We start from the raw sequence: 144,179 nt of genomic DNA on the forward strand, positions 1-144,179 counted from the left end.
ACTGGAATAGATTGCCTAGAGAGGTTGTGGGTCTCCCCTGCTGCAGATATTCAAGCACCGTCTGGAGACAGTCCTGTGCTGTGTGCTCTGGGATGATCCTTCTTGAGCAAAGAGTTTGGACCTAGTGGCCCACTGTGGTCCCTTCCAACCTGATCCATTCTGTGATATTGAGATTCTTTTGGCAGTGATTGAAGACGGGCATGGCCAAAGGAGTTATGAGATTATACTTGTCAGAGTGGGAGGTCAGCAAATACCACAAGCCATCAGTCTCAGTGTAGGAGCTGACACAGCCCCACAGGTGGGGGCACCTGGGCCACCTTCCATGTGATGTTACTGCTGACAGAATTCCACATCTTCTGTTCACATGAGAACAGCTTCAGCTTCATCCCACATAACATCCCCCTGACCTCCTGAGAGGAGTTACCCACTCCTCTGTACTGCTGTCTGGAATGCGAGGGACATGGAGACACATTCTGGATGCTGCTTGAGGTGACCTTGGCCAAGGAACACATCACCATCTTAAGATGCATCCTGTTTACAGTGATGTTATAAGGAATTTTGTGGGGGGGTGTTTTGCCTCTTACAATGCAAGTTTCTGTTACGTTGAGCACCTGCGTAATTTGAATCCCTTTCAGGATTGCTCATCAACAGGGGAATTTGTTTCAGTCAGAAGCAGGGCCGATTCATTCCCACAGCCTCAAGCATAATCCCCGGCCTATTGGACCCATTAATACTGTGGCAGCGTGCCACCTGCTCCATTTATTCACTTGAGACTCAGTGCTGCTTAGTCCCTGTCGAATGAGCTCTTTGTGCCACCTCCTGCGGTAATGTAAAAGGTCCCCCACAGGAATTTGTGCTATTCAGTGGAAGCTACAAAAGGGAGGGTTGTAAACACTCCGATTAGTGTTGGAGCACAGGGATATTGTCTTCACCACGTATTACATAACCTCGCAACTTCCAGTCTCCCCCCTCCTCTCCAGAAGAAACAGTGTAACAGCAAGGGCTCACAGGCTATTTAACTTAACATCACAGCTAATGTGTTTCTTTTTTTGTTATATATAAAGGCCACGTTACTCCTGGCAAAAGAAGACAGAAGGGTTAGTTCTGTAACATCCCGTAGTAATTGGAGATGGTTGCTCATGAGGATCTCCACTTGAAGCGACAGTGGCCAGAGGCTCTCAGCTCTGAAGAATGTGTATTATTACAGGCCACTGCCAACAAAAGTTCAGGCACAATGAGCCCATCAGCTAATGAACCCAGAATAAATCTTCTCCCAGATTTTGAGGACAAACAAGTGATTGTGTGCAGTGCTGACTATACCAATTTACTGCCATGTGAAACACATTTGGATGATTTCTAACTTGCAAAATTTACTGTGGTCTGGGGCCAACTTACACAGACCGAGGCACTTTCTTACACCCTCAGCTTGCCCCATATTCACTCAGTAAATTCTTACTGCTTTTAAGACAAAGTGAAGCAAGGATTCTGAGATGGCAAGCTCTCTACTTCTGCTTGGAAAATCAGTTTCACTGATGTACCTGAGCTTCCTAAAAGTAATAAAATAATAATGGAGAGGAACTTCAGAAAGCATTTGGTCTGGGAAAGTAAAGGGAAAAGGCATGGCTGTGTTAATGAATAACTCCTTCCTTCTACTACTACTTCAAGAAAGCCACTTCTGGGGTTGAGTTTGTCTTGGAAAGATGGGAGTCTCCATGGGCTGTGCCATTCTGGGATAACTTTAGACATGCTGTGTAATTCTCCTTAGCAATAAAAGAATGCACAGCAGACATAAAAAGGTTTAGCTTAGGAAAGAAACTAGTTGGCTATGTGCTGAAACAAACAAGTGAAACAATGGGAGCCTGAAGATACAACAGGAAAATCTAGAAGTAGTAAATTAGTTAATGCCTTTGGGAGAGAAAGTATGTTGCTCATAGAATTTATCACCGACAGGAGAACAGAGGCAAAAAAGGCATATGATACTGAACTCTGCCTAAGCAACTCCTATGAGCAGTATTATGGAGCCATAGAATCACAGAATGGTTTGGGATGGAATGGCCCTTAAAGACCATCTGTTTCCAACCCCTCTGCCCTGGGCAGGAACATCTTCCTCTATAGCAGGTTGGTTAAAGCCAAATAATTCCAAGTTCTCTGCGGCAGGAAGAAAAATTTATAAATACTTAAGCAATGACAAGGGTATAAGAAAATGAGCCTTGGGCACCCTTACATCCTAGATGTATTTGTCTGAATCAGGTTTGCTCTGTTTCTAGGAAGATTTTGTATCTAAGTGTGTTTTCCCATGTGAGTGGCACAAACTTCAATGATGTACTGGTGATTTGGTGGAAGATGTCGTGCCAAGGGGATGTGTCAAATCTTAGTAAGGGTGTTCCTTTCGCCAAGCCCAAAAGACATTACCATCTAACAGGAAAGTGTTAGGTTGTTGTTTGGCTGTAGGTACCTCATCAGCATGGTCTGTCCCCTGTTCTCATTAAATCCTCCCAGGCTCTGAGTCTCCAGGCTTTGCCCATGAAGGTGTAAGTGCCAGCCGTGGGACAGGGCACCATGGATAACAGGGCTGGAGAGACCGGAGCGTATCCATGTTGTGGAGTCTGTGTGTCACTGTGCAATCCCCAGCAAAGTTCAAGTCACTCCAGCCAGCAGGATGAGGGGCTTGGGAGTCAGGTCAGAAAACCAGAATAGCCGTAATCTTGGGAGGAACACTGGAGTGACTACAGATATATTATTAAAGACAAAAGCATGTATTCTTATATTTATTTTTTAGGAATTAGATGTGAAATCCATTTAGCATGCTAAAAGCAAGCCAAGAACCTTAAGAAATGACAGGAAAGCAATGTCACATTATGACCTTTGTACTCAAGTGCCTGTAAGGAAAAATAAACAAACAAACAAAAACCCGAACAAAACAAACTCAAACCCCAAAGCAACGAAACAAGAACTTCTTTTACTTTTAAAGAATAGCCAAAGGTCCTCCACCCCTTTTCAGTCAGATCCCCAACATGTTAGGGAATTGTATAATTTCTTACTATATGAATTCCCTCTTTGCTTTCCTTTATGTTCAGTGATTTACAATTCTGTCTCAAAGGACAGTGATAAATGTGGCCAATGCTTTACCCAGAGAACATTCCTAACTAAAAGAAGTTTTAAAAACATGTTCTTATGTAGGTGATAGTTTGCTGGTTATCCAGATGTAGGGTGAAATAACAGACCTCAAAATAAATTATGATTTTTCCTGCAAAATTAATAAGACTAAATAAATAACTTTCTAAAATTGTTAGGTTTTCCCAGAAAGAACATTCTGGGTATTAATCATTTATGTACAGAAAAATACTTCAAAGCAACACTTTAGGTATGGAAAAAATTGCTGGAGAGTTAATTCTCCGTGTTATTCTACCCATCTAGATCAGCAACTTTTGTAATATGCTGCCTTGGTAACATTTCCATGAGAAACTCTTGAGAAAGAAAACACGAGAACCAGTAATGTCTTTTTTATTAAAATACCTCTCAAAACACTCATCATCATAAAACACTGGGTGCATGACATTTGTTTACACACAACATTTTCTAGACAGCATCAGGAATTACAAAAAGTAAGGCAAGCCCCAGAAGGTGTGCACTGCCTTCTCTCAGGGCCATTAAAGCACTGTGTTTACATTTTTATGCTATTCCCCACAGCATTTCCTGGACACCTGGTAGGCCACTCCCCCATCCCTCCCGCCCCCCCTTGAACTGACCTCACAGTGAAATTCTGAGGATGTAAATGGACACGGTGTCACTGATCCATGGGGCAGCAGGTGCCTGACCAGAAACATCAGTCCTGTTCCTCTCCCAAGAAGATTCTGAGCTACCCTTATACTTCCAATACTTTAAGACTGCAAAAATCCAAAGCACGCTAATGACCTCCTGCTTGCTTGATTGCAACCTGTCTCTTTGTCTCGGTCAGGAGTGTTGATGCATCACCCTCCAGCTACAAACAGTCACAGCTACTCTAACATATTCTTCCTCTCCATTCATTTTAAGAAATTCTAGCAGAAGAAAATATAACATAAATTGTAAAATACAGGAAGAACATCTCCTCTGTTATAAACTAAGTTTTTCTATTCTTGTCTATGATCTTTTATCACTTAATTGTAAGTTTAAAGTATGAAGACATTCCATTATCCACTAGTTCAAAACAATAACATTCATCTTTCAAATACATCCTTATAGCTGAAAAAGACACTGAAGAAAGTAACATTTAATAAGAGTAGATTTTTTCTTTTATTATTACCATTATTATTATTAATATTATTTTAATTATTATTACTCCGTCTTATTGAAAGAACAGTATCACGAGAGAAAAAAATTGAAAAAACATTCAGGCAAAATTTTCAACCAAATAAAAGTAATATGACCGCTTTCATTTGTACATGGTACAGATAGACAGATGTAACTAGAAAACAGTTTATTAATCCCTCTAGACTGAGGTTAATGAGAGAAAAATGAATAGTCAAATTCCTTTTTGTGTTTGCATATGCATATATCCCTAAAAAAGTTCAAGGAGTTAGAACCCACATTATTATAAATACGAAAAGCTGATCATTAACTACTCATACACTTTATTCTTGTACTTAGTACCATTATGAGTGGAACCCTTACATGGGTCATAGTAACTGCTATGTAACTGTCAACATATAAAAACTCTTACTTAGAAAAATGGACAATGTTCTAAACTCAACATTTTAACTTTGCCTTTGCAGACACATTCCCTTCTTCCTTGACAAAAACTTATGGGGAAGAAAATAAATTTAATAATATAAAAATGTTTTGGAATAAATATGCACAGGTAATTACTAAATGGGAGCATGCTTGCTGCCAGCTGCTCAGCTGGTCAACCTGTACCACTTGCTTGTTCCTGTCATTTCATTCTTTATTCCTTTAGTCATTAAATCCATCACAGCCTTTCATGCTTCCTTTACTGGACTAAATGTCCAAGGTATAACAACCCTAGACAACAGTGCAAAAGATAGGAAATGCAACTGCACTTAACAGCTTTATTTTGGGACCTAAGAGAAGACTGAAAAGATCATTTTGTGTAACACATGAATTATGCATCATAGGCCCCAATGAAAAGAGAGCAGGGCAAATGCAACTTGGAGGAAAAGTGTCCCGTATGTGGTGTTTCGTTGGGCAGCCCTTCTAAGAAGGTAGGATTTTATCCATGACAGCCCATACTTTGAACTTGAGGAGAAAGCAAGAAGTTTTATTTTTCTCCAAGTACCACTTCCAAAATAAAAAGCTAACCTCAAAAACTGAAGATAATAAAGCTAAAAAACAAAACCAGAAACCAAATCCCAAAAGCCCAGTCCCTAAACAACATCCACCCTCCCTCCAACCTAGCAGCCATTTATTTATTTGTTGAACTTAGATAATGGAAATTTCATTACCATATTCTAAAGGTTTCCCTACTTAAACTACAAGATAGAATACTATGTTCTGAAAACCAGTATAGCCAATACTTCCCAATCAAAGGAAAACAATCAGAACAGCAATGATGAGCATGACTGTACCATCTGAGCAAAAATAAAGAAAAATAAGTTTAAAACATAGTGTTTAAACATCTACTAGTTAGCCTTGCTTACATGAATTTAACAAAAAAGAAAAAAAAAAAAAAAAAGAAAACAAAAGTTCACTGATTTTATACATCCTCGTTTCAACCAGGTACATTTCATTGCAACCAGCAGGCACTCCACCAAAACACAGTATTTGCAATCCTCTCTCTTTAACCGAGAGAGATTACTTTGGCCTCAGCATTGCTATATTACAATTTTCCTGCTTCAGAACATGCAGTTCATACATTTGACAGTTTTACTGCCATAGTCGATGCATTCTGGCCCGATGCACTCACAGCAGGCGTTGTGAAACCATCGGTATTTGGAAGCTCCCATGGACTCGCAAGAGATCTTGCACTGATGTATTGACATGCAGTCATCAAAATACACCACAGTACACATGTGTTCTAAACGAAGAAAAAATTGGTTTAAAAGGTCTTAAAGTGTTTTTAAAGGTTAGTTAGAAATTAATTAAATGAGCAGCTTTAGAAGTATGATTGCAAACCAACAGGACTATGAGGCACAAGGGAAAAAAAAGTGACAGTAAAAGCAGAGAGACAAGGTAAAATCTATCAACTTCAAATTTTCAGCATCTACAACTCAACCTGTTGTCTGATCTCCTTCTGGATTAATTTACTTCTATATTCACAGGCAAGAATGTTTTTGAGTTTTGTCCCCCAGTTATGAGAGTGTAAGAATGAGCTATGCCAAAATTACAAACAGGAATGTGTCTTCTGAAGGTGTCTTCTGAATATGCTACCACAAAAAACTTCAGGAGGGGAGGAGAATTGCACTTCTCTAAAAAGTTATTTTAAAAAACCATCAAAATCCACTTATTTGCATGTAAATGTTTCTTTGCTCCCCCTGCCCCAAACTCCACAAAAATCTTCAGCCAGATTAAATCACAGACCTAAAGAATTCTTTTTTCATCAGCAAGAAACTGCACACTTTTTTCTTCCTTTTCATTAGCTTTACTACTAATCTTAAAAAACCCCTTCTGCGTAAGTGTTGACTTCTTGCTTCTAACACCCGTGCAATTACTTGAAATGCCATGAAGTTTGGTGTTGCAACATCAAAATGGAGCTAAGGAATTCATCACAACTATAAAATAAAACCATCCTCCCTCCCCGCCCCCGAGTCCACTTCCAATTCTCCAAGCTGGCGAATTCCACCATCTTTCTTCTCTACTGACCAGGTGATTATACCATAAAACTTTGTTCATCCTCCAAAGGACCATGATTACATAACATTTACCCAGAGCATAATTTGGCATGCTTTGGGAAGAGCACAACTCGCTGCAAATGGGAATGTCTCTCTCACACACATCAGACCAACCTGTGAGCAGGAGATGTCAAAGGGCTTTCACTACTCATGGTGCACCTAGGAGAAACCCACTGATCTACATTCCAATGTGGATTAGAAAAAAGTAATCCAAACTTAAACAGTAAATCAAGACAGTGGATTTGGTTTGGGCTTTTTTTAATGACCAATTTTTACCCCTGTCAAATTATCTTGCTATTACCGAAACAGCTGCAAGAAGGTCAGAGGATGTGCTGCCAGCCCACTGAAAGCAACAGAGTATTCACTGCCTCAGTCAGGCTCCAAACTGATGTACATGCCTTGCAGACACCACAGACAGTGCAACAGGCAATAGGGATCTTGGTGAGGAGAGACAGACCCAGAGCTCAAGTGGTTTCTGCTCCCAGGAAATCTGTGCTGCAAGTAAAGCTGCAGTTGTCCAAAAAATCTTGCAGTACCTGAAGTACTGCTGGGAACACCGACAAATTGCTCTGTGGCTGTGTAAACCCTGTCCCATTCTTGGCACTTCTATTTCTATAAGCCCTTGTGTCCTGAGGCACAGCAACCAGAGGAATTGAGTTCTCAGAGAACAAACCCTCAACCTGAAAACAACCAACATATCTACAGCTTCAGTAAGGATGTTTGATTCACAGAGTAAGAGCAAAGAGCTGAACAGAAGTGTATGCTATGGTACCATGTACAAAGACTGATAGATATATACCTAAAGTGCTCAGCCAAAGCTGGAAAGCAGTAGGGACATGCAGCCACCACAGCCTCAAAAGGCAAGAAGGCATTCAGAGGCCAGATAGCAGCTCCAGCTTTTATAGGGAATGCACAAGGACTAGGCGACATTTCATCACCAGTGACAAAAAGCTCAGATTGCCATAGTCACAAGGGACTTCACTCCTCGCAGAGTTTTGAGTGGAAGAATAGGGATGAGAAAGTAGAAGCAAGTCTCCAGGCAGTATTCTCCTGTCCCATCAGTCATCCAAGTCAGTGCTGGGGTTCAAGCACAAGAACCTTACAGAAGACTCTGTTGAACATTACTCATATTCTTTATATCATTTCGCTTAATCTCTATTCAGTTCTTTTATACCATTTTAGTAGTTTTCTACTGAGATGTTGCTACATTAAATTTGTTCTTAAATTCCATACATAGTCTTAGAAGGTGTCAGCTGGAGGCACAGAGCCTCTGCCTCAAAAGAGGCAATCCTGGCTAACCTAGAAAGATTTCTTCCTGCAAAATCACCCTTTGGGATGCCATCTCCAGCCAACTGACTTAGTCTCTGGATAAGTCTGAGAAGGCAAAATGGTTCATGGCTGTCTCCAGACTGGAGTGAAACAGCTCTTTAAAGGAAGCAACCATCCGAGGGGTTGCCAGAAGTGCCCACTATCTGTTGATCATAGTGTCTCCATTTGCACTCCAACTTGCAACACACAAAGGAAAGCCTAAGGTAGGTCAGGGAAATTGTCAGGAAAGCTGTGCACGCTCTGAGGTGTGCAAACTGCTCCCAGCACTTATAGGCTGTTTTCACACCAGAGAATGTCCAGCCCCTTCTGCGTAAGGAGACATCTGCGCTCACCTTCATGTTAACCTCATCTCCGACAGCAGTGTTAGTACTGCTTCACAAGTCTGGGTGAAGCCCCCGGTTCATCAGCTAATGCCTGCAAAAATGAAATAAACTTCCTGGGGAAGGAGAGTCTGTGATTTCTAGGATGTAAAGATTGATGACACTGAACAGGGAGACATCTCTCTGGGTAAAGGAGGTCAGAGGAGCAGCAGCATCTGGCCTATAACTGGCAAAACTAGGTGGCATCAGTCAGCTCCTGTGAGACTGCAGAGACCAGTCTCCTGAATCACTCTCCCAGGGCCAAAGCTAAAATTCAACTTTATTATGGTGGCAGCGACAACCAGGGACAGTAATCTTGACTGACTGGAGAGTGGAGAAGAAAGTTTGTTTCCACCTGCACACAAGTCAAGAGGATTAGGCTCTCAAGGATGAGCACAAAAATGCTGCAAAGGGGAGAGAGCAGACTGCAGATGTGGCATGCCAGAGCTAGCAGTAGATCCATCTCGTACCAAGTAGCTCTTGTAAGCAGCTGGAGGACACACTCCATGCATATGTTACCAAAATGTTCCCAATGTCTTGCTCACTGAAAGACTTGCCAGGTCTGAACAAGTCAGATTGTCCAGGGTGCACTGTGTTTGTCACAGGGGACTCCTGGTCCTCTCCTCAGCAATGCCTCTGTGCTCATGTAGAGGCTGAATTACTGAAAGCAGGAGAGTTCCTCCCCTCAAGCACTAAATAGTGCTCTATGGACTGCAGAAAGACAGTTACACAGGGGAAAAAAATACATACCTACAGGCTCAGCTGGGAGCTGGGAGAGCACTTAAACTGCTTCACAAACCTAATTACGGAGTCATCACTTGGCTCCCTCAGTATAGATAAAAACAATATTACTAAGTGCAGTAACAGATTTCTCATTTGCATTTTGCCAATTTTCACACACTAAGGACCACAGACTGCAGATGCAGGGAGGGAGAAGGATGCAGCAGTAAACTTTTTTTTCCCCCAGAACATTAATTTCTCACCTTTTCCCCCATCACACTTCTTACTCAGTGATGGTTGTGTAGGAGAAACAACAACCAAGTTTGAATTAAAAATGAACAGAAGAAGCTACCAGGCTTTGTTATAAAACTGTCTGTATTGGTGTAATATAGAAGAGTTTAGCAACTCGGAGAACCTTCCCAGTTAATGATAATTTGCTGTACAGGATCTGTGATGTTAAATGTTCTATGTAACTTCAGCTGTCTGCTGGCCAATTTATTGGTAGCTCTAAAAGTTCTTTAAAAAGGTAACTGTCCATCCAGCAGTCATACCATTTTATCATAGAACATCGTGGGTTGGAAAGGGCCTTAATGATCATCTAATTCCAACCCTGCTTCTGTTGGCAGGGATACACCTTCCACTAGAAAAAACACTAGTCTAGTGAGAAGAGTGGAAAACAAGAACAAGGAGATTAACCTGCAACTGATTATGAACAATCAACTTATATAATCTACTACTTTTTAACAAGTCAATTTTATGTCAATCAATTAATAAAAACAAACGTCTAAAAGAAAATATTCATAGACTACCTACAGAGGTAGCCGTCTCTTCACTGGAATTCTAGCTCTCCTCTTCCTGTTGCACTGGAGGGGAGGAGAATTGCACAGCAGACACCATCCCCTATGTCACCAAGCAGTGTAAGCTAGAAATCCTTAACTACAACAAAGATTTTGTTTTATCAACTGCCAAAAAATTATCTAGTTCCCCTCTCCCTCTTGCCAACATCCTGTCATCATCTGAAACAACTGAGCTTATTTAAACCTCTGAACTCACAGTTCAGAGCACTGAGGGTATCAGCTATAAGTAAAGCAAAGAGAATGAAGTACAAATGTAGCTCCAGATTAATAACTATTGCAATCCTCTCTGAAGTAGAGGCTCAAGTGTCAGAAACAACTGATACAAAGAACTACAGCAGCTCCAGCAGCGCATGCATAACTTTGGCAGCTAAAATATTACAAGTCAGTTCACAGGAGGAAAGGGAAGACACTCATTAGGAAAATAACGGGGAAGTTCAAGGTCTGGCAGCTGGGTTCAGGGGAGGCTGGGGCGAGAAAGGAATGCTTTCTATCCCACCGCAACCCACCTCCTCCCGGACCCACGGCCGCCCTCCCTGGCAGTGGCTCCACACCACTCAGGCACAAAGCTCGTGGTTCCCGTGGCTGTTGCTGCTTTTCCTGGCACTCATCCAGAACTGCATCAAGCAAGTCTGGCACCCTGGGCCAGCTGAACGGCGATCCCTGTGAGAACACGCAGCAAAGCTAAAACCAGAGCTGTGTTACACTACGTGACAGGGTATTTCTAAGAACAGCCCTTCCAAATTTTGGAATCTCTTCCAGAAGACAGCACAGAGACCACTGTCCCCCTACAAAATCTACGTCTCATTAGCCCCTCTCTCTCCCTTTACACGCCATGCCATTGGCAGCTGTCAGCACACCATGTTGGAGGGAAGCATGCGAGGCGCCAGAGAAGAGACACAAAATGGAGAAGGCACAGCACTGTAAAGAAAACGTAAGGCATCTCTGTGTTCCTGCTCACAAAAATATTCTTTCAAATTCCTGATTGTCACAGCCCCAAAGACAATTGCTTAACAAGTGACCTTAAAGGTATCTCCATTTGCAAGACCTGCCCTCAAGCCCAGCAGCATTTTTGGGGAGAGGAAAAGGGTAAAGACATGGTCTGTTTCTCCCACTGCAGTGCTTGTGTTTACTGCCACTGAGAACACACATACACATTCACAGACCCTCCCTCTCTTTCAGTGGTTCTAACACTTGCCAGCTTGTTAAAGCAGTGACCTGATTCAGTGACTGAACTTTGCACAGGCAGAAGCCATCTGGCTCCAGGAACTTCCTCAGCTACCTCACTGTGCCCATGCTCACAGGGCTCTTCAGTCCCAACCAACTACCCCTCCACCTTTTGATTATGGCTTCCTCAATGAACTCAGCAAGACAGTATTAGAAACAATGCTACCCCTTGGCTCACACAACATCCAATACGATTCCCCAGCTTCCACCATAATAAACATTTTGCCTTCTCTGTTCTCAATGTTCAAATCACCAACGTTTCTATAAGCAAAATTTAATATGACTTTTGAGAAAGCAGAGCACTACAAAGTTATCTATACTGTGACCAAGAAAAGAGACTCTTTGGCAGGCTTACGTATTTAGATACTTAAAAGCACAGGAATAGGATGTGGAAAGTAATTTTCTGTCTTTTCCAGTTCTTCACTGGTCACTAAGATGGAGAAAGCACAGCCAATGATTACAAGAACAGCTCTGACGTTTATTTCTGTTTTAAGTGTCTGCTGAGGCCTGAAAGCCAGTGGCATTTGGTAACTATTTCCAAATACAACTGTTGTTTTTGGACTGTCATCATTCCAGTAAGAGCTCTCTCAACCTAATCTCTAATATGTTCCTAGTAAAATAAGTGAAGGAGACTTTTGACTAAGAAAAAATGGCAGTGTTATGTATTTGTCTGTTGTTGAACTCAGAACTGCTCCACACCCTTGAGATGCAATTCAAATTCCAAGTTTAATCCAAAAATATCATTAGCCCGTCCTGTTGGTACAGTAGTAAAGGACTGTCAGGGAATGGCCATCTGGATTGCAGTACCTAAGTACAGTGGGATATATTCAAGGCTGTACTAAACATTTTTTTTTCCTGAGTTTAATTTATAACTGTAAGTACTGTAGTCTTTGCACACAGGGCTTTTTGGGGCTTTCAGTTTTACATGGCTTTGTACATTATTCTCATAACGGCAAGCAAGCATTTTAATAACATCAAAGACATATGAATGAGATGCTTTCTGCCCATCTGGTTTCCTAGTTCTGGAATTAATTTATTTTTCTAATGTGCCTTAGCCAAAGGAAATTAGAAAAGTTGCCATTACGGTTCCATTTAATCAGCAGCAGTCCTAGTCAGACACACAACTAGGTCAATGGTTCACACTGGTATGGCAAAGCAGCGTGTCCATCAATTAGGGTATCTTTTATTGATAAGATAAAAGGGCCATCACAACAGCAATATATGGGGTTACGAATATTTCAAGGGTATGTTGGGAAGGAAGCAAAGCATTAATTGCACCAATAAAATAAATCAGATGCTCTTTTTCCCCTATTAAACAGCAATTTCACTCTGAACTGTTTATGAGATTCTTTAAAGTCTGATGTAATGATTTGTAGGGAAAAGTGTTTCAGGTTTAGTATGGAAACCAAGAAACAGGGAGTATTTTTTCTATACCACTGTCGACACTACCTCAAACTTCTCATCTTGCCTCTACCCAGCCACAGCAAACAGTATTCTGAAGTCTGTTCTCTAAACTGAAGGTAAGAATATAAAAATCTTCATATAAAATTGGAGGAATGAATCCGTAAATTGAACCCCCACCACCAAGTTACTTATTTTGAAGACAGTCTGTCACTTATCCTTCCTTCATCAATCCTTCTAAACTTGCTTAGATTTATTATTAATCCTGGATTTCACACAAAACATCCTTCTAAAGATTTCAAGTTATCCCAGCTCAGATGAAAGAAATTAATAACTATTCCAGATACAAGTGCTTATGGCACACGGTTTTCTCAGACCTCTTAAGCCATGTTTCAGTTGCCTACCTCTGCACCAGTACATGAGTTGGATTCAGTTTCTGGTCTGTCCTGTCTCCTAAGCTACAGGTAACTGTTCCTATGTCAGAGAACACACCTTGCCAGTGCACATGAAACAACATGAACAAACTGCCTCATGCCACAGGAGTAATTATGGAGATAAACTCACGTGGTTCTGTGTCTCCTAAGAGCATCAGTCATTCTAACACCACCTTCCACGTTCTTTAACACCTTTGACTCACTCCTTCTCTTATGTCATTCTTGAAATTAGGCTGAACCTTTCACACATTCTTATGGGAAAAGAAGAAATGATCACAGAGAAGCATAGGATATGCACTGAGAAGGCTCCTGGAAGAGACAAGAGGAGATGCTAGGGATTTAGACACTACAGTCATTACCTTTGTCACTAGAATAAGGTGTGTGTACATTGTTGTTTGGAACTGAGACATTCTGATGCTGTGGCTGGTTCACTGTTTCTAAAAAGGAGACGAGGTTCTCATGGTGTGACAGTTCTTCTGCCACAGGGAAGGAAACAATATTCCAGTTCAGCTGAGTATCCCCTTCTGTCAGTGCCCGGAAAAGGGAAGGAATTGGCTCATGCAACTCCTCGACAGTGCTCTTGGATGTTGGAGGTGTGTCACTGTAATTGCGAGGATTGCACATACCTGCAGAGGAAAGAAACAGTAAATTACACAGAACCCTCTAAGCTCTTCTTGAAACATGTAGGAATATTTAGAGAATTAAAATTGCTTCTTTTTTTGCTAAACAGAATAGAACTCTTTCATATCTATCCCACTCTCAGCCCAGCAGCAGAAGTGCTATTAAATACAGCAGAACAAGCTTTCCATAACAGCAGATATTGGATTGCTCAGACTTCTACAAAACACACCTGTGACTTGTGAAAAGAAAAACCTCATCTAAACAGCACTTTGCTCCCCTTCCAGTGTTAGCATTACAGCTTAGAAAATGGAGGCTTCAGTGGAAGGTTTGTTTTCCCTGGAAGAAGAGACAAAGCACACTATCACTGATAGGAGTGTAAAGCTGGAATGCAAGGTTAGGACTCAACAAAGGGAGTAGCTTGATAAGCCTGAGGTATGTGAAACTTTTGATCACAATTCAAGTATTCCATCTCATCTGCTGCAGCAGTGCACTAGATCTTTTTAGTCATCTGCCAGAGATGCAAAGATCACTATCAGGACAGAGCATGAGTCTGAATTACTTTACTTGTGTAGAGACAGCCAAGATGAATGTCATTTTGCTACTTAGCTGGAGGGTCCACAACAGGCAAAATACTCATTTCTAGGTTACCTCTTCCTTATTTTTCAACATCTTTTTTGAAACCTTGTGATCTTTTTTCACCTTGCCAATTCCTATGAAATGTTTTTGTGATATGCAGTGCTGGTGCTAGTTTGCCATTAACAATTTAAACACTAACACTTATTATTAGCAATGAAACCGAAGCGCATCTCAATTTAAGTCCAAGCTGTGGAAGCAACCAAGCTTAAAAAGAAAATTTGTATCTGCACAGGTATTTTAAACTCAGGAGCCATAAAACACTGTTAGAAGTCACCTGTCAAGAGACAGGCAAATCCATTTTCCTCGTGTATATCTGGATATAATTTTGGGTAGTTTCAAAGACACAGGCTTAGACAGCTACAGTTGCAAAGTACACCAATTCCAGAAGTATAAATGTGATACGAGACATGAATGTTCAAGGTCTCCCTGCCTCACACAACCAGAGAAGTTTCTCCTCCCATGTAGATCAACTAGGACTCCAGCTTCACAAATAATTGTGTTTAACTAGAGCCTTACACAAACCCATAATCTTCTCAACCTAAGTAGATGGATTTCTATAGTGAACAAAGCAGAGGGAAGTTTGTCCATGGTGATTAGCATGAGATCTAGCAAATCTTAAGCAAGTGGTTAGCATTAACAGCATTTGGTAATAGGAACACTCCACAGCAGTCTGCTCCTACAAAACGGTGAGCCAAGTACAGAGTAGGAAAAAAAAATAAGCCTCTTTTTCAAATAACATCAGGTCATACTAAAAAATAATTCCACTTACACAAACATCCTACAGTAAAAGATTGTTTTCCTACGCCTGTTGATTAGGTTTGTTCTTCATGGACCTTTCAAGACTCACTGCTTTAATAAAAACTTCTATTCCTTCCTTACCACCTTTTAATAAGCACTAATATTAACAATAACAAGCACTGTATTAACCATACAATTGCAATAAAGGATGCCCACATGAAAATCAGTTAGCAAGATATCAAACCAGGTAAGAGTTTTGTACAGATCCATCAAGGGATGTGCGCTTTAGTTGATGTCATTGTATTAATGTTGTGAAACAGAAACCAGTGGAACTTTCTAGACCTCTGTCAAACCATACCTCTGCCAGGTTGGATTCAGAAAATAAATAAATTTCACTGATAAAAAGGACACACAAGGGAAAAAATAAATCAAGATTGTTTACCAAAATCCTGCAGAATGTACACAAGTTTGTGTGCCTATCAATGCAGTATGAAAATATTACCTTAAGATGGTACCAAAAAATCATTGCTTATAGTTTAACAGGTAAATGCTCATCCACAAAGATCCTTCACTTACTGTTTTTAAAAGGATTTGAATTATAATAATATTTTAATAATAAATATTATAAAATAGAAGCTTTGGTTAAATAGCAAATTAAAAAGTTTAACTTATTGGCAACCTATAAGGATCCAACATGTCTACACTATTGCTTTGGAATGGATGAGAAGATGCAGAAATGGGCTATTAAAATGATGGAAGCAGACAAGCATTTACACAAGGGACTAGAAGAGCTTAACTCAAATGGAATGGGGGACTTATTGCTGCTCTCCCTCCTTCAGCATGTTTTTCCCTGTCAGAGAAAGGAGAGAACACACATATAACATGGAGGCATCAACTAGTACAGTACAGCTAGTGGTGGAGGACAGAAAGTAATTCCTCACCTCAAGGCACACATGATCTGTAAGACACAACAATCTATCTGTTTTTACAATAGATGTGATGAGCTCATAAAGAAACTTAAATATCAGCTCAGGTATCAGCAAAGAACTGTGTCTAGGGAGTCAGGTATGGCATGTTTTCCCGTTTTCGTATTTGAATAAGGCTACAGCAAGGATGATCCTGCACTGAAGAAAACAAGAATAGGACCATGCTATAGAATCCAAAAAGGTCTGAGGCACCCAAAGAACCATCAGGAGAAGTTTTAGTTTACTCAGTACTGGGAAACTGAACCTGAAACCTTGTTAAGTCCTTTCTTGGAAAACACTATGAAAATAGGGAAAGAACAATGAGTCACCTGCAGATTTATGAAAAGAAGCTTGTGTGTGGACTTCACAATCCTAAGGGGTAGGTTCTTTCCCCTCCCTAGAGATCAGTACACTATGCCTAGCTTTCTAGAGCAGATAATGGTTCTAAACTAAGGAAATAACTTGCACTGAAAATGGGCATTTTGACACTAGCCACCTTCATGAATTCAGAGAAAACTGACCTAGAAAAGCTGAGAGCAGGTACACCACTCAAGATGCATCCCTTTCTTGGAAGCCAGGATTTTGGATGGCAGCACAGGGAAACATACAACAACCATAGGGAGATGAAGCTTTTGTTACATATAAAACAAGAAACAGAACTAGAATGCTCCATAAGCGGGGACAACACTCACTGGCGAAGATCTGGGCACCCTGAATACCACCTGTCAGCAGCAATGTGTTCTTTTTAAGACTGTCATCTAGTCCTGTAGTAAAACCTTGTCTGCTTTTTTCTTACCCTTCACAAAGAGCTCTTTTGTAAATAAAAGAACAGTGGAAACACCGGGCCATGCATATTTACTACCAGTCCCAACTCAATCCTAAAGGTGTCCCAGTGCTGTACCTGTCAATGCACCCTTTACAGGTAGAAACCTTCACACCAACCCCACAAAGCAGGTGCTGTGGAGTTCCCTCAAGGTAACAATACAAACAGGAGTTTTATGTTTGAGAGACAAAACTAATAATCAGCTACGATGATATTTAACAAGCAGTACCTGGACTACTGCCACCCCCAGCTCCACAGAGCAGACAGATGTTTGGGTTTCCACAGCAATTTATTCCGAACCCACACAATGAGCTGTAAGATGCTTAAAGCACAGATTGTGTCCCAGTGTTTTACTTCTGTTTTAAGACTGTGAGCTCAGCACGTGGCAGAAGAAAGCAATGTAAAAAAAACCCCAGGAAGTCCCCCCAAAAATGCAAACTTACCAACACAGTCACAGCACTCATCCCAAAGTGTGCCCAGGCAGAGCATACACTCCTTACAGCAGGAACAGTTCCCTTCCCCAGGGCGGCACTGACACAGCTCCTGGAATCAACAGACACTCGTTACACTGCAGCAATCCCAGATGTAAAATAACTACACAGCAGAGTGATTTTTCCTCAAGCCACAACTCAAATTAGGGCATTAAAAAAGCTTAGTACACTAATACAGTGAGTAAATGGTGAAACAACTCCAGCCAAAAACTGATCCAAGTTTACAAAAGGATCTTTTGCAAGTTTGCATTTTTTTTTCTTAAAGGTGACACTCTGAAGAGAAATCTGATGTAAGCATTTAAAAGGCAAAAAATCCTATTCATGGGACAGGTGTGTGCACTTCTGCACATGCCTAAATCTACAAGTTCTTTGAATGTTTTTGCCATCACAACAGGAAACTTGGAGAAGGATGCTTCTTTATATATAAATAGTGACTGCACATTATAATTTAGCTAAAAAAGAAAGCTACTATAAGCCACATGTGCCCACTCAAGACATCACACCTATCCCCAGATTCTAAGAGGAACTTACCCATTTAAGACGGCTGACCACAGGATTTTCTGCATCTCTAAACACTTGTTACACACTGCTCTTTGTTTGCAACATTAGTGGACCAGATTTTTCCCCCCAACCATCTGTCCCAGGTCTAGATGATTCATTTTTGCTATTATGAAAACAACCCTATGCTTCATCCCTCCAAATTGATACCTTGGCATACTACAAGACTTCTAGAGCCTCTAGAAAGTGAAATGACCTACACGTGTATTTTTCTTTAACCATCAATAACCTAAAAAGATGGAAAAGGCGTGGAAGCATAAAGACAAGTATTTCCCTTCGTACTACCTAAACCCAAAAGCAGTGGTTTAGCAGTCCTGCTGGAGACACACACTTGTGGACCTCAGAGCATGGAAAAAGCCTGCATGGATGAAGAAAATCTAAAAACCAGGCAGTCTCCTTCCCTCTAACTCAAATCCATACTAGTAATTCCGGTTTGGCCAAAAGGCTGTGGCTGCATGACAATAATTCACAGCCTTGAATTACATCACAACACAAAACACAGACAAGCCAAGAAGTGCCTTTGGTTGTCCTGTCTAAGAATTTGGTTTTGATGACGTCTGTCTAACTATCACATTACACACAACTGGGGAGAAAACAAAATCCCGTTACTGGAAACACTGACCATGGGATCTTTCCACCCCTGGCTTTACTGGAATGGCCATTGGCAAATCTGTTACACACCAGGCCAGAGAGAAGATTATGCCCATCCCCACCCTTTGATCCCATTTTCCAGAGGCAGAGGAGGGACACGCTGCAGGAGATGCTCATGTACAGGAGAGAATGCAGGAAGGTGGTTTGGTTTGAAATTTTCGTATCCTGCAGTCTCCACCCATGGAGACTCTGCCCCAGCTGGGTCAGGGGCACCTCTCCTACCAGGCAGGCACCAATGTCACCTGCAAAGTGAGGTTTCTTTCTGCAGCACCTTGGGAAGAAGCTCAATTGTTTAATTGTTTAAATAATTCTTTGCTTGCTACTGTTAAGAAGCACAAGGTAGGGAATGCCAAATGTCAGGATTAAATTTGCAAGACAAGGCAAGGTACAGTTTTGCACCTGACTGTGTATGACCCCTGTTCTCTCTTTACTCTGCAAAACTGCAAATATCCACAGCCTGTTGAGCTGCACTGTGGCCACTCCTCGCTCACACCAACTCATGTGGGCACACAGAAGATCAAGGAGTGCGCTTCAGAGGGAGAGGCCAGAGCAAAGCCCGTCTGGGGACAGGTCTCCAGAACACAGCAAATGGAGCTGAAGGCTCCCAGGACTGGGCTAAAACTGCACAAGCCCTAAAATATGCTGCAGACAAGCTACAATGTACTAATGCAGAATAAATCCACTGATTTCTTGTTTTTCTATTCACTTCATCCCAGATCACAAGTCATCTTGAATCCAGCAAAGAAACAAAATTCACCAACTAAAGCTTGTGATGCGTAATGCTGAGAAATGCTGTCACCTGCAGAGTTTACTGTGGCCTGTTTGCCCCACTGACTGATCAAGAGTGAACCCCTGCTCCACACACATTTCTGCAATAGGCAGCCCTTGTAAGTATTGAATTTTTACTTACAGAGCAGAAGACTAAGATTTATTACTATGCCATCCTCAAAATTTATGAATGGCACCTATCACTGTTTCTACACAAACTGTGCTGTTTCCAAGTAATAGATGAAAACAGACTGATTAACAATTTTTTCCCTTTTTTTCCACAAGAGGAGACACCACAAACTTAGAAAGATGACTTATGTGAATTAATGATGCATTTTAAAAACATTTATCTTACCATTTCATAAACAGCCTGATTGTCAGCCTTTAGAATAAAAAGCCTGAATAAAACAACTTTAAAAATAACCACGAGTACTTTTACTTTGACCAGGGAATAATAGTAATACATATTAGCATTAAAAGGATCCAATTTATTCTTCAACAGTAAAACCGGGCAAACAACTTTTACATTTTAAAGACACCAACAGGCCAGCATGTGGGAGGCGGCAACTCTCACTAAACTATTAAATGTAGTGCATGAATAGAAGCCAGAAAGTTCACTAAACTAAAGATGTTTCAGTTTTACGAAGGGTATTCTCAGAGAATTTAATGTAACCCTAAATTCTGCACTTGCAACCTGTGAACAAAAAATTCTGCTTAGCATCTATGCATGTAAGCACTGCCTTGGGGACAGCATCATTACACCTACCAGTATTGTAACAGGTTTGTTTTTACAGGAAGGGCTCATGAGCAATGCAATATTTAAGCAGTTTTATAGTTTTGCTGCTTTGGGGTTTTTTTGTTTGTTGGTTTGGTTTTTTATTATTTCTTTATTTTAAAGTTGGAGGGAGAGGAAGGAAGAAAGAACAACCTAATTAATTAGTCTTCTGCTACTTTGGGGCAATAACTGTATGTTTTTCCATGTATCTGTTTGCACATCCATGGTTTCCTTAACCAGTTTTGAGTCCTCCTGCCTGACTCATCCACACTGGATACTGGTACAGGATACATGTTTTCAAAAGAATGCTTACATGAGTCGTGGGTGAAGCAAGGCAGAATAAGGAACGTTCCTTGTTGATAGCTGGGGGTGGTGAGGCGTTAGTAGAAGAAAATATTACTCATAAGTCAACTTGGCAACTTCCCAAGCTGAACTACTGAAGGGGCATCAGAGAATGTATTTTGCTAGGCAAGAAATAAGCCTCACAGTTTAAAAACACAGTATTAAGTAGGAAGAAGGCACGCTTGTACAATAAAGATACTCCAGATCCAGAGAGCAAACAAAAATTTTTTAGAAGATGTTTAACATCTAAGTTTTTTTCAAAGCTTTCTGAAATTCCAGAGAATATTTCCTTAGTGCAGGGAGAAGCAGGACCTGAAGGTATTGGAAACTTCTCCGAAAACTGGAAGAGGGAGTGAAAGAAAGAGAGCTTTTTTTCCTAGAACAGAAAATCTCCTGGAAATGAACCAACTAGAACTGTTTTGTTAACCCAACTGGGTTACGTACTGCAGCTACAAAACACACACTGGAAGTAATTTTTAGATGCTGAAGCCCTGAAGTTAAGGAGTGGCATTTATTTCATACCACAGGCCTAAAATGTCTTGGAAATCCTTTCAGGCTGACAAGTTTGTACACAAGATTAACAGGAGGTGAAAAAGACAGATGAAAAGAGAATTTAATCAGAACGATACCACAGCAGCTGAGGTGGCTTCAGGTCTATAGAGTTCAGGAGAGAAAATCCTGTTTTCTCTACAAAACAACCTCTTTAGAAGGATGGTAAAACCATGCCTGAATTATAACACCATTTGTTTCCTCTGCACAACAACGGTTTAAAGCACTGTTTGAGATGAGGCAGCAAGGCTCAGCTTCCAGCCCAACACGGACATTCCACCCGAGCCTGAACTCCTGCTGGGAGCTCTGCACCTCAAGAGCCAATCTGGGACTTGCCTCAGACCCGTTTGCTCTGAACAATTGTGGGAACGTCTCATCCTTGAGGTTTCTGCCTTCAAGGATTTCCTCCTCCATGTTGCAAGGACACAGTGTGTGCCTCCCCTCCGCCCAGCGAGCGCTCTGGCCTTTTCATCTCCTCCACACATGGAAACATCAAAACAACCCACACAGCCAAGGCAACAGCAGATGGGCTGCAATAAACACTGCAGCACACGCTCCGTGTGCACCCGGGGCTCCACCTGGAATGCACGGACAGTCGCACATGGGCTGCAATTCCCAATCCCAGGGACATGGGAAGAAGGAGCTATGGCCAGAGCCTCGAAGGGAACTAATTTTGTGGACTCATTCTCTTCACTGCCAAATCTTACCCACATCTCTCTCAACAACTACAGGAAGCCACAAAGTTTCTTAGGGAAGGCTGAGCTTATGCAGAGAGATGCCCCAAGCTATTTTCTTACAGGCTTTTGCTTATGGAAAAAAGAGAAGCACCAATGGAGCTAGAGCCCAAGATACAAAGGGAAAGCTGAATCCATGTGAGTTGTTGATCTCATGCACTGTTCTGGATCTAACAAAATAAATATTTATGTATGGACCACCCTTAAGCAGAGCAGCTCCTAAGGAGTGGCAGTGATGACTGTACTGATTTCTAGCCATGCTGGTAAAAATATTTATGTTAACCATATGCTTTTTGAGAGAGCAGGTCTCTTGTCTGTCTGTCTCCAGGACAGGCAGCCTCGCTTTCTGCACACAGATGCAGATGACAAACATTCACAATCTGTTTGCTCCCCAGTTGTCTCTGAGTGACATTATCTTGGTTTCAAGACGCGGATTTTGCCATACTCAAACAGCGATAAAAGCTGGAGAGGGGAAAAATGTCATGCGATAGTCAAGCAACCTCCCTCAACATGGTGTTTTATTTTTAAGTTCAGATTCCTCCAGAAGAGTTCAGAGGGGAAAAAAAGTACACGGTTATACTCTACTTGCATACCTATCCAGGAAAGAACATGCATTCCATATACCAGTGCAGCACTTCTGCCACAACAGCACTGAAGTTTTAAAACAAGTGAAAAAGCCAAGAATAAAGATGACAATTGCTTTAAGTCAAAGCTTTAGGATACTTCCTATCCACAATCAGACTAGTCTGACCTGATCTGTTCTTCTCTAAAGAATGAATACTGACTGGTATGTCAGGCCTGTGTGCAGGTAGACAGCAGTCAGATGCTGGAAAGGAACAGTGTAATTCCCCTGCAACTGCACACAACTCACACGGCTTAGGCTACTTTAGGGCCTCAGAGAATTGCATACGATTTTGATTTTAGGAAAATGCTTTAAAAAGGGACTCCACTCTTACTCCTGTACGAAGTAAGAGAGAACACATCTACCGCAAGTAAAGCAGTTCAGTGTTTTCTCTGCATGCACAGGGTTGTGTTGCTACAGAGATGCCAACATAATCCAAGGAAAGCACAGTTGTATGACCATTTCCATGCACTGCTGAACCTCAGCCATTTACTGCCAGCTGAGTAAGGACTCCAATAGCATTAACTCCACCCTCATGGGCTGTGCTCCGTTCAGACTAGCTCATAAAAATAAAGTTTAAATGCTTGCTGTCTCAAGCTTGACTCGATAAGAGATGATTACTCAAGGAGGAGATAATCTCTTCTTTCACAGATGAGGGACTCCATCAGCGGCACCAGAAAAGGAGGTGATAGATATATCTTCCCTCTTCTCCCCTTTGCTTACAGAAAAACAAGCAGCAGACCAACAGCTTCCAGGACTGAAATCCAGCACCTGGACCAACAACTTTCCCCTGAACCAACAAATCTGTACCCCTGGATTTATCATTTGAGTGCCACGTACATCCAATGCCACAATGAGCATGTTAATTCTTACAGGTTTCAATCCTAGTGCTGATTTTAAAAAAGGGACATCCGTTTGTCACAGTGCACAATGTCCTACATGCCAGTAAAACCACTCGAGTTCTGTTTGAAAAGGTCAAAATCAGAAGCCTCATTCTTGCTCCCCTATTTAACAACTCCACAGACTGTGGTGTGGCTGGAAGAAGCAGCAATTTCTTTTTTTTACTTTGATTTAAAGCAAAGGCAGTGCAGAACCCAGAAGGAAGATGGCTCAGCCTACAGTCAGTCTTCACTCCACACGATGGATTTGTGAATTTGGCAAGTGTTTTTATTCGCAACCCAGACAAATTTTAAACAGAGGTCAGCAAAATGAAATAAACATGGAAATGCTTGAGGCCACTTCTGCATCTCTTTTCAGGCTGTTACCGTGCACTTACAGAAAGAACACTCACATGTTACTGCCATATGATGTTGGTGCTCTTTGTTATTGCATTCCCAATCTACAAAGAGGCAGTAGGAAACAGCTGCTTTTAAAGAAGCTGCAGCTGACCACATGAAGCCTCCTTTTTCAGTCTGGAGTCAAGAAGCATGCCTGGTTTACCATTACTAAAAGAATACTTGGTAGCTACCAGAACTGATTGTCATTTTGCTAGAAAAGGCCCTTTTGTTCTGCTGCACATCACATCCCTTAAACCCTGCTCTAAGAAGAGCAACCTCGTCTCACTCTGTTTCTTTCACTGTACAGACATGCAGCGAGTCAAAAGCAGCATCTGGATTTAACATCCATTTCCTACTAGTTCAGCTCATAAGTATTTGGTTTGGTTTGTAGGCATATTTTAATTCACTGTACAAACTGATGCTATTGGAGAGCATCAGGTGTCAAGTCCTGACCCTCTGCTTGAGATTTAAAGAACTGGACAAATTGAAAGTTAAGGGGAGAGACAGACATAATTCTTGGCTTGAAAAAGTTTCAATTAAAAAAAAAAAAGAAACATGCCCATATAAATATGCCCTTGGTATTCTCTGTCTATTAAATGGTTGCTAATCTGCACTTACATGGGTAGGAGACCAAACCGACCTCTTTAAAGAGACACCCCTTAACATAAAATACCAGTTGTTTGTACCTTCCCAGGATGCAGTTTCAGGACTGTTCTTTGAGCACTGGAAGGCAGATAGAGGACACAGGGCTCCTACCTGTATGAGGCACTTGCTGACGTCGCTGGCACAGAGAGCCTTGTTGCAGCCTGTTGATGATGGGATCCACAGCAGGAACAGAAGGACAGTGACTGTGGGCGCCGTGATGTACTGTGACTTCATGTTTCCTGCAGGTGAGCAACTTTCACAAGTACTTCCACCAGCACTGAAACAAGAACCAGCGACTGAAAAAGCTATTGGAACTCAAGGTAAACTGTATTTCATTCCCCCCTTGCAATTCCCTCAATAAATACGAATATTTTTAAGAAATTCAAATTGAAGCACTTAGCAACAAACCCAACCTCCCCTCCTCCAGCTGTTCTTTTATAAAAGCTTTCTGCTATTGCACCTTTGGATTAAAACTGCAATAAACCTGAGGTGAGCAATCTCAAGTTTGCAGTACCAAATATGACATCCTATGATAAAAATGATAAAAAATGCCTTGGATGAGAAAACCCACCAAAGGAGATCTAATTTTGTAAATACCCAAAGTAGACAGATATGTTTTATGTAGTACCTCCTCAGGCTAAGGTACACACAGGTCTGCAGGACCAAGGCCATACAGCAAACTTTTACAGCAAGGTAAGTTGCCCCTGTCATCTTTAATGCGGACAGGCAGTTTGTTTTCACATGGACCCTTAGATGTCGCACAGGCTTTCAGCCCAACCACAAATTTGCTAACTTCTTTTTTAAAAATATACAGACACCAGCATTAAAAAAAAAAAAAAAAAGAAAAAAAAGTACCAGACACTTTGAACAATGTAACTTTCAAGAGCCAAGCAAGTGTCTGAGATCAACGAGAGACGACAAGCATCTGCTACTTCAAACAGACAGAGGAACCAGGTTTGTTCAAAGCATTCCACCTTTCTCCCTTTGTGAAAGCCCAGCCTGTCGGCAGGTGGTATTTGTGACAAATATATCACGATTAGCAGCGTGCCACTCAGTTTTGACTTGTTCTTCGCATATGAACCCGGCCGAAAGAGGACCTATTGCACCAGGCACTGTACCAATATATAATAAAAGGCAGCCCATGTTTGGGCAAGCTTACAGTGAGCCTGTATTGTTCTCCTAAGAGAGAAAGAATGTTAATGGAGCACTGGCTTGCTTTCTTTTGGTATCTTGAAATGTTTTTCTGTTTTATGAACTACAAACCCCAACACCCTCAATGAGCAAAAAAAGTGGAAAATACATAAAGAAGGCACGATCTGGACACTGAAAGTCTGCGTCCGATTAGTCCTTCTTACAATGGTTGTTAAGAGCCTCTGCTGCGCTGGGCACGCCGCCATCCGTACCAAGCAGGGCTGGGAAGACCCCCCTGCAAGAGCCGGGGGCACGCAGGGAGCACACGGGATCTCTTCGCTCCCCGCTTTCCCTCCCTGCTATCCGGAGCCAAGAACGCTTCCCTCCAGCAGCTACAGCCGCCGGCCCGCACCGGCGGGTGCCGCATCCCGGGCGCTGGAGCCGAGGCGAGCACGCTGCCGGGCCAGGGAGCGATGCAGGCGTGTTCTCGCTGCTCGGGGCAGCGTTACATAAAGGTGCCGAGCCGCGGCGCCGAGCGGTGCCGTCTGCGGGCGCACCCCGCGGATGCGCGCCGGGCTCCGGGTGCCCCTTCCCCGGCCTCCCCCCGCCGCTCCAGTTCCGATTCACCGACCGCTGCTTTCCCAGACTTTTATCCGGCGTGGCGTCCCCCCGGAGCGGGACCCCGGCAGCCGCCCCTCCCGCAGCCCACCCCGGCGGCACCGGCTCAGCATCGCTCCCTCGCTCCGCCGGGATCGCACCCGGGGCGGAAAACACCCCAAAACCCCCTCCGGCCGATCGACCCGCGCTCGGCTGCCCGTCCCCGCCGCAGCTCCCGAGAGGCCCGGGCCCCAAAGATGGCACTGCCAGGGGCCGGGAGGCCGGTGACAGGGAGGGAGACGCGGGAGAACAGCCCCCCGCCAAAGCGGCCCGGGGCAGGCGGGGCCCGGCACGGGGAGCGGGTCTCCTCCTCCTGCTCCGGCAGGCACGCAGGCAGCGGGGCGGCCGCGCCGAGCCGCACCGAAACTTTCCTGCCACAAAGAAGCGGCCGCGGCTCCGCCGCCTCCTCCCCCTCCTCCCCAGCCGCCGGCTCCATCCCTGCGCGGCCCCCGCCCGCTCCCCGGCGGCGCTCACCGGGCGGCCCCGGGCCGGGCACCCCGCGCTCCGCAGGCGGCTCTCGCTGCTCCGGAGGCGACGGCGACGGCAGCAACCCCGCGCCTCGTCCCGCTGCTCCCCCCTCGGCCGCAGGCAGCGCGGAGGCGGCGGCCTCGATCATCGCCCCGCCTCGGGGCACCGTCAGGCGCCGGGACCCTCCCCCCGGGACCCTCCGCCCCGGCGGGCGGCGGCTGCGCGGAGCGGGGCGGGAGGAGAAGGCGGAGGCGGGGGCCGGTGGATGGGAGCTGCCGCCGGACCGTGCCTAGCGGGACGGGCCGGGCCGGGGGGCACGGCCAGCCCACTGCTGCCGGAGGGGCTGCTTCAGGGGAGGGAACAGCCCCCACAAGCCGAGTGTGAGCAGCCAGAAACTCGGGGGTCTGTGGGCAGGAAAGGCACGCCGGGGAAGCCGCGGCGGGAGGAGCGGGGGTCACGCCGAGCAGCCGCTGCGGGGAGCAGAGGGCGCCCGGGGCCGGAGGGAGGCGGGAGAAAAGGGGGGCAGCACCGCTGGAAGCGCCGGCGGGGAACGCGATGAACTTCCCCGAAGGCTGAGAAGACGCAGGTGCCCGGGGGAGGGCAGCGGCCGCCTGCATGGGAAGGGACCCTGGGCTTCCGGACAGCCTCGCCCAGGACCCCTAAAACACGGCCGGGCCGCGGCTTTATCCTCCCACGTGTCAAGCTCCAAGGGACCAAGGTAAAAAGTTTGGCTCCTAGAAGAAAAACACAAGAGGATCCTGACTGAGTACCCAGAAACTCAGAGTAGCTCTCGGGCTTCCCAGGAGGCAGCTAGACGCTGGCGAGGGAAATAGGGTCATCGTGCCAACGAGTTACTACGTCTTTCCTCTCATCCCTTCTTCCCAGCTCCCGCCACTCTGCTGAGGGAAATCCACAGCCCGGTGTTCTTAAACAACACATGAGGTATCAGCCCACAGAGTAAACTCGGGCGAAAAACAACAACCACCAAACAAAAACAACCGGAACGAACCCTGGATTCAAATCAGAGAAGCCAAGAGATCATTATCTATGGGACTGAAACATTCGGAGCAATAAAACTTACTAAGAAGCTGCAATTATAGAAACTCTCTTGCACAGGTCTTGATACTGGGAAATCGTTTCTCCTTATAAAGAAGACACGGGCTAATGCTAAGAAACATCTGTTTTCAGATCTCCTTACAAGATCCTGCCAAAATATTTTTCCTGTCTCCTGCATCCCAAGTATTTTTTGTCACACACTTCTTTTCTAACACAGCCAACAGTTTTCTGCAACCCAGTTTGTGTTCTGTTCTTTTTGCTAGCCCCTTAATTACTCCTTTCTCATATTTCTGCCACTTTCCAGTCACATCTGCTACTTTTTATTGCTCTAATAAGTATCTGATATTAGTAACTTGTACCCATTTACTAGTTAACATTCAACCATTTTTCCTCATCGTTTCAAGCAGATACAGGTCTGTATCATACAGGTCCTCGTCTTTTCAATACAGGTTTATGCAGCATTTTAAGATTTTACAGCTATGTTCAGAAGAGTAACTTTGAGAAGAAATTTGCTTTTTCCTCAATAGTTTCAATTCTGAATGAGGTTAGGAAGACATTCCGTGTAATAAAAGCAGGAACAACTTCTCCTTCCACAGGTACCTAACAAATTGAAAGTGAAAAAATAAAGTGACAGAGCAGGAACTACATATTAATTTGCTTTACTGTTCTTGAGTTACTATTTATTCTGAACTGGCCCTAGCAGTGATGTGCAGATGGAAAGGCGCCTGCTGTCCAGAGTCTCTTGTTCACTGCCCTCTGCCCCAGGAAATGCCCCCTAGACATTCATACAAACACAAGGAATAAGTTCTCTGTGGTAGCTCACCTAGTCATTAAAAATCAGTCCAAACCAAGGATTTTAAATCTCTTATTCTGAGTAACCAGCTGTCCAGCCCAAGCCTCATTTCCTTCAGAAATAATTTCACAGACATCAGATCCCAAGCATTCTTGAATAATTTACGGCCTGGAGGGTAACAAATCTTTTCCATGAATATCTGTAACCTCCTACTAGTAAATAATTAACTGTCTGCTCATTAACAGTACCAAGAATAAAAAAGCATTAAATTTCACAACATGGAGATTTTTTTCTTAACTTTTCCATTGAATCTCCTTAATATACTCCAGGAAAGCTAAGGTTTGATGTGTCAAGTGTTTCAATATTAAGAAATTCCAACTAATAACATGACCAATAAAATTTATTAAGTATTATATTTACAACTATTTACATATCCCTTCCATAGATTAATATTAAAATAGACAATATACAATTTAAGAATTTTAATTCAAAGGCATTTTGCTGGAAAAAATAGGCTCTATTACGAGACCACCATATAAGAGCAAAAGGGTTTGTTTTTTTGTTTTACACAAAAATATTTTCAGTATAGGAAGTCATAGGTATGGCATTACAACAGCAGACTAATATGAAGTATGATTTTGTAAATATTACAACAGTTTAGGTATCAGTTATTGAAGGGAAGGAGTTCAGAGTCCTGTGGAGCATGCAATACAGTTCAATCCTTTTACAGTTATGGTGATGAAACAAGCAGCTAAATCAAACGCATGCCATACAAAAAGGGACTGCCAACCAGGAACACACTACACTTAATAGAAACGACAACTTTGGTCCAATAAAACATTAGACAAAAACAGTTTTACAGTTAAAATATCTATTTTATACAGGTTTGAGCATTAATTACAAGACTATTTACATTTGCACAATATGTATAAAATAAATTATTTAAAAATGAAGACAATATTACATCTTTTTCCAAAAAGAAATCTGTACAGTAATTTACAAAACATAATAAGATTGATTATCTTCCTTCAAGTCTTACGCTTTCTTCCACAGGCTTTCTCATCATTCTTCTGTGGGAGTTCAACTGTTACTAAAGTTTCGTAATACAAAGCTTTATAGCAGATTTTAAGTATCGCTTGCTTTTTGGTGGATGTTTTAGTTATTAACAGCTTCCAGCGCTGTAAACTCACCAGGTTTTGTCATCTTTTTCAGCAGTAAGCTCTAAAGCTATAGGCAATTTTAAAATACAGATAACAGTTACTGGGAATCTGAATTTAAAATTAGCATACATCTGCTGTGTTTGAGTAAGTGTCTGTGCCACACTTCTCTGTAGGAACACCTGAATTACTGAGAAAGGTAGTATTCCACAGAATTAAGTGCTCTGTCTCAAAAGAAAAATACCTTTGTGCATCACTGCACCTCAGTCTCTAGCTGCACAAGGGGAGGGGCGAGCCAGATGGTGCTGGTTGTCATATGGGTGTCAATTCAAAGTCATCATTAACATCAACAAGTGGAACATAAAACTCCTGAATTTCATAAATGCTGATAGATTTGTATGTAGCAGGATCAAGCTCTTGCAGTTTAAGCTGCCATTCCAGTCTCTGCACCGCATTCAGTGCTGCTGCTTCATGCTGCTGCCTCATCAAAAGGCACGTCTGGTTTAAAATCAAGAAAGAAATTATTGAAATATTTGAAAAAAAACATTGCTGCAACAAGTTTGAACACAGGAAATATCTCTAAGAGCCTCTCTAGTGATAGTAAATAATTCCCCTGGTATATATTTAGAAATTTGCAGAATATTCCATTACACTACATGGCAACAAAAGTTAGGTTTTTTCTATAGTGATAGACTTTGTGTTGCCTCCACAAAAACCCGTGATACTGCACACACATCTACTATCTATTAATCTCAGCTTCATAATGAAACTAATTTTTTTTTTTTTTTTTTTAATAAGTGGGAAGACCAAGGAGTGTACCTTTAATTTGTCAAACTTATCATCAACATCCTGCAGCCATGACATGAACTGTCTTGCATTAAATCGATCCCTCACCGATGTTTTGCTGTCATCAGTCTGAAAAAAAAATATTCAAATGGATGATTCAATCTTAAACACACTTAAAAACACAAAACCTACTCTGTGGGACATGAACAATAAAAACAAAAAACAATCACGCAAACACTGCTTCCCACGGAAAAACAGATTCAAAATACAAAGGTATATAGAAGTATAAATATTGACCAACACTTCTAGTGTGAGCCAGCTGCTCACTAAAACTGGATATTTTCAGATTCCCTCAAGCTATTTACTGTGCTCTGGTTTTGAATTTACAGTGGGAAGCTTAAAGATTTATACCTTAAGTCTTAACTAATAAAAGGCAGATCCTTCCACAAAATTACTGTCTCTCTTTTTTCTCTTTAGAGTTCAGTAACAAATCAAATCAATATCCCTCAGGGAAAAGTAAAAACATTAATAAAGGAAAACTTAAGCAGCCTGCTTTAACTGACTACACAAGTATTGAATGCAATTAAAAAACATTTTTGCCATCACAATCCTCAGAAGAAGATTAAAAAAAGTGAGCAGACCTGTCTTACGTCCTGCTTAATGAAATAGGGGACTTGTTTAAATTTTCAACTATTTCATAAGGATTTGGAATGTCACATCTGCCCACTGTGAGAAACTAGATATACTCTATACATAGTTCTGAAGCTGGATTATGCCAATCATTTAAATAACAACTACCAAATACAACTGGCTGCTGTTCCTTTTTCAGGGAGAAAAGAAGACACAGTAAGAATTTGTACACTGTAGCAGAAGGAACAAAAAAGAAGCCCAACAAAACATGCAAAGATTGACCTTTATAGAGAACAAAATTAGTATTTGCTAATGGGGAAACAGGAAAATGGCAGAATTACAAGACAATGTTTTCTTATGCATCTACATACTTCTCATTAAACAAATTTAAGCTATCAAGTTGGTAGTATAAAACACTGATTTCAATTACATAAAAATTTATTTCCTAATTTGCTGAACATTATACGCAACATAATTTCCTAAGAAAAATTACTACAGACTGAAATGAGGCTGTTGAAGTAGTGAGGACGAAGGAGAGGCATTTTATTAACTCCTCTTGTTATTATACAGATGGCCAAAAAAATGGCAATACTTGGGGGGCACACACAACACCTCAACTTCTCCCCCAACAAAGACTCCTTTCACTTCACAAAATTCAAATACAGAATCAGCTTACTTAAAACGAATTGTAAAATGTTAACTACAAAAATGCAGTTATGTGCACAACTCATGTATTCCTCATCTCTACAAAGCTCAAGGCCTATGAATTGGAGCAGAAATAAAGCAAAGAAGATTCAGAATTTTGGAAGAGAAAATTTTTTGATCAGTTCAAAGTACTAAGGAAATTATGCAAATTTAAATGATGCTTTAAAAATTTATCTGCATGAAGCTAAAAATGATATAACAATAGAGTCTTCATGGTGTCTCCTGCTGAATCACCTCGTTGGGCATAGCTCTAGTTCTTTAAAGACTGGGGAAAAATGTAGTAACTGACTGAGGAAACACTGGAAGCTGTAATAATTCTACAAAGTGCTCCAGAACTAATGCAAAATCTCCCATATGTTGGAAATGTATGTGTTTCATTTTAAAACGCCCAACATTCAATGCATCAACATTTTTATTACACCTAAAACATTTCCTCCTTGCATTATGTGCTTCTCACAGTCACTGTAACAGGTGTCGAATGCTGGTTCTGTGTTTGTTATCTGGAAAAGCCGTCCACAAAATACCAACAACATGAGATACAGCTGCAGCCAACTTTTGAGTGACAGTCCATATAACACACACAGATTGTGAACCACATTGCTTATTTTATGTTTTAATCAGGATTAAATACCCACAATGAACATGTAAATAACATGGCACAAGTCAGTCATGTGGAGCTTGAAGTAATTTTGAAAAAGGTTATTTCATCTGGTAGCACTCAACATTTCACTGTTGATCATCTGTTTTTCATGGTACAGTTCTAGTGACTGCCTTGTGCAGAGGAGGAAAAGTATAATGTGAATACATCCATAAAACATTTCCTAATTTCATAAAGCAGTTTAATCTCTTCACACCCTACTGCATTCCATTTTTCTCGATTACTGATAGATGTGATATCCTATGCTGACAATTTCTCTGCTCTTGTGTAAGCTATATTTGTAAGCTTCAGAAACATGTTCTGTTTATGACTGAAATCTGTTTTTTATAACAAAATCAGGAGAGGAATTTGCTTCTTTTATCCATCCCATAATTCCTGGATGTAAAAGAAAACCAGACATGGTACAAAACAGAAAAACCATGTAAATCCACCCATATCCTCCTATTAGTGTACCCCCAACTGAGGCCCAATATAAGTGACAACCTATAGCAGGCATAGACTTAATTCCAGGCAAATCAATGACAATTTTGCTACGGGAACAGAATTCTCTCTGGATGCTTGAGCCAGGCGGGTCAGACTTTTTTGTCTGAAGGTGTGAAGGACAAATCTTTACCTGAGCATCCAGAGGCACGTTGTACACCTCAGCATCCAGCAGCACAGTGCAGGCACTGAAGGGCAGAGTTTGATTAGCCAAGGTCCTGGCTGCTCGGTAGTGAACACGTAGAACCTCTTGCTCATTAGAGACAATAAGCTTTTCCTAATTAAGATATCAACATATAAATATACATTTAGTAAGTTAAGCATTCATAAAAATGTCAACTAATTTAAACATTTCTTTTTAGGGCTTACACTTTTGAACATTGTGAGAAATGGGCTGCTGAAGGTAGGAAGGGTTGTTCTGATCAAATCTGAAATTTCAATTTAATGATCCAAAGAGTGTCTCATGAAAACACCTCCTTAGCCCCAGCCTCCACTGATGGCTGAATGCTTCCACTTACTGAGGCAAGTTCTGGTTAATGAGGGTGGTGAAAGAGGAAAGGTATGAGGAGCATAGGGTTGGGATACAGATTTGTGAATGTTAACTGTGTGAAGCTTTTTACTCCAAGCACAGTGGACAAACAAACTGAAGCAGAAATATAATTTGCAGGATAATTTTTTTCAAAACAACATGCAGTAACTCCCTAAATTCACAGCTGCAGAAATATTCTTTCCTAAACTGCGACAAGAAAAGTACAGCTCACTTGACAAAGCTTGACCTACAGTGGTATAGAGTGGATTTCATTTAAAGAACAGCCCATTTGAGCAAAATAACTATGAATATGCACAATATTTTAAGACATAGAAGAATGTTTGTACGTGTTTACTGCTCTGCAATAAAATTGCTCTAATTTTTATCAAAAGAAGGTAGATTATAATATTACATTTCCCATTTTTCAGAAAACAGGAAAAGAAGCACCTTCCCTTTGATTAGAATCATAGAGTCTGGGTTGGAAGGAACCTTAAAGATTATCTAGCTACAACCCCCTAGCCGTGGGCAAGAACACCTTCCACTAGGACCAGTTTGCTGAGGGCTCCACACAGCCTGGCCTTGAACACTTCCAGGGATGGGACATCCACAGCTTCTCTGGGCAACCTGCTCCAGTGCCTCACCATACTCACAATAAAGAATTTCTTCTTAATATCTGATCTAAATCCCTCCTCTTCTGGTTTACAACTGTACCCTTCCCTTGTCTTATCACTATTTGCCTGTGTTAAAAGTCACTTTCCCTCTTATATAGAATTCCCTTTAAATACTGAAGTGCCCCAATGAAGTCTTCCTGGAGTCTTATCTTCTCCAGGCTGAACAGTCCCAGCTTTCTCAGTCTGTTCTCCACAGCAGAAGTGCTCCAGCCCCCTCATCAGTTTCACGGCCCTCCTCTGGACTCACTCCAACAGGTCCATGTCCTCCTTCTGCTGGGGACCCCAGGGCTGGAAGCAGCACTCTGTAGGGGGGGGTTTACATCTAACCAGAGCAGAACAGAGGGACAGAATCACCTCCCTCACCCTGCTGGCCACAATATTTTTAGCTGCAACTTACTTATTTTCAGTCCGAACTTGAACCATGTTTACAATCTTGGTGCTACTTGTTTTATACTTTTCACTGAAATACTAAATTCAAGTAAAACCCCTCTCTCAGCTGTGTTTGTTGAGTCACATTGAAACTGTCAATTGAAAAAGCATCACACTGGGTTTGATGTGGCAGCTCCTTGTGTAACTATGTGGAAATCTCTATGATACATCCGCGTCAGAAATGAGTCCTGACTGTGCCCACAAACAACACGGCTCACGATACTGGCATCTAAAGCTAGGTTATCAAGGAAAAAGGGCAACCTAAAAATAAACCATACTCCAAAACAAGGAATACTTTCTCTCTTTCTGTGAGAGAAATCTCTCTCAAAATCAGTGAGGCCTACAGATGTAGTTCTAATATAATTTTACCCAGTTTCTGAGCAGAATATTGCCAAACATGTTTTAGTCTTAGAGCCACACATCTCCTCTCAAAACAGAATTTACTATGTCTTCAGTTCTTTTAACTCAGTCAATTTGGTTCTGAAATCTACAACCATCATTAGCTTTCAAAACTACAGTGTGAAGCTTCCATCCCGCTGCCTCTCTAGGCTGAATCTGGGACACAACTTAGAGCAATTAACAGGAAAAAGCTGCTACCTTACCAACTTGAGGGTTCTGCTAACAGCTGTTAGCTGTTCCCCCCCACTTAGAAGTTCCCCAAATTAATACAGTTGGATAGAAAGAAGTTTACTTCTAAACACTGTTAAATTGAGAAAAATGTAGTCTGTTACCTGAAAAAGCAAAAGATCCTAAAGCTTAAATCCAGGATGTAAAAAAATAAATTAGTCTTACCCTTTCAATACTGTGCTGCAAACGTAGTTTCATCCTTACAACCTCCTGTTGTTTAAATAGTTCCTTAAGTGGGTCTGACAGGGATGGAGGCGGTGTAATCTGTGTAAAAAGTTTTACAAATAGTATAGTGAATATGTATTTAACATGTTTAGCATTGTTTATGTGATCTATTAAAAAAAAAATCCCAAGAAACAATACGCAAGGCATTTTTAAAGAAAAATATGAGCTTTTCACTTTCCATTATGTGAATTCAATGTGTTTGCAGGAAAAGGTTTTAAGGATTCCATACCATAAAATTAATAAACCCAAGTGAAAACGGCATTTCAAGCTGTTTAGTGCTTTCAACCAGTCATTATCAGCATTCCATAGCTGTTCTTTTTAAAAGGCTATACTGTAGAATACAGAAAGAATACAACTCGCTTTCAGTTAAAGACACTCTAAAGCACAGCTGTTCATTTTGAGAAGATAAAAACTGCCTAGCAAAATGAAGAGCAAAGTAAAAAAAAAGAAAAGTATTGCTAAAAATCCCCAAACCACTTGATATTTTCACACAATGGCAACCGCATTTCATACTGCACAAAGATAACCAACCATACTCCTAATCTTGCAATCATGCAGAACACAGGCAAGCACAAAAAGTAGACTAGAGACCCAGAGAGTAGCTTGAAAAAGCAGTTTTTCCTGTCAGTTATTCAAATAACTTTTAAAAAAACCCTTATTCCTTAAAAAGAGAACAATTTAAAAAACCGAATAGACTTGAGCGACATATCAATGCTGTTACTGATTTGCTATACTATAAACATTTTGCATCTTCAACCAATTGTAGTAAACAACCAGAATTACCGTCTGAGCTGTATGAAAAACACTGACAAGGCACCTCGAGGCCTCCTGGCAACTGCAGAAATCAGACGCTTTTTGAGAACCAACTAATAAACATCTTGGGAGTTTTAAGGCTCCACCCAAAGTTTACTTTTCTTTATGTCAGTTCTAGCTGAGAGTTCAGCATGGGTTTTAACAACTGACAGATCTAAGAGCCCTGCTACTGCTTTGGAAAGACCCATTCAAACTACACAAAATACTACCTACCACCACTGATGCTCAACAACCACAGCTCAAATACATTCCTGCAGTTACAATACCCCACCTCATACCCAACACAAAGATAAACAACTCTTTTCAATAAAACAGAACCTTCGACTGTCAAGAAGTAATAAATCCATTATGGAAATACACACACACTGTGGACTAAATGAGATTATTACTATCAATCTTGTACCTATATATTCCAGTAAGGAAGTGATTGATCTACTAGGAATTCTTGAATTATTATTATATTGGAAAATTACTTCAGGTAAATGTTTTCTCCAAACTTGGAAGTTGGCCAATGTCTCTAGAATCACAGAATATAATATGAATAACTGATGGCAGTTCATTCCTTAAATTATTATATGGTATAAAACAACATTCAACTCTTTCACATTTCAAACTACAGAACAGGATACACTTAATTTTTCTTTATGAAAACAGTTTTGCTCTCAAACCAGTAATGTTTATGGCATATGCCATTATGTGTAAAACATCAGTATTAAAAACAAATACACAAACTCCCTATAGTCTAGTTTTTCCTCAAAATCATGCATTCATGGTACAGTAAAATAGTGCTGTCGCAGTCTTTCAATAAAATAAGATGCTTGTAAGTAATATCAAGCTTTAACTTTATTAAACCCAAAACATCTCCCAAAATCTCCATTCTTTTGCTTACAGAAAAACACACAGATAAGAAGCAAAATAGACAATCTGTCTATAAATAAGCTTTGGGTTTATGCACCTAAATCTTCCAGTAATAAAAATTTCAGAGCTGGCAAGCATCCATACCACTTGAACAATTTCACAGTATCACAGAATGGTCTGGGTAGGAAGGGACCTTAGGGGTCATCGAGTTCCAAGCCCCCTGCCATGTGCAGGGATGCCACCCACTAGACCAGGTTACTCAAGGCCCCATCCAACCTGGCACTGAACACTTCCAGGGATGGAGCAGCCACAGTTTCTCTTGGCAACCTGTTCCAGTGTCTCACCACTCTCACACTGAAGAATTTTTTCCTAATACCTAATATAAGCCTGCCCTCTCTCAGTTTGAAGCCTTTCATCCTTGTCCTGTCACTACATTTCAAATATTATAAAATGTTATTCCTTTAAATTTACTGATGGTTTAATTGCACAACAGAAATAAGAACCAGCACCATAGAAATAACCTGACAAGGGGGCTGATCATCTAGACAGCAGAGTTGTGTAGACTTTTATTTAAATGTGCAGAACTCTGTTTCAGCAGACTATGTTCAGCCCTGAACACAGGTTATGTTCCAGCTTGTGTGACACTGACCTGACAGGTCTCCATGACTCCAGAGATCCCTATTGCCACTGGATACATTCATAAACTCTTCACTCCCACCCAGCCCAGCACCATCTGCCAAAATGCACAGCTAAATACTAGGTATGGTTGTAGTCATTTATGGAATGATCTGTTTTTTCCTCTCTTCTTGGAAACTTGGGAATAGTGAGCGTCAGATCCTCAAGAGTCTGAACACAGGATCTGGGCAGTCGCACACCACCTGCTGGAAATTCCAGCTTGTGAATCAGCACTGGATTCAAAGGAAATTTGTTTCCTTGAGACCAGAAAGTCTAACTTGAAGGTTTTGAGGGAGGAACAGCCAGAGAAGCCTTTCAAACCCTCCAGTCAAAGAAACTTACTAAAAAGAGAACACAAAGAACTATGTAGGGAAAATACAAACACATAGGTAGGACTTGCAAGAACAGAGCATGAAACTGAACATCACAAAAAAAAGGTGCCCTCTGTTTTTTGCATATTCAAAATATCAAACTATTTTCTTAAGGGCCCACACTTCATACAGAAGAGAGGGAAACAAAGGGGACCTGCCCGCTTCAGGGAATTCTCTGTTCCCAGTCTGAGAAATGACCCAGAAAAGCCAGACAGAACTTGGCCTTGTGCCTCTGCTTCACCTCACTTGGAGCCAGCCATTACAGCAGGTTTGATTGGGCAGAGTTTGTGTTCAAGACATGCCCTCCCTCATCTCAAAATCCATCAGCAACTTTTCCTGCAGGCCTTGCATGCTTCAAAACAACTACAAGAGCATCAACTCTTCACTCTATAAGCCTTCAAAACCCATTTGTGCCTGCTACAAACCTCTGCTCTTCTATGTCATCCAAACAACTGGCCTGCTCTAATGCTCTATTTAATGCATTTTAAAAACAAGTTTCTGGTAATTAAATTTTGCCACTTGTGTTTCTACAGCAATGCCAGGGAGACCAGACAGAATCCCTTTTACCAGAAACACATCTACTAGATTGCCATTGGAGGCTGGCAGTGAATCATCCTGGTACCTCCTCTCAGGAGACAATACAGATAAAGATGACTGAACCCTGTAGAACATGGAACAATCTCAAAGGCAACAGAGCCAAGTACAATCGAAATTTACTCTGTTAGAAGATTCAGATTTGTTTCCTTCTATTCTGAACTGACCTGATGTCTCCTGTCTTGTATTTTGTATTTGTACTGGTGAGAGGGAAGCCGTAATTCATATGTGAAAACTCTCACAGCCTTAGGTGATCTGGGTTGTAAATTACAATATATAAACAAGGCTGTGGAAAGAAGGTTTTAGCACACTATCTCCTGGTTCTCCCCTACAGCATGTTTGAAGTTCATCAGATAAACTACAGTGCATCATTAAAATTCCAATGCAGGGAACAGTATGTTACACCAACCATTACAAGTCTCAGAGCTAAATATATGGTCTTCACACAGACCTACACAAAGGTATCTGTAACACAGGAATAATTAAAGAAAGAGTATCTACTTTCTCCCTTCATAAACTGATGAGGCAAAAATTTGTTAAACAGAGAATCATTAGAGAATGAAAGGAAAAAACTGGAAAACAATCTTGACAAAAAGGTAATTTTACAGTTTCTAATTAAATTCTTCATTATAGGTGTAACACCATTAATATTTCACCATTTCAGAGACTAAGCCTAGCCTTTACTTTCACTTTGTTGGACAATGTGTATAATAAACAAACACTCATTTCTGAGAAGGAAGTGATCCTTGGTTTAGAAATGCTCTTTTTATGCTATTTGTAACAGAATTATTATGATTGCGATTTTCAGTGCTGACAAAAAATTATTTAAGTGTGTACACAAGTAAATCCTGCCAATAAATTAAATCTGAACTATTAATGATTTTTAAAACAGTATGTTGTTTTCTGAAAGGAAACACGAAAAGTTTTATCAAAACTGTACAATTACACAAGTGAGAGTAATTAAATAAAGCACATAGTCGCATTGGAGATTTTTCAGACAAACAAAAATGAATTGCTTAGAGTACCTTCTCATTCAGAACAAAACTCATGCTTTTTCTTACACTTCAATTCTAATGAAAATAACCACCAATTTCCTAATAATTTATTTTGGCTTCTCAAAATTTATCTTCTTCCTTTTTGCTTCTAGGAGCTTGAAATAAGAAGTTCCACCTGTTCTCTCTACATCTGTAGAGTATTACCAGGACCATCAAAGTATATACAAAACAATTAATTGTTTAAAACATCATTACCATCAGAACATGTATGCATTAGGAAGCAAACCAGAAATCTAAATGAGACAATCAGTAACTGTAATTCTTCAATTACATATTTACATTTTTATCAACTTTTTAAAAAGAGGCTTTTCTTCTCATCAATTAATTAAAGGCCATTGAGAATAGGAAGCACACATCCATCTCTGGTATCTTCTGAACCTGTTACTTGAGATTTTGCTCACCAATGCCTAAATTTATTTTCATTAACTGAACAGTCCTTATTATGCACAGCAACAGAGACAGGATGGAATTATATTTGTATTATATGTATTATTTGTATTTATATATGTATATTTTATATTTGTATACAATTTATATTTGTATATTATTTGTATTATATTTGTATTTGTATTATATGTGCTTTATTACAAAGTCAAAAACTCTGCCCTCCTTACAGTGTCTACACACATTGCCATTTCTGATAACGAATTTAATTCTGTTGCTCAGGTAGGAGATGGGCCAGGGAAAAATATATGTCATGCTTCTCCACTTTCCACTTATGCCAAAGTAAGCACTGAAGTGTGATGCCAAAGCAGTAGCTTGGAAACAGTACGTACTTGACTAGCAACAGCTTTGAAAAAAAAATGAAATCTATGTCTCCAGTGATAGAGATGTTACAGATGCTGCAACAGCTACCAAGAAAGATTTGTAGACTTGGGAAGGCTGACAGCCTGGTACATTGTGGCAAAGCTTCCCATACATCTTGGTTCACTTAGAGACCTTGCAAAAGGGTCATCTTACCCATATACATATACCCTCTGACTGTAACTGGCCTAACTAAATAAAAAAAAAAAATGAGAACAAATACCTTGTGCAGGGAATAAAGACTAGCTACGTAATGAAGAAAACATTTTTTAATTTACACATTTAACTCCTATTCATCACTTCTTAAAAAAAAATCATCAACTGTACTGGAAAAAGGTAAAGCTTTATTATGCTCAAGTAAAGGTGAGTTATCTTAAACGAGCTGACATAATAACTTGTCCATTCAGAAAAGGAGAGCTCAGACCTAAACAAGCATCTCTGAACCACAGATGAAAGGAAAAGGAAAAAAACCTCTTGACATTATTTAATAAAATTATGAACACTTTAGATTGATGGATTATAAAAGCCAGGACACAGCAGATTACATCTGCTGCCTTTGAGATAGCTGGCAGACACTCTTCTATTAAAACATTTGGTGATGGACTTAGTGTTTTGAAGCACTACACGTCCACCCCCCTCCAAAAGAAACAGATCTGACTTTAACGAAGTTATTGGCAGCAAAAATTCAGAGAGGCTCTCAGTAACTGACTTCACTTCCGAAACAGTAGGCTTTCCATACTTTGAAATACAGTATTTGCCTGTGGCCTTGACAGGTGTCACACATGATTTGTCTTATAGTGATTGTGAAACCACTGTTTGTATTTCCACTGAATGTAGCTTTACGAAAAGGATGCTATTAATCAATATTCAGTTGACATATGTCAACTTACTGCTTCCAGCAGAACATTAAGAAGCAAGGTAAGAAGAATATGGAAGTCACAAAAATAAAACCAAAACATGCCTTTCATCGCACTGCATATTGAAAGACCATCTTACTTACAGTTGGGATGCATATCTTGCTCAGGGGATTGCCATCCAGCAGGTAGGAGCCATTGAAGGTGACATATTCATCGTAATATTGAGGTGCCTGAGGAATAACACTGCACAGCAATTTACGCTTCTCTTCTATTTTCTTCCTTATGTGCAAGTATTCAAAATAGGGGTTTGCCCTCTCAGAACTGTATGGCTGAATCTCTTCAAGTTTCAAAGAATCAACAATAGCTGCTAGTGACTGCTGGGTCTTTTCCTTGGCCTGCAGCAAAGAAGGGTTTGCCTGCACAGGCTGAGGCACACGTGACACCTTCCTTTTACGTGGATGATGTACCTGAGCATCATCATCTTCAGTTAATCTAATTCGTGCTTTCATAGATGCTGATGATTCAGACTCTTTTTCTGATGTTTGTGTACAGCCAAGAGGATTCTGCTTGCCCTGGTTAGCAAGCAAATTTGCCCTGTTCCTCGTGATCCTTTGAGGTACTTCTTGCTGTTCCATCTTCTGATCCTCAGCAACTTCTTCTTCTGCTTTAACTATGTGGCTGTATTTATGCACCTCTTCCTGTGTAATCTGCTGTGAACTATTTTCCAAATTGGATAGAGAGGAGTACTGTGGTGGATCATCTGCCAACGTATTTTCTCTGTCTGAAGTGCAGGGGCTTTTATTAACCAATTCATTTGTAATTCCCTTTGACATTCCTGAACTTAGTCCACAAAGCTCAGCATTGGCTTTACTATCAACAACATGCACAGAGACCAACTTTTCTTGTTGGTCTTTTTCATTTTTAGTATCTGAAGTATCTGCTGTGTTACCATCCACTTCTCTTAGGGCATTCTCACACACAACTTTACTGAGTGAGTACGAATTCACATTTAACTGTGAACTGCTATCACTTTCAGAAGTATCTTTCTCTAATGGTACCATTGGTAAATCATTCACCCTTTCATAGCTCTGTGAAACATCTTTTGCAGAGCTCTCAGAATATACGGCCATGGGTGCATTAGTCTTAATGTTTGAAGGGAAGAAAGCATTTTCCAACTCTCTGGAACTAGCAGCATCTGTATCCAAAGCAGAAGTCGTAGTCTGAACTAGATTTTGCTGCTGTACAAATGATGACTCTTGACTGATAATGCCTGGTAAAGAAACATGTTTTGACACAACTGGAAGTGGCTGGATAGGTAAAGAACAAGGCAACTGTGAAGGCAAAAATGATGCAGATTCTTGAGAACTGGAACTTCCCTTAATTTCAGGGTGCTGAGGCAAAAACTCAGATACTTGCTGGTCTTTTAATGTCCTGATCTCAGAATTATGCACTGCTATAATGCATTTAGCATCTTGCTCTGGTACACCACAACCTGAGCTGTTAAAGTCATTGTTTACTGAATTAAGTCTGTCAAAAGGCACATCCCATGGTTTGGTTTGCTGAGTCACACCACTTTGACTACATGGCTCTAAATGCATATTAGAGTCTTCTAAAGGGCTCATCTGAGCAGTATCTTTAATGGTACTTGTCCCCGTTGTTGCCTGCTTGTTGCTAACAGCTCTGTTTGGAGATGATGTGAAGCTTGACTGCAGAACAGTGGCACTGCTTTGAAAATCTCTTTCAACTGTGCTGCACAGTAGTTCTGGTTTAGGAGAAGTGCTACTGTAAGTCTGAGCTGATGGCAGAGTGTTCTGGCAGTTTTCTTCTGATGTTCGAGGCTGTTTGCTGTGTTCAGAAACTGCAGCAGGCATGCTGCATCTTCGAGCCTCTATAACAGGCCTACACTCATTTAAAACCAACTTAACATCTTCAGCAGATGCTGATCTAACATACATTTGAGGGAGCCTGTTCGTGAAAGATGGCTTAATGCGATCTGGCAACTCAGCAAGACTATCAGTATCTTTTTCCACAAGGGCTGGTGATTTGGCACTTGCCAAAAATGGTGACTGTGAAAAAGACATTTGGGAATCAGAACCTTCTGGCATAAAGTCTGAATCATATTCGATTACAGGCCTTGGAGTAGTTACTGTGGTATGGCAAGAATCCTCAGAGCTCGCAACAGAAACCATGGACATTGACCTGGAGCTCAGCCCCATCTTTTCACTTTCTGATTTGGGCGATCTATTTAAATTATCTAAAGCCAATGAAGGCTTTGCAACACTGACACTTCTTGTATCTACTGACTGTGATCTACTACTTGTAGCATCTTTCTGCTGTTTTTCCTTCATACAACCATCTGGCAACTCTGAACTTTTTGAACGAATCAGTTCTTTGCCTTTTACTTCAGCTAATGAGTGCTTGAGTTTTTCCTTCATTTTATGTTCTGAACAAGTGCGGTTTCTCAAACGTTCCTTCTCTTTCTGTTTTATTTTTTCTTTATGCTTTCTATGCCACTGCTCTATTTCCAGATCTTTAAGGCTAAGCATTCTTTCAAAACTAGTTTGCATTAAATCATCATTGACTAATCTTTTTTCTTTAGGCCGAGCATCTTTTGGTGCAGGAGCTGGTTTAGGTTTAAGTTTCTCATGTTCAAGTTTTAGTTTAAGCAAACTACTCTGATGCAGTTTATCTTTATGCTTGTCTCTCTCTTTGTATCTGTCTATATCTTTATCTTTTTTATCTTTCTCTCTACCATCTGGAGTTTTCAACAAATCATCTTTTGGTTTTTCTTTCAAAAAAGATGACAGTTTGTCATGAACTGTTTTATTACTTTCAGTAATAGTGCACCTCCTTTCCTCTTGCATGTGTTTTGAGCTTGCTAATGATGAGGTCTCCTTGTCTTTGGATTTGTCTTTTTTTTCAAATTCCTTTTCCTTAGTTCTATTCTTTTCTGATTTAGTATACTCAGATTCTTTTTCAGACTGTTTGCCTTTTCTTTCAGTACAGTGCTTTTCTTTGCTTTCAGCCCAATGTCTCTCTTTATCGGTCTTTTCTTTATCATGCTTCTTATCAGTTTTTTCTTTATTTCTTTCCTTGTCATCAACTTTTTTAAGAGCACCCATGCTTTTTACTTTATCATTTTCCTTATGGCACCTTTCTGCTTGCTGAAAACTGGACTTCTCCTTTACTCTCTCTGTATTTTCATTTACTTCTGCTTTTTCTTTCTCCATTTTATGTTCATGCTTTAACTTTTTCTCTTTTTCTCCATGTTTCCTTTCTATCTTTTCAAGATCTTTTTCTTTGATTGAGAAACGCTTTTCTGTCTTTTCTCTATTTTCCTTTAAATTCTTTTCCTGCTTTTCAGTGTCTGTTTCTCTTTCTATTACGTGCACGGTGGCTGTCTCATCTTTAACACCAAAACAGAACAATTCAATTTCTTTATCTGCAAGCATAACTTCTTTTTCTTCTTTTGTATCTTTTATTTTTTCATCCTTGAGAAACTTTTCATTGTCCTTCTTGTTCTTCTCTTTTTCTCTCTCATCTTTAATACTTCTCTCTTTCTGGAACTGTCTCTCCTTAACTAACTTATCTTCTTTTGCCATAGTTTTTTCTAGCTTTGATTTTCTGTCTGAAGAAAGAGATTCATGTTCTGTATTTATCAATGTATCATCATTTTCATCACTTTTGAAGAAGTTCTCTTTCCAAAATTCTCTGTCAAACTCAATATTTCTTTGAACCTCTTTAGCATTATCTTTATGTTTGTGTTTCTCCCTCTCCCCATCCTGTTCTTTTTTGTGCTTTTCCTTTTCTCTTTCTTTGTGCTTTAATTTATGCTTTTTAAGTGTTTTACCTTCCTTGTCTATTTTTCTCAAAGTATATTCTGAATTCTCAAACGTCGAGCTATTATCTTCCTCTTTAATTTTAGGACTAGATTTTTCACCAAATTCCAAGTGAAAATCCTTTTGATGATGCTTGCTTTTTTCTTTGTGCTTGCAAGATTTGCCACTAGAACTTTCTACTAGATAATCAGAATCAGTATTGTGATCATACCTCACTAATTCAGACTGCAATGTTATTTCAGAACCCCCTGGTGATAAGCAAGTTTTGGCGTTTTCTTGCTTTAATGGTGCTGACTGCTTTTCACTTAACCCACAGGGATGCTTTGGAGACTTTCCAGCAGTGATATGAAACAGCTGTAAAGAAGAATCTTCTTTTGAGGTGAAAGACTTCTTAAAGGTTTCTTCCTCTCTAGCTTTATCTAAAGAATCTAACCCAGAAGTAGCTATATTTGTTACTCTAGCATTTTCTTTTTCTTGCTTTACTTCTTGATTCTCTTTATTTTTGCTCTGATTTTTTACTTTCCTTTTAACTTTGCCCTTTTGCTTGTGCTCGTTTGGAACCACATATTCTTTCTTCACTCTGACATCAGAATTTGATGTCTCTGAAACAGAGCAAGGAGAGACCATTTTCTTGTCCTGAAGTATTTCTTCATCTGAACTTTCAGAACTTGAATACAGAACTCTAGAGGGTTTCTGCTTTTTATTTTTGAATGATTTTGAAAAGACAACTTTTTCTTGTTTCACAAATAAGCTGGTCTTTTCAACTTCAGTCTCATCTTCTTTTCTTGGGTCTTTTCTAAGAATATGTTTGTCATCAATCATTTTTTTCATCTCATCTTCATCATCATCTTTGAACTCATACTCATCTAGAGCAGATGGAAGTGGTGCCTTAGTAGGGACAGTCTGTTTGCTGTTGTTGGCTACAGAGTCCTTTTCTGCTTCTGAATCAACATTCCCATCTACACTGGAAGGATTTACAGATGGAGCTTCAGAATCTAGAGTAAGGAAACCGAAAATTAAGTGAATACTGATAGGACGCTTGTCAGACTTCAGGATAAAAGAGTTCAGTTCAGCAGTCACCTCTTTACAAATGAAAAAAGAACAAAACCTACCTTAACCACACAACAGGACTTCTCACTAGAATTAAGCTTTTTAAGACAAAACAGAAGGTCATGAAGTTAAAGTTCTCCCCTCCCTTTCCAACTCTCTCTCTTTAGGCATGTAAAAATACCAATTAATATCTATATCTAATAAAAGTAATGCACTTTAAATTTTGAAAAACCTCACCTGTTGTGCTTAATTCCTGCATAACTTGACTCTTTCTGAACCCTGTGCAGACAGACTGTTGAGGAATCGATTGCTAAATAGTAACAAGTTCCTATTACACATATGCAAAAGTATTTGTTTTAAGAGTAACGCTTTCACTAAGCTGAAACTGTGAAGTGATGCCACAACTCTCCCTTAGAACAGGACCATGCACTGTATTTCAGGTTATTCTAATGCCGGAAAAGTTAACACTACATCAGAACACAGGGCAATATGACTTCTTTTCCTTGAAGTATAATGAAATTTTGAATAGAAAACATTCCTAGGGCATTGGGTTTTATTTATTTGTCTAGGAAAGAGAAACCAATTTTTACAATCATGTGACATGATGCTCTTCTTCATGAGCTTTTCACAGATGACAGAATGGTTGAGATTGGAAGGGACCTCTGGAGACCATCTCATTCAATCCACCCTGCTCAAGCAGGGATGCTCAGAGCCAGGTGCCCATGACCATGCTCAGAAAACTTGAAATATCTCCAAAGACCGAGACTCCAAAGCCTCCTTGGACAATCTGTGCCACTGCTTGGTCATCCTCACAGCAAAAAACAGTTTCCTGCTGTTCAGAGGGAACTTCCTGTCTTTCAGTGTGTGCCTATTGCCTCTGGTCCTGTCACGGAGCAAAACCGACAAGAGCCTGTCCTCTTCATGACCTCCCCTCAGGTATTTTTACGCAACAAGACTCCCCTGAGTTTTCGCTTTTTCAGGCTCCTCATCATCTTGTGGCCCTTCTGTGGACTCTCTCCATTATGTCAATGTCTCTCCTGTACTGGGGAGCCCAGAACTGGACCCAGCACTCCAGTGCTGAGCAGAGGGGGAGGATCACCTCCCTCAACCTGCTGGCAACATTCCTCCTAATGCAGCTGGGACACCACTGGCCCTCTCTGCAGCAAGGGCACATTGCTGGCTCATGATCAGCTTGGTGGCCACCAGGATGCCCAGGGCCATTTCTGCAAAGCTGCTTTCCCAGCTGGTCAGATCCCAACCTGCACTGCTGCTTGGATGGCTGTTCCTCCCCAGCTGCAGGACTTTGCACTTCCCCCGTGTTGCACTACATGAGATTCCTATGAGCCAGTTTCTCCAACACAGTGAGGTTCCTCTGGATGGCAGCACAGCTCTCTGATGAACCACTCGCTCCTCAGAACCCCCAGATCTGTGTCATTAGGGAACTTCCCGATGGTACACTTTACCCCAGCCACTAAAGGTGTTGAACAGGAGTAGACACAGTATTGATTCCAAGGTACACAGGCACTTACTGGCCTTCAAATAAACCTGATGCCACTAATCACCACCCTTCTGACCTAGACGTTCAGCCAGTTTTCAATCCAACTCATTTCTTTTACTTAAAAGATTCTGAATTGTTGAAGATTCTGTGAAATTCAAATGAAAAGTTCCTGTCTGGCACTCAAGTAAGTTACTCATGGTCAAGAATCTTTTGCTTCTGAGGAGGCAACAATTCTTCCTGTGCTCCAAGAGGTGTTAAATACTCCTCAATCTGCAGAAACACAGGAGGGACCAAGAGTTACTGCTTCCACTTCAGCAAGTTACTTCCCTGGTTGCCCACATGAAGGAGTGGTTCTCCCACGAGCAGGAACTTTTCTACACTGAGTAACTAAGTTTCACCCATGTGAAACACTGACTCCTGATTCATCTACTAAAGGTAGGAAATAAGTGACTTTGGTGACATTTTTCACCTTGAAACAAAACATCTCAGAAAACACACTGTATCATAGCAAATACGGTATTTTCCTCTATATCTTTCTCTGGTAAAACCACCATTCTGATATAGATTGATTTGCAAAGTGGGAATGGCTTATTAAAGACAGAAAAGTAAAAGAAAAATGTTCACAATGTACACTTCAGGTAATTCAACAGAAAAATTTAACAAACTACCTCTAAAAATAAAAGTGGAAGACAACCATAGCAAGATCAATTCTTACCTGCAGCAAGTTTTAATAATTAACACTATGCAAAAGATTAAGGCCACCTAGCCTTAGCTGAAATTAAGCATTTAAGTATGCAATTAAATAGCTACTTTTACCTGAGCAGCTGTCCTCATCATCAGAGATGGGCACCTCTCTTTTCAATAGCATTTCCAATTCTTCAGTTTCAGCAACATCAACAGGTCTTTCCCCGTGCTTATTGGCTTGAAATGGATTTCCACCATGTCGAAGCAACAGCTTCACAATCTGCAGCATTAAATAAATTAAGTTTTAGGTTATCCACAACATGTTACTTGACCAGCATAAAAATCCCCTCCTGCACATGAAATGTGATCTTTGCTTACATACCTATAAAAAGCAGTTACTAAACAGCTAATAAAAACATATTCCCAACATATTATCATAATTAATTTATCTAGCTTTTCCAGAAAAAAGCTTTCAAACTGAACATCTTGTTTGCAAGGTGTAGTTAATTTAAAGATGTATTCTATCTTTTGCTTCATACAACAGATTGCACACACAGTAACAAAATAAAAGAGATATGAAGGGAAAGCAGGGTCATTTCTACATCTCATGCAGAAGTTAATGTAAGGTACGTACAGAGCTTCATTTACCTTCTTAACTAAGCGCAGATTAGTAAACTAAAAATAGTAGTAATAATATATATACATAAATTCTCTATTTCAATGCCATAAACAGTATTTAAAGAGAAATACAGAATATATACCTTTAAATATTTATAAATGTGTATGTATAATGTACACAAATCCACAATATACTGTTAGGAGACATTTTTCTTTTGAAAATACTATAGAGTAAAAGTTTCTCCAAAAAAGTAATTTAAGTGCTTATTGACTAAGAAAGTAAAGGCTAATCTTTTAAATATTTAAGAAAATCAATACTGGTAGAAAATATCTGGCAAAAGAAGTCAGATGAAACAATCAGAACAACTTTAAGATGCTCCTAAGACAGTAAAAGTAGAACTACAAGAGCATACCACTGCAATGAGGACAGTTAGGATTTGTTCTGAAGCTTCAGCATTTCATACCACGTATTTATCCCCCTCCCACTCTCCCAGAACGCTCACGTTTCTATGTCCACTACTAGCAGAATCATGAAGTGGAGTATCATCATCCAAGCCCTGTGTGTTCACATCTGCTCCCGCCGCTATCAGAACTTTAGCGACATCATAATAACCAACATTACAAGCTTCATGCAGTGGTGTCCAACCTAGAGTGAAGAATGGTAGGTGGTTGAAGACAAAGATCAAAGATTTTGTTTTTCATTCCTGTGCTATAGATCTCTATTGCCTCCAGACATTTCAAAACATGCTCTCACACACAGTACTTGGCAGAACAGCAATGCCATCCATCTGATGAACAACACATGCTTCATCAACTTTAAACCTCACATCAAATTGCAAGTTTTTCTGAGATTAAACTGAACACTGGAATCACAAATCAAATAGTAGAAGACAAAATCTGGCACAAAATCCCCAGGCTACACATGTTAGAGATTCTTTGACTAGTAAATATTTGAACTGTGTTACGTGTATATATAAATAATATAATGATATATGAAAACTCTTTGAAAACCACACTATTGCGAACAGTAAGTGTGGTGAATTACCATAACCAGTGCTCCTTTAGAGTTACTGAACATGTAACTAGGAATCATTAACACTGACAGCTAGAGAATAAGCTATTAATAAATAATGGCAGGGAACTTATTCTGGTATTTCCCAGAACACTAGTAGGTTTTTGCAAGTTTTATTTCAACAAGTTCAGTACTCATTTTCTGTAGCAGAGCATCAACTGAAGATGACAACCCACACATGCTATATTCCTTACCTCAACTTCCTCTCCCCAATTTGATGACTTCCACTTCATAGCTGACCTGAACTGCTGTTTATGCATTCTCAAAGCCCAGTTCTGGGGAGGCATTCAACTTTTGTTTCCAATACAATCAGCAAAAGAGTTTATCATGTGAACTCTGTTTCTAATCAGTAGCAGTCTTGTACATCCATGCAGTGGAGGTACAAGAAACCCCTAACTTATCTAATCTCTCAGTAATGGGACTTCTCACTTTCATCTTTCACTCAACTTCCAAGCTGTCATTCATTTATATTTAAAAAAAAAAAAAAAAGCTTCTAAGTTATTCTAAAGCAAAATACTTCTTTCTGTTCTTCATACACTAAATTTCCTCTTCAATCATCATTCGTGTTACTCACTTCCAGCACTGCCTGGCTGCCACCTCCTTCTTTCCATTTTCTTGCCATTTTCCCTTTTCACACTCACCCACTATGATAACACTCAACTGCTCTCAGCCCTCTGATCCCTGTCTTTTATTCTCTGTATTAATTATCTCCGTAATTTATTTTATTCCATGTCATACTGCTTTGCTTTTCCATCTTTTCACAATGTCCAGCCTGCCAACTCTAGTGCTGGCTTGCTGTCAATATCTGTTTCCTCTACTCTTGTTCTCACATGGCAGTATCATTCTGGCAGATATCCCATGAGCAGGGTTACTTCCTCCATTACTAATTCATTTTCTGCTCCTTTAGTTCTGCCAAATCTTTAGCTATAAAACCTCTAATTCTCTAAACTACGCTGCATCCTAAATTCCTACTTTTCTCCACTCATGACTCACTGCTTCAATCCTCCCCCTCTTCTTGACTTCTCCCTCTGCACAGTATTTTGAAGTTCAGCCATCTCTGCTTCTCACTTCAGATTACCAATAAAAAAATCTCACATGATCCCAAACAGCTCCTCCAAAATATTGAATGAAGTCTCCAACAACTTGTTTCCAACGGAATCTCAGAACCAACTCTCAGCCATTGTCCTTTTCCTTTCATCTGCCTTTAAAACGAAATATTTGTCCTAGGTCAGACTGGGATGAAGCTGTGAAGTTAAATTCCCTCAGAGCAACCCATACAGTAATGTGCATTGCATTTGGGGCTACACCAGTACTCACAGCATACTGGTGGTCTTGGCTACTGCTGAACAGGGCTTGTGAAGTGTCATGGGTTTCTCTCTCCCTCCTCCTGCACAAGAGTTTGGGAGAGGACATAGCCAGGACAGCTGACTCAAATGTATATTCCATACCACAGGATGTCACACAATAAAAGCTCATTGAAAGGAGATGGAAGGAGGGTAGTTTGTACATAATGGCATTTGTCTTTCCTGGGAAGGGACTGAACATTTGCCTGACTAAGGAAGAAATTCCTCTTCTTCCTTTGCTTGCACATGCAGCTTTTGCTATTCTTGTTAAATGGTCTTTAACACGACCCACAAGGGCTTTTTTCTATCTTATTTTCTCCCCACACCTTGTTGAGGAAGGGAAGTGAGAGAGCAGCTGGGTGGGTGTCTGGCAGCCTGCCAAGGTCAACCCACTACATCTTTTCTTCAAGTGTTTCTATTATTCTCCCAGTGATTTCTATGGGCTTGTCTTCCCCTGAACCTCCCCCTCCTTTTCTAAAATTGCTCTTGTCAACAAGTTCTTCTCATCTCCCTTCTCAACTTCTTTGAAGATCTCACAGTGTTCTACTTCTGCTTGTCTTCTTCTCTTCCTCTATATGCCAGTCCTGGGCAGCTTCACGTTCAAATACAAATTCAGCTACCCTCTACAAACCAAGAAATTACCAATCTATTTCTTACCTGAAGTCAAGATTTCAGTTCATCTCATCAGTATCTTTTGATGTCAAGTTTGAGCTGACAACTAATTGTGCTATATAGTTATTAGTTTCTCCTACAGGGGCCTGGTACTTCAACTCCTCTCAACCATTCCCACTGAGAACATAATTCAGACCCATAAACCAAAACCCAGAAACCTCAAAATACTGTATATGTTACAGCTTAACAAAGCTCATAAATCATTGTTTAAATCACAGCAAATACTGACATATCAAAGCTGTCATTAATCCAGCAGGACTAGATGACAACTGCAACCATGCCACTCTCACCTGCCTTGGTGCGTATCAGCTGTTCCAGTGAAGACAGAGCACATCACAGCACCAACACCTTCTCCATTACTAAACTTTGCATCTCCTCACACAGCCCACAGTCTCACCATTTAACTCTGTCCTGCATAATCCTACCAAATTCAGCAAGTGTGCAGAGATTTCTGTAAATATCTACAGCACAAAGGCCCGGACACAACTGAAACCTCCAGGTATTAAAACCTCCAGGTATTAAAACCAATGTTCCAATGATACACTATGTACTATAGCATCCTAGTACTTCCACTGCCACTGGAAATGAAAAACAAAACTTTGGGAATTTCTAGGAAGTTACACTTTTTCATTGGCATACAACATGAACTGAAAGGAAACCTCTGTTAGCAACTTCAGTGTTACTTTTAATTTATACAGTTAAGAGTACTCAACTTACCTGCAAAATCTTTTACATTTACATTTGCACCTAATCTGATTAGCTCCTTGACCTGTTTAACATCTCCTCGAATTGCTGCCATATGTAGAGGAGTTTCCCCTCGTTCATTTCTCTTGTTAACTTTGTCCTTTTGTCTAGAAGAAGAGGTTGGAGTTTTCTTTTGTGTTGGCGTTGTTTGTAAGGAATGATTTAAGGTGGAATCTACAAAACAAGTTTTTAAATGGTCACTGTTAATGAAAATGAGGTGAAGTAAAAAGGTTGTCACCACCTGCTTTCAACGATGATAATGACCAGTGAATCATTATATTCAAATGAAAGACATGTCACCCTTTGGAAGTATCAACATAAGGCTGATTTTCAATGTGAAAATGGACATTTTGCCAATTCTTACTATTTTAAGCAAGTTTCTAGGACAGATAAAGTCTATCCAAACTACAAGGTTCACATACTCTGGTATAAATTGTCCTGAATCAAGGTGAGATCACGCAGATAAGTATCTACTCTACTTCCCCTTCCTCCAGCAAAATTCCACTGGATTTTTATTTGGTGGGATGCTAGTTTAAGGAATTACAGTCTGTGTATAGTCCTAAATACAAATCCTCAGCTGTACCAACACAGCTGGGTGGACTGGATAGTTCCTTAAGGAAACCCAGCCACTTGCTTTTAAATAGCAATTTTGTAAAAACTTTACACCTGTAGAACATACACACACATAAAGATTTATTTAAATTCAGGTGGATGAAGGACAGTTTGAAATGGTGAATTAAAAACAAGATATCTCCCCTCTCCCATTAAATCAGAAGGAAATGGTCCCATTTCCTCCTAAATAAAAATCCTGCTCCAAAGTGAAACAATGAGATGATGGTTAAGCTTTAAAAAACAAAACAAAGTATTTCAGGTTTTAAATACTCCATTACAGAACAGTGTCTGGGATGCAAAAATAACGAAGGAAGAAATTAAATTTTCTATTTTTACAGCTATCACAGTGCGAAGCTTTTCACATAAATAGAGAAAATCAAGACTTTTTCATCAAATTAATCATCCATATGAAAAAGATTGTAACAGAAGTACAAATGATTTAAAATACATGGAAAAAAAAGACTTTTGAAAAACATCAGTGTTTCAAATATTCTGACTAAGACAGAATTAAACAGACAGGAGGGAGAGAACTGTTAAAACTCTGTAAGATCACCTGGACTGTTGTCTCTTGCTGTCATCTGCATGAGAAGTGCCATCTGTTTGCGCTCTGACAGAGGGTAACCAAAAAGAATGCTAACGGGTGCTGATTTCTTATTCCCAGCATCCTTCTTCATTTTCTTTTTCTCTGGACCTTCCTTCTCTAGAAATAGGAACATTTTAAGACCCAAACTGCAGTTCCATCAGCATATTTTTCTAAAAATAAAGCCATCCTCTTAAGGTATGTAAACTTGTGATTGGTGGCAAGTGATGAAAAACAGAAATTACAGCTATAACTTACTGCATTTGCATTAGTGTTGGTTACCTGTTCTAATCATATTAGAATAAGCTACCGAGATAAAGCACTTAAAGCTGTAAGCAGGATTACCAAAAAATTCTAACAGATGAAAAACCTGTTTCATGGAAGAAATGCTATGTATGTCACAACTTTAATTCTCAGAGATTAAAGTCAGGAACTTAAAATGTCTGTAACATCAGCTGGTCAGCTTTCAATATTGAATACAGATCTGAGACTATACTCTTTTTTACTTCTCTCAAGACACCATGTTAAAAATCAAGAAAATACTATTTAATATTGGCATATGCTAAATAATTGGTTAAAAGATTTGTTTCTCTCAAACTCATCCTGTTATTTTATCTAAAAGCAATTTCTTCTCCCAGGATTCACATCCTTCAAAAGCATACAGCTGTTTTATATACATAACTTCTTTCCTTTTATCAGTATTTACAGAAGCTGTTTAAGATTTTATCACGAAGTTTTTAACCAGAAGCTAAAATTATATATTTGAGTAAACGTATCAAAACCAAACCAAAACAAAACTCCCATCAAAACCAAGAAACCCTGTTATCTGCAAAAGCAGAAAAACTTAAAACAGAGGACTTCCCTAAGGAAAACTTCACTGACCTTCTGCAAAAAGGTAAAAATTAGAAGCTTAAGTCCTTTTGAATTTCCTAGTTATCATTTCACTTTCTATCTACTGTTCTACCTTTTTTCTTGTTCCATTTGTTTCCTCTCAACCCATTTTCTGCCTTCCTAGCCTTCTCTAAACCTCATTTTCCAGGCCTTATTACAGACACAAGCTCAAGTAATGCAATGCTCTTGAGGCACAGGTAGGCTCATCAACAGTTCTTATCTTGAATTCCTCTGGCCCATAAGAAATACATGATTTTATGGGCTAAACAATTGCCAGTGAGAGTATTTAAGAATGTAAAGCTACAGACCCACAAACATATTTTAAAAACCTCTATAAATTTATTCATCATGTTTAAAAAGGAAACAAGATCTCTTTTACAGAATCAAATTATGGGGTTTTTTTCCCTAAACTGCAGGCAACTCACAGTCTTGAATACCTAAAAAATTAATGCAATATCCAAATCAACATTATTTGTGTTTTACTATTGGTAAAAACATCTGCATAGGAAAATAAAAAAAAAAAAAACCTTTACAATCAAATCGTACTTTCAACTTTTTACTGCTAGTATGCTGTTCTCTCTACAAAGAATGTACAGCATTCTTTACTGAATAATTTAATACTACCATCAAAATAACATATTTCAGATTGACCAGCATCATCAGCTATTTCTTCGCATATGCTGCTTACTACTCATGATTCTTTCCTTGAAAAACACATTTATTTTCATTCTGAATTATTCCTTACTATTTTATAGCTATTTAAAGCTTGAGAAAATAATATATCAAAATGAAAGAAATAATTTTTTTTATTATCTAGGTTTTACTCTTATACCTTGGGGCTGTCTGAGTTTTTTGGTTTTGCCTTTCTTAAATCAGCACAATTTACTCCTGCCTCATGTTCAGTCCTGCGTTTCAGTGGTGAGGTAATGTATTCTTCTACTACACTTTATTAATACAACGTTTGCAAAGCATTTCTCAATTTTACCAATTAAAAGCACCAAATAAGAACATAACTGTTCTCACCAAATTATATTGTAATTATTAATTTACTGCTCAAAAAGAGTCAATTTTATTAAAATGGATATTAGACTTCATATTTGTTTCCAGTAATCCAAACAGTTCAATGAACAAAAGTCAATATGATCAACAATAAACCTAAAAAAGTCTCAAGGTTATATAGCAGGTGCACCTGATAATCCCCCCAAGGATTTCATGGATATGACCTGGTTCTGACAAGAGAGGTGGAAGAAAGCAAAGTAAAAACAAAACAACCAAACAAACAAACAAACAACACCCTCCCAAAAACAAACAAACAAACAAAAAAAACCCGAACCACTAGGAGAAAGTGAGTAGGGCATTTAAAATAGAAAGTTTTATACATCAAAAGAAAAATCAATGTTTCAAGAATATCATCACACAGTACACTACACTTTAGCAGGAGGAGACAAACTTAACATTTAGGAACTTTTTAGCTATTCTTCATCTTACAGTAACAGATGAAACAGAAAGTAACAAAACTTCACTGCTGTGAATGATGTTTCTACATGTGAACAGTAATAACTTCCCTAATAAAGGAAAGGTATCAGTTTAAGATACTAAGTTTAGGTAGAATTTGATGTATAAAATTGACTATTCAACTGAATCAGTTGGTTTGTTCTTTTGTTTCTGGTTTCTTTGGGTTTTTTTCACATCTTGAGCATTTTGTTTTCGGGTTCTATGGAATACAGATATTTTCTTTTACATTCACATTCTCATCACTTTCTGCTGATCTTCAGCAGTTAGAAATGAACATAAGGGTTGGAAATAGAACGTAAGAGATTTTTTCACTTTTTATAAAAAATATAAAAACTAGAACTCTTCAAGTGACTTCATGTTCAACCACCTTTGTTAAATGAACACTGTAATACACAGCCAAATCCCTCTGGACAATATCCCTTTAAGCTTTTCCCTCGGCAACACAAGCTCTTCACCAAACACTTAAAAAAATTATTTCAAAATAATTTTTCAAAAAATTATTTCAAAATTGTTATGTGAAACAGGAATTCAGGAGCATCTGAGTGCTTTTTTGTAAAAGAGCTCAAAGAAATGCACTCACAATACTTATAATGTACTGCCACGAGGAACATCAGAGACAGTGGTGATTATTTTACGATAACTTACACATGACAGATTTTGTCCCAAGGCAATAATGTATCTGGTTTCATGTTTGCTTGCTTTTTTTTTCCAACTGGATAAATTACAAATACCTACTCAAGTAATTCTTAATGTTTCGGAAAATTAAATTATTAAGTAATGTAATACATGGATTTCTCAGAACAAATCATGCCAAACCAGCCGAGTATTTCATTAGGTGAAACAATCTCCTCATTGGAAAAAGGAAATTAAAATAAAATAAAAATAAAACGCCCCAAATTCAAACTTCAGGGCTCATAATAGTCTGTTTTCAAGTGAAAGACTCCCATTATAGTCCAAATCGTAAAGAGTAACAGGATCAAAAACTAGGACCATGCAAAATTAAAATATGAGCTGCTTGAAATAAATGTTATGAAGTCATAAGACTGAATGATCTACAACCAAAGAATAATATGTTCACTGGTAGGTCAAGACCAACTCTGCAGATGATGAAGTTCAGAGACAGAGTTTACTGAGCTCTGTATCATCATTGCAACCTGACTGAAGTTATTTCCAAGAAAAACATAATGACTGGCTGTGTTTCCTACCCTCAGGGAAAGAAAAAGCTTAGAATGTGATGCAGAGACACCACAGTGCATTCACCAGTGTAGAGATCTCAAGGTACTACTGTGATGCCTAATTAGTCAAGTTTATGACATTTATTTAACAAAACCAATACACAAAACCGCCTCAATTTTCCTGCCTGTAGCCCAAACGACAGTTAAAAAAACTTGTTATGGTTAAACAATAAGCCCAAATCCAGCAGGCAGTGTGTGAATAGTCCCTTCAACACCTCTGTAACTACAGAAAGCACGAGCAAAGAAATTGTGTTACTGTGATGTACCCATGCAACATGAAGAGACCAGTTATTTTGCTCTTCTTGAAATCAACTAAGTGCTAAAAGAAGTATGACTGTGCCACGTTTGGACTACTTTAAAGATTGAAATTGAAGGGGTCAGAAAACAAAACCAAAATCCTGCTATAAACGGTAAATCAGGAGAACATAGTTTCCAAGAAAGATCAACAAATTACCACATTAAGTGTAATTGTAACCCATTGTTCCTGAATAATCAACTCTGTAACAAGACTCTCTTTACAATGAGAAGATTTTTAGTATCTGCAGTTATGTTTAATTATGATGAATTCAAATTTCTCTCTTCACACTAGTGAGGTGGAGAAAGCAAACAAATCTGACCTCTGCAAAATCAACACTTGTCTATTGTTCTTATTCCAATAACCCCATCAGAGGTTACTTAAAACTAATCAGATTATTTCAACAAAATTAAGAAAATGTAAATAATTCTATTTAAGTAATCTAAATAACTGATGGCTTTTCAATCAAATTATGGCTTTGGATTGGGCAACATAAAATAAGAGAGTTTATTTCAAAAGATATGAAAAATATTTCTGTTTCAACCATCCAATCCAGCAGTCTCAATCAAAGCCTTTGTGTAGACTCCTCTCTAAGATTTACTTATAAATAAATCAAAGCTATACTGCAGTATAAATAAAGTTGCCTGCAGGATGTATACATTATTATTTTTTTCTGGTTGCTCTGACCAAGAATGGGGACGTCACAACAGAGCCCTCAGTTTCGGGAAGCCACCGCAGGCTGGGGAGTGTCAGAGCCCTGCACAAGAGAAGAAACACAACAGGATGCTGCTGATAAAGGCAGGGACAGAGTGTCCTTCCAGGTGTGTCCTGTTCCCAGGGGCCTCTTCAGAAGGGACTCACATTGTCTTTCAGACCTGCAGAGACTTTGCAGCTCCTGCAGCCATTCACTGGCATTGCAGGACTGCCTTTATCCAACTGGATGCAATCTTCATGGGGATTAAACTATTAAGAAAGCAACTAAAGGGCTCAATCTTAAAATACTGAATACAAATTTATTTTCTTAAGGAAAAAAATAAATTTATATTTAGATAAAGAGGTGTTCTAGACTCTTACAGCACTCTAAAAATGCTGTTTGGTTTCAATCTTGCCGAAACTGACTGAGTGTAAAATGTACTTCGTGTATAGTGTTGCAGAAATCAAATGAAAAAAAAACCCCAAAGACATTTCTGTGTTACATCAACATTCCCTTTGGCTGTCCGTGTTCATTATATTGCAATATTTAGACAATACCTGAAACAAACAAACAACAACAAAAAAACCCAAATCCACCAGAGAAAGCAACAAAAGAGCAATTTTTACAAAAATCAGTAAAAAAAGGATGAAATTTTGGTTTATGGAAGACACTGTAACTAGAACCAAGAAAGCTCTAATGATTTAAAGCTCTAAAAATTAGGCATTCCCATTCTTTGACTCATTTACATGCTTAAACAGGATGAAATACAATTTTCATGGAGTTTCTACAATCAGCTAGTGATCCTATAATGTATCTTGGGGATAAACCATTTATTAAACTATTAAATTGATTTTTAAGTACTTTTTTTTTTTTTGCAGGTTTTTTTAACTCAGACATATTTTTAAAGACCTTGAAGCTGATAAGAAGCTTTTCATTAACTTTTCTTTTTCCCCCTCTGTGTCCAATTACACTCTCATTTCCAAAAACTTACTTTCCTCCTTCTCAAGGTTGGCCATTCTCTGTACACAGCTATCAGGGAGACACTTCTGTGAGAGGTAACAGTGTAGCTCAGTGAGAGCAAACCTTTTCCAGGTATAATGCCAAGTTTGTGCCAGAAGCAGCACTGCATTTCATGATCACTGATGTCAGTCCTAATCCATGTCAGTGACAAACCTGGCACCAGTTTAAGCGTCTAATTCCCAGCACTCTAATCTAATTGGTTAGGCACAGAATCTGCATTACAGCAACAGTCTTTTCATCCCAGTAATGCTCCTGCTCTAAAGTTTCTGGAAGGTTTATGGACCAGGTTTCCTACCTGCAAAAGGGCAAGTGCTCTAACCACCTTACCTCAGGAGAAACGAAATGTTCACCAAGTTGTGATGTTTGCTACCACAATAAGAAGCCACGTGCCTTCTACTTTTATGTTAAATATTTCTCACCCCTACTTGAACTGTCTATTTCACCGCCCTGCTACAACTTCTGACAAAAAAATTTTGTAGTGTGAGCACTGTTTTGTTGTGCATGTCAAAGTGTCTGAAGTAATCAATCTTGTGGCAACTGTGACAATAGATGCTATAGCAAAAAAAACATAACCCAAAGTTCTGCTACTTTACAAGATTATTTTACAAGATTTACAAGACTTATTTAAAACTGATAGGGGTGGTGAGACAAGACAAGATTTTCAACACAAAACTTTCTATAAATACTAAATATTACATCCAAAAATATTTATTTCCACCATGAAAAAAATAGTCATGGTCTAATAGCATGCAAAAAATTTAATAAAGTAGGTGCTGGGAGCATACTTCTAATTTGGACATGGTCTTTTCAGAATCAAATGGTATTGTGAATAGTGTAAGACTCAAGAATGCTGTAAAACCACTGGAAACAGCACTAAAGCCAAGAGCACTGTTTTGCAATGTGATTATTTCAGATACGGATTTCGTACTACAGTCTCTTTACAGTAATAAAAATATGCATGTATTATCAAGAAGCCAAATCTTCTGCAGGAAATCAATCCTGAACAAAAATTAAACACACACTGAGGTATACATTTCTACCTTGCATTTAAATCTAAGCATATTAAAGGAACTGCCTGGTCATGAAAATATTCAAAATGTACAATAAGCACTGTATAAAAAACTGTACCACTGAGCCTTTGAGAAATTTGGGGACTTTCAACGTGTTCTGCTGGCCATGGATAATGTTTGATTATCAACTGAACTATTACTAAACTATTAATGTACAGTGACAAAGAAAATGAATTACCTAAACCCAGAGATAACTGTACTTCTTGGAATGTATCCAGCTCCCTCCATCTTGACTTGAGAAGAACTGTGTTGAGAATGGCAGTGTGAAGCCTTGAAATCAGTTCTAATATAAATAAGCTTAAGCTGGGAAGAACTATTTAGCCTGTGCAGAAAAGGTACAGATCACAGGAACTTAAACTGAAATGGAAGTGTGCTCTCCATGACTAGTTTAGCCAGCCCTGTCACCTTAGCAGCCTTTTCCATGAAGGACAGTGCATCTACCAATCTATCTAATGCTCCCTCCCCGCAAAAAAGGCTACAAAAGGCTGACAGCTGTGTCTCAAATCAAGGCATTCACATGGTTTTTCATCTGTTTACTTGTTCAAACAAATGGACCTCTAGAGACGACAATACAAAGAAAGATTTGTTACTGAAACAGAAGGAAAGAATGAGGTTAGGAAACAGCTGGAGAATATAGATCAACTATGGTGGCATGCTGGCCATTGCTAATGACAAGATGAAAGCCTATCAGGCTGAGATGCAACAATCAGAAGCAAGCGAGCAACTTTTATACTTAGTATTCTTTTTAAAGAGAGAAAAAAAATCAGTGCAAAAACATAATATACAATTAATTAAGTTAGGACGTATTTCACCAACAAATTATTAGTCAAGGAAATAAAAAGGTTCTACCTGTGTCTGAATTGCGATCTTCATTTCTGGATGGACTAATAGTAAAAGGAAGTTTACGTTTCATGGAAGACTTTTCTTTCATCTCCTTCCCCACATCACTCCTATCCACTTTTGGAGTTTTGCTGTAGGATGCAATCTTGTCCTTGCTCTAATATAAATAAAAAGTATACTAAGTAATTTTTGCATAAAGCAGGATAGTCTTATAATGTATACAGACTGAAAAGACTGATATGTGAGAATGTATGTGCTTGTGTATAAGTATGTGTATTACAAAACTTTTTGAATAAACCAAAGCATCAATTGTCATTTCTTTTTAAAATTATTTCTGTGTTATTCCTACTTTCAGATACATCACGGCAGAAATGCTGTCCACTATTAGAGGCTTAATTAATTAGCAAAGGAACAACACAAACTGAATTTCCAAGTCTTGATGACCATCCCAATTTCCTTTCCTGACCATAACAATCCCACTAAAAGCACATTAAAAGCCCACACTGCAATTCAAACTGTGAATTGTAAACCTTCAAAAACCCCTCTAATTACCCTCCCCTGTCTCCACTCCCACCCCGTAATCCACCAATACAGAGCTCCCTTTCTATTTGAACAATAACAGTGTAATGTTTCATTTGAGAAAAATCTATGAAGAAGCTTTTTAAACTGATATCAAATTTAGAAAAAACAGGTACAAGCTATTTGGATTCTCGAGCTGTATAAATCTAGAGATTTTGGTATATAAACCATATTGCAAATAAACATAGAAAAACCTAAACAGGCTCACTATTAACATATACTTGATTACTTCACTAATACAGGAGAAAGAATGTAAAAGATACCAGGTTAGTGTTAAGGCTGCTTGAGAGAACCCTCTGCAAACTCCAACATCTTATCTTTCTACCAATCGAGATGCAATGCCGAGAACATGTTTTCTATTCAATACATGCTACAGAAATACATGATCCACTCTGTCAGCTGTGACAACTTCACAGCTTTAAATTATTCCTAACACATAATCAGATGAAATTACTAATGCCTTAACCTCCTAAAGGTAGAAGAAGAACATACATTGCCTTGCCAATCACCAAAACCCAAAAGGCTGGTCCTTGGTACTTCTGAAGATTTATTCTGATTGGAGAAAAATTAAAAAATTACTTGAAGTAAAGGTACTGTTCTCAAAGGCACCTTTCCTTTTTTTAAAAAAATGCCAAACTCAGCTAGGAAGATATCATCTGACATGCTGAGTTTAAAATGCTGCCAAAAAAGTTAGGCAGAAATGATTAGAAAAAGAACCTACAAACAAACCCTACAACCTTCAGAAGACAAATATTTGTACAAGGGAAATGACAAAGAAGGCATCAGTTTGTGTCAACACAATTCCTGAGGTATAAAGGCTACTGCCCTCAGAGAACACCTATCTTCTTCGCTCCAAGTTGAGAAACCCAGAAAACCAAAATTCCGAAACAAAATGCAGAATAAAACCCACACACCAAAACCAAAGCCAACCCTCCTTCAAAACTCCAAAGGATACAGCACTCCTTGTTTTTTATTTTTACATGCTAGAACAAGAAAATCTAAAAACCCAAATCCCTTAAGACTCCCCTAGACCCTTGGAACATATAGTGCATGTGGCATTAATTATGAAAGAAGTTAATCCATCTAAGGCAAGTCATCATTTCCAAATGCATCTCTAATTTGGCAAGAGTAGATCCAAACTCCGTTAAGACTTTTCCCATGTCTTCCATCACACACGTCTCTCACTTGAGCCCAACCTCACCAAGAGCTTTCTCATCCCTCATCAAACAAACCAATTATTTCTCCTATGTATGTGAATTTCCCACAATATGATGAAGTGGCATCAAAATTTTATTTATTTCTCTAGAATATTATCTTATGCTAGGTACTATGCAAAAGAAAGGATGAACTAAAAATAATCTAAAATTCCTAAGCAGAAAAAATTGGTTTCAACTTGATCTGTAGGAAAAAAACCAAACCAAAAACAAAACCAAAACTCCACAACTTTTTGTAGCTGGCAATCTTTAAAAAGAATTCTTTGGGAGGACTCTTCAGTAAAATACATCAGTAGGTGCTCACAGTAGGTGCTTAAGTAATTAGATACCTTTACATTTATTCTTAAGTTGTTTATATATACTATGTTAAATATGACTGATGCACTAGTTTTTGACTAATAACTGAAAATTAAATTCATGATAATCTAATTAGGAGGAGACAGTTCAAAATACATACCTTCAGATATATAAAAGGTATTGAAACTGAAAATAAAAAAAGGCTATACATGGAATACAAAAACTGAAAAAACACTATTTTGTTCCTTAGCTACAGTGGAAATAAGTGTTTAACATTAAGTGGTAGACTTTCCAATCCAAAAGATGCGATGAACAGGGTGTTTGAGAAGTCTGTACAAAGTTGATGTTATTTATTATTTTTGTTGGCAATGGTGAAATAGAGATACAATCAGATATGCAGACATCATCACAACTGAAAGAGAGGGAGAAGCAAAGAGCCCTGGTAAGGGGAATGTAAAATGACTGATGGATTTGAAAAGCAATCTTAATAGAAAACAAAATAGGAAAAGCCAGGATAAAACCAAGGCCCTACAAACTGATGAAAATAATCAACTGTACAATCACAAAATTCTGTGTTAAAAGATAGAAAACTCTTAATGGCATCCTGGATTCAACTTCAAGTAAAGGAAGTAGAGGAAGTAGAAGTAGGAAGAAGAAGTAAAAATCCTGCAGGTTAGACCAGGCATTCCATTTTAAAGACTGAGTACTCAATTCAATTCTTCCTGGTCACTGCAACAGCATGGACATCTCTTTTTCAGGGTCCAAAGCAAGGTTCAAAACTCAGCATCAACAGGTCTGCTGCCTTACTTTAATGTGACACATGGAAGCAACCTAAAATGAAGCTGACGTTTTTTACAGAATAGCCTGTAAGTCAGTCCTGGGGACTTTCTAAAGAGGTTAATTAATCTAAAATGAAAACTGCTAATCGGATAAAACACTGAAGACATGTTGATGTTCAGAAAACTAAACGGCTGTAAAGTGAAAAGCATTACATACTTTCCATGTCCACTGCAGCTAGAGAACATTTAATGGCTTTGGACTGCAACAGGAGACTAGCGAAGGTTATTTATCCTTCTACTAAATATCTAACTCTATGCCAGTCAGCATAATTAAGTATCAGAATAAACTGCCCAAGGAGACAGGAATTTCCATCAGGCAAGCCTTTAAAGAAAAGGTCTGGCAAACATCTGTCAGGAACTGAGTACAGCTTATTCTACTCTGGGGCAAATGGATGAACTGGATCTGCACGTCTCAACATTTAATGCATGCCTCACTGGAGGATGTAGTAACAAGGAAGAATTTTCTCTGTCAACAAAACCATACTAGTGTGCTATGATGAGGAACACATTTTTAATCTGTACAACAGGAACTGTCTCAGAAGGATAACAAACAGCAGTCTGGACAATTTCTTGATATCCCATTCCAGCTCTATTGTCTGGTACCACTACAATCAATGACAAGACACAAAAGGAGACAACGGAGAGCCATATAATCTAGCAGATGTACTAAGCCCTGAGAGAACAAGCATTCTTTTTCTGCCTTTCAAAGATAATTACATACTGAAGCGTGTTCTGTATGGCATTAAATGGTTTCGGGCACTATTGTTGGAGTCTTCCAAGGAGGGAATTAATTCTTACAAACTCCAAATGTGCTTCTCCTTTGGATGACATATCCATAGTTTACTTCCTTTTACTTCCTGAGTTTGGCCATATGAAGTATAAATTCAGATAAACTAAAATGTCATCATATTCATGTGTTTACAAAATATCTCATGCAAATATTAGGTGGTCTAGCTGCTGTATACACTTGTATGTATACATAGATATACTATTTTTTTATGCTTGCCAGATGAGCAATTGAAATAAAAATACATATACCCTAATGCATACATGATATAAACTCGGCTCATTAACAGCAATGTTATTTTTAATAGGGTTTCTTGAGTTCTCAGAAGACCTGAACACATAGCTGATTCACATAGCTATTCACTGGTTGTTAGGGCTGCATAATAAGCAATAATTTCTGGACAAATATAAAAGATTACATCTAATAATAACAACAGTAACTGTACTACATTTCTCTGTCAACAGCTAAGAGTGCAAAAATCAGAAATAGCTAAGCAGTGTAAAAACTATGAAATAGAAACAAAATCCTGCAAGTGTTTTTTTGTTTTTTTTTTTTTTTAAACTTACGTTAACCATTAGAATAGTCTTATGCCATTCAGGTCATTACAGTTTTTATTTTGTGAAGAATGAGAATTCTTTTATGGAGTGGTATCCTTTAGCATTACTGCTCACTTGTAAGAAACACTGTTTTTTATGAACATTATTTGACACTATTCCTTAGCACTTCCTAACATTACTTACATTAGCTAATGAATCGCTAACATTTTTCACATGCTTTAAGAACTCTTACTTTTAAATTCGTGGCTGTAAATGTTCATGCATTGAGGAAAAAAAATCCTTATTTGCTTTGCAGATATTTTTACTACCTTTTAAAGGTATTTCATTAAAATTATCACTGCTGATATGGGCTGGACAATCTTTACTTCAGAGTTCTATGTTTGTGTATGTAGTACAGATTTGTCTTCATGACTTTTTGTTGTTCAAACTCACACTTTACTCTTAGCCTACTGCCTGCAAGATTTTAAATAATTGTCTTGGCTGAATCTAAATTATGACATTTTGGCAAAATTTTCTCTGTCTTTTCTACTCCACTCTGAAGAGTTTAGATTAGTCAAAGGCCATCTGAATACTTCTGATAATTGTCCATGTGCTAGAGAACAGGTATGTGACAGTTTCATAACGATGTATTCAGTAACATAACCATGTATTCAGTTCTTCTCAAAATATGACAACTCTATTTATTATGCTAAAAACCTGAATATAGGAACATTAACTGAAACAGTTATATTCTCCATTAATAATTCTCCATGTTTATTTAGGATTTTATATTACACATTGTTTTAGACCATGCAATTCCAAACCAAACTTTACATTATTCTAATCTTAAGCTGTACCAGAGTGGATATAACAGTGCAAGCAGTTTATCAGCTTACTTTTTTTGTTATCAACTTAATCAGTTCATCACTGTGATTCGATATTCACAGCCTTTGTCAAACTTCCATTCCCTACTCTTTCCTTAAATTACTAAATGACACTTAAATAAACTTGATCAGCTACCAAAGAAGGACCAGAATAAATAGAAAAAAGAAAGAAAACCCAACATTCCTTTTACTAGTAAGCCAATTTCCTTTCCCCATTTTACTCTGTTACCTTCCTCTTCTTATTTAAGTAATTCATCAGAGCGAGCAGAAAAAGTTACCTTTGGCTCACTTCACTTGGACCAATGAAACAAAAAGGTCTAAAGGTTTCTACGAATGTTTTTGGAAGACAAAAAGTTACAAGTAGATGCTGAATCATCTTATCTTTTCCTGTTTTTTAACCTCTTCCTGCATTATATCCATTTGTCAAATGGTCTTGCAGAGAATACAGATTTTGACAAAAGGGTAAGTACGACCACATACACACACAAAACCCTTTTTTAAGGAAGACAGTTCTAAAGATTGTTGTGAAACAAATCCTCTCTCCTTAGGGCAATACACATGTCACTCATCATTCTCAATGCTGAGTAGTATTCCAGTTCCTGTTACACATTAGTAGCACAGATAAACCCGTGGTCTATTGTACAAGTGTACTAGGCAGACAAATTGGAGAACTGGATGATTTGAAACTTGTCTCCAGAACTCCAAAAATCATGGGATACTTCGTATTTATAAACAACAAACCACCCTTCAACATGACTAGACTTTCCATATTCCTTCATTCCCCAACACTCAAAAATGGACTGTACAACTTTTAGATGGGTCTCCCTTGTACAGGAGCTACTCTTAAGCTCTGAGCAGCATTTGGCTTTTAAGTCCTCCCTCATGCAGAGAACAAGTTCCGGTGTTATAAAGGAATATTGGAAACCACTGTTTTTCTTTGGTCTGTGCTCTGTCACAGGCCTTCACAAATGTTTTGTATTCGCTACAGAGAGTAACACACTGTAAAATAAAATAAAATATGGATTGTTGTTCTTCCGAGTACATGAAAACTTCACATTAGCTAAGATATGGGGACTATACGCTAACTTACAACAAATAAAACCAAAGCATCCACCTTCCTTTTAAATTAACTTGCAAGTTACAACAGAAGTTGAATTCTGTCCCACAGTTTAACTTACAGTTAAATTAATGTAAAAATATATAGCTTTTTTCAATACTGAATATATCAGAACAAAGACTCATATTTATTTCTTCCAATTACAGCAACAAAAATAATGAAATATGCTTCATTTTACTGAAACTAAATGAGCATTGATATGACTTTTACCTTTCTTGCAGTTGTTTTTTCCACCATGGTGCTATTGCTGTCAGAATTTTCAACTTGAACTGTTTTTGTAGACCCAAATTTGGGCATTTTATAGCTGTTTAGCTAGTTGTAGCTTGTATCAGTGGGTTCATCCTGTGTCTGAAAAACAAACAAACAACATTACATAAATATACACACTGCAGTGTCATTTCAGGACAAATGTTCCTGCAGATGGTAGCAGAGCTGAATAGTACCCCAAAAAAAGATGACTAATAATGACACCTGGCTTCAAGCATCGTCCTCACATGCAGCTCAAACCTTGGGGCAAAACCCCAAAAGGTCTAACACTGTTGATGCTGGAGATGGTGTCATGAAAAAAGCACCAAGTCAGCTGCTAAACTGCCTCATCCCTCTAGCTTACCTTTTTGGAAGACTGAACATTTCTGGCTACTTTAATAGGTTCAATATCTCACTTCGTGTTAAATGTCCTAAGGCTTAGAAAGATGAACAAGGTTTCTAGAAACACTGGAAAGAGAAATTAGGCTTTCTAGCCTAAGAAACTGAAATATTGTATATTCTTGGAAGTATGGGAAGAATGCTTTTGTAATTTTTTATCTGTCAGATCAAGAGATGCCTGTTAGAAAAAAAATCTTCTGAAGCTTAAACCTGGAACTAGAAACCTCAATTTCCACTGTCTATCAAATCAATTACATAAGCCACCACTAGAGACAGATATATCTATATAAAGATCCAAGAGCTGCGTAGTTTTTCATCTTCATTGTATACCAAACAAGTGTCATTACAGATTCACACAGTGGAAGAGGTCTGACTTGCCTCTTAAACAGAAGGAAGAGCCACCCTTTTTGTAAGAATGGCTGAGAGGAAAGGTCACATTAAAAGGTAAAACTGCATTTGACAGCACTTTAGAGCTGGTGACTTTTTATGGGTCTTTTTGAGTTGATGTATTTTGTTACAAGTACTTACATGATCACAATCTTACTGAGCTGTCATAACTTTATGCCTGATCAAGTCATCACTTCAGGTGCAACACTTCTACTGTTGCTTTACCATTAAAATTTTGGGATCATCACACAGAGAATTTGTTGCTGTTTTAGGACTATGGCCACTACTTTGGTTTGAAACAGTTAACTGACAACAAATCAGGTGCAGATGAATTTGATAAAACCATTTTGCACACTACACCTGACATGAGATGCTGACATCCAAACAAATTTCTACATCCCTCCCACACATCCATCCTCCACAAGGTTTAAACTACGAAAAATCGGAATATTTGTCGAAGACTAATACTGTTGTATACAACAATGTAGCATGCTACTTTCTTAATCTTCCAGAATAAAAGGGGAAGAAAAGTTCAAAAAGCTAAATCCTTGAGACAGAGAGGTAGGAAGTGTTCCACTAAAATCTGTTGTTTTCCTCCTTTTCCCCTACACCTGAGGAAGTGTTTTGTTTTATTGGGTTTTTTTAAACACTAACCACAAGCTTATGAAAAACAAGAAGAGATTAATTAGCAACAATCTCACACTCTATAACCAGAACCTCGTCTCCGCTAGGATACATGATACAATGTTATGAAACTCATACTGTTCTACTCTTACCTAAGACAAAAGAAACATTAGTATATGACCTTCATTTGTGGAGTGTTAACAGGATTTATTCAGCCCTACTGACACAGAAAGTAATTGTTCAATTTTAATGAACATCAAAGTACACGGTTAGCCTTTTGTTTTTAATTGCTTTTTATAACAGCTGCAGGAACAAAAAATGGTTATCAGTTCAAAGAAAAGAAAGAAACATTAAACTGAGTTTCCTGTAATTTACAAAAAACTTTCCTTAATCCTAAAAGAAGCAACAAGTTACTATCTTCACAGAATACTACTGTGCTGATTAGACCAAACATAGTGTATTACCATAGTAACAAACATGTTTCCATGGGTTTAAAAAGTGACAAGGCATAAATCTGCTTTTGCTCATTTAGCCTCTCAAATCCTCTCTGCAAGTTTCACTTGTAACAATTCCCATTGTATATATCATGATTACAACCACTAGAAAAAAAATCAACAGGTCAAAGTTTTATTATTTTAATCAGGATGTTTCTCATTGCACATGCTGATATTTCCTTTCCTTCCTTTTTTACTGCTACCTGGCTCTCTAAAACTACCTCCATTCCAGCTTTGCTTCTCTTCCTTTCCTGGTTTCATATGCCATTCCCTGGTGCATGAGAGCAAGAAGCCAAACTTCATGAGTTTAGTAAAATTTATTAGCTCAGGCTTGGCTCCCTTGATCTCATTTGCCTTACCTGCAGGCACTAAAACACATGAACTGAACAACAGCTGCCCCTCACAGAAGGCTTGGCCTCCCTGCATGTCTTACCTGGACAGCAACAGTTTATTTTTTAAAATGGTAGAACAACAAAAAAAAACCAGCCTCAAGTGTTGTATGGGGGAAGAGGATTATGAAAACACCTTCAAAATGGATTTCAATCAAAGGTATTTTTAATAATACAGTTAGCTTAATATACAAATAGAAGTAAATGAAAACAGAAAGCATAGGATGTTTAAATTTTCTTTACCAAACGATCGACAGGCACAAACAGGTGTGCAGGAAGCTCCACCTAAACATGAGAAGAACTTTACTGTGCAGGTGACCGAGCACTGGGACAGATCACCCAGAGAGGCTACGGAGTCTCCCTCACTGGAAGTATTCAAAAATCCTCTGGACACAATCCTGTGCCATGTGCTCTGGGATGACCCTGCTGGAGCTGGGAGGTTGGAGCAGATGATCACTGTGGTCCCTCCCAACCTGACCCATTCTGTGATTTTGTGATCAAAAATAAAGATGAACTCATGAAATTCTTCACCCAAGTCAGATATATTTTGGAAAAAAAACTGCTTTAGAAGTTCATTAAAACTGAGTGTCACATACTGGATTATCAAAGCAGAACCACCGCACCGTAAGACTAACAAACAGCACAATTTCCATAAAGTGCTTCAAGTACCAGATTGCTATTGCACAATCACTGCACAATCACTGTCACTATCATTTTGCTGTGCAAAATTTAAACCAGACATAAATGCTTCACACATTTGAGAATAAATATTTTTCATAAAGGGTAGTTTAACAAATAGTTTAAAAACTACTAAAATATCACTATAGTAGCCCAGAAATTAGGCAAACTATTCAACTGGTGATTACATAGTGTATGTAACAACAAAAACTTCTGCTGAAGAAGTGATTTTACTGACATTTTAATAATTCATTTCCATTTGTCTGGAGTTCAATGCCATTTCAATTCAAGTTCTAAACACAAATGTTTGCATTCATAGTGCAAATGCAGAACATTCACAGGGTCTTCCCGGGAAATCTAGATCTGTCTGCTTTGAGTTTTCCTCAGAGCCATTTCTTAATGCAATTACTGGTTTATTAGACAATATTGATGGCACGTTTTATATCACCAGAACCCTAAATTAGAAGTTAAAACTCTCTACATTCAAATTATTCTCCTCTGTCACAACAAGCAGTGTCCTCACTTTTCATGTGACACACAGGCACAGACAGCTGTGCTTTCTCTCAAACAAACTGATTTCAAGCTTTTCACTAAAACAGAATCTGCTTCCTACTAAAGAAACTTCTCTGTATGTGTAAAAATCAGATATTCTTATTTTATGTTTGGATACCTTTCCTGCACATTCATTACCAATCATGAGTCATAGTACTGGAAATACTGTTGAACTCTTCTCTCAGTCATTTTTCAACTAAGAAACTAAAAATTCTATTTTTTCCTTGAAGTAACAAAGGTAAGCAGTTAGACAGATCTACAGGAAGTGACATAAAACACTTGGATTACTTAATATAAAAACCCCCTGGATATAAAAAAACAATCCCCAAAGAAATCCTGCCATCCACCAGAATTTCAGATATAATTAGCTATAGAAAATCAGTGATATTAAAACTCTAATGCCAACAAGTTACTGTATTAATTTGTATAAGCTTACATCTAGCACTGATGGAAAAAGCTTGTCTTTACTTATACAAAAACCCAGGGAATTCATGCAGTACTACAACGGTGCTGCTGCCACTGTCATTTCACTCCTTCACATCTATCAGCCTGGTCTTCTAAGAAATTAAGGCCCACATGTTTGTGTCAGGTGCAATGTATGATTCACTAATGACTTTCCAAGACTGTAGATGAATTTTCTTTAAATTTGATAGCAGCAGCAATTTTCAAATATATTAAGCACTTACAAAATTTATGGGAAAAAGTGGCCAGTGGATAATAAGCATAACAATAGTATTCCATCACCATTTTTTTCCATGGGAAGCCTTCAATATGAGCTTCATGACACTGCCTGTAAGAAAACTCCACATGAGATGGCCTTTGTAAACCACTTTCCCTTTTTCTCTTAGTTATGGCGGAAGTTTCATTTGAGAACTGCACATTATCAGAGTCAGTCGACCACAGGACACAAATTGCTAAGAAATTAAGCATCATTAGTTCTGGTGTTCACTGAACTACTTGTTTCCTTTCTGGTTCAGAGTGTCTTCCCTGCAACACCTACAGCAAAATGTTAGGATGCTTTCGGAAGGTTTTTTTTTTGGTAGCCCTGTTATACAGCTGATCTTGAAGGTCAGCTGACTGGTAGTAGTATATCAAAGCAAGGGGGCACAAGATTAACCTACTATAAGAATATCAATAGCTGAGTTAATTCCCAAGACACTGCATCTACCCTCCTGCTATAGAAAGCATTTGCATCTAAAAATGTGAAAAACGAGTAGCAGAGGTCTAGAGTAAGGCAATCTTCTCAACTACCTCTGCTTTCCCGTATTTCCCATATCTTACTTCATCTGCAGGGAAGAAGAAAAACAAAAAAACAAACAAAAATCCCTCTCTTTCAATAAGGATTTACTGCAGACTGGGAAACAGTGAATCAACTATACCAAATTTCTGCTATAAATAGTTGACAGGAATGCTTCAGAATGTTTTAAGGAAATTAAATACTGAAAATAACAACTATGGCTACATCTAAATTAGCAAGAAGTAAAGAATTCTCAAGAGCAAATTTGCAGAATGGAACAGCTGGTAACAAAAATACCAAATTTACACTAGTCACATTTACCAGATTTGCTCTGGACTACTTCTAGTGCAGTTCCATGTACTAAATGCATATTAAAGTTTGGAGCATATTCAACAAATTCCTAAACACATCTCTCAGCTTAAATCATGAGGAATCAAGCTCTGAAAACACTACACATTGCAAACTCAACTACAGTTACGAGAGAGGATAGTCACTGATTTAAACTAAGACTGACTTGATTTTCTCCTAACAATCTCCTTCCCAGCTCCTAGAAATTTGTCTCTTTCAAGTTTATTTTGAAATGACTGGTATGATCTAGATCTCAAAGCTTTCAAGAGTCTACCGAAAGAAAAAAAGAAAGTTAGTGGATGAGTACAAGAGAGATGTCTAAGAACAGCTGAACTGAGGGAAAGGCAGGCAAAAGCCAACATTACATATTCTGTTCAGAGAAAGCCAGCTGGCCAACCCGTATGTACACACTGGCTAATTAAGAAGTATGTAGGTAGCTCACGCCTAGCCATACCAAATGTTATCTGCATTCTGGTGGGAGTGTGTCAAAGACAGATGAGGTTAACACACTGGGAGAAAGGGAATGGGTATAGTACAAAGGACCAAATAGCTACAGAAATCTGGTATTTTTAAATCCTGTAAGAAGAAGAGCTTTAGCAAAAAGATGTTCATTTAACTAAGTTTAACACACTGTGTTCTTTTTTCTTCTTATCAGGAAAGGGCAAATGACTTCAGTATTTTATTTCACAACAAAAGCATCCTTCAGCAAACAGCTCAAAGAAGTGGTTTCTTTCCAAAAGAGAGGTTAACTAATTATTAATGCTAAATGAAACGTGTGATGGGAGATGTAACAGCACTGCCAATTATTTTCTTCTTATGGAACTCTGTGCTTCTACACACAGTTACTCAACCAGCGCCAACTGCTACACAACAAAATGGCTCCTGGTAAATGAATGTGTTATCAGATCAGCATCTACCTCTTCACCTACAGCATCCAGTAAGAAAAAAGAACAAGAGATTATTCAGGGTATTTCAGTGAGAGGCTGGGGGTGTGCTAAGAGATACATGACCAGCAATTTGGTACTGTAAGGAAAGAGGCCATTCAGGCTACAACACACAGGAGGGCAGTGAAGTCCAGTAGGCCAGGCTTTTCTGGGTTGCAATTTAAACACCATATCTACAAGAAGAACAGTCGTCTGTATTTTTACCGAGTATCTCTCACACAGAGAAATAAGCCTAAAGCTTCAGATTAGCCAAATGACATAACGTGACTGTGACAAGAGGCAGTGGAGAGAGAGAGACTTGAGAGGACAATGTTAAGAAGGGATTGTCTCTGGGAGAAAAGCACAAGGGACTCCATGATCATCACACAAATATTTTTTCCTCAGAATACTTTTTTCTGTGTTACAGAACACAAACCAGAAGCCTTTAGTCTTGCCATTTCTATGCCTTGTAAAAAAGGACAAGTGTTCAATATCCTTTTTGTTTATATGGAGAATGACCAGCTTATCCCTCTGGTCCATTTTTCACTACATCCTTGGACAGACATACTTGCAGAAATGAAGTCTCAAACATTGCTGATGTCTCATGAAAATATCAAAATGATGGTAAAGGATGGAACACTGCCAAGTGCAAGTGCTTAAAAATCTCATCAGCACATTATACAAAATACTGTTCTGAAAGGTTAAAATTTCAGTGACTGCAGCCAGGAAAACATCTGTACCAAGGTCTTCATTGAAAAAAACTGTATCAACACAGCTATTCTATAATCATTAGATCAGTTTATTTGATCTTTACAATGAAGACACTGAAGAGGGCATTAAAGGCTTTATTTGAGCAGAAATAGTTTTAGGTTTCTTGTGCAAGTCCTATAAAAACAGTATTACATGGATCCTCCCCAAAAGACTTCCTCTCAGTCATTTAGCAATGGAGGGAGCTGCTGTAGTCCAGCACATATTACTGCTAAGTAGCATTAGGGAATATTTTAACTGTCGGGATGTTAAAGTAGAATAGGTACAAAATCCAGAGTGTAAAACATTTTTTCTAAGAGGCTGATACTACATTAGATATATGCAGCTATAATGGACTAAATATACACTGCACTACATCCCTACTGGCAAGCCTGCCTCCTGCTGCAGGCTGGAACAATATTATTCTTTACAAGATCAAAGGAAAATACTTTCTGCATATGAAAAGATTAAATAAAAGGCCTTTTGTGTACATTGTACTATTTGAGATTATATTTTTACCATCACCACTTCCTGTATATGGTACCCACTATAATACCTTCAAATACAATGAACAGAACAATTTACCAGGTTCTTTTTCCCCTGCACTCCATGGTGTCTCATTGTACTCACAATTCAGTTCTCTGGCAGTAACCAGCAAATAAACTACTAACCACTACTGGCTTTAGGTAGCACAGCAATTTAGTATGTCAGAGAGAACACTTGTCTGAATGATACACGCAGTGGCTTTTGCAGATGAAAGGTGACAAGAACATTTTTATTTGGAAAATATTCACAAGGTCTCTTCACACAATTGCAACGGTTCAGTGCATGCACATTCCAGTGTCAGGGTTATGATGAAAGAACTAAGCTCCAACACAGTCTCAAACTAATGTGCCTAAGGCAACAGTCTGTTGCTGTATTAAGTGCAAATGCAGTATACCCAGCATGGACATGAGTCACAAATTTGGCAGATTTTACAGCATTTGACGATAAAAATATGACAAAACATTCTTGGTACAGAAGTGAGAGATCCTTTTTTGTTACAGTTTTTCTTTAAGATTTGCACAATACTTGAGACAACTCTGTGGATAGAACATGCAATGCTGGGATTAGTTCTACTCCTTTGCTATACCTGCTGTGCAATCTCAGAAACAGTGCCTTACCTCTCCCCTGCAGCAGTTTGCCCTACCAGATTTTAGTGGATATATTAAAAAAAAAATTGAAGAGAACAAAGCATCAGCCTAATAAACATGCATTTCAAAAATATGTGCCATGAGACAAATTATTTATTTTTATATATATATATTTTTTTTTTGAGACTCCTCAGATAGTAGCTAACAGACAGAACAGACTAATTGTCCTATCAGAGAGCATTCCCACATTTCAATTTGAAATGTTCAGATACCAAGACCCTAACATAAGAATTGCACAAATTTTTCTGCAATAAGCAAAATAAACTACTTAGCTGAACTCCATTTTATATAGGTGTCCTTTATAAAATAAAGTATAACAGCAAAACAGGCATGGGCAACGACTACTCACAATCTCCAGAACAGCTTTTAATATACTCTGAAGTACCTACTCATTGCAGGCCTACAAGACTACACTATACAGGGGTAGAATGAAGTCCCTAAAAAACAGCCAGCACTCAGGCAGCAAGATTTTCCAATACTTCAGCTGGAACTCACCACTGCTTCCTACCAAAAATAAGGAATGTATCTCATAGTCTAAGAATTTCTACTAGGAAGAAAAAAAAAAAAAAAAAAAAAAAAAAAAAAAAAAAAAAAAGAGAGGACATACAACTCTTTCCTATGCAGAAAACAAACAAAACCTTTGCAGTGGTTTTGTTGCACTTGCCTACATAGGACCTTGGGCTCCTACAGATAATCCCTATTTTAAGAGCCTGAGTTTACCCGTGCTTGGTTTCAAGTGTCAAGTTCCACAGATTTCACAATGCTCTTCAATTTATTTCTGTGGCAGTAGTAGCACCTAGACTTGTCAACTTCTTTATAACAAATACTCTCAATTAAAGAGCACGATGGTATCTATAGCTTTCTAATTAACCTTTAGTAAGATTTTTCTCCTCTGTTATTTTAAGTAAACACAAGCTTATCAGAGAATACAGGAACTTTGTAGTACATAGAATTGAAGAATAGTTGAGGTGAAGAGACATTTAGAGGTCAATTTAAGTTTCTCAGTTATCTAGTCAGTCAGACATTTTCAGCTTTAGTTGAACTTTACACAGACCAGGTTGAGTTTGTTATTTGAGCAGAAAAACACAGTTTAAAAAAAAAAAAAAAAAAGGCAAAGTACAAAACTTCCTAACTGTACTAACTGTAGGCACCTATAAATCATGCAGCAACATTTCACAAGCACCACACTGTAAAAGAAGAAAAAACTTTGGCCCAAGATTTAATTAACAAAATCCTATTCACTGACTGAAAACACCACATCCCAGTATGTCTTTGAGATGGAAGTTTAAAGGTACTATGGGTTCATACATATGGTTCATTAGAGAGATCATGCTGCAGTAACAGCTGTATCTGAGCAAGAGATGACTCCTCTTTCATGTCACAGCTTGTCATTAGAAATACCTCTGCCCATCTTTCCAAAGGTTTTCTTCAACTATGTTATATTAAATAAGTCAACCAAGTAAGAACTGAAACTTTTACTGGAGTAAGTTGGACATTTCCTGCCTTACCAATTCTCAACTAAAATTCCCAAGCCCACCTGTCAGAATGAAAACCAACATACTGACAACCTGGTTAAGTTCTGAGGAACCAATGACCACAAAAAGCTGCAGCAAGTGGCTTCACCTGCTCCTATAGAAAGACAATCTATTTCTCACTCTTAACACAATTTCTGCTATTTCAGCTTGTCCTGATTTCTACCTTCTTAAAGTAAAGAAATTAAAAAAGAAAAAAACCAAAACAACTCCAAACCCCAACAACATCCTAAATAAAACGCAGCACCTATCCCAGACAACTCCAAAGAAATATTCATAAATCAAAACAAGGAGTGGTCCATCTCCCTTCACAAATAATAATTTATTTTCACAATACTGCTGGAAGATAAAAATGCATTATTTCCTTCATTTTACAGACGGCAAATTAGGTTGACAGAAATAATGAAAGGAAGAAAAAATGAAGTGAGGAGTTTGACCAATTTGACACACTTGTAACATCAAAGACTTTATTTTTCAGATTATTTTGCATTAGATAGCACTTAATACTTGGTTAAACCATAGCTACTATTGACTTTATTTTCAACTTCTGCAAGCAACCACTCTTTCCTACCACTGCAGAAGGAAAAAGGTCAGTCTCAAAGTAGATATCCCCATGTGAGGGAAACACTTATGTGCTCACACAAACTCCTAAACGAGCTGAAAATAGATAATTTGCAGGGTCAGTGTTCAGCTTGCTTCAACATGGACCCTCTCATCCTGTAACCTTCTCCTAAGTTAGAGAACTTATTCCAGCTTCTGCCACAGGACTCTTCGTGGAGCAGTAGCCTAACTGCACAAATGCATTTAACCCCAGAGATTCATACAGTTTATCATTTAAAGTGGAATATCAACCAAAAACCCATCCACTCATGATGCAATTCTGCTGTGTACAGCAGGGCAAATGAGCAGTGCTGTTCTAATACAGAGCAGACAGCATTTCTGGCACAGCAGAAGGTAAAGGTTAGCCACACTCTAGAACACAGCAAGAAGTCATGCAAATACTGACAAGAAGCACTTGCATCACTTCTTTTTCAACACACTCCTCCCATTTCCTTCCTCTACTTTCTCTGAAGTTTCCAGTCTCAAACAGATTCTGAGATCCTCCCACTGCAAATGTCACTCCAGACATCAAGATTACGAAAAAAAAAATAAAATAAAAATCAAAGCAGTTTGTTGGTATCACACTTCTAAACTCATATGGAATTAATTACTGTTTATGTCTTTTCAAAGCACTGCAGAAAATTCATAAAAACTAACATTTTGTCAAAATATCCCTGCAGGTGCTATGTCAACCAATTGAATATTGTTTGGCATGTAAGACCTAAAAATTACTAGCAGAACATGACAGAGGAAAAGAAGAAGGATCCCAGGTATCTATAAATGACCTTTAAAGTTCTACCACATTGATAACTAAAAAGGGAAGAATTAAAAAAAAGTGGTAGGCTTTACTTTAACATCTCACAACAGTATACTGAGTATTGAAGACCAAGCTACCAAAAAGATAACTTTCAAAGGATGGGACACTCAATTATTTAGATTCATGGACCCTAAACCTGCATAAACCCACCCGCATCAAGACTCATCCAAAAGAAGACACCAAGAAACTGCCAGCAAAGCCCTGGAAGGTGCTGAGGTAGAAAGCAAAAGAAGGAAGGAGGAGATGGATTATTTTCCCAGATGAGTCTTGTACAGCTTCCTTCTAGGATGCTGAACTCCTTCCTTACTTAAAAACCATAACAACAACAACAAAAAAGCCTTAAGAATTAATCTGTTTATATAATGTTATTTAGGGTGAAAAACCAACATTGACAAGCACAGCCCGAACAGACAGGATGGCACAACCCTGGAAACAGGTGAGCAGTGCTTTCCAACAGGGATCCCTAAAAAAGATTCTGTGTAAACAGAGTTGAAATAGGAAAATACGGGATGAGAAGATGCCTGAAGGAACAAGAAAGTAAGATCAAATACTATGAGTTCTTTTTTAAATTTTTGAACAGAAATAGTTTCACAAGTCTGAAATCCTAAATATTAGTTGTTTAGTAAAAGGCACACACAGGGCCAAGGAACTCTCTTTACAGTAAGTACTCTGATTTATATACAAATAGTACAGATGTCTATATTCAGGGCAAACTTTCAGAACAGCAGTTCTACCAGTTTAAGATTATGGAATTCTCTATTATTTCAGAGAAGTTTTTGAAGGGCTGTGGACTTGCTTAATAGTGAAGCGTGTAGATTGGATACATATATTACAGATGAACTTGCAAAACCACAGTCTTAAGTAATTAATAACTTTCACCACAGGCTTGGAAAAAGGCAACTTTTTCTAGGAAAGCCTAAAACAGCAGGATGTTTGATATCACAATGGCATCCCAGATTGCACAGGAATTGTAGAATCTTTATCAATAAGTCAGTATTATCTTGCAAAAAAAGGCAGACCATTACCACTATCTATTCAATCATATAATTTCCTCTCAATAACCAAGAAAAGTGCCGCATTGAAAGCATTTACATTTTATGAAAAAGCTTGTTTAAAATTGAACAGCTTAAAGTACAAAAGCTGGAAATTGGTGGAACCTGCATAACATAAATCAGATGGTATTTTCATTAAAGTATGGTTAAGAATTATTTAAAAGCAGAAACTCCTCCCTGATTCTGAGAGACCTGCGTTGAAGCTTCTCTTCACGCACATAGATACACATTCCCTACTACAAAATGGGAAGGATGAGATGTAAGAAATGAATGTTTGGGAATAGCTGATCTCTGGTTATCTCCTGGCATTATCAACAAACAGAAACAAACAAATCATTGCCTTTCCCAGAATGGTGAGAAATCTTCCTTTCAGGAGTCAGGCATAACCCTCATTTCAATATGGCAGGAATGCCTCCCACATAGTTACAAGAGGCATCATTCCTTCTGAACCACTTATACTATTTCTACAGCATTCCTTCATGTGGGCCAGTAAGGATCTGAACCAGTGCCAGAATTCAAGATGAATCTGAAGCACACTTGTCAGCATTGTACTAGTCTCAAGTGCGTTTCTCCATTCTAAAATTAGCCTTTTGTCTTTTCAAGGAGGATACATTACTGTTCTTACACAGGCTGGTTGCTCCGCAAGGAATCACTGTAAAGAAACAAACAGAAAGAACCAGTACAAACAGAATGACTAGAATAAATAATGGCTTTTCTTCTTTAAAGAATGCCAAAGAATCAAAAAAAGGACTATGTTCCTTTGCAGATGGTCTCACTATTCAAATACTAATTTCTGAGTAAGTTCTCTTATTGCTAATTATACTTCAGCTATTTTTCATATTTCTCCCTCGGCAACAGAAAATAAGATTGTTTCACTTTCAGTTTCTCACTCACAAGCTTACTCAGAGTCAAGCACCGGAAGAGACTTTTTCCATTAAGTTATAGCACAAGTAACGTACAGAAGACTTAGATAGATTCGCCTTGCTTTAAAAAGAAATATTTTTAACAGGCAAAATGAAGTGCAAAGAAGTCTTACTTATACAACCAGCTAATTAGTAATTAAAATTATTTTTTAAAATGCCTTAATTAAGAATCTGTAGAGCACAGATATAAGCTGTGTAGCACAGCTTTACAAGACTACCACACACAGGCAGTACAAGAAGAATGCATGCTGTGACTCTTAAAAATTAAATTAGTCAGGAACAACACATTAACTACAACAGCTGAAAAAAGGTTCTATTACAGACTTCAATAAGAAAAAAGTTTGACAGCTTCATAATGCTTCAAGCCTTCAACAGCAAGTTCAGAAAGGAATCCCACCAGACTAACTAAAGTTAGAACATAATATTTTACTCGCAGTATTGGGCCAAATTCCAGGTTCAACTTAGTCACGACCATAAGCACACTGCTCTAGCTGAGCCTGCAGGGAGCCTGGGAAGGAGTGGATGACGGGGTCAGATGGGCTTTCTGATCTCAGCTAGTTTGTGATTCTGTCCTGTGAATCAGAAATGCAGATGTTCTTTTACCTCAGCAGCAGGATGGCCACGGGCTGTTCTCTCCTCCTGCTGACATGTTAAGCATAGGACAAGGTTTGTGCCTTCTGCATTCTCCAGGGACTTATGCTAGGTAGTCAGGACAGCATTTATTCTAACAAATTCTCACACAGGCAGCCAGAAGAACCAGTGTATCTTGTGAGTGTGGGTGTCACACTCCAACCATACCGGGACAACTGTGTAGAATGCAAATATCATATTCCAACTGAGGGAAAGACCTAGGTGTCAAAACAAACATTCACATGGAAAAACAACCTCGCCTCTTAGAATCAGACACAGATAAGTTTCCGGAGTGCCTGAAGGCATCGCCCTTTATTTTCAATAGTCTCTCAAAACAAAGGAGATCCTTGATTCTACAAAGAGGAAATCTATGCCAAAGAAATAAAAAAATATGCTAGCCCAAGAACTCTGGCTCTTAGGAGCCAAAGACACTTATTGCAAAATCCATTAGTCCTCCCTTTTAATCTACAGGTCTATAAACTTGAATGTTCACAGGTGCTTCCTCTTGAGTCTTTTTTAGGATGAGCTATGGGTTCAAAGGAAACACCTGCACAGTTTAGCTTAATATGATACATTCTTTAAACTACATGGAGAAGTGGAGTTGTAAACGTCAGGTTTGAGCTACTGGTTATTACTTAAAGATGTAGCTAAATAAGTATTTTTTCAATTATGAAAGACTATTGCATATGCAGAATCTACCAGAATAAACTTGAAAGCCTTTTTATCAGTACTTTGACAAACATAAGATAACCAAACCTACTGCCAAACAATTTTCAACTCTTTCCACAGGAATCTAATTTCCCTCTGGAAATCTACAAATCTCCAAGACAAGAGATTTCATAACTACGCCATACATTATTACTAGAACCTCAGTAATTTCTATTTAAATCTTCAGAAACTAATGATAATGTGTCAATCTAAAACGAAGAAAACCCACAACTTATCTGCAGCACTGCCAGAAAGAACATTACTGAAAACACACACAAAGGTCCTTCACAGCCTAAGAACAGATGAACTGCCAACATCTACTCACAGTCCTTCAGCTGTAGCAGGTTTCAGGACAGGTAAAGCAGGTAGCTGGAATGCTACCATTCATAAGAAAAATCTAAAGCAGTAGATGCTGGACAGAGATCAAGCTTGGCTTACTCATGGATTCCCAACTGGATGACAGAGATTTTTGTCCTGGCTAAATCGTGAAGACATGCAACATATTCAACAGGCTTTATTGCCACCTCTTGGCCACCACCAAATCTCACAAAAATAACAACAAAATCATCTATCAGCTCCTTTACAGAAAGAATCTTTCTTTGGGAGAAAAGAGACAGCGAGAGAACAGATGGAGTGGAAACAGAGAACAAGCAGAATACTGTTTGCAGACAAGTATAACTATTTAGGGCTGTAAAACTACAGTGAGCACTGCAGTTAAGTTTCATTGAAGTTTTACTGTGTCATCTGGAGAATCGAAGGGACAGGAAAGCAAAGAACCAGTCATTTTCAAGACAAAACCCAGGATTTTTTAAATTTTGCTTAAAAAAGGTAAAAGGGGTGTCAAGACACCTGTTTCTTTCTGAAGTCAAAAGACGAATAGATTAGCATTCCGCACACATGAAAGAGAGTAACACTAAATAGAAGGCCCATTTTCTCTTCATTATTAAACTAGTAATAAGAACGTAGATTAGTAGGTTGATGAAGAGTACAGAGCACCACAGAAAGTTGGTTTCTCTCTGATAGTTGTTTGCTGTACACAATACTGAAGAAAACAAACAAGACGATGACATTTCTGTAGGCACAGACCAGCTAAGAAAGTTACTGGTCAACAGAGCTCAAAAGGTTTGACAGCCAGACATCTCTTAAGCAGGACTAATGCAAAAGGCTTGGAAATAGAAGGGAAACCATTGGAAATGTCTTTACACACAAGCTCGTTTCTGCATGATACTAATGTCATCAAACAATGGAACTTTTTAAGATCTACCAATTGGAAATGTGTAAGGGTTATTTGGGGTTTGTTACACTGAATACATTCTAAAGCCCAGGAAGGAGAGGAGAAAGTGCTTTCTACCTCTGATGCTTTCCAATCTCATGGATGTAAGACATAAGGCAAGGAAAGATGTTTTTCAATACTCTCTATCTCCAGTAAGCTACTCATTGGTAGAAAGCAGATGACAGGACCAGAGGAGAAAATATATATAGTTTTCCTCCTCAGAGTTCATTTTTAGTTTTTGCCTCTAATATAGCCCCTAATTCTGTCTCTAATGTTGCTAATGGCTTTTCTTAACATAAACCAGTGTGAAATCAATCCTCTTGTGACATTACCACTACCTAGAGCACTCTGTGTAGAGGCCATGAAACTGAGGAGCATTTATTCATTTGTTGCTTGCGAAAGATAAAAGCAGTTGCAGCAGACATAAGGACGCTTCATCAGATCCAGGAAAATAATCTAAAATAAACTAAGGCAAAAACCATACTCTCAAGAGCTTCATGACTCTACACGAATATTTAGTCCTTTAGCAAGGTGGCAATAAAGGTCCTCAACTGCCTCCATAAGCTTATAGAAGAACTTTTAAGACATTTCTAGTTTCTGGAATAATAACAAACTGACAAGGAAAAAACCTTAAGATGTCAGCAGAGCTCTGACTTCTGTTATTCTGTTAATAAAATCATTCAGTGTAATAACACAAAATGCAAGAGTGAGACTGTGCTAATATTTATTTCATACCATCTGTCACTAGAGTCTAAGTAGAGTCTAATGATGTAGTTAAAAAATAGTTTGATTTGGAGACTAAATGACCAATCAACATTTATAATACTCCATCTGCAATAGAACACGGAAAAGAAGAAACACCAAACAGTTGTCTCCAGCCCACCACTTTGTAAGATAAGACCCAAAAAAATGTCAAAAGTAGGTTATTCTGAGTGTGTATATTAACAGTGTGGTAGCAGGTTAATCATTACATATTTTGTGATCAATAGTTTTTTCCAGTTTTAAAGAGGACTAACTGCACTAGTCTCTCAGGCAATTTCATCAGCCTAAGATTGTCTAAACATGGTAAATTAGTTCAACAAATACAATTTGTTTTCCTGCCTTTATGCCCAATACTAAGGAAGAAGATCTGAATATTGAGGTAGAAGTTCTAGCTCAGTCATTTCTAGGTACCTGTATTACCACTAAAAAGGATACCCAGGACCTTCTACCTAGTTAAGTTAAAGCTGTATTAGCTTATTGAGTTTCTAGCAATTTAAACAGACATCTAAGGGTGCAGAGAAACTGTGTTTTGAGAATGACCGGTGACCACTGATTTATAGATATTCAACTTTCAGTGTATGCTTTTAATCCTATGTTAAATGGTAACATAGCAGTACCTCCTGCAACTAATGCCAAGCAAACAAACACAGAAGCTTCACACAAGCCTGCTTATTAAAAGGCCCTTTCCTCTAAGAAGTCACCTATTGTGCAAGCCTGTTGGAAGAAACTGCACAGAGACTTCAGTTTGTGGCATGGGGCTTGCCTTCTTACACAACAGCTGTCCTAAGCTTTAATGTCTGTAGTAGTCTGGGTTCACAAACGATTTTGAATAATCCACTGGGTGGGAGAAGAACACACAAAGAGATGGCAACAGAAAGGCAGAAATATTTATATTTGTAAGACTGAGCTGTCATCTTTGGGAAAGAACCAAAGGCTCTCTAATCAACTGAGTGATTACTACAGAAAAGCCAGGAAATAGGAAAAGGGACTCTCACACCACACACTGAAAAACTGACATTGCCACAAGAAAGTCGTCATGGTCCTCTAGTGCCAAGAAAAACACTGGTACTCCTTGACATTTTAGCTTGCACGACACATACAGAAAAGTAGAACTGCTAAGGGGGGAGGTGGAGTGTAAAAAGACATAGACAGTCAATGGGTTCACCATTACCTTCCCAAAGAAATATTCCGCTCTACCTCAAACCCTACAGCATTCTTTGAACAGACCATTTCTCAAGCTTGCACAGAAACCTACTAAATTCACAGAGAGTGAGATTAAGGTCCCCAGCTGATCAAGTCACAAGGTCAGGAGAGCGGCTGAATTTCCATCTCAAAGAATGAAGAAAAGCAAGAGACACCCAACACCTGCACAAACCTCAAATAGTAAGAACAGCTGAAATACCATGACATCTCAGATAATGCTGAAGATCTGTTGCTCTGGGGACTTTTACCCAGCAAACAATAGCAAAAGATTACAGCAGAAGAAGGAAAGAAAGCACAGGTTCCTGGCAGCTACACAGCACCTGCACAGCATCTCACCATACCCCTACCTACAGTAACCAAGATTTGAGGACAACCAAGCTACCATCAACTTGTACATTGAAAAACACCCACACACCCTTGCTATTTCAAAATTAGAGAAGGAAGCGGCCCCAACCTCCAAATCATGGCTTGTCAATAAACATGAATTATTTTAATAATAGTTACTGATTTCTTATAGACACGATGATCTCACCCTTTCCTAGCATTCCAAGATTAGACCATTTTTTCCTGGAACCCTAAGTACCTTTGGACTGCTCCACATTTGTCCAATAGGTTTTTGTTCCTATAAGCATCACCACGCACTCAGTTCTCTCCATTAAAGATTTGTTTTATCCCATGAGTTACCTTGTAATTCAGAGGCATAAGATTCCCCTTCTCCCATATCACATGGGCCACAGAAGAAAGGCATGGAACACACTCACAGCGTCTGAGCAATTTCCACAGGAGCTCTAGCTAATAATACCGATAATAAATAAAATACTGATATTGTAATGTGCTGCTCGGGGAGGCGATGGAATCAAGGTCCCTGGGGGGGTTTAAGGAAAGACAGGACATGGCACTTAGTGCTATGGTCTACTTGACACGATAGTGTTCAGTCACAGGTTGGACTCAGCAACCTCAGAGGTCTTTTACAACCAAACTGATTCTGTGATTCTGCAAAATATTTATTTTATTTGGGACTTAAAAGTAAAAGAAAAAAAAATCCTTTAATTCCCTATCTCATATATAGTCTATGGGGGGAAAAAAAAATCCACCCCAAAAAACCTGCCACCAAAACGAAAACACAGCCAAACAAGACTTAATATTATCAATGGTACCCCGAGAGTCTGACGGGAACTAGAATGAAGAAACGAGCCTGGCATTCTCTCATTCCTTGCCCTTCCTTTGTTGCCTGCTGTCACCTGTGCAGCGCGAGTTGCCGCGCTTCATCCACATCGGCGCTGCCTGGCGCTGGCAGGGAAGGCAGGGAATGCGTTATCCTGCCGAGAAGCCAGGCAGCCTCGGCGGGGCCGGCACCGGCGGAGCAGCTCCCGAGGCTGCAGGGAGCAGCCGAAATTCCCGACACGGAGGCGGGGCGTGCGGGCTATGTGCGTGTGTGTCTGTGTGTTATGTGTGCTGTGCGCTATGCGTGTGTACCCTGCCATGCCGCGCTCGGCACCCGCGCCCCGCTCGCCCGTGCCGCCTCCCTGTCTTACTCGCACGTCGCCGGCCCTGCCTCCCGCAGCCGCGGGCCCCTCACGCCGGGCGGCGGGGCAGGGGCCAGGCTCGGCGGGCCGGGCGGTGACAGCGGCGGCCATGGCTCCCGCCGCGGCGCTGACGGGCTGACAGCGCGGCCGGCCGGAGCCGGGCGGGAGGCGCGGTGCCCGCTGCCCGGGGGGACACGGGCGGCAGCGGCGACACCGCCGAGGCGGGCACCGGGGGGGCGCTCCCCGGGCTCAGCGACAAGGGGGCGGCACCCCGCGGGCACCGGGTGGGGCTGGGGGTTCCCGCCGTGCGCCGGGAAGGTGCGCTCCAGTCCTTACCTTCTCCCGGGAGCGCGGCAGCGGGACGCGTCCTCCTCCTCCTGTCTCTGTGGACGGCGCGGCCGCGGGGAATGGGGCAGGGCAGCGAGTGCCAGCCGCAGTGCCAAGGGGCTGAGGCTCAGCCGCGGCTCCGGGGATTGCAAACACCCCGCCCGCCCTTCTTTCTCCCTTCCTCCTTCCTTCCCTCCCTCTCTCTCTCTCTCCCTCCTTTCCTCTCCCCCTCCCTCCTCTCCTCACACCCCGCGCCGCCGCTCGGCTCCCCCCGCCCCCCTCCCAGCGGCGCTCCCATTGGCCGCGCGCCGCCCACGTGGGCCTCGCGCAGGGCACGGGACGCGGGCGAGCGGTGCCGCTGCCAACGACGGAGCGCTCGGGGCGGGGTGGGCAGCGCACCGCTTCTCTCCGTTCCCAGTGCCGGCCCCATCCCGAAGGAGACGGGCGCGGACGCCCGCAGGGCGACGGGAAATAGCGGGCTCGCGGGATGCTGCAGACGGACGGGGCCGGGACGGGGGAATAGGGCGCAACCATTGCGCATGCGCGAGGGCGGGTTGCTGGGGACAGCGGTTCATCCTCTAGGGCTGCAGTCGCTGGAACCTTCTGGAAATGGCGGCGGCGGCCCCGGCTGGTCACGGGGCGAGGTGGCGGACGAGAGCTCTTCCGGTCGCTGCCGCGGGACGGGAGCCGACCTAGAGCCGCCAGCGCGCCCCGCTTTGCCTCGCCCCGTCCTGCCGCCGCCGCCCCCTCCCCGGGGAGGGGTTTTTCCGGCGGTGATGGCGCAGTGAGTTTTAACCATCCGGCGCAGTGCGCGTGCGCGGCGGGCGCAGCCCTTCCCGTTGTGTCCTGTGCTGTTCATCCCATGGCCGGGCGCCGGCGGCTGCCGAGGGGCTGCGGCTGCGGGCCCCGCGGTGTGTGGGAGAAGCCCCCGGACGCAGGTGCGTGTGGCGCGGTGCCGGAAAGGCCGGGGTGGCCGCTGGCTTTCGCGAAGGCTGCGGGATGCCGATCCCGCCGCGCCTGGCGGTCTGGTCAGTGCTGCATCTCCCCTCCACTGAGGCACAATACATATCCGCCCGCCGCTGCAGGACAAGACAACCCGTAGGGTTCTAAACTAGTTTTTTTGGGGTGCCCTACTTGCACAAGTGAGGCAGATGTCATATAAAGACATCTAAGGGGTTACAGAATTGATTGACTGTGTAGCCCTAATTGAAGCCTTGGAAAGGGGTCATTCAATTTGCACTCGTGAAATTTTTGCATCTGCTTGTAACAACAGTAGCATGTGGCGGGACTTGAGGAACACACGTCTGGTGCTGTACTCGTGGGTTCTCGAGCAATGCTCTCCGGATCGCTTCTGGAAGGTGCTGAAGGGCTGCCATGTGTAGTATTTTGACATGGCAGCTAAACAGAGCCCTTTAGCACATAGTCTTAATTGTCATGGTCACGCTGCTACTGGATTGGTTTAATCTGTTGCTGGGTAGAAATTCTTTAAGATTTCCTATTCATCAGAAAAGATGTTTTTCAGAATCAAAAGATTACTTTGATTGAGGCCACCTATCGTGTGGACTTGGTGTATATTCTGATCCGTACCCATGATGTACCGGCATGGATAGAGGATGGCATCAAAAATCTCTCATATTCCCATGCTTCACAGCTTACTGTTCAGACAGACTTCTCTCATTTGCTTTAACAATCTTCCTGTACAAATGCTGGTACAGATCATTGGTGTTGTAAAGCAACTGCCTTCACTTTAATTTGATTCTGTTAGTTACAGTGGGTACTGCCCAGCGGCCAGGAACAGCTCTGTCAGTGCCACCGACCATGTAACAAAGGGAGCTGCCGTCATATTCTTTTGTGTTCGGTGGATGGCAGAGGCTATCTCCAGAAGCGGCAAACTCATTGAATAGCAGACAGCCTATGGAATATCAGCATAAGTGGAATAAGAGCAGTTTCCAAAGGCAGAATAATTTTTCTTCTCATGGTATTATACAGGGATCCACACTGTGAAACATGACAGGCTACAGGTGTGGTCTGCATTGTGATAACTTCATTTTGATCCTTGTGCATGAGTGGTGTGGAGTTCCAGAAATTTGGTGTCTATTAAGTGATCACAACCAGCAGCTGAGGTAATGGGGAAGGAGTCTCATGAGCAATATCTGCAGCGGCTGATGATAAGATCTGATAATAATATCTATCAGTAACTTGAAAAAATACTGTTCCTTCAGCCTTTTGTAAGAATTGCTGTTTGGACTAATGAAAAGCATTGGTCAGTTGACAGCTGGTTGCTACCCTAACATTTGTTTCTTGCCCTTGTTTCCAGCAGCCCCTCCCTTTTACATCTAGCACAGCTGCAAGATGCTTTTGTAGCTGCAGTGTTGGTGTGCAAAGCACTTGCCTTCATCTGCCCTCTCCAGGGGAACATCCTGTGTCACCGGCCCTGTGACCTACTGGTCTTAGGACAAAAAGGTCCAGCATCTGGTTGAACTGTGTCATTGCTGAATTCAGTCTAGTAACTGAAGGACTGAAAAGTTCAGACTGCAGTACAAAAATCTGACAAAAGAATTTGCAGGATGCCACACAGGTGAAAGCATGTGCCCCAGCCTCTAGAAAGTAACTGGCAGGTCAGCCAGGTGGAATTCACCTGCACAGGTGGAATGGGATTTCACTGCTTCTTCCTATTTAATGACAGAACACTGTTCCAGATAATATTTTTCTAGCAGTGTGGTGATCATGGAAATCCTTCCTGTTTTCCAACATCACACGTATCGTTGGGTATCTAGAACGTCCTATTACTCCAACTTTCTTCCGTCTTCACCAAAGGAAAGAATTGTCACCTCCCACTCTTGCAGTCCAGTGGATTCTTTTGGTGTCTTGTGCTTGTGTCCTAAATCACATTTCCTTTCACAAGACTACCTATTTTAAAATCTTCTCGAGGTAGTCTTTTATTTTTCTTGCCCAGTTTGTTTTACTTCTTTATCTTCCACTTTAAGAGAATATAGTATATGAGTTCTTTAATTTTTCCCTTATTCAAGGACAGGCAAACATGACCATTGAAAACACAGAATCAGTTCTGTTGGTGCTGCAGTTTCAGGAATGTGTTAACTGGTGCTGTAGTTGACTCATTTTTTGCTTAACTCACCACTCAGTACTCTTAAAATCCAGGGTATTAACTGCAGAATTGCAAGTGTGTATTTATTTGACAGGTTAGTGCTACTGCCTAGAATTAATATTAGTGACCCTCTGCTATTGAGGATGAAGAAAATTATGTCCTGTTAATATTTGATGCCAAAAATGTCCTACATCTAGTAAAATACATTTTTTTTACTACTAGCAAAAGCCAGCATAAGGTATTATCTACAGCTATTCAAAAACAGAAAAGAGAACTTGGATTATCTTTTTTGCACTATTCTGGAACTTATTTTCATAATGATCACCTTGTTAATTCTTATCACAATCCTACATAAGTTACCACTGTGAAAATAATTTATGTATATAGTAAATAGCTACATTTAAAAAATAATGCAAAATACGCATTTCTACTTGAGATGTTTGAAATGTTTAAAGTTCAGCTAAACCTGAAATAATGCAAGATGTGATTTTTTTAACCATTTAATACAATGATTGCCCAAACTTTTTTGAGGAGAAACCAGGCCCATAAAGCCTCATATAACTGATGAACTAATGAAGTGGGTAAAATGAGAGAATAGTTATTTTCTTGTTTCTCTACAGTCATTTCACAGTCCTGTAGCTGCCCTCCAATACTCAATGTAAAGAGTGATGTTATCAGATTTGTGCCATGCAGGAGGGATAACGTAAATTATCCTATTCAAGTGATTGGCAGATTCTGACATGTTGCATCAAGATGACTGACAGCTTGTCTGTGGAACATCACTAACAATCTCTAAAATATGGGAATTGTGGAGGTCCATGTTCTGCTCATGAGACAAACATCAAATTTGTCATGTGCAGATGGAATAAACTGGGGAGAAAAGTGGGATAAGGCTACAGATTCTGTCTGGCTTTAAAATGGGCGGAGTCTGGCATTCTAGAGCTTTGTGTTTGTATAGTTGGAAGTTTCAAGCTCAGCAGGTCCAAAACGATGTTCCCCTCCAATTCTATGTTCCCTGTGATTATGCAGTCCCATGGAATTTCACTGTTACATACAAAACCATGAATAACTGTAGCACAGTTTAGTTCCAGAATGCATGCAACATCCTCACTTGTATTCAACATATACTTGGAAGGTTACAATAAGGTAAAACTGTGTGAACTAGACTGTTGTTAAAATGAAACCCACAGCATAGTCAGACTGCCATACTAAAATGAGTCTGTCTTTGCATCAAGATGTAAAATGCCGTCTGCCGTGCCACATTGTGCCAGATGCCTGGCCTGCTACAAGGCCTGCGGCTATTACTAACACGGAGTGACCTTTCAGAAGAGCATTCAGGAACTTTAAATGACAGATAAGATTTCAATCCGTGTACTATTTTCTCCTGTGCACTATGTTATGTACTACTTCTGCATGCTTGTTTGGAAACTGCTTCACTTATGAGTGGTATGTATTTATTGAATTTTCTTTTCCATTTGTATGCAATTCAATTATTTCATTTTATAAATATAGTAATATGGAAGAGAGAGCAAGTTTCTCATACAAATGATTTACAGATATAAATACCATGTTCCCAGAACTACCAATAGTAATACTGCTTTTTTAACGGTGCATGAAGGAACTTCACAGAGCCTACTGAAATAAAGGTGGCACATGAGCAGAATACATGACATAGCCATTGTGCAGGTAATCTGTAAAAACAGCTTTTAACTCCAAAGAGGGATAATAGTTTGGTGAAGTACGATTAATCAGACTATCAAAACAAGCTAAATGTAATATAGAATAAAATCATAAATGATGCAGTTAAGCTTCATCTGTCTCATCAATTGTCATACGAATATAAGTTCCATGGCAGATTTTAAAAGAGACAGACACAATATGGTCTGAGGTGACTGATGTGTCCACATTTTCTAATTTACATGGAAATCTATGTCTGTATAGCTAAAGCATTTGCCTAGTTTTATACACATACGTATTAAGTGTCAGTATGCAGTTTTTAAAAAATAATCTTCAACTTTTTTATATTAAAAGAATTTCCTCTATTTCATACAGATTAGTTCTTGAAAGTAGCTGGTGCACAGTAGTAAGGTCAAAGAAGGATCTGTGAATCAAAGATCCAGTGTCAGATATTATTACCCTTACATGTTGAACTGTTCTGGTATATTCTGTCTTCCCTCAGCTCCATACCTTGTCTGTACTAAATAAACTTGCACAGGAAGTCAGTTGGGTTTTGCTGCTATTAATACTGCTCTTTGGGGCTTTACATTTTTCCTGATTACAGACAGATACTAAGAAGAATTAAGCTTAAGAAGAACCACTTCTAACTGAACCTATGAGATTTTTTACACAACACAGCTCAGATAACCTTTCTTGTTTGTGTTTGTTTATAAATTGCCAATAAAAATAACATGATGTTCTGTCAGGTAACCTCATTTCAATTTGGTTCCTTTTGCATTTGCCAGATTTGTAATTCAGTGAGTTTTGTTGCCTCTTCAAAGAACTTTAAAAAAAGCTGAAAGAATTTTCCATGACAGATCAAAAGATGCAACTTTTCATTTCTCATTGACCACAAGTGGACTCTTTCAGAGACTCACTTTACAGAGTCTACAGAACCTCTTTTCTTATAATCTGGAATTATGATAAACTGTGCTGTAGTTAAAACCACAGTAAGTTGGATAGTCTAATTGCTAACTACTTAAAAAAAGAAAAATTAGAATGTGCATAATTTTACTGAGATTGAAGATACTTTATTCTTTTCAGACAGTTCATCTTATATTACAAAAATCCTTAGAGGTCATCTCGAACTCCAAAACCTGGTCCTTTGGGTGGTTCAGTCAGGGAAGTAAGGCCACCAGCTGGCTCACAAGAAAAACGTCCACTCCTGAAAAATGAAAGCAGTTTATATTCATTGCCTGTATTGATAAAAATTCAGATTCTGTTTAATCATTGGATAGAAGACAGTCACACATTTGACTCAAGGCTGAAGCTACTATTTTTTTGTTGTTCTTCCCATTCAACATTCAGAAAAAATGTGTAGCTGTTAAGGTGAAAGGATTCCAAATTCAAATATTGAAAAATAATTTCCTAACTGAAATGCAAGCTAGGACCAGTTGTTTTCTTTTATATTCATTTACAGGTTGGCCAGGCAGCTTCAAATTTTATTAATCATAATTTTGTTACAGGTGCTTCCCTGTGCTTTTTGAAACTAGCTTTTTTAAGATTATTGTTCTTGTATTCAAAACATTTTTATAGAAACAATACTAATAGTAACACCCAAGTCAAATTACCCAATTGACACAAAGGCAGGTGGGCAAACAACAGTGGAAAGTAGCATAGAAAAGTTCAGCAATAATAACCCTCTCACTAATTTAGAATCTTTGGGGTCTTGTCAGAAATCAGAAAAAAACAACAAGCCAACCAACCAGCCAGCCAACAGGAACTTGTTAGTTTAAATGATCTAGACAAAAATTCCAACAGGTGACATCATTCATCTATTAAGTACTAAGACAAATTAGAATTCATGTTTTCACATTTCATGCTCCTCTGGTCAGTCATCAAGAACATGCAAATTCTCAGTTCTTTCCAGTTTGTTTTGGCCTTGAATGCATGCACTTCTGTTCAGTAAAGTAATGAATGCTTTTTAGCTGTAGGCTGTGTACTCAAATCACTGGAAAAGTAATTCCTTAGAATTACTTAGAATTACTTACTGAGAAACTTCTTGGTTTCTCAGAAGAATCACCCTTCATGCAGGTCACCATTATAATATATATAATTCGTAAATACAGGCAATTATATATTATAGTTTATTATACATATAGCATACCTTGGGCCTGGTTTGGGAACTTTGCCAGCCTTTAGCTCATCAATTATGTTTTCAATATCTTTGGGTGTCAAATCTTCCTGTAAAAAAAAATTATATCATTGACAAAACAGAGAGAGTCATCGGTTGTGCTGAATGCAGCACATGGAATTTAGCAGATCAGACTAGTGTGACCCTAGTGCAGGTAATTTTGATCCCATCCATTTAACACAAATAGTGGCTTAAAGAATGAGGAAAACTGAAAAGTCTACTCTCCTTTTAGTGTTGAGACTTTGTTTCACATGTAGTTATAGAAATTATATTAAAACAAACAATGTTGATGCAGGCCAAGTATTTGTGTTTTTAGCTTCCTGGTATTAGGGAGCTGGATCTCTGCCTACCCAGGACACACATTGCAGAATGGTGTCGGCTGCAACAAAAAAATCTGGGTCACAGTTCAAGACAACAGTTCTTAAATTAGTCCATACTTTCCAACAGACTGCTTTAAAGTGCTTTCAAAATCTTATCAAATACCTATTTAAAAATTCCAGATTTACAGGCAGACCACAATCACAAAAGTGCATCAGTAACTGAAATGAAAAATACACTGATACACTTGATACAAATGGAATCGTCCTAGCAAGAGGCCAAGAAACCAAAAGATGCTGTAGGTAATGAGTTGTTCCTGCCAACAGGAATTAGAAAACTGACCACAACTCCACAATCTGGAACAACTGGAAAATACAGGCAAGCCAGCAAAGAAGCTTAATCTAAATTTTAAAAGGGAATGTAGTACTTACATAGTAATTGTCATTTATTTGTACCATGGGTGCATTTACACAAGCACCTAAACATTCCACTTCTATCAGCGTGAAGAGCTTATCAGGTGTTGTTTCCCCAACTTTAATACCTAAAGCAATAAATTAATCAGGCTCAGCAATGGTTATGAACAGGAATAATAAAGCATAAATCTAAGTACTCCATGGACATTGCATTACTTGTATTTTGGCCTTAAAAGCATTGGCAAAGTTAAACCCCCTCAAATGAGTCCAAAATGTTTCCATTAAACAGAATTTCTAATAAACCATTTATAGTCAATTTTCAGATACATTTTTGAGACCTTGTTTACAGGTATGATTCACTGAAAAACAACCATGAAATGAAAATTCTAAGAAACACAACAGATCTGCTCAAGAGCAATAATTTTTAGTAATCGATAGAGTAAAATGGAAAAATATGGACACATAGCTTTTATGTGCTGATAGGAAATGCATTAATATACAGTGTTGAGTATTCCCAAAATAACCAACATCCAAGCATTGTTAGCTACAAATTAATAAACAGCTTCAAGTTTATACACAAAGAATGATTTACTGAACTGTACACATACCTAGCATCTATGGCATGTTACGGTTCTACTGCTAGAGACACAGACCCTCCCCAGAGACGAGTTAGTCTATGTAACATCTCAGAGTCTGATCTCTGCAAAATATTCCACTGGAGGAAGAATGCTGAAAAGCAGTTTTCCTCCATTTATTAGAAAGGGGTTGGAAATAATACAAGTTGTAAGGCCTGTCTCAGTAAAAATTACAGAATCATCCTTACTGCTTTGATTTTTCAAGCTGAGAGTTTCAGTTGAAATTTAGCTTTGAAAACAAGACATTTCATCTAAAGATGCCTTTTTCAGACAACAGAGTATATGAAATGACAGGTAACAGGCAGCTGTTTTGCAGCTCTTATCACTAATTCTTAGAAAAGGTTAATACAGATTTTCATAGAAGGGGAAGAGTTGTCAGTTGCTGATCTTATTACCCTCTCTTCTCCCCCATAACCACCCTAAAAGGAGGAAAAAACCCTAGCTCACACAGAAGACCCCTGAGTACTCCTTACATCCCATGTTGCACCATTCTTAATTGACTTTTTCCATGGAGAACTCATAAATCATGCTAACATCATGTTATCATCCAGAGGGACCTTGAAAAGCTGAAGTGCTAGGCCCAGTAAACCATATGAAGTTGAACAAGGCCATTTTTTTCTTCCACTATATGAAGAATTTTACTTCAGTATCATTAAACAAAGGAAAAAAAAATAAAAGAGGTGTCTACAAATTTGTGTCATACCAAGTTTCTTCTTAATGGCTTCTAAAATGCTGTCGGAGTCTCTCAGCATGCACGGCGTGGTGGTGCAGACCTGGATGTGGTATTTCCCAACAGGTTTGCGATTGTACATGGTGTAGAAGGTTGCTACTTCATAGACTCTCATGGGAGGCATTTCTAAAACTTCAGCAACCTGTGATGGGAAAAACATGCTATGTTCAATTCTCAGAGGACAGCAGTAAAGGCATTTAGCAAACCATTTCAGTGAAGTCACCTGTCCTGTTTGCAGTAACAGGTAAGTAGGAGGGTGGGGTGGGTATCAAAGCACAAATGTATTCCAAGTGCCAAGCCTGGACACCCGAGTTCTCTGAGTGGCATCACCCTGCTCGAGCACAACCTCCCCTAAGCCATGGATCAGCCCAGCAAGGAGCTCCAGTCAGCTCCCCTCCAGCATCTCTTGTCAGACACAAGGGGATGTGAGGAGTCAGCTGGGTTTGGGCTTTCCTTGTCAGCTCCAGCTCACACTGCACTTGTGCTGTGTGAATGAACAAACCTGTACGAGCCTGCCCACACTAATCCAGGGAAGCCTTTTGGTAAGGAATAATTGTAAGCTGGTACTGTGCTTATCTAATTCATACAGAGCAGGTCTCCCTTAGGTTCTGTGACACACCAGGGCTACATCTGCAGATTCCTGTCAGAGCTAGTAAATTGGGAGAGAAACATGGTCTCCATGGAGCCAGTTCTAGTGCAAGTATCCCTGACCTCATTACCCTGGAACCCTGGCAAACTACTCAAGTTGAGAATTGGCTCTGGTTTCAATAGAGTAACTGTTTTACCTTCCAGTTTCTCTAGCAGGCAAGTAACAAATCATGGAAAATATTTGTTCGCTTAAAAGCCTTAAAATCGTTTTAAACATTGTATCAACTTGAAAAATAAACAAAAATACACTGCCAGCATTAATGGCTTTGAGACTTTATGTTATGCTGTAGAAACTGTAGCAGACATGAGATGCCTTTCTTTAAATGCTCATTTACCTCCTTCAGTCATTTCTCTCATGCTCACAATCCTCACCTTAAATTGAATTTAAAACTTTATACTTTAAAATCGATGATATGCCAGATGGTAACACAAAGTACAACAGATTTATTCATATGAATATAAACCAGATTTTTAAAATTTTTTCGTATTTGGTTACTGTCATGCAGCCTCTCACTTTGGAGCAGTGTAGTTGTTTGCCTGGTTATTTTGAAACAATTTTAATAATTAACCTGATAAGCCTTCTGGGCACTTACTGTGAGGTGTTACCCAACACTCTGGACATCTATCACACTAACACTGCTCTGCAGAGTCCTTACAGACTTAGAGATTAAGTATAATCCAGGCAATGTGTGAAATGCCAATTATCTGGGAGGAAGAAAACTCCACTGACATTATCTTTCTTTTTCTTTCCCCACATTCAGCAGTGAACAAAATCAAATTCTGTTCCAAATTCTAGGATCATTCTGGGAGAAAAGCCTATCTGAATAGGTTTTATTGAATTTTTTTTTCTGTCTGTGGTTTCTAGCAATGGGCTAATATTATGTACACAGAGCCCTGAGTTTTCTGCATTAGTTTTCCCTTTTATTTTTAAATATGTAGTCTCATAGGCAATTCTCACAATTCTGTGCCACATGTAAATTCCCATGTGAGGAAGCTTTCATTAATTAATGTTAATATTCTAGTAGGATATTGAAAGAAAACAATAAAATTATGCTCGAAAGATAATGAAGTACTAAATACCTTGTTCATAGCTGATATGGGCAGCCATCCGTGCTGTCTTTGGGCCAAGTCCAGTACTGCCATGACAGCTGCAGACTTGTGTCCCTCTGGGTAGTTCTTTATGATCGCTTCTATTCGCTTGTTCAAGGGAAAGAGGAAAACAAATCAGTACTGCTCTAAAGACAAAGGCTGTGTACTGAACTCTTTTATTGTCTGCATACCTTTAGGTTTTCAGGTGTGAACTCAAATGGAGTATCTGGATTGTTTTCAGGACTATCTCTATGCTTCAAGAAAAGAAGAAAAACGTGTAAAAATGGGTTGTTAGGAAATTATACAGGACATTTGCTGTTGTAAAATATCTTCTTGTTACACAGTTACAGTTGAGCTGCTTGAATAAAAACTATATATTCCACATAAAAATTTCATAGTACTAAAGTGATTAAATATATTTGGGAAAGTTATCAAAAATATTGATACTTATTGCATCACTCTTAAAAATCGTTACCTATTTCCTATTAAAAAATAATTTACTGAGAAATACATGAAATTATATATTGAGAAAATGTATGGTGTTGTTATCAAAATACATATTTTCAACACTGTTTATACAGTTTGACAATTATGTTCAAATTTACAATAGGCAGAGTAAAAATGTCTGGTTAATACCTTAATAAATGAGACTAACCCAGTTCATTTTTCCCTTTAGAATGAAACATTAACTATAAAAAAACTTCATCAAGAAAATTAATCAAGAATTAAAACATCTGCACGTTCAAGTACATTATTAATCCATTTTAACCTATTATTTTGATTCGTCATGGATTTCAACATTTTATATACAATTCTGAATCGAAATGTAAGAAGCCGAATTTTGAATTAGTACTTCCAAAATAAGGTATTCAAAAAAGTTATTTTTAAGGTGGTCTTCTAGGGAAACATCAAATTTTAATTAGTTCTTCTTTATTTAGAAAAAAAAATTTGGAGGTCTTGAAAAAAGTAACATTTTCCTGTAATAAAATCTTAGTTCTGATGAAAATCCTTTTCTACCAGAAAATGTTCCTGCACAAAATTTTTAGCTGTCTCTAAGCAGTTCATTTTAGTTTCTTTTAAATACCTATAGTTAAGTTTAATTTCAAGCTTCATATTTCATTTTCAAATTGAGAAAGTTTCAAATTAAATGGAAAGTTTGTTGGAGAATACAAGCTATACTTGAGGCTTGATGCTAAAGTAATCTACAGCTAGCCAATAATAAAAGCTTTAGAAGTGTATTTAGAACAAAGAAGCCCCTCCACTGACTTCCACTTGCATCATTTCCTCCAGTAACCAAGGGTGATTTTGCAGTTGCCACACTACACCACTTCTTACTAAGCAGCAAAGGATTTAATGAAAAACCTTAACATTGCCAAGACATTTGCATACTGAAGTGAAGCATGTATCATCAGTGAAGAACTCAGAACATGTGTGGTCCACAGCTATTCTTGGCTTTAGAAATTTTAATATGGAAATACTGCAAGGGCAAATACTTCAATTACATCTGTTGGTCTGTTCAGGCATTACCTTTGCTTATCCTGTCTATATACCAAAGCAAACAATGACTGCCACCGCCAGTTTGAAAGCACCTGAAATACTGTACAACTTTTATTATTTTTTCCCTTACAGACCTTTCCATGTCTTAGCTGCACAGATCAATTCCACAATTCATGATAAGTATTTCCATAATTTAGCTTTTTCTTCTCAAATCTGCATACCTACTTTGCTATTATTTTGCCTTCCACAGCTATTTGATAGTTAGCAATTGTACTCAGTTACAATTTCTTTTGCAAATAAATGTAATTGATTTATTAAAATCTCCCTCTTTGTCTGGAGCAGCTATTCTTTTCAATGTATCATCTCTAAATTCATATCCTTAAATGCCCTGCATGTGAAGAGGAATAATAAAGACTTTATATTGGAAGATACAGGTGTAAAGGCTGTAGGAATAATAAAGACTCTTTTTTGGAAAACACAGCTGTAGCAAAGTTTCATGATATATTGTAAAAACTGTAGCAGAAGTGAGCAATAAATAAATCATGCCACCTTTTATGTTTTCCATTTTCCCAAAAGGGCTCTGTCTAATTCTGGGCCACGGAGAGTTTGATAGTTTTCATCAAGAGCTTACACAGTTCTAGGACTCCTGAGCAGTTAGGAATTTTTATGTTCTCTAGTCTTACATTTGTCTGACAATGTGCTATTTATCTGACACTTGCATGCACTGATGTGCTCCTAAATTACATAGGTGCATTTCCACATTTTTTTAGGATACAGGTTCTAGAGAGCAAGTTCAGAAATAAGGACACAGTATTGGAAAGAGTACTGTGTTAAATTACAGAGTGGTTGAAGTGGAAGGAACTTCGGGAAGTCATCTGGGTCAAACTCCCCTGCTCAAGCAGGTACACCCAGAGCAGCTTGCCCAGGATGGTGTCCAGATGGCTTCTTCTGAATATATCCAATAATGGAGACTCCACAACCTCTCTGGGCAACCTGTGCCAGTGCTCTGTCACCCTCACAGTGAAAAAGTGTTTCCTGATGTTCTCTGAGGCCATGACCTCTGGTCTAGTCACCTGGCACCACTGAAAGGAGCCTGGCTCTGTTCTCTTTGCACTCTCCCCTCATGCAAGTCTTTTTTCAAGTCTCTTCTCAGGGTCCTCAATTTCCCCAAATCTTATGTGAAGTTTTCATTCCATTCATATATTGAAGGTATCACATTTCTATTGCAGAATCTCTTTAAGTAGGAACACCTTCACTGCAAAGGCTACCCAAGTCACAGATGCCAGTGCACTCCCATGGAAGCCACTAAGGCTGCTGAATGGTCACATATTCTTTTTGCTACACTGACCTGGGCCATTTTATTATTATGCTTTCTTTTTTCCTAGTCATCTAATCACCTGTCTTTCTTGACACAGAAAATTATTAAAGAGCACTGAAGAATTACAAGAGAATAATTGGAGTACTTTAGTTTCCATGTGTACTGCAAAAACGTTGGCCTGAAACTTGACCTATGCCCTATGGTAAACACCAGTCCAAAGCACTGTAAACCAAAATGAGAGAACTGGTCTGCAGGGGCGATGTTTAGGGCAACAACCTGTTCAGAATCCATATATCCATATCAATTCAGCACTGAAAAAATATGTATTACTCCTCCTCTAAAAGGAAAGTACCCTACATTCACTTCTCCAACAGAACTCAAGACATACCCCCTATTACCTTAAGAATGGTGGAAGTGCTCTCAAACCCAAGTATCTCACTGACCAACTTCACAAGTAACTAAAACTTGAATGCAGCAATTCTTCAACCTTTTGTGCTGAACCCCCTGTGCAGCCCTATGACACAGTCCACATCACGGTTGTTGATGTGTTAAGGAAACTCAGACCATGTATTGAAAACAATAAAGTACAAGAGCTAAGTTTCAGCAGTTAAGAAGGCTAAAATCAGGTAGAAGTCAAGTATAGAGAATGCATGTTTCAATGAAGAAAGGTATTCATAATCAATATCTCTGGAATCAGGCCTTCTCTAGCCATCAGAACTCAGGAGATTTGGAGCATCGCTCTTACATTCCTATGGGCAAACAATCCACCTAATTTTGTATTTGATATCCTCCCACTGGAAGTGTGATGTGCCTGTGATGGCACCAAGCTGAATTTAATGATTGAGAGCAAAATTCTTTCTGGGTGTTTCAGAATACAAAGGCAATATGAGCGAAAGTTCTCTTATTTCTGTGTGTTTCTGCTAACGAGTAACATGTTTGCAAAGGGAGGCATAGGCATCCAAATCAGAAATGTCCAATTTTCTGATTCTGTATGAACACCTGGTGTTGATTAAAACAACGCCTTCATCTCAAACCAGCAAGACAAGTTTCCCTTGAAATTTGCCATTTTAACTAACATCTGGAATTTAGTTATTGGCAAACAATTACACATACAGTGACATCCAGCTGTCTTCTTCCCATTACCTTTCACCTCAGAGAGGAACAAATATTACCTTATTAAAAAACGACAACTGAGAAAAAGAAAAACAACAAGAAAAAACCAAACCCCCACAGAACCAAGTCCTTATGCCCCTCTAGCAAAAATTCTGCTGTGGAATAAGCATCAGTGATGCTATTAAATAAACATCTGCAACGCATTCAGCTTTTCTACTTGCTTTTCTCTGTTATCAGGCTCCTCTCTGCAGCAAATAATTTAAACAATTACAAAAACCTTGAATTTACAAAACTATCTACCTTCATATGTCAGACATCAACAGTGCCAAATTTAGTGCCAATTAGAGTGCCAAAGACATCTTTTTCCTGTCTTCACCTCCAGCTACACTTGAAGTTTCCTAAATTGCCAGACTACAGCATTTCCTCTATTCCTTGAACACCAGCTCTCACCCTGTAAATCACCAATTCCTGCTCAGATTTCTGGAAAAATACACAAAGGATATAGTGAGATCCTATTAACTTCATTTTATGATTAAAGCTGTAGAGACAGCTGCAGAAAGGAAAGAACAACAACAACGTGTCCCAAAATCCCGAGCACCTGTTTTCAACAGTGGTCAACTCTTCAGTAAAGGGCTGATTTTTACCAAGTGTTGGGAAAATGCCAAATTATTCAGCTGTTAAACTGCAGACCAGCTAAAGCTCTGAATGGAGCAGAATGGGACAAAATACACACTCTCTTGAGATGCTTCAGGTTTTCTTCAGAGGTAGACAGACAACACAGCTGCTTTAAACACTCAAATTCAAGGGCTTTTTACTTTTTACTTTTTACAATCAGTACTACTGTTTATGCCTTTTATGACAGTCCCTAATGGCCTCAATTACGAGTCATTGTACAACCTGCTGTATCACACAGACCATGAACAGGAACTGTACTTTTCAACTCCTGTAAACACAGCTAGGACCTGAGCCCACAGGTAATTCTGCAGCAAATTTCAGAAAGCAAGAAAACTGGATTTGCAGAAAGTGTAATGAGATTCAATTACAAACTCAACTAAAATAAATAAAGGAAACAAGAACTGGTTTATAATGAAACAAAGTTTAAGCAAAGTCTCATCTGCAATCACATACAAATTACAGAGCATTTTCACTATATAAGGCAAGAAACACAAGAGTCAATAACTAAAATAAAACCTTTTGATACTCCATTACAATTCTTGTAGAAGGTTCTATAGGAAAAAAAAACCCTTATTTGTAAATGCCAGTGGGTTTCTATAGCAAAGTTCTGCCCATCAGAAGCTTTTAGGCAGATTTGGAAAAACACTTGTGACTCATCTCTTGTAACCCATCCCCCTCAGAGTGAGGCAGATTATTTACCACAAATAAGGCTCCAGTGGCATTGCGCTCTGCTGTTCCATGCAAGTATCGGATCTGTCTTACCTACAAGCAAAATACAGGGTTAATAACGCACATACTGTTGGGGCTGCTTTCAGAAGCAGTCTGATTGCCATTCTAACTGTAAGCCATTAATTCTACTGCCATCACTAATAATTTAAAGTAAGTCAAGAAGAGGCTATTAAGGACTCTCCTGTACAATTAGGAGAGCAAATATCTTGACTCCCGTCTTGACCAGTTCAAACAAGAAATTAAAGGATTCAACTCTGCTAGTGCTTAATTTAAGTGCCTTGAACACAAATTCCCCTCCAACATTTCACGAAGAATTTCTCAATTTGTGACTTTATATCCTGTATGCTATAAAGTTTGCAGAAACCCCCACTACTGCTGAAGTTCTTCTGCAGTAAGCACTTACATGCTTCTTCAGCTGTTATCGAACCAAACGCTGAGAGCTGGTATAAGAGAACAAATGTAAACACAAACCTGAAGAATGAACAGAACACAGATCCATATGCAAGTTCTGTTCAACTATTCTCTGTACTCTCTGACATGCCAGAAGAGATCAAGATGTCTAGATTCTGGCCGGTATTAGTAAGATTTGATAATAGAATAAATACTTGCGGTAAAATTAAAATTAATTTTATATTAAATTACGTTTATTTTTTATACTTAATTCTTGAGAAATTTTGAGGTTTTTTTGAAGTAGAATCACAGAATGGTTTGGGGTGGAAGGGGCCTAAAGCTCATGTCGTTCCAGTCCCCTGCCATGGGCGGGGACACCTTCCACTGGAGCAGGCTGCCCAGAGCCCCATCCAAGCTGGCCCTGAACGCTCCCAGGGACGGGACAGGTCACATGACAGGGAAAGGCTGCAACCATCCTGGGACACTGCACTGCAGGTGCCACTGCGGGATCCGCTGCTACAAAGACCGAGCCGCCTTTGCAGAAGAGCCGGGACTGTGGGTCCGCGGTCCGTAGACTCGGATTCCAGGCACCGACCTACCCCCAGGCCCCGTTCCCCACGCCCCGCCGCGGCCTCCCCGACTCCCGGCCGGCGGGGGCAGGGAGCCCTTACCGAGCGTGCGGCCGCGGCGCGCAGGGCAGCGCACAGCAGCATGGCGGCGGCAGGAGCGCCGATCCCCGCTCCTGCTGCTCCTCCTCGTCCCGATCCCTCTCCTTGAGGCCTGCGCTCGCCCTCCTCCGAGCAGCGCCAAGGAGACGCGCAGCGCGCATGCGCCCGCCCGCCCCGCGCGTGCCCGCTGCGGGAGCCGCGCGTGTCCCGCTGTCCCGGCCCGCGGGATAACCCGGCCCGCGGGATAACCGGGCCCGCGGGAACTACCGCGTCTCGTGGCACCCACCAGCCTGGAAAAACCGGATTCCTTCGGAAACAAGAGCTGGTAACAGCGGAATGTCGCAGGAAGCTAGTGAGGCTTTTTTCAGCCCTGTGTTCCCCACCTTTCTACCCGCTTGTTGTTTGGGGTTTTAGTGTTTGAGCTGCTTGCACCTATGTTTTGTCCTCCTTCAGGAAAAGCAGTAAGCATTGATTGTCTTTTTGGCCTCTGATAAGCCTTCTCTTAGGACACCATAGCACAGTTAATACAGTACAAATGCCGGAACTGAAGATGGCAGAGTGGTTTGGGTCGGAAGGGAACTCAAGCATCGTCTGGTTCCCTGCCGTAGGTAGGGATAGCCCTCACTGGAGCGGGCTGCTCAGAGCCCCGTCCAGCCTGGGCTGGAGCACTGCCGGGAATGGGGCACACACAATTTATCCGGGCTAGCGGTAACAGGCTCTTCCTTACGTGCGGCTGGTTCTTGGGGACACGGTTCACAGGTCCGTCCTTGCGCAGAGCCTTGATCGTTCGGGTTTTGTGATGAGGAGTGCAAATATACCTTTTTCACTCTCAAAGAGGTTCACATTTTTTCGAATAGCAGCTCAAAGGCTTTTATTTCAGTGAGTACTCAGCATTCCAGATTGGCAAAGCATCACCTGATATTCCAGCATCTCTTACCATATCCTCCCTCTCTCCAAAGAGGACTCTCCCCTGCAGTCCCCACCCTCTCATCTACCCTGGGGCAGCCTTATTAATTTCATTAATTTCACACTGAAGATCTATCCATGCGTATTTCATTTTTTCAAAAACTCTGATGGTTTGCTAGCGATTACTACAAGTAAATACACAGTAGAACAAAAATTCAGCTTTCCTTATGGTGTTTTCCTTCATCCAAAGCATTAACTTATTTTTTCATCTGCTTACTTTTCTTGAGAGACCCTCTTTTATTTTGTATAAACGTTCAGAAAGACAGGATTAACTATGCTACCGCAAACTGAATTTTATAAAAAGATTTCACGATTGTGGTAAGAATTTGTACTGATGAAATGATCCATCAGGGCACTTGTTGGGACAAAAGGCCAGGTTAGCAAGAACCACAGTGACCATGCCTATGTAGGTGCACCTGGAAAATAAAGGTTTTCAGTACAGAATGCCATGATACATCTCAACAGATAGCTCTAGAGAAAACCCAAAACACAGAACATTGTACATATTAGGACATTTGAGGACACTTATTAGTCTTTAAGGTAATTGTGTCTATACCTACAGAGATATGTATATACGTGCACAGATATACTTGGGAGCTGCTATTGTTATAACAATATTATACATATTGTATATATATATATATAAATATTACATATATATAAATAAAATGTAATATGTAATTCTGTTATAACAAAATACTTTTCGTTTGCACAGAGGGTCAGGCAAGATGTGGCACTAGCTCTGATTAGATTACTGCCCTTTACATTTGGGTTCACTGTAGTCAGTAGTTGTGTTCATGCTGCTTATTCATCTTTTCCTCTGTGCTGATAGATACTGTCAGCATTTGTAATTGAAGAACCACTATCAGTACTTGATATTTTAATTGATTTTTTTTCATTGTTTACTTGGTCATAAACCTCAATTTTCTACTTGCAATCAAATCATTATTTTCTGTCATTGGATTTCTTTAATAGTGTGCATTATGCCAAATAATTGCTTTCAGGGTTTTGACTTAAGTGGAAATAATAGTAGATATTTAATGGCTGTTACATTATTCTCCATTTTGAAATACAAAACCAAACAAATCAGCTTTCAGTAATCTTTATTCATGTGCCCATGTACAGGCATTCACTGTATATTTTCTGGATTTAAAAGTAGTACTTTCAGCCATAGCAGTACAAGTAATATTAACAAATCATACCTGAAAATGTTAGATTTATATTATTTTAGAATCATACAATCACAGCACAGTTAGAAGGGGCCTTAAAAATCATCTAGTTCTAACCCCACTTCAATGAGCAGAAACACCTTTCACAAGACCAGGTGGCTCAGAGCCCCATCCAGTCTGGCCTGGAAGACCTCCAGGGATGGGGCATCCACAAATACATGCTCTAACATTAATTAGTATAAATAGTATGCAATTTGCAGTGTGGGGACTGTGAATGTTGGCAAGCCATTTGGAGAAATTCTTGTGAAAGCAAGTCATCTGGAGAGAACCTAATATCTATCAAATAGTATCAGAGGCTTTTTTATCCCGTTAAAACACCTTCAATCAGCTCTGCTGTCAGCTATTTAAAAGAGAAAAAATAAAGGCTATTAAGATTTCTTCAGTCTTTCTAAAAAGTAAAAAAAAATAATTAATGTATGTTGTGGTTTGAAAGTAAAACGAGTGAGAGGCTCCAAGTCAGAAATACAATTTAATGAGAAGAAAAGGGAAAAAAGATAAAATAAAATAAAATAAATGCAATAATACAAAAAGACCACTGACAGAGTCAGAATACAACCTGAGCAGGGTGATGGAAGCAGTCCAGGTGAGGTGGTCTTCCTGAAGCAGTGATCCCATAGAAAGGCCTGGTAGCTCTGGTCACTAATCCAGTGAGTAAGGGCTGCCTGTACTGTCCCAAATCCTAACTTATATCCAAGTGCGAATGCTTGGCTCCTCCCCCTGGGTGGAGCATCTCACAATGGGATGGTGAGTCATACAGGGGCTCCTTGATGACCCATTAAAGAGAGATAGCTCCTGGAGGGAGTTATCTATGAGTCATGCAGCAAGACATTGATGGGTGTGGTGGTTTAGCATGAATGTAAAAAGTTGTTTTGTTTTTTTTTAAGGAAATCCTAGCATAGATTGAATAGATTGACATCTTAGCTGACAAATGAGAGTGCTTTCTACGCTTCTGGAAATACAGTTTTGAATCACAAATCCTAGGTGACTCGCTCTTTTCTTTTTTTGGCTGGCAAGGAGGTAACATCACCTCGTAAGTCAGAAGTTCGGGCCTGTCCAGGTCTCTGGGGGGGCCCTGCCTGTGGGAGAGCAGTTGAGGCTGGCTGTGTCCCCTCTGTCCCCTCCCGGCTCCTCCGATGGGGAGAGGAGGAGGATTGCAGATCAGTAATTTTAGCCCTGTGCCAGAACTATGACAGCCTCTGCCAGAGCCTCCAGTCTGAAGGAGAAGAGACTTTTGAGAAATTTTTTTTCCAGAGCTCCAGGGAGCTGATCCAAGTTGAAGTTGCTTTAAATCTGACCGGAGGTAGAGGAGGGTCGTCCATCAGTGCTCTTGAGCTTGCGCCTTTTTCTTTTTTCTCCTCCCGTCACCTGCAGCCTCGAAGTTCTGAAAGTCAGCTGGAGAAAAAAAAAAGACTCTGGGCAAAGACATTAACCCTTTTCTTTCTTTCATGGAAGACAGAGTAATTTAAAATGTAGAAAGACAAAGTCGGTGAAAGAACTAAAAAAGACTATTAAAAGACAAAATGAATGAAGTGGACATTTTTGACCAAACTTCTCTAAATGTGAAGTATAAGAAAATGGATTGTTATTGTAATATCCTAATGATGCTTGGAAAAATGCAAGTTCTAGCCAAAGGGTTGTGTATATTGATATACATAAGTTTTAACAGAGAATTTTGAATAAAGTATGTCCCTGGCTCCTGAGAAAGAATAAGAAAGTCTCTATTTCTTTTGAAATAGAGGCAATTTTAGAGATAAAAGAAAAATCCTTATTATTTACTTACTCAGATTATTTAGAAACATGTCATGATAACTTAAATGTACAGATAATTACTTGTGCTAGGAATAAAGTAATCATAGTATGTAATCAAAACTTTGCTACCCAAAGATGAAGATTCCTTTTAAAATGTGATTAGGAATTATTGAATTCATTTTACAAATAGAAATATGTGAGGAAAATGTGTACTGACCCCCAGTAAACCACAAGAAGTCACCAAGAGCTGGAAAAGAACACAGGCCCATTAATTCTTTGGGCATCCTATTCCATGGGCCATGTTTTTCTCCTGATCTGAGAGAAATTCAGTTCATGGTGATCAAGCATTCATAATCCCTGATTTGCAGTGTGGGAAGGGCACTAGTAACAAATTCTTGTCACTGAATAGAGAGGCATGAGGAGCTAAATACATTCACACACTTACCATTAGACACTTAAATGCCCAGGCTGGGGACTTGCACTCTTTGGGGAGTTAATTGACCCTCGTGCTCCCTATATACAGAGCTACTTTCCTAAATAAGTCTCCCAAGTCAGGTAGCAAAAGCTGTAAGGAAGAACATCTTCCAAATAATGTACACAATTTAATTTTAATTCTTACATTTCTTCTGTATTCAGGCTAGATATAAATCTAAGCTGAATAATTTTTGATGTGTAAATAAACTGGTGTTAGAGACACTGCTTCTCTCTTCAACAAGGCTGTGACAGGCTGGTGTGACTTCCATTGGCATTTCCTCACTTTTTCATGTTAATAATCTGTGAAGTTCAAACACCATTCAGAAAAGGGATCAGCCTCTTTTTGCAGCAGCTTTGAACTTTCTTTATTCAAAAGGGCAACTAGAGCTGTAATTAGCTACAGCTAACTGTCATTATTTAGCTCATTTATTATTTATATCTTCCTCCCACAGTGTCTGTGAACCTCACATCTTGTGTTGGCAGAGATAGGAATCTGAATATTGCTTTCCCAAGCTCCAAGTAACACAGTAGTCCCTGTGGCATTGGCCCTGGATTTGTAATCTGGGCTTTAGGGCACTGACCTAATGCAACCAGTGACTGCAGACTGCAGCATCCTACGCTCAGTATTTACTGAGGCAATCTCTCTCCACCTTTCAGGCAAGGAATCAGAGATGAACCCTCCTGTAGACAGCTACTCCCTGATTGTACTCTAATTCTTGTCAATCCCTCACTGAGGTCTCTCCCCACCCCATCCTGGGTAAATTATTGTTTCGACATTTTGTGAGTTATTGTATTAACAAGTTCTGAAAGTCTTCTGGGAGATGGGAGAAGAGTTAACTGTAATTTTCAGTGGAGACAAATACAGGAAGACCATAACTGGATGGAGTTTGAGGCAGTTTTCTTTTAAGCTCCTGATGGTCAGTAACACGCTGTCTTTTTATAAAAGCCCTGCATGACCAGAATGGTGACAGCTTTAGGAACAAGGTGCATTGCTTTGTCATGGTCTTTCAGAACAAGTTTCCTCTTCTCTGCAGTATGCAGATTAATCTTTCTGGGATGCCTTCTTCCACAAATCCTTGTCTGTGAAGGACTAGCAGATGGAAAAGCAAGAACTTGAGAACAGCCTGGTGGGTATTGAGTGGGTGAGGTTAAAGTCAAATACAGTAGAATTGCCAAAATAGATTTGAAATTTCTGTGTAGCTTTTTCCGTGCTCCCCCCTTCCCCATCTTTTCCCCCGTTTAAAAAAGAATAAATGAAAGTTTAGACTACAGGTTGCTTTTGAAAGAGGGCAGTGCAGAGAAGGAAAACCAGTGACCTACTTAAAGAGAAATTAAAATGCAATACACCTCTTGGGGTTGAAGTTAAAAAAAAAAAAAAAAAAAAAAAAAGCAACACAATGAGTGCATGCATAAAAGGAGACAGCATCTTCATTTTGCCCCTAAAGGCAGCAAAATTATACCAGGAGTTAATTTGACTTCTGGTCAAATTCTTATTATGCAGTTTAAAGGGCTGTTTTTACTTTACCTAGTAGACTTTTAGGGCACTGACTTTCTAATGCATTAGTACCTTGTCTAAAAATAATGCTGCTCGTTCTGTCAGATATCCTTCTGCCCTCCTTGCCTAGTGTTCTGTCTATTATAATAATTATACTGCATTTCAGTAACTTTTTCTTTTTCTCCTGAGTGATTACATAGACACCATCCTAGATGACCAGAAGCTGTTTTTCATTTGTTCTTTGATCTTTGATCTGTTCACCTTGGATGGTCCTGGTAGGACTTTATGCTTCTGTTGGCATAGCTTTCGCTATCACCGGGTCAGATCTGCCTTTCTCTTGCATCAAAGTGGATCCTCAGGGAAGGAATCTATTTTACCTAACTTAAACCAAAACATGCATTCCTACTCAGAGCTACCTTCACAGCTCTATGGATAATAATTACAAACACAGGAATTAGGTTTGTCTTATATCCAAAGCCTGGAGACTAATTAAATGTGTTGGGAACAGACGTGGTAATTTGATACCTTACTGATTTATTAGAATCCAGCTGTTCCACACTTCTGATACCTGTGGTGCAACAAATAGCTGCCAAGCTGACAGGGAGCACCCTGGTGCACAGATCCTGCTTGCAACATGAGAGCTGTGTCCCCTACACACTCACACCTTTCTAGCCTAGGTGCCAACAGCGTGACTGCCAGAGCCTGGACCCAGCTCTCTCATGAGATCACACGGTGATACATGCTCACACTGCAGAGCGTGCTAAGAGACAGAGGAGAGTTCCAGACCCAAAACCGCATATTCCCTTACTCATCTGCAGCTTGCTATTCCTGCCATGATAGACAGTGAGATTTCAAATTTCCTATTTGTCTTCCTCATCTGATCATGCTCCTAAGAACTTAATTTTATCTTCTCTTTTAGTTTCTGTTGCCCACTCACTGCACTGTCTTTAATCATCATCAGCCCTTCTAGTCACTCTTCTTTGGATTGTCTTCTTCACAGATCCAGGCATGATTTAACCCCTCCCATCTTAAAATAGTGCCCTTGAACTCCCCTGCCTTTCTTGTTTAGTGCTTTATTGTCCTTTCTCTTTACATCTCTCAGCATACAATTCTTATCTGGGGTTTCATCAAAAAATTCCCACTTTAATGCCGCTTCTGCCCTTGTGCTTTGCTGACTTCTAAGTCTATTACGTATTTCTGTCACGCTCACATTCTTTTTTCTCTCCTGAACAAATGTCCCAGCGATTTCAATCTTTCCCCATTCACAGCCATTCAGAATATTGCTGCAAACACTCTTTCCCTAAATTTGGCTACAAAATACAGGGAAGTTCTGACTTTCCTTTATTCTCCAAAGGATTGTTTTTGCTTTCAAGACAAGCTGCATTTGGAACAGTTTCTTCTATTTAACCCCTGTAATTGTTTTGTTGCAATTGTACAACAGCTATCTTGTGTCAGAAACTGGGTGACATCATGAACTATGGGACCAGCAAAGACATTAGGTATCATTTTGCATCCTGAAGTCTTCCTGACTAAATCTGTGGTTCAAATCTGCACTACACTTGCTAACTGTCAATCACTCCTCAAAGGTAGGCAAGGACCTACCTTGGCACTAACTCAACAGAAATGCTTGTCTCCACTGCAGGTGCTGTTGTACAAGGAATGTTCTCTCCATTTCGGACATTGCCCTTGTGCAGTGACAAGACATCACCTGGCCTTGAATTGCCAGTTCATGTTTGGCATCAATTCAGACACCTGGGCTGCAGAACAGTGAGTTCATGAACAAAACCCAAGTGCATGGCACTTCCTGGGCAGGCCCTTGTGCAGGTCTGGTTAAGGGGTGTTCTGTGGAAAATCTATTACAATATGCATTGCCCAATTGTTTCATGTTTGCCTGTGCTCCCCACTAGGAAGAAATTTCCTATGTGTATGAATATCTAACACAACCCTTAAATTTCTTTTTAAAGTTCTTTGCTCTGATGACAACACTTAAGACTGCTGGAACTGATAGCAGACACATTGATGGGTACTGATGTGTCATTACCTTGCACTCCCCCATCTGTCCTCTCCTGTTTAATGCTTTGATTTAACCTCCTGGAGACAACATAGGATGTAAGAGAGCCTTTACTCAGAGGAACTGTTCCAGTGACCAATATAGTTCTAACATAAAAAAGCTATATTGGAAATTACTGTAAAGACTTGAGTGGAAGAGTGATGTAAAGGAAAGGAGAACCAAATCCCAGTTTTGGCAGATGCATTCTTCTCTCTCACAGTTTCTCCTCCATTTGTGGTGTGGATGATTCTAAACTGCCAAATGTAATATTTATTATCTAAAAATCTGCTCGAATCAGTAGATGTTCACTGCTTGGAATGCTGTCTTTCCTATTTTGCACAATCTAACTGTAACTGGTGTTAAGTTATTCTTATTTATTATGGAAATACAAAATGTGTTACTGTGCTCTTAATCTGCATAGACTGAAACCATCTGCTGTGGTTCACAGTTGAAGAACAGGAGATTATAAATTCCCTCTAGTATTTGTATCCAGCCCTCATTAAACAAGTAATCATTACTGCTACCAAGTTGTAAGTCAGAAGTGCACAATCATCATCTTAACATTTACACATATGTATGACCTATTCCTTTTTATAGAAACCAAATATTTACAGGCACATTTAGCTTTTGACTGATAGGAGAAGGTAGCTTACAGTGGCTCAGGTAGAGGAGGAGTAGAGTGGGGTGTCAGATGAGTCAGTGAGTAGCTCCATGCTGAGTAAAAAATGATTTAATAAAAAAAAAAAAAAGGGAAGTCATGCTGCACTCAGTTGCAGGATGGCCTAGTTTACCTCCAGAATGTCAGGCAGCAAGACTCAGTAGGGATAACTTTGCAGTGAGGAGACCTTTTTGAGAAATATATTTTGTTTTTGTTGTACCCAAATATGCTTCAAGTCTGCTTGAGTTAAAGCAGAAACATGAGGAGTCCTGCCTGCCTTGGACCCAGACATATCACAGGACTGTTTGACTTAGGAAGTGAAATATTGTGTAATACCTGTTTGCTCGACATAGTTACACAAAAACAGTAGAGCTGAGATAATCGTACCCAGACTGCAAAGATCTGAATCAGATGGTCAGCATGCAGTCTGCAAAACACCCACCTGGAGAGGCTGGACTCCAGCCTTACAGAAGGGTGTAAAATCTGTTTGGCAGACAGAATAGATTGCCTCTCACCCAGAGAAAGAGGAAGCAGACCTTTGGACCAGACTGGTCTTAATCCACAGGAAAGCTATGAGTAAAGGGAAGTGATACATAGAGGAGATTGGGAAGAGTATGTCCCCTTTAGTTCTGGCTTCCCATGGAGAAGTTGGAGAGCTGTCAAATCAGCCACCAGTGCCTTGGAAGCGAAGAATTGTCAAATGATGTAACCATCAGCAACCACAATGCAGCAGCAGTGTCACAGTATTGTAGATCTAAGGCTTCATGTTTAGGTCTGTATGTTTAAACGTCGTATGATTTTTGTTTGCTAACAGGAGGTTTGCCTAAAAGCTGAGCATGAACAGATGTCTTCTCGAAGTATTGACTGGCTCACCCTCTCAGAACTCTTCCATTACAGTGGTCCCCAGGGCTCAGTTGCAAAGTTGGCAAAAAGCAAATTCTGGTACCAACACCAGTTCACCAGGCTTTGCAGGACCTGAGAAGAAACTCCAGGGGATGTAGTACCACACAGAAGCTGAGGACAGGAATAGGGTATCTGTGAGTCCAGTAGACCAAGTGTCCTGTGCAAGTAAATACTGGAGTGTTTTCATCCAGGAACACCAAGTTTTATTGAACACCAAGTATTCTTACTGGTTTTGGATATTCAATATATGTAGATAGAATTGTATCCTGCACTTTACCCATGCCCACTCTGTGTAATTCTCTGTCAATGAAAATAGTGATTCAGTCTTGGTCTTAAATCTGGCTGAGTTAAACCAGAGGTGAATTTGGTTCTTTCTGACTGATAAGTAGATTTTTCTTCTGTTCTAAATTAATTAGAGGAAGAAATAAGAGCAGCAAGGCTAAATTTGTTAGAACAGATTTGAATCCTTATTTAGCTTTTTTTCCATGATGCAAGTCTTCAGCTCACTACCTACCCTTATGCTTCCTAGAACATATTTTGGATGATGATACTGCACTCTTTCTGGAACTGTTTACTCAATGTATTTGTTGTATTTGCGCAACACTTTACAAACAAGATAAGTAAAATTTTTTTCCTTGTTGACATAATTCAACAGGCTTCACACAGGTTTGGTTGGAAGGAATGTGGCCCAGTTAGTTTTGTTTACAGATTTATTCAAAATTAATTTTAAACTCTAGGTCTGCACCTAGCTTTCTGGCTGACCTCAGGATGGGAAATTCCAAGGCCCATTTTTCACTTGTTAAAAATGACACTTGTAAATAAATGTAAGAAACTTCCATTATCATTAGATTTTAATTGTATTTTCTATAAAAAACTTTCAACCACCAGTCTTTAAATTGTTTTCCAAAGAAAAGTTCTTTTTCCTATCCATTTAAGTGAGCAGGTTCACTCATCATTACCCTGGCCTGACTTCTAGAGGAAGCAATACACTAAGATGTAAGCTGTCAAAAGGAGGAACCACAGAGCTTCTTGATGGATTTAGTCTAGAGCCAGTTCAAAGAGGCTGAACCTTTTGCTGACTTTAAATAGACAACATGTATTTTGTATCATAAGAAAGGTTTTAGAAGAAGGAGATGATACAAGGCAGTGTTATGACCCTGTGAGTGCCCCAGAGAGTTTTCAACAGTGTAAGTTAACTTAGGCAGAGTTCCTCAGGCACAGACACCCTCAGAACTGGGTAGGTGTAAAACTATCTTCACATCTAAAGATCTTGTAAGATGACTCAAGTATGGCACAGAATCTAACCTCAGTGCTTTATATCACCATACTTTCCATATGTCATTATGAATATAACACTTCTCCCTCAGTCTGGAAAGGCCTGAAATAATGAGTTTTATCCTCACAGCATCTTTATGCCTGGATAAACATCGAGCAAGTTTGGTTCTGAAGGTCATAGCTTTTGTAGCTGGGCCTAATAGATGCTGTAATCACCTGATTTCAGAGAAGATATAAAAGTAATCGTGACTCCTTTTATCATATATGATGCAAATAGCATATAGAAGTCTGTTTGGCCAGGCAGCTCTCCCAGCTGATTTAAAACTGTCAAACTTCTCTCCTTGTGTCTAACACATACTTATTTCCAGGAATAGTCTTTTTGTTCAAAACAAACAGAAATAGACCCCTTTTCAAGCAATTTGAAATGTGGAACATATTGCCATGCAGAGTGTCCAAAGGCAAATTGTTCACATGTTGAGAAAATGGAAATAAAACAAATTCATTATTTGTTCCACCACCAAATAAACAAAAAAGCCACCAAAAGCTGTGAAGCACAAACATCACCTCTGTGTGAGTGCCTGAGCTCCAGGCTGCCAAAAACTGCAAGGATTTTTTATCAGTATTTGGTTGCTCCGTTAAAATGTGATGTACTATTGGCCACTGCTGGACTGGATGGATCTTCAGTGTGACTTCCTGCAGCCAATTCCTTGTTCATACACAGTGTTTTTTTTAACATACAAGTGGAAAAAAAAAGCCTGTGCTCATACCATGTTTTAGTGGGCAAAATCATAAGCACTAAGTCCTTGTGAGGGTTTTTTCAGATATTTGGTTCGCTTCAAGCAAGTTCACTTCACAAAAAAAAGTGAAAAACTTTTAAAGAAAGTTTTTTAAGATTAGTGCTTGTTGAAAGATTAGATTTGAGCCCTGAAGGATGCACATAGTCTTGAAAGGTTGGCATATGCGAGGCTGCACTATTACTTGCTAACAGATGCAAAATTTGCCTTTCTTTGTTCCTTCGTGGTAAGTATATTTATACAATATATAGTATGGTTAATATATTTAATATACAACGCTGTATATTAAACGAAGTTTGGTCAACAACTGCATTAGAGCTTCTTCGAGAAGGTTTGACAGATTGATTTATTCTGAGTTGTTATCACGAAGCAAAAGGAAGAACTAAAGGTCGGGCTTTGATGTGAGAGATGGACAGTCGTGAGAAAAGTGCTGATTCCTGCCGGAGCCGTGCCTTGTTCTGTCGCAGCCGCTGTCCCCATCCTGTGATCCAATTGCACCAAGGGCAGCACAGTGCTGCACTTGCCAGTTGTGAAGGCCGAGCGGATGGAAAACATGCAGCTGCGGTTCAGAACGCTGCGAGGAGCGGGGCAGCTCCTCCGGCAGCCCCTGGTAAGGCTCCGGGAGGCGCAGGGAGCGGGGCGCGCACAGGGCGCTCGCTCCACGCCCGGTCATTGAGTGCCACCCAGTGGGGACTGGCCTCCGCTCCCGCTGCTTGGCCGGGAACGGAGCTGGGAATGTACAGCTGCCCCTGGATAAACTCAGGACTACTTATTCTCATGTGAATACATCAAATAGAGTGTCGGGAAGCTGTTGCTGTGTAAAGATTCTGTTTGCGTTCATCTGTGATTTTCTCCAGTGATTTCTATTTTTGGGTTCATTATGCCCTTGTATACAGCCTTTTAAAACTATTGGTAATAAATAAAGTATTTCCACTTTAACCATGGTAGCATAAAATATCCAGACATGTAAGAGATATTATTTGTATATTTTAAATAAGTAAAGCATGTTGGAGCAGCCCGTTCTGTTGTGTATTTTGCAATTTATTTTGCAATTTATTACCTTACCCATACCTTTTTGTTAGGTAGATACTAAATTAAATACCAGAGAGAACCAAAGTAATTACCTAATATCTGGAAGAAAGTCCTGCAAGGCTTTCTAGAGTGCTTAATAGCTAAAAGAATCACACTTGGGAGCTGTGAAGGTTAGGTCTTTTCCATCTCAAGAATGTATCTGTGAAGTATGGCACTTGCCAAAATAAAAACTTGTGACAAATGCTGGTGTTCAGAAGTTGGCACGTGAACTCCCAAAGCATTGTGAATGTCAGAAGGGAGACATTACTGTGCTCCCCATCAATAGATGGCTCTATTCTCTGCCACTTGGAGCAGTGTTTTGAGAAGGATCCCCATTCAGGCTGTCCGTTCCTCTGCCCTTGGGAAAGATTGGTAAAAGATGAGAATTGTCACAATGCAAAAATCCACTTACATCAATTTTAGATCATGTCCCGACATGCAAAACACATGCCTGCAGTACACAATGTATAGTATTCCCAAGCTACAGAACATGTGATATGGAGGAGAGATGGAGACTGAGGAGATACTGTCATTCTTCACAAATCTGGAATACGTCCTGGAAAATCTTTGTTTACAAATTTATCCTCTGTTGACAGCATGCAAGATAAAGTTGAACAGATACCAGACACTCTATGCTTGATCTTGTGTCTCTCTTTGTCAAAATAATTTTCATTATTTAGAATGGTTACTTCCATGGAAATGTTCGGAAAAAAACCCAAAAACCCTACTGAAAAATTAAGTCTTATTCACACAGGTTAAATGTACCCATGGAAATTAGCCTCCTTTTTGTTATCCTAAATCCAATGGAACGAGATAACGTTTTCTACAATCTGCAACAGCTGAAATATTGTGTAAGTGAAGTGAGTACAAAAGCAGCCCTTTGGAATATCTCTAAGCCCTTTCCAAATATCTAATTTGGAAATTAGAGCCCTAAAAAAGAGCTAAGAATATCACTATTACAACCAAATTCATAACTTTAAAGAAAAATGTATGCATGCTGCTCTCACCCTGCAAAGGTCTGGCACAGAATTTTTTGCTCAGGAAGAGCTTAAGAAAGTGCTGTGCCTCAAATACATGTCTGTTTGCAAAGCATGCTCTTTCCCTTTTGTGGCCTTGTGACCAGGAAGATAATTTACAGCAGTTCTTTGGGAAGAGTGTGCACTTCTTCACACTGCTTAGGCAACAAAAGGGCAATTTGAGATTTTGTGGGACAATTCCACTTTAGGTGCCTGAGCAATTCAATATGCCTTTGGTGGCTGAGGGACTGCAATGATGCAGCAATGTTTTCGGCCATCATATGATGTTCAGGTGTCTTAGTTTCCCAAAGATGGAGTAAATTTCTACCATTTTTATTAGCCTTAATGAGAAAATAGATCAGGTAATATATTATTTATGTTATATTAATTCATGTGTACAAATCTTTCCAGGAAACTGAGCCCTATAATTTGATACAAAGCATACTTATGATTTCACCCTTAGTAACAACAATTTTCATGCAAATAATGGATACCAAAACATTCACCTGCAAGGACAGCTTTGGGATTTGCTCATATAAACACAGATGTACACATGTGGAGCTCCCCTCATTGAAAATGTGGTCCAGCCAGTGCTTCATATGGGAGGAAGAATTGAGGCGCTTGTTTGTAAAATTCCAGGTATGTGCAGGATCATGTAACAAAATTTTGAATCATACTATACAATAGGAACATATATATATATATATATATATATATATATATATATATATATCACCAGATTAACTCCTAGAAATTTTCTTCATATTATAATGTGCTAATGACTTCCATAACAGCTGAATACACCCATACAACTTCAGAAAACTTAGTGATTTATAAGTTTACAAAAATTCTTTTCTACTTGACTTTTATCTTCTGAAAAACAAAGTGTTGTCAGAAAACTGTAAAACCTGGCCAAGTAAGCACCTCAGTATTAGCTGCTGCCACAATGCTTTATTGATGATGATGATGGTGATGATGACGATGATTATTGATAATCCTGTGTAGTTCGTGGAAGAACAGCCACTGGCAGGACAAGATCTCTACACAGATGTCAGCTATCTGATTTTTCAAAATTACCTTGTTAAGCAAGAATAGGCATTTGACTAATTTCTTTAGTGCTGTGTCTTGACTATCCTTGGAAGACGCCTCAGAGGAAGCATGAAAACTGACATTTTGTAAGACAAATAGAAGTATTTTAAGCAATTTTTCTATCTTCACAGCCCTCAGAGTTTCCTAAAAATCTGCAAGCAAAGCTAAGTGAAAAAAGCTTTTTTTTCAGAGCTCAGCAATTCTTATTTACATGTGTGTGAGGACACCTCTATTTAATCTTAAGATATCTTAATGTAACCGAATCTTCATCCCCAAAATGGCAATGAAGGACACTGCCTAAGTGAGCACACATTTTTATAAGCTAACCTTTGCAAGGCAGTGACTTGTGAATAGCAATTTCTCATCTCCCTTGCTATGCTGAAATTTAGTCCTCTGGAAAGATATTATTTGAGGTAAATTTACCGAAAGCAAATGTAATGATGATGATGATATATTAGGAGCTCCCAAGCTGGTTAATTTTCAGAGGCAATGGAAATTTATCGAGAGCAGTAGAACAGCCTGTGCTAGCCTCTGGTCACAAGATAAAAAGGTGTTTATTTTTAAAAATATGAATGAGGATTGAGCGTCATAATCTATTTTCCACACTATTGCACCCAGGTCAAGGAACCTTTGGTACTGCACAGGGAAAAATGCAGCAGCCTGGATGCCCAGTGCTCTCCAAACACCAGCAGCGGAGTTTCAGGGCCAGAACTGAAATAAAAATTGCCAGTAAGGTGAGACAGTGGGTAACTGTTCCTCTGAGATGCCTGGATTCAGGATTGTCATGTGGATGCCACTATCTATCCATCCCATTCCCTGGGCTGCCAAGAGATAAAACAGCTTATGGGATGGTGAGTTTGTATTTCACACACTTTATTTTTTTTAATTTATCAACTTGTTTAAGGATTGTTTTCTCTGAGGAAGTTTTTAGTCTATGTTAGTTTAATTATATCACTGACAGTGAGTTAATTTTAGTCTTTTTGTGAACCTTTATGCACTTTTAAGCTTGTTTTTATTTTGGCTTGGAGTTCTTTTGAAGAGACATATACTGGACTGGAAAGAGATATTCCAAATCATGAGAGAAACTACCTACAGAAGCTGTCACACAGTGTCAAAAGTATCAGGGTGACTATAACTGTATTCTTATATCTATATGGATAGTTTCACTTCACAGGCAAGTTTCTGCTTTGTAGTGGTGATTCTATGTCCAAAAATACCCACATTTCATTTTCCTGGAGTAGCAGTGGCTGGAAGTTCTGCTATGACTTGTGAGCCAGTTACAAGCTAGGGAAGGAAAGGAGACTTCATCCAGCACTTAGTGGAAAGCTATGTTGGCGACATAATTAATTTCATTAATGGAATATAAATTTTCACGAATGGATTCCCACCAAAAATATTTTAATAGGTAGCAGCTTTTTCATAATACACCATTTCTGGCTGTGAACATTTGCAAATTACAGCAGGGCTGGATAATACACCAAAACAACTGATTCTGATTCTCTTTCAGCTCAAAGATACCCAATGCGGTTACTATACATAAAAAGACCTGAAAATAAGTAGATTAAAATCTAATCTACTTTAAAACAGAGTCTTTACTCCACCAGAGTGATATAAGTAGCCTCAGAGCAGGGATGTTCAGAGCAGAAATGGCTGCAGATAGAAAAAATATGGAATTACTTATGAAAGTACTAACAATTGAGAAATGAAAAGAAGTAATTCAGGAGTCGAACTCAGTACATTAAAAGGATTGAACATTGACATATATTCTCATATTGTTGTAATGCTATTTGCTCATGAGGTAGATAACTCCAATAGATGTAACAATTGGGCATATGAAGAAGACCAGTATTTGATAAATATAATTACCGCTTCAAGAATCGTGAAAAAAAAACCCTGAGAATATGAAGCATTTTGTTGTAAAAACTAGTTTAATGCCAGAAAAAACAGAAATTAAAAAAAATCACATCAAAAAACTTTCAAGCGTCACAATTTTTAAGCACAATCTCCTAACCCAGACCTCTGGGTTCAGAAAGAAAAGAAGTATCAGAAGAATGTGCCTGGAAAAAGGCTTATTTTACTGCCTCTAGTTTGTGATTGAGGATTCAATATATGCATATAAATACATAAAATAAGATGCAAAAATATGAATATGCTTATTTACAAGTCCAGGATTATACTTTACAATCAAATTATAGCAACATGAAGACAATGTTACTAGTGAAACATCCAGCTTCAGAAACAGCTTTGGTATCTCTGTATATAAATACATTTGTACACGAAGCTCTATCTTCTGGAAATCTGGTGTTGACAAAATTCTTGGTCAGGTGAGAGGAAGGATAAGAGAGGCAGCAGTGTGCCTGTAAAATCCTAGAGAAATACAGCTCCTAATAACATTAATATGGACTGTACTGCAAACAAGTGTAGTTGCAAAAATAAGGGTGACCGCAAGATACCAGTACAGCTGTTCTCTATCACAGCTGGGAGTTTAACTGTGGTGGTTTCAAATATAAACAGTCCAGAGACTTTGTTGCTATGGCAGCATCAGCCTTACAGAAGTCCAAATGTATGTGATGCCATTCAAGTCCTTCCACGTGTAGCCATTTTATTTCATAATAAAGCGTTGGAGCATTTAACCACACTAACACAACCACTGTGTTGAGTAGAGTTAAGGGTATTGCTCTTAGGAAATACATTTCAATGGCACTTAGCTTCATGACAAGAGCCATGACTCATTACACTGAAGAATGTTTTCATGGCTAATAATAGGCTGCAATTAATATTTTTCCTGAAAAACAGTTTCTGCTGTTACATAAGTCTGCAGATGATGATCTCAGGGACTACAATGATATTTTTATTCCAATCAGTCAGATGGTGGAATATTCTCTAAAATGGAAGTGGGTGTTATTTATACTTACATGAATCTTATTACTGGAGGTACATCTTTTGTCTTCAGTGTATTAATCCCCTGTCTGTTCCTGAGAGTCAGGACAATGTTAACTAAAAGCTCCTGTAAAATTGTGGACATTTCTTGCCAAACTCTGAAATATTTCTGCAAAGTATGGCATTGAAACATGTGACATACATGTATGTATATTGGCTCAGCTGAGAAAAGTAGTCTTTCTTTTTTCAGGTTTTCACACTATTCACCTGTTTTCCTCTGTCAGGGAACTCACAGATTATAAGAAATTTTTATGGAGGCCTGCAAGCAGGAAAATTGCTCCCTGGTTTCTCAGTTTTCCATTTAATGCTTTTAAACTCTGTGAATGTTTTCCTCCGAATGAGAACTACAGATTTTGTATATATATATATATATATATATACATAATTTGTATATCCTTATGAGCATCCTGGAAACTTCTCTTAATTTCTCAATCAGTAACTCACCAGATCCTTTACTTTTAGATCAGATTTTAGTATATACTTGGGGTTTTAACTTTATGTAATGAAATTTGTTGCCAGGACTTTGTAAATGCTGCAGTGAAGACATGGGCTTCTCAGTATGTTGATGTTAAGACTGTACTGCACTTTATTCCTGTCAATTTCCATAAGAGAAAAACGGCATTTGGCTTCAGGTTCTAGTGGAAAGAAAGGATTGAAACCCTTTACCCAAGGCTGGAATTGCTAAAGGGAAAAGAAATCTCCATGCACAGACTTTATTGAGAAGTATTTATCTACCACGTACAAGATTTGAGATCTGAAAGAAACTGAAGGCAAAGTAGAAGAGACGTGGAATCATAGAATGGTTTGTGTTGGAAGGGACCGTGAAGATCATCTTGTTACAACCTCACTGCCATGGACAAGGACACTTCCCACCAGACCAGCTGCTCAAAGCTCCATCCTGCCTGGCCTTGAACACTTCCAGGGACCGGGCATCCACAGATTCTCTGGGAAATGATCTCTGTGCCTCACCCCTCTAATAGTGAAGAATTTCTTCCTAATATTTTTAATAAATCCATCCTGTTTCAGTTTAAAGACATTTCCCCTTGTCCTATGTCCTGCCCTGTGCCCTTGTAAAAAGTCCCTCTCCATCTTTCTTTTAGGCTCCCTTCAGGTACTCACTGGAAGGGTGCTATAAGGTCTCCCCAGACTGACAGATTGCTGAAATTACTGGTTGTAAAGTGTCTACTTGAACTATTTTCCAGTCATGAAGTAATATTACTGCTTAATTAATAATTTATATCCTTAATCCTAGACATTTATTTAAATTAATAAAAAGGGTAAGAAAGTTGCAGCCAGGATACTGAAGGACTTTCTTTTTTCCATTAAAAATAAAAGCAGATGCTGCAGCAGTCTTTAAAAGAGCCACAGAATTTGTTCTGAGGGCAGTAAATATGACTTTGGTATCAAGCAAGTTTGTAGGAACTGTAAGAGAGAATAAAATCAGACAGTGGGCAAAGGGTAAATATGAGATATAGGGGAAACATCAGCTCAGATTTCTTTTTTAGCTGCAAGATTATTGCAGTCTTTTGAAGGTGTCCATGAGCAGATGATTACAGTTGTTCATACATACGATTTTCAAAAATATTCCAAAAAAATTTCGAAGGCATGTAAAGCTACCATGAGCTAAACTAGAAGATCTTTTTGGGATGTATATCATGTTGAAAAATAGTAAACAATGTAGGAGTTTACATCCTGTTTTCACAAATATATTTCACAGGTAATTATATCCTTGCCATTGATCTAGAAAGGGTTTTACTTGAGCTGGCAAGGGTGCTGATAAGAATAGCAACATTGATCTGCAAAATGGAGCTATTCCCACAGAAAAAGAGTTAGCTATCTCAAGACCATCTACTTGGAAAACACACTGTGGGAGGGAAGGAGGAGAGATGCCTTAAAATTTATAATACCATAAATAGTACAAAGAAGGGAGTTGAGGAACAGGTGTTCACTATTTCCCACAGTATAAAAGCAACAGAATACTCAGTGAAATCATTTGGTATCAGGTTTAAAAGCAAACAGAGAGAGAAGAGAAGGCTCTGGCGAGATCTCAATGTGGCCTTTCAAATTTAGTGGGGGATTGGGTTATAGGAAAGATAGGGAGAGACTTTTTGGCAGGGCCTCTAGTGATAGGACGAGGGGTAAAGGTTTTAGGCTGAAAGAGGGTAGATACAAATTAGATATAAGGTGGTTTGGAGGTATTTTTAAGGTTGGTTTGTTGTTGTTGGAGTTTTTTCACCATTAGGGTGGTAAAACACTGGAGCAGGTTGCCCAGAGAAATCTAGATGCCTCATACCTGAAGATCTTCAAGGCAAAGTAGGATGGGGTCTTAAGCAACTTGATCTAGTTGAAGATGTCTCTGTTTACTGCGGGAGGAATTGGACTAGATGACCTTTAAAGGTCCCTTGTTACCATTCTGTGATTCTAAGACACTGTCACCTTAATGAACACCTATAAGTGAGCAGACTCCAGTGCTTTGCATTGACTGAGAAATGCAAAGGCCCTTACAGACATTTTGAGTCATTATTTGTGGGGTTTTTTTTTGCTGTGAATAAGTAAATACATGCCTCTTGCTCAGCTTAATTCCACAGGCATCTTTCCACGCAGCTACATATGATACGTAGGATGGATTCCAGGTTTTGTTTTGTTGTGTGCATGAAACATTGCAGATTAGCAAGTTCCTTCTGAGAGACTCACAGCAGATGTTTTTATATGGCTGGAGAGCCAAACTGAGTACAAGAATTGCTCTGAAACGTTGAAGTTAGGAATGTGGGTGAAAAGAAAGATAGGCTTCTTTCATCCACTCTGCCTCTGTTTTCCTTTCTTCCCTAAGCCAGTCCAAGAAGATACTTTTACAGTTTACTCATCTGTAAGACCTATTAGCTCCCAAGGTCGAAAAAAGCTGCCCCTTGGAAGGCGTTAAATTCCTGATGCTGAACTGCTAGTGTGATCAATCTCCTGCAGTAAACAGTGCTGGGCTCAGCATCATTCTGCATTCAGCCTTATCAGCCCACTGAAGTTTGGTCCCTCTTGCAAATCCACAGGGTAAAGGTATCATCTTATATTGGCAAGCCTCCCTCCTGTGCAGTGAGTCATGTCTAAATGCATCCAAATGCACCATCTGGCATTTGAGTTTAGCAGCAGATACTGGCCTCCTCTGAAGAGAAAGAATCCAGTCTAAAAAACAGCCAGCACTTTGCTTATTTTGGGGTGAAACTGAGGTAAGTCCACAGATTTGTTAACCTAATGACCAAACTAGCTTTGGCAAATGAAAACAAAAGACAACAATGCTTGGAGTAGGATTAATCTATTTTTGTGCAGTGCGTATATCAGGTCTCTAGAACAATATTTTCATAGGGTATTTTTGTTATACATTTGTGGAAAGCACATAGGTCTCTGGTTTTGACTGATTTCCACCTGAACTCAGACTTTCTTACGCCTCTCCTTGCTTGTTCTCAGTCTGGTTTTCCTCTCTTGCAGCAGAATCATGGTTTACTCTTTCCCATCTAAACATCTATTCTTGACCTGATTTTTAATTCAAGCCCTTCCACATCTTATTTCATCTCACTACAAGCAATAACACATTCTAGGTTTTATTAATTATTTTCCATCTCCTTTCCAGCTCCTGCCTTGTGGAGGGTTTGTCCAGCCCACTGCCTTCATTATTCCAACTCACACCTCAGAACCAGTGCTCCTTCATTTTTCTCGGCCTGGTCTAGGCAGGTAGACTGAATTTCATAATGGTTGGGATATGCACCCAAGTACAGGGGAAGGAGGAAGAGAAAAACATCCACATTCAGACTGTGAAGGCTGCTCCCAGAACCAGCCACCCTGCTTATGGGTGCAGCCACAACCTTCTGAAGTGCTAGCTTCCAATGTATACCCCAAGATCCTGGCCTGGGATTTGTGGAAGTACTTCTTGTGCCGAGGAACTACACAGAGATCAGATAAGATTTTTAACCACTGGGACAAATTTCATTCAATTGTCACACTCTAAAATCCCTCAGAAGATATAGGAAATGCACAGTGGGAAGCTGGTGGGCTGGAGAGGTGGATCAGTATCCCTTTTAATGTTTGTTCTGTTCATATAACTGTGAGTGGTATCAGTTAATGAGGAGTACTTTGTAAAGGCTGAAAACCTACCTGCTTTAACAACCTCTGAAATACTGAGATTAACAACTAACACTTGGGGAAAGGGAGGGAGAGTAATCTTATTTTGTTTTGTAAATCAGAGTAAATGTAGAATCTATTGCAGAGTAACTACTGTAAAACATCAAGCTCCTCTTTTTAGTCACTGCTCAGGGTGTCATTGACATTTTGAAGCTGCTACATAGCACTGTTGATTATAACAACTGTTAATTAAATCTCGTTTGTTAGATTTTGTTTTTGTTTTTTGGTGGTTTTGGGGGGGGTTTCTTTTGGTGTTTTTTGGGGGGAGTTTGTTTGTTTGGGTTTTCTGATTTTTTTTTTTTTTTTTTTTTTTTTTTTTTTTTTTTTTTTTTTTTTGGTTCTTGTTTGGTTTTTTTTGTTTTGTTCTGTTTTGGCTTTTTTTTTTCTTTTCCCAGAAAGTCACCAGTTTTCTTTTAAATGCATTCAAGTACTCATCTCTCCACAGATGTTTTATTCTTTCTACGGGGTGAGAGCATATGCAGACACAAGCAGAAATATCCTGAGCTCCCTGGAGAAGAGGTGGCCATACTTGTTTATCACCTGTGACCCAGAAAGAGAGAAGCCTGCCTTCTGCACAGCTTGAAGCAGGGACAGACCTGGTCCCTGAGTGACTACCAAATGTAGCTGTAAATGCTGCTGCAGTGCAGAGATTATGGTCCTGCAGCCTGAATAACCATCATCACGACACGACACCAAATTGGGAATGAGAGACCTGGCAGAGGAAGAAGAGGGAAGATGTCATTATTTGGGGATCAGAATTGGCATCCTAATCCTTCCCCTCAGCTGTATCACTGCTTTACTTCTCAAGGGGCTTTTAATGTTGAGCATGTATTTGATGTAGTCGTTAGTGCTGAGAAAATAGGAAAAGTGGTTGAAGAGTCATGGTGTCCTGCACGTATTATATTAACTCACCTAGAAGATTTTAAAATAGAATTCCTTAGGTTTTCATGTGGAACAAAGGTGACTCAGATGAGATCCTTACCCTTGGGCTGCAGATTACATTTCAGGCTGCCAGCCTGCAGGGAACATAAGAACTGATTATTCCTTTTACTGGAACAATTAAGACTAATGTGCAAGGTAAGAGCTGAAACGTGATCCTTAAGACAGGCTAGGAGCTGTAATAGCTCCTTCCCCTTGAGCTATTAATCCACAGGGTAGATACCTCAGCTAATCCCTTGGTCAATTATGCTAATCTTAGGAGATGTCAGACTAGCCACATATTTTATAGAATCATAGAATCATAGTAGGACTTTGGCTGGAAGGGATCTCTAAAGGTCATCTAGTTCCAATGTACCTGCCCTGGGCAAGGATGCCATTCTATAGATCAGGTTGCTCAAAACCCTAGCCAGCCTGGCCTTGAACACTTACAAGGATGGGGTAGCCACAGATTCTCTGGGCAACCTCTTCCAGTGTCTTACCACCCTTAAAGTAAAGAATTTCTTCCTTATGACTAATCTAAATCTATCCTCTTTCAGTTTAAAACAATTTCCCCTTGTTTTATCACATAGACCTTGGTAAAAAGTTGGCCCACTCCTTAAGTCTGTCAAGATCCCTCTGGGTGGCATCCCTTTCCTAAAGTGCTTCTGTTTTACCACTGATGCTGTCTACAAATTAGCTGAGGGTGCACTCAGTGTCACTGTCCATGTCATTGGTGAAGAGATTAAATAGCATTGGTCCCAGTATGGACCCAGGAGGAACACCACTCATCACAGGTTTTCACCTGAACATCCAGGCATTGCCTGGAACTGTGGACCCAACCATCCAGCTAGATCCTTGTCCATCTAACAGTCCATGCATCAAACCTGTATCTCTTCAATTAAATTCTCTTCATTACTCTCAAATAATAGTGTTGGGAGGACCATATCAAAGGCCTTACAGATGTCCAGGTAGGTGACATCTGTAGCCTTTCCCTTGTCCATGGATGCAGTCAGTCCATCAGAGAAAGCCTCGAAGTTAGTCAGGAGACTAACTTTCTCCTTTTGTCCTTGGAGAAACCATGTTGGCTGTCTTTAATTAACTCCCTGTCTTCCATATGTTTCAGCAATTCTTCCTGGAGGATCTGGTCCATGATCTTACTGCACATGGGGGTGAGTCTGAATGGTCAGTAGTTTCCAGGGTCCTCCTTTCACCCATCATTGCTGGGGACTTTACTTGGGTACCATGATGTTTGAAATATGATGGAGAGTGGCTCAGCAACCACATCAGGCAGTTCCCTCAGTACCCTGGGATGCATCTCATCAGGTCCCATGAATTTAGGTATATCCGGGCTCTGCAGGTGATCCTGAACCTGACTGTCACATAACCAGGGGCTCCTAATCAGGTTTTGAGGAAATAAACTACTTTTTAAACTTGGAATTTGCTCCAAACTCTAATAAGCTCCTGAATTATTAATAAAAAAAAAAAAATTTTTGTAGTTTTCAGATAGCAGGAGCATCAGGCCAAAATTCTAATTCTTTCTTATTCAGAAAATTGTAGTTTTCTGAGTCTGATTTGCAATTTTCTAAGTGTGTTTAAATCAGGTATTCTATCAAAATCTACGATCTGTTGAAATCTGAGGAGATAACTTCTTTTAATTTTCATATCTCTTAACTGCACTATATTTCTAAAAAAGTTAAATGAGGGAAAAATGGACAAATTTTTAAAAAGTAATGGTAAAAATACTTTTTTTTTATTATTTTTTCATTGTCTTATTCCTGTAATTTTCAAAAAGTACCTCCAGCTGAAATCTGGTGAAAATCAAGTGTGTCAAATCAAGCGATACCAAAGAAATTGTAACATTAGCTTGACTAATTGTGGATGAAGTCAGGTGCTTACTATAAAAATATGGCCATCAACATATATCATGCCTTTAAGAAACAACCAAGAAGCTTGTCAGTCTCATCATTTAGCCATAGGGAAAGCTGTAAAGAGAGAATTAAGAGGTCACTTGATAGAGGGCAATCTTGTCTTTTTTTCTGACCTCATTTCACTGAAAGGTTATGGTTGTAATCTAAGCCAATGAAAGTTAAATATCCATTGTAACTAACAAGCATAACTTTTCCATGGTAAACCTCAGTTTCACTGGAGAGGAAATTTAAAAATCCAAATACAGTATTCAGGGTGAAAAGCCCCAGGTGTAAACATGTCATCTTAAGCACCTCACACAACGTGATTTCAACATACTCAGAACACTTTCACAGAACGTGTTGTTTATTTGTAATTCTTGTGTGATAAGAATGGATACTTTTTTTTTTTCTTTCTAGTTTAAGTCTTTCTTCCACAGTGTCTTTTTAAGTACTTTCTGAATAGCTCTTCTTTCACTGGTATTTTTATCCTTTCTAGATAGATTGTCAAAAACTCTCAAACTTGACTTATTGCTGCTCTTACCAGAGTCAATACCCAAAGCACTTGGTGTTACAGCTTTTTGTCTCTTGAAGTCAGTGGATGTGACTCCCTGCCTGACAGGTGCAGTGGAAAATCTGCACTGTCCTTTTTGGATTCAACTTTGTGTGGAAATTTACAACTGCTCACATTTCTGGCAAACTGAAGCAGCAGAAAAAAAAAAAATAAAAAGAAGCTCACACTTGGATGCAGAAAATTTATGGTGACCTTATTTTGGAATTTCAAATGAAATGACAGAATCTTGGCCAAAAAAATTGCAACAGCCTGCATCTGCATTCCTTCCATACAGTTTCACAAGCAGCACATACATTCTTTCCCACTGTGAGAGCAAGGCCAACATATAAACTCAGCCGAATGATTATTATTCGCCTCCAGAGTGCCACGGTTGATTTTCAGTCAGCACAACCTATCCTAACACCATGCATAATTTAGTAATTTTAAAGGTATTGAGGGAGTTCTAAAAGGTTCACTTCCACATAAGTAGTTAGACTTCTTCTATGCATTCTGAGTTCAGCCCTCTCTGAACTCTGCCTGAGAGTTAAGCTATTAAGAATTAAACCATTATCATAAAAATAATGATCTAAACTTCCAAGGAACCCTCTCTCTGAGATGGGGGCAGTTTGCTTTTTCACACTGGCTTCAAAAGTCTTATTTGTGTTGTGAAAAAGGAATTGAGTCTAAAATAGAGAGAATGTAGCAAATTGATAGAAAATATGTAATCCAAGCATCTGGTTCAATGAATATAAAGCACCTCATTCCCAGTGAACTGCTTAGTTCAATCAGTGGTATGCTCCTATGACTAATAATCTGCACCTTTTTCTGTGTGCAAACTCAAAACCTTTTCCTTAGAAAATCATACTAATTCAATGAATCCTTCCTAAGAAAGCATGAAAATCCTTTGTTTCTTGTATTTTGTGTTTAAATTCTTGACAAATGAAAAAAATAAAGGATTTTACTTCTATGCCCATGAAAATGTATGCCCACCTCAGATTATCTCCAAAACTGACCAGTTTCTTATCATTCAAAGAGGAATACAAGTTTTTTCATTACTTCTAATAATAACCAAAATATTGGCCAGATACCAAGATTCCCTTTTTATACTGTATCAGGAGGGAATGAGAAGTCCATTACAATTGTCTGAACCAATAAACAATGTACAGCGGTTCTGAGGGCAGGCAGAGAATTCAAGGACTATGCTCTCCCAGGAATTTGGTGCCATTTATTCCAATGCTAACTTGATGACCCTCCTAGAGGGCCTCCATGGTCCACTAGCAGTATTATATTCAAGTACCACTTTTGGAGCACAGGTCATCTTAGGCCTGTTTTGGAAGTAAAGGAACAAGAAATAAATCTCATGGTGCTGACTGAGTTGAGATGCCCTGCAACCTCTTCCCTCACCACCACAGGGATTTAATGGCCTGTGTGTTGAAAGCCATCCCTGATGTGGTGTAACTGGGATGCACAGGGATAACACAGCCCTTTGTGTATCCTGGGACCAGGATGCTGTGGAAACAGCTGTGTGGGAAAGCCATGAGAAGCCTTGTCAAGGGCCTTCCTTTCCATGGCTTGAGAGCTGCATTAAAGTTCAGGCACTCACCCCTGGTGGTTGCCTGAGCTACGCTGTACGTCAGTGCCTGGTCACCTGGTACAAGCAGGAACAAAAAAAGACCCTGTTCATGATGTCAGTCTTCACAAGGATCGCACTCCAGTCCTTTAAACTATTGCCAGGCACACAGGGCAGAAGTCTGGCAAGGAAATCTGTGGCAGCTGAAGCCTTGGTTTTGCTGGAAAGGAGCCTGTATTTTAAATATCCATGCTAGGAAGTTGTGTCAAAGCCAACATTATTATACCCAGTTGTGTCTGGAAAAGGAGAGAAAGACAGATATGTACATAAGAAGCAGGAGCCATGAGCTAAGAAATAAGATCCATAATGAGTTCAAATTAGATTAAATTAAGGAAAGCAAAGTAATGCTTTGGAGAAAAAGAATCCTACCTATGCATGTACAATGATAGGTTTTTAATTACCTATTACCACCAGGGAAAGACATCCTGCAGTCTCTGCATTTACTGCTTTGAAAACATTAGTGGAAAGCAAAAGGCAAATCTAATGGCAGGATTTATTATGGAAAGAAGAACTAGTGGAACAGGAAGCATCATTATACTCCAATATAAATCCATTAATAGTCTCTCTAAGAAGAGAGACTGTAACTAAAAAAAAAATAAAAAATATGAAAAATGGGAAAAGAATAATCTTTTTATTGCATTAACCTTGGTATGGTAGCAAACAACTTACATGTTTTCTGTCAAGGGCCTGGATAAACCAGCTTCTTGGCTGTTTCAATCTCTTTGAAGCTGGCTGCTGTAGCTGTGAGTGGCACTTTGTGTTGAATTTCCAGCATTTGGGCTCTTTCTCTCCAGGCTATTAGGTAGTAATTCTTACAGTACTCCTAAGGCAATTCTTACTAGACTGAGTTATGATTAGTACTAATTTTGGAAAAAGTAAATTGAACATATAGCTGAGAAATGGTTGCGACTGTCTGTGGGGTGTCAGCTACATAAATAGATTTTCCATTTTTATTTTCTTTTACTAGCCAAATGCCACCAGAATAAAAACTCGTCCTGTTCCGTGGCAAAATTTCTAAGCCCCTCTAGACAGCAAAAATTTCTCAGAAACTCTCCTGAAGCAAGTAGGAAATGAGCTTGCAAAACCAGCAAATATTGGAGTTGCAGCATCTGCAGAGTTTCTGCACCAGTACAGTCTAACATTTAAAACATGAAGCAGCAGGGCTAGTCGTTTACCTGTCTGCAAGCTGCTGGCTGGCTTGTTCCTACTTGTTAGAAAACTCCACAGAAATACAGCACCTCTCTTGCCAGAGATGTGGCTTACAAGAAACAGTATCACACATGGCTGGAAAGCAAGATTAGCAGATAAAGGCAAAGCTGGGATGGGGATTTCCTCTCATAAGATCCCTCCAATACCTAGACAGCATCTGGGCTCCCCAAATGCTGAGTGTTACCCACACACTTTTATGCTCTATATGGGCATCCCCATGCAGAACAGACAAGGAGGCTGCTTGACTTACAAGACATATGGAGCACAGTTTCAACAACAATCCATTCTGTTGTATGGAATTTCTGATTTTATTGCAAGGCAAGTGTACTCAAACTGATGTACTTATGCACTTTATTAATACTTTAAGTAAATACAGACTAATAGTAGCTGTTCCTTTTTTGACTAAACCTTTCTCATTCACCCAGATCAGGAGGCTGATCTCACATTTTTCAAACAGGGTAAGTTCTTTCTTTCAAAGTTAAGTTAATCCTGATTTATAAAGGAATATCAGAGGCAAGAACTAAGCCTCACATTTCCAGCTAGAGGCCTTTATATTAAAGTTGTCAGTATATCTTTCTCATTCCCTGTCTGTAAATTTACTTGCCGCAGTTGCAATATTAGTCCTTACAAATGTTTTCACAGCACTGGGGAAGCTTCCAATAATGAGCTATCAAGAAAAAGAAAAGCATGTTCCATTTTCTAATGTGCCACCTGTAACCCCTCCATTAAGCAGGTCAGATTTTTTCATCATCTGCCGTGCTCCAATGCACAGCGCCTCCGGAGAGAATTCTTGCAGCCAAAAATGGGTATTTCTGACAGTCAGAAAACAGGTAGATTTAAAAATAATCCAGGGAAAGTATTCTGTGAAGACATCACTCTGGTGATACATGGCAGATGGATCCTTTTTTATTTATCACCCAGCAAGGTTCCTACCTACATGTCCCCAGTGTTATAATCAGCTTGTAGCAGTAATCAAAAAGCAGAGATACCTGTGAAATGGAAAGTAAACAAGGTCTTTGTTTTTGGCTTTGACAAGGCAAATTTTCATAGCACCTTAATATAATTTGTACTTTGTTGAGACACTTAATGAATATTTAAGAGTACATCCCCTTCTTTTGGGGGTGTCCTCACTTAGTGAGATGCTAAAAATCTCTTGAGAGAGAATCTAGCATCACTACTGCACTATTTTTTTACCTGTCTGTGTATGCATGTGTGAAAACTTTGGCAGCTGCCTTGGAAAATCCACTGTACATTTTTCCTCCAAATTATCTTCCTCCCGCCTTTCCTCTGATTTTTTAGAACCATGGGTTTCAGACAAAATTAGCTCCACAAAGCAATTGCCTGTGTGGTTTCAAGTGAAATAATACTGAGAAAGCAGGTTTTTTTTTTCTGCTTATTTCTACTGGTACTGAAGGTGCCAAATTCTACTTCCTCTGCTAGTCTTAGCTCAGCAAATGGCCCCAGGCATTTTCAGACATTGAGGGGGTCACTAAATTTTTTCTTTGTGGACTAACTAGAACAGTGCAAACTGGAAAGCTTGCAAATCAATGGCAAAGACTGAGGGGTAATACTCTCAAAAAGATTTAAACCTCATTTTCAGATGTCAAACCTAGGTATTACTGGATCTATATTTAAAAACTTCCCCTGTGAACACATGGTTTAGATGGGAATTCTGTCCTTGTTTTGAGAGATGCTGTTACACCATGGAAAAGATACAGATTTAGGTCCAAAATAACAATAACCACAGTTTTAGAAAAATCAAAGTGGAAGCAATCTAATGGAAAAACTTTTTAAAACCAGTAAAAATATATTCTAAAAATTCAATGAAAACTATTACAGGTCTAAAATATCTGGTTTTTGAAAAAAAACCCAAACCAAGCCACCACCACCACCACCAAACTCCAAACAAACAAACAAACAAACAAAAAACCATAACCCCCCCAAAAAACCAAAAAACCCCCACCAACTCTGCCCCCCATAAAAAAAGAAAGAAAGAAGGAAAAAAAAAGAAAAAGAAAAAAAAATTTAAAAAAAAGAGGGTAGAGGTAAATAGGACAGATCTGAACCATGAGAACATCAGAAAAAGTATCTAAAAATAGCGAGCCACTTATTAGCAGTTGCCAAACATGCCTTTGAACTGTAATATAATTCTGCCTGGCCTGGAAAAGAGCCCTTCCTGCAAATCACAGTCCCCAGGTGCCAAGGTAATAATGAGAAATGTTAGAAACGGTACAAAAATAAAAATCAGATGATACTATGGGCACACTGGGCAGGTGCAGAATTAATAGCACTTGGAGAGCTCCATCTCAGGATACTCTCTCCTGACCAGAGAACACTCTGAAACCTGTACCCAGTGAACCAGGTATTTACCACCTTTTATCCATTTTCAGGCAGATTTGGTTGAACCAGTAAGGCAGGGAAAACTTGGGAATTCAGCAGCTGGAGAGGCTTATATGGGCTCTTGAAGAGGTTTGGAAATCATTAAAGGGATGGGAGTGGGGGAAAAAATTAGGGTCTTTGTTCTTTGTGTCACTGTGATCCTGGATGTTGCAGGGAACTTGACATAGCAAATAGGAATTTCCTCAGGGGCAGTTTCTTTGACAGTAGATTTGCTCAGCCACAAACAAACAAACTAACAAACTAACAAACTAACAAACTAACTAACTAACTAACTAACTAACTAACTTAATTACTTATTATTTTCTCAATAATGAGATATATTTTAGTTACTGCCTGTAATTAAAGTCATTGTAACTTGTGGGTCTGGATGGGATCCACCCAAGGGTACTGAGGGAAGTGCTCACTGAGCCCCTTTCTGTCATTTGTCAGCAGTCCTGGTTTGCCAGAGAGGTCCCAGTTGACTGGAGTGAGCAGATGCAATGCCCATCTACCAGAAGGGTGGAAGGAGGATCCAGGGAACTGCAGTCCTGTCAGTCTGACTTCCATGCCAGGGGAAGTCCTGGAGCAGGTCATCCTGAATGCCATCATGTAGCACATGCAGGACAACCAGGGCATCAGGCCCAGCCAGCACAGGTTGCTCTTTACAGTGAGAGGGAGGTGCTAATCTCTTCCCTCTGGTCTCTGCTGATAGAATGCACAGAAATTACTTAAATCATCAGGGAAACTTCAGATTAAATATTAGGAATAGTTCTTCAATGGGAGGGTGGTCAGTCACAGGAACAAGTGCCCCAGGGAAGAGTTCATGGTCCCAAACCTGGTGCTTGTGAAACATTTGGATAACACTTTCAGATACATGGTTAACTTCTAGGTTGCTCTGCGTGGAGTCGGTAGATTCAATGATCCATGTGGATTTCCTCTTACTCTGTATATTTTGTGATTTGATTCTATGGTTCAATGGTCATATTTCAGCATGACTGGGGGAAGGAGCTGAGATAAATGTGCCACAGTGGTAGACACAAAGTAAGGGAACAGCCTGTAATCTGAAATGTTACAGCATGGCAGGCTCTGGGCAGAGCTAAAGATTCCAGTTCAGACTTGAAAAATGAACTTCTATGGGTATCAGTAGGTGAGTTTGGTGAGGAGGGTGCCATTATAACCAATGTGGGCTACTGCAGGATTCAGTTGCCTAAAAATGGGCTCCTGGCACTATATGAGATGTCTCATTGTCTCTGGAATGTGCATGCAGAGTGTGTGTGACATAGGACCCTCAGGGAACATTTAATCCTCAGCAACAGCACCAGGACACCAGGCAAGGTAAGATACTTCTAGTACAAACACAAGACCAGTGTCTATGAATCCTCTCCATGTCTCCTGGGGAGCCTGCCCCTGCAGTGGATGGATCTAGAGGATGATTGAATGGATGTCAATGTGTGCATTCCCAACTGCATTGACTAGGGGTGTGATGCATCTGTCTGGACAAGGGCATACACATCATCATTTGGTCACCCTCAAATATTTATCTTGTGCCAGTTGAGGTGGCCAGGGTGTCTTGCCTACACAGGCATATTTATCTGTCATTTCAGGTGGGCACATGTCCCACAGATGTACTCTGCCTTATCTCCTTGCCTTGTGCACACCTTGGATTTCCTAGAGCATCTCAAATGGCAGTGGATGCCCATGTATGAGAGAGTAAACAGGGCCCTAGACCAAGGCCATCCTGCCTGGTCTCTAACAGGATCTTTGCCTTGCAGCAAAGAGGACACAAATTCTCCGTGAGCTTTCTGTGATAGCTGCCCTTGAGCGTCTCAAATAGCACAGGACACCTATGATTTAGGAAGCTGAACTGACCCTTCAACCTCATTTATGTATAATGGTGGCACAGACAGCTGCCTCATCATAGACAACTACACCATTCACACCTACATTTGGGTGCCTGAATCACATTTTGTAAATGGATTCTAATCCCATCACTAATGAATGTTGCCTTCTTTAGTGGGAGCACCTCACTGCTCCATCTCACTTTCAGTGGCTGCATAGCATCACTTATAGTTACATAAACAGTGCCGAGCTCCACTTTACCTCATTAGTCCAACAGTCTGCATGGGAACTCTATGAAGGCACAAAGCGAATACAAAAAGGAGTCTGGAAGAGAGTCTCAGAGCCAGTCTGTGAGTGTGTGATTGGAAACCTATCTGCAATCAAAGAAATTGAGGAAATATTTCTCCTTGCTAAGAAAAGGCAGCCTTTTTCTTGTATTGTCCCACATGGTTCATGAAACAAGCGAGTTGGAAGAGCTCTGTATGACTGACTTGCAGTGCAATGATATGTTCAGATGTGAGTTGGTGCATAAGATTCTTTGAACTTTTAGAAAAGTGTTTTGAAGATACTTGTTATTATTCCAGTGTGACAGAAGGATTTATCTAACCTAGCATGGTATGCTTCCTTCCCTAAGGATGCCTAAGGATCTGTTGGACAGTCACATATCCCAGCTGCCCTCATTAGTGGGCAGCCTGTGACTGGAACCCCACATTTCAGCTTAAAGCTGTCCTTTTGGGAATCCCTGTTTCTGCTGCTGCAGAATATATATCTGTATCTCTTACAGATGGGAAAGGCTCTTGTTGAGACACCAAGAACTTGCCTGCCATGGATTGAGGAGGAAGTTGCCACATCAATTTCTGCACATTAAGAAGTGTTAGCTTTCATAGGAAGTCACTCCAACTATTAGGAACATGAATTAGCAGAGAAATGATTAAGTATTTATCTCCATCCCCACAACACCACGTGGTCAGGTGTAGCTACACAGGGGACTGTTCAAGTGTACAGGAACACTCCAACTTGGGCCCTGTGCTATGGGAGGTATCTGGGCCCTCCCAATACAGCAAGAGATTTCTTAGTACCCCAGCTCCCCCTCAAAGCAGAAGAATGAAGTTAGTCAATCTAATTAGCTCTAGCAGTGGTGAAGAGGACTTGGTCCAATAAAATATATCTGCTTGGAATTGCTCTCCTACCTTGGTGCCACTCCTCAGAGCTTGACGACCAACACAGGTGCAGTCCTTGGCCCCAGGTCTGACACTCCTCATAGCTGGTCTGACTACAAGGATGGCTTTAATGGTGGGCATTTGGTACCATTCCCCTCACTTCCAGACAGTGTGGAGTGGAGCAGGAACTGTCTATCCAAAGCTGTACAATGAGTTCTGCAGTGATGAGATAAGGGCACCTGTGAGGTCTTTATGGCAGCCTTGTGTTGATGAAGGGAGCAGAGGAAAGCTCTGTTGGGTGGCAGAATCTGGCTATTGAGAATATTGACTTGTCCAGGTAAAATATGTAATGCTTCCCTAGTGAATGGATAGCATATTTATTCTCTCCTTAACCTGTTCTTTTTAGTGTTCTGAAGTACTCCTCAAGATAGGAGATCACAAACATAACACTACCAAGATGTGTGAACTACTTCAAAGAAATCCAGAATTTGTCCTAACTGAAATATCTGTGGTGAGCTCAGGAAAAGGCAGAATGATTTTGTCCCTGGTGCTGCAGGTGTCTATTGCAATAGTCTAAAGTAAAGTAAATTTATTGAAATTCTGTTCTTAAACATAAAAGACTTATGGCTCAGTGAGACTCAGAACTTTTTTGACATTTTTTCATTAATTATTTCTGTTTCTTGTTTTAAGAGTCTAACTGCCAGTAAGGCCCTTTTAATTACAAAATCATAAAGAAAATGTCTCTTCTCTGAAAAACTTACAGTTCAAATAGGTGAAGAAGACAAGTGTTGCATATTTTCTCTGTATTTTCTCTAAATATATGATCTGTTGCAAATTTAGAATGACTCAGTAGATGGGGCTGGAATTATCTGAAGTTAAATAAAAGCCCAGTCAGAGTCCATACACCCAGTCAGCAATATCTTTGTAGGAAACTATTTTTAGAGGGATATTTGGAACTACTTGCTCTGTTGTGGAGATGATTCTGTCACAGAATACTGCTGGACTTGATTTGAACACAGATTTTGGAAGGTTTTTATCAGTGCTTGGGCTCTGAGTGATTTCTGGATGACAAATGAGCTTTTCTTAATAATAAGACGAAAGGACAACCTGCAGCTGTCATGTTAATATTTACATAACAGCTCCTTCAGCCACCATGCTGAATAGCACACAAATGATTTATGTGAAAGTGCAATACTAAAAGTATCATGTTCAATTAGCATATTCATAACTTTAAAAAATTTCTCACAGAATCATTAACATTGTAAAAAAATATTTTTATATATAAATAATATAATATTATTTACAAAAATATTTTAACATAGCTATCCAGGAGCTGAATTAGCCAGTGCATACAGTGTGCAATATTTTGGAATTGCAGTTTAGTATAAAACATGGTGCATGTGATGAAAAAAATGAAGCTGTTTCTTGCTTTTGAACAGGGAAAAAACCCAAAGATCTATAAATTACATTGTATCTACTCCAGGATCATTTAACCATTTCTCAAAATGTTCATAATGCTTGCAGTTTGTCCCTGCCTCCTATGTTTCTCAGCCATTTCTGTGGTGGGGCCTTACAGGAGAAGAGCAATAGTCCTCACACTGGAGCCATCAGACTTACAGTTATCCTTTCTCAGGTTCTTACACAGACCTATTGTTGGCTTTTTTTTTTTTTTTTTTTTTTTTTTTTAAGCAAACTGCTCGTTGTCATGCAAATGTAGAAATAATGAGGTTAATATGTAGGTCAGATTCAATGCTGAAGAGAAAAGCTGTGTACATTTCCTGACGGGGACAAATTCCCAGGACCTTTGGACAGCTGGCTGGAGCATGGCACCACAAAGAGAAATGGGGACAGGAATAAAGAGAGCAGTGACAAGGTCTGGCCACTGCTGTCTCCTCTAGGAGCAGTTTGGGCTCCCTGGGCACAAATGCTGCCACTTTTGCCTAATGGCAGGGAGCTGGGGTACAGCTTGAAGGTACAGGCTGAGTCTCCCAGGCTGAAGAGACCAAAAACTTGAGGTAAAAGAAGGATATGACTCCTGTCTACGTGGGGGTTTTGTAATGCACAAAGCCCAGTGTGTGAGAAGACAGAACTACATTTTCTCTGTGCAGTTTTTCTATAGGACTTGAAGAAACTCACCATAGGTAACTGGATTGTTAAAAAGAATCGCACATCAAACAGACATGACACAACTGGATTTGTCCCTCTGTGAATTTTCTTCTGTGCCGAAGTTGAAGAAATCATAGAGAAAAGCTCTGACAGCAAGGCAGGACCTGTATTTCTGGCTCCAAAAATTTCAGCACAAACAAATTATTTAGGTCAGTATTTCAAGCCTTGGCCTCTCAAATGTGGTTCTGATTTGTAAGACAGATGGATAGATAGAAGGGCCTGGGATTTACTTACTATTGCTAATGAACATTTAAAAATTTTAAATTATTTTTAGAGGTTATTTTGTAAGTTTTTGTCAATAGAGCTTGTTTGTCCTACTGTTAAAATGAAGCTTGTTTTTTCCTTCACTGAGCTTTATAAAGAAATGTAATTTTCTATATATTTTTATACTCTGTGTTATGCTAGAAATCAGTTTCCAACCTTTTCTTTCAAGTTTCACGAAGGCTTAGACACCTTAATACTGTGAAAGTTGCCAGATGGTGTTTTTCTGCAGGTACTATTTACAAGTTTACAAGTCCCATTTAAATGACAGTCTATTCAGACTTTAAAGAAATAAATCTTTTAATTAGGCTGTATCTGTTTCTAAAAGCCACGTTCAGTTTTATAACATAGCAAAGCCACTGAAATTCTCCCTTTAACTCATTCAGCCCAAATTTTGGAAATGTTCCTCTAAGAGTATATGTGTAAGGACCATGATGAATAAAGGCTGACTGAAGCAAGTGAACAAATGTTTTCCCAGAGCTGAGACTGTTCTCCTCTAATAAAATCCTTCTAGGGCTCATTCTATGACTGCATCCCACAACCCCCCAAACAAGTTCCCAGAGCATGTTGCAATGTAAATTATAACATGAGTAATTATGAGCAACTTGCCTTTAAATTTTATATTTGCTTTTAAATGGATATTTGCCAAAATTGGTAACAGTTTTAAAATTGCTATATGAAAGCCAGGAATCTTCCAAATAGACATGCTCATATGTACATTGAGATAAACACAGAGCAGTTATTAAAATGTGAGGTTTTGTAAATTAGGGTTCTAAACCACATGTTTCAATTTCCACTGAAATAAAAAACAACAAAACAATGTTGTGCCATAAATAGGACTTTTGGAAAAACTTTTGGCATCCAGGATTACTTGATTTAGCCTCTAATTGCCAACATCTGCTTTACATTATTAGCAAAGATGTTCAGTATTAATTATTTTGAGGTTTAGCAGCCATGCAAAACATATCTGTGAATCTTGATAGTTTCATGACTCCTAGCCTTCAACTTCTGATCTGTTCATAACTTGCAAGGCATTTGGTTTACACTTGGTGTTTTATTAAGTTTAAAGCATGTGCAGATTTGGGCCAACCTTTTGATTTTCCTCCTGATTTCCTTCAATTGTATTGAAGGAAATACAGTTTGCATTAGTTTACTCAGCAGTGGGTGATTTTTTTCTTTTTTTTTTTTTTTGTGTGTGTGGTGACCTGGATGAAAACCAACCACAGAGAACTCTCTGAGGAAGCTGACATTGAGTCCTCCCGGCCAAAATGACAATGGTACCCTACAAGGGCACAATGACCTTGGTGTCAGTGACAACATTCACCAAAGACTGGAGGCAAGGTGTCATTTTAAGTTATATGGCTTTTTGGCAGCTGCAAATGTAAGCTTTCGTAGGACTAATTCCATAAGTATGAATGTGGAACAAAACACAGCAAAACGATTCCCCTCCTGGGTCTCAGCTAGAGCAGAGACAATATGTGATCAGCAGAAAGTGGCAGTAGGAGGTAAAAGTGGCAAAGTTCCTGGGCATGTCAGAACACCCTCCTTTAGCAAGTAGTTCTCAAAGTAAAGAGAGGCGTTGGTTGCTCTGTGTGGGTCACCTCCTGGCGAAGTATTGCATAGCAGACCCTCCTGTTCACGCTCAAGTATCTTGTTTCTAGTGATCATCTCCATATAGAAACTGCAGATACAAACTTGTAAACCCTATTTCTCAAAGGAAGTCGTGGAACACGGAAAGGTTCTCACAACAGAAGCATTCTTGTGAACAAGAAGTCACATCCTTGTCCTCATTATGGCTGGTGATGAAAGAGGCTATTTAGGACTTCCCCTGCAGTTGGAAGTGTTATGGAATATGGATTCAAATTCTGCTTTCATCTGACCTTGGGAACTGTGCTTAGGAAAATCTTTAGCATCACTGCCTTTAAAATCATCAGAGATGGGTGTGACAGAGGCTGACTCCAGGTCAGGAGTCCTAAGATCTCAGGGGGGCTCAAAGCTCCTCTATGGAGAACAACGTAAACCACACTCTGAAGGGAAAAGTGGTTGTATGGAAAAAAACTTTTTTTGGGTGAAGTAGTCTATGGTGCTCAAATACAAGCATCGTCACATGTGAAGAAACCGCAGCTAGAGAGAGAAAAAACCAGAAATAAGAAATGTAATAATTATGTTATATCATAACTGTGGCATTCAATAGAATATTGAAACTCCTTGCAGAAAATCATGTGTCTTTGGCCTGATTACAAAATTAAAAGAGAAAATATTTTAATTCAACTGAAAGCCCTTATATACATACATACATATATATATATGTATATATATATATATAAATTAAATGCATCCTGGCTGATTAAGACTGTACTTTTGTCTTAAACATAGCAAAACCAGAGAGAAAGTATAAATAGATGTCATGGAGCTGTGATTGTTTCTAATTCACTGGACTGGCTAGCTGTCAGCAAAATAAATGAATCATCCATAGATAACTCATATTGTCATATTTATGTGAGCTGGAATGAAAAAAGAAAAGAAGTCAATAAAAATTAAATTGAAAAGGAAAATATTGCTGCAGTACAGTTTTCCAAATGCATGTGACAAGTAAAAATGACATGTGATAAAAGAGATATTTGAATTTTTTTTAGAGATTTTTTACTATTGTTTGTATGTTTTAATACTTTACTGTTTATATGCCAAGCATTGTCTCAGCATATGGGCTCATGAATTTCATCTGTTTCTTATTTAGGCATGAGATGATTGATGTAGGTAAAAAATGGGTAGATTTTCCAAATAACTTTTACTAGCACTAGGAGCAATGGAGAAACAAATTCAAATTGAACCAAGACCCAATCAGGAATTCATTTAGGCATTTACACCATGCATTCTGGGAAAAAAAGAATCCCATCTCCTCAAGAGAATACCTTGCATTTAGCAAGTGGGAGGGTGAACCAGAGATGAGCAAAGTATAGGACTGAAGGATGTTGGGGAGAGATGTGATGAACCAACGTGATCAGAGGGGAATAGAGTTCCCATGCTCGAGCAACGGGAAATATCCCAACTTCCCTTTCACTCCAGTGACATGAAAGAAACACAGACAAGCCTTGTGCATTGCCACACTGGATGTATTGTGTGTGTCAAATCTCTTTGACCAGTTTTCTGTCGGGGGGGTTCCTCACCCGAGCTTTAGGTGGTTTAAAGTCCTTGGCCCTCTAAAAAGCCCCGAGTCACGTCCGTGTAAAAAAGCAGGGTCCTCAAGGTTTGTTTTCAGGTTTCTCATGTTGTTTATTATTTGGTATCTCAAAATTTTCTCTGCTCCCAGCCGAGGTCCGGACAGCAGCTGGGACACGAGGCGACTGCCCCACAGATGGGATGTCCCCTAACATTTATACAGATAACTACGTACTAGTTATTTACTATTTTGTGCCAATGCCCAGTGCCCACACCAGAAGTGACATTCCACTTCTGTCCAATCCACTCTAACTACTTTGTTCCATCACTGCCCCAAAAAATGGAGGACGAGGAAGAAGGAGAAGTACATAAGGTACCACACAAATTCCACCATCTTGTCCCCATTTACTTCTATTCTAAAAATTCTAAAACTATTAAATTCTACATCATCTACTGTGCTAAACTACAATTTTCAC

General features: G+C 39.5%; 3 protein-coding genes and 1 long non-coding RNA gene across 6 annotated transcripts; 1 reads left to right on the plus strand and 3 right to left on the minus strand.

Annotated features, from left to right (window-relative positions):
• Nucleotides 1-3,488: 3,488 nt before the first annotated feature.
• TWSG1 (twisted gastrulation BMP signaling modulator 1) lies at nucleotides 3,489-29,988 on the minus strand. Of its 3 annotated transcripts, none has more exons than XM_066329035.1 (5): nucleotides 29,853-29,988; nucleotides 24,458-24,623; nucleotides 17,378-17,477; nucleotides 13,511-13,777; nucleotides 3,489-6,013 (listed from the first exon to the last, which is right to left on the minus strand). In XM_066329035.1, the coding sequence occupies exons 2-5, from the start codon at nucleotides 24,578-24,580 to the stop codon at nucleotides 5,832-5,834; spliced, it is 672 nt and encodes a 223-aa protein (XP_066185132.1). In that variant the 5' UTR covers nucleotides 24,581-24,623; nucleotides 29,853-29,988; the 3' UTR covers nucleotides 3,489-5,831. The 3 variants fall into 3 exon arrangements, with proteins under 3 accessions (XP_066185132.1, XP_066185123.1, XP_066185141.1); XM_066329026.1 differs by lacking the exon at nucleotides 29,853-29,988 and adding an exon at nucleotides 26,609-26,774 and having other exon boundaries at nucleotides 24,458-24,585; XM_066329044.1 differs by lacking the exon at nucleotides 29,853-29,988 and adding an exon at nucleotides 26,609-26,664.
• Nucleotides 28,834-87,663, minus strand: ANKRD12 (ankyrin repeat domain 12). The gene is made up of 12 exons (XM_066329057.1): nucleotides 87,480-87,663; nucleotides 68,111-68,248; nucleotides 61,657-61,804; nucleotides 54,061-54,207; nucleotides 52,869-53,069; nucleotides 49,568-49,710; nucleotides 48,573-48,726; nucleotides 41,519-46,209; nucleotides 35,289-35,387; nucleotides 33,001-33,144; nucleotides 30,428-30,523; nucleotides 28,834-30,106 (listed from the first exon to the last, which is right to left on the minus strand). The coding sequence occupies exons 2-12, from the start codon at nucleotides 68,195-68,197 to the stop codon at nucleotides 29,921-29,923; spliced, it is 6,096 nt and encodes a 2,031-aa protein (XP_066185154.1). The 5' UTR covers nucleotides 68,198-68,248; nucleotides 87,480-87,663; the 3' UTR covers nucleotides 28,834-29,920.
• Nucleotides 87,664-93,301: 5,638 nt separating this feature from the next.
• NDUFV2 (NADH:ubiquinone oxidoreductase core subunit V2) lies at nucleotides 93,302-104,810 on the minus strand. The gene is given in 9 exon segments (XM_066329082.1): nucleotides 93,302-93,457; nucleotides 94,400-94,476; nucleotides 95,176-95,285; nucleotides 96,496-96,664; nucleotides 98,251-98,367; nucleotides 98,451-98,513; nucleotides 103,562-103,624; nucleotides 104,653-104,730; nucleotides 104,733-104,810. Coding segments are annotated over 9 exon segments (849 nt in total). The 3' UTR covers nucleotides 93,302-93,363.
• On the plus strand, nucleotides 96,664-100,080 carry LOC136367462 (uncharacterized). Its single transcript, XR_010744695.1, has 2 exons — nucleotides 96,664-96,766; nucleotides 99,889-100,080. It is a non-coding gene; the product is annotated as an uncharacterized lncRNA (long non-coding RNA).
• Nucleotides 104,811-144,179: the final 39,369 nt, after the last annotated feature.

Source organism: Sylvia atricapilla, chromosome 1, assembly GCF_009819655.1.
Source record: "Sylvia atricapilla isolate bSylAtr1 chromosome 1, bSylAtr1.pri, whole genome shotgun sequence".
In the NCBI taxonomy this organism is placed as follows: domain Eukaryota; kingdom Metazoa; phylum Chordata; class Aves; order Passeriformes; family Sylviidae; genus Sylvia; species Sylvia atricapilla.

Coding starts and splice junctions, on each gene's coding strand:
- TWSG1 (XM_066329026.1), bottom strand. CDS start 26,750: ATGATCGAGGCCGCCGCCTCCGCGCTGCCTGCGGCCGAGGGGGGAGCA. Junction 24,586..26,608: donor GCCCGGCCCGGGGCCGCCCG/GTGAGCGCCGCC, acceptor GCTCACCTGCAG/GAAACATGAAGTCACAGTAC. Junction 13,778..17,377: donor TGAGTGCTGTGACTGTGTTG/GTAAGTTTGCAT, acceptor TTTCCTCTGCAG/GTATGTGCAATCCTCGCAAT.
- ANKRD12 (XM_066329057.1), bottom strand. CDS start 68,197: ATGCCCAAATTTGGGTCTACAAAAACAGTTCAAGTTGAAAATTCTGAC. Junction 48,727..49,567: donor CTAGTAGTGGACATAGAAAC/GTGAGCGTTCTG, acceptor TTAATGCTGCAG/ATTGTGAAGCTGTTGCTTCG. Junction 46,210..48,572: donor GGACAGCTGCTCAGGTAAAA/GTAGCTATTTAA, acceptor TCCTTACTCTAG/ATTCTGAAGCTCCATCTGTA.